Source organism: Acomys minous (genome assembly GCF_964271855.1).
Source record: "Acomys minous genome assembly, chromosome: 9".
NCBI lineage: Eukaryota > Metazoa > Chordata > Mammalia > Rodentia > Muridae > Acomys > Acomys minous.
This window is the reverse complement of record NC_140490.1, coordinates 36,879,465-37,023,643: the sequence shown is the minus strand read 5'-3', so window position 1 is coordinate 37,023,643 and position 144,179 is coordinate 36,879,465. Positions and strand designations below refer to the sequence as shown.

The window sequence follows — 144,179 nt, the reverse complement described above, 5'->3', positions numbered from 1 at the left end:
GCTCCTTCCCCCAATTCCCTCTTTCTCTTTCCTGTGAGTTGTCATGAACCCCAAGAGAAGTGCTGCTGAGGGCACACCATTGCTCCAGCACCTGAAATCCTGTGAGCTCCATGTATAATATCCTCTTATGCGTTCAGCAGGGAGTGGTCTGCAAACGGCACCTCCACTGTCACAGCTCTGGGAGTAACAAAGTCCTTGTGAGGAGACCTTAGGAAGGGACTCTCCTCCTGGTAAGATTTCAGTGTATATATACATATATATATACACACACATACAAATATGTAATGTATATATATGTATACACACACACACACACACATATATAATTCTAGTGTCTAAAAGTCATGGGTTCCAGGAAACCCCATAGATGCTCAAGCCCCATGTATGAAAGGTGTTATGCTTGCATGGACCCATGCACGTTTTCCTACAGTCTTTAAACAATTTCTAGACTACCCACCACATCTAGTGCAGTAAACGTGCCATGCATTTGTTGCATTTGTTAGGAAATATTAGGCAAAGAAAAAAGTTTGTATAAGTCAATATAGACTCGTCTCTTCCGATGATTTCTTTCCCTTTCCAACTAACGCCCTCCTCAAATGTCTCACTATATAGGCCTGCTGGCTATGTAGACCAAGCTGTCTTAGAACTTGCTCTGTAGACTAGGCTGGCCTCAGACTAACAGAGACCCAGCTGCCTCTGCCTCTGCCTCTCGATGCCGGGATTACAGGCATGCAGAGGCCTCATGTTCTGTCCGTGGATAGTTGAATCTGAGGATGTGGAACTGTGGATCCATGCAATTCATTAGTTTTGCTTTTCACACAGAATCATCCTCCAAACTAGTGAGACTCTGTCTTAAGGGAATCGTGAAGTGGTATGCCATACGGAAGCACTTTCAGACTTGAAGCATGAGCTGATTAGTATTGGATGAACAGGAAGGATATACGGTGGTCCAAATTAATAGGAAGTGCGTCCTGAGGGAATGAGTGTTCAGTCGACTTCATAGGGTAGTCTGTTTTGAAGGGCTTCAAACACACTGGTTTTCATGATAAACACATTTTCTCCCTCCTGCCCTTCCTCCCTCCCTCCTTCCCTCTTTCTTTCATTCTTTTTTCTTTTTTGGGTTTTCAAGACGGGGTTTCTCTGTGTAATAGCCTTGACTGTCCTGGACTCACTTTGTGGTCCAGGCTGGCCTCGAACTCACAGCGATCCATCTGTCTCTGCCTCCCGAGTGCTGGGATTAAAGGCGTGCGCCACAACGCCCGGCTCTGTGTAGCCTTGACTGTCCTGGACTCACTTTGTGGTCCAGGATGGCCTCGAACTCACAGCGATCCATCTGTCTCTGCCTCCCGAGTGCTGGGATTAAAGGCGTGCGCCACCACGCCCGGCTTCAAACACATTTTCTTGCAGCCGGGCGTGGTGGCGCACGCCTTTAATCCCAGCACTCGGGAGGCAGAGGCAGGCGGATCGCTGTGAGTTCGAGGCCAGCCTGGTCTACAAAGTGAGTCCAGGACAGCCAAGGCTACACAGAGGAACCCTGTCTCAAAACAACAACAACAACAACAACAAAAAAACAAACAAAAAACCAAACACATTTTCTTAAGGTCAGCTAGCTCTGTGCTCACAGGATCACAAGTCTTAAAAGAATCCATCATCTTGACACATTATTAATTTAAACCTGCTTACCCTAAATCTGCCTGAATGAATTAAACACCCTGACCGTGACATCTGCCCACTTGCTCCTGGGAGGGTGTGGCCATTGGTGTCTTTCTGCTGCCATTCAGAGACAATTTTTGGTCCCCTTTTCACTTGGTAAAATATTGACCAAAGGACTCTGGGGCTGGGACAAAGCTTTCAGTTTCCTGACAGCAGTTTCTTTCCTGACATCTGTTCCTGGAGGTCTGTTGATGACCAGCACTCTCTGCCCTGCAGGTCTTGGGATGGTTTGTAGGGACAAGAGGGAGGGGCCTCTGTAGGCTGAGGGCTGTGCACAGAACCAGCGGGGTTAGGCTTTTGGGTTTAAGGTCAGAAGTGAGAGGGAAAGATCCCAGATTAAACTCTTTTCTCTGCAGCCTGGGTGGCTTTTAAATACTCACCTGTATGAATCACTTAGATATAAGTGATCCATGTCAGTATTGGGAAATACGTAGATTTAAAACTTAGATAAACAAAAAGATAAGGGCTCTTCCTGCTGCCTGCAGACCCAGATGTAGAACTCTCAGCTACTTTTCCAGCACCTTCTCTGTCTGAGTTCATCCCACCACGCTCTCTGCCACTATGACGGTGGACTAAGCCTCTGATTTGCTCTCATGTTTGAACATCCCAACTGGAAGGCTGTGGATCTTGCCTTTGGGGCTTTGACATCCCTCATGGTGGCTTGCTGGGCGGCGTTGACTGACAAGACTTCGATGTCAAGTTGATTGGCTTTGAATTGGCTTCACCAAAGCAGTACCAGGCCTTTGAAGTGTGCAGCCTTTGAAGAAGCGCCCCAGCATCTGAAACGCAAGCAAAGCTCTTCACCTCCAGTCCTCCTCCGTCAGTCTCTCATGTTTACAGTTTGGAACTAAGACACTACAAAAAAAGAGGGGTAGCCTCTGGAATGTTTCCCTTGGGATGTAATGGGCAGATGAGCCCTGCATATGAGAAACTCCTTTGCACAAGAGGACAGACACATCTTTTGCTCCTTTTTAAGTGCTTTGAGCCTGACTTCTCTCTTAAACAAAACGATAACCTGTAACATAAAAGAACAAGATACATATATACTTATATTGATACTCAAGGTCAACGGATTGCTGCCAAGCTGTACTCTGACCTCCACATGTGCACTTGACATGTCCACACCCACATGTCCACACCCACACACATACACAATTTTAAAAGTGGAAACAAACGGAAACAAAACTCTGCAAAGATGTAGAAGGTAGCACTGGAGGCGGCTGATTCTGTGGGTGCACGAAGTTTGAGACCGGGAAAACCATATTTCTGTGGACACGCTCTTGGAAAATGTTTAATCTGTATGTTACAGCTTCAGTAAACAACCAAAAGGCCAAACCAAATTCAAAGCTAGGCAAGGACTCAGCAGGGGTGGTGTGCTGACATTTCCCCCCTGTGGGGGAGTCTGGGGATTTGGAAGGATGCTTGCCAGCCTGCTGTATCCTTGGCTGCGATGGAGCTGCACACCGCAGCATGCTAACCTTTGGGCTCTGATGTCAGCCTCCTGCGCACTCATAGCCAAGTTCTCCTTTGCCGGAGCATCCATAGATGCTAATCCGCTGGTGTCTGCTCGGCCAAAGGTCTCCTTCAGCCCTCTCCTGCTCTGTGGCAGCCCTTAAGTCTTTCACTTCCTGTTTAGAAGAAGACTAGTAGATTTGACTTTTCCTTGGAGAAACAAAAGCAATACAAAGGGCATGTGTGCCGCCGGCCTTCCTCTAAAACAGCGGGGCACTTGAAGCTGGGGCTGCAGCTGCAGCGTCTGTTTCAATATTAAGATTGCAATTTTTTTTTTCTGAAAGCACTTTTAAAATGCTGAAGAGAGCAAGCCCAGAGTACTTTTGGAAATGAGACATTTTCAAAGTATTTATTTATCTACTCTTTGGGGCATTTAAAAAAAAAAGATCAATTCCTCTAAAGCAAAGCCTTATAACCTCCCTTTGTCGCGGTGCACAGAAAAAGACATTAATTGAAGAGAGTTGGGGGTGAGGACAGAGAAAGGGACTGAGTTCCTAAAAGTCTTTCCTTAAAAACAAACCAACAAAACCCAGCTTTTCAAATATTAGAGTTGAGTTGTGAAAATATGTATAAAGACTCAGCGAAGACCTTGTATTTGGTTAAGGCTTCCATATAAAATTTGCTCAGAATTTACATAAGACAATTAAGCTTGTTTCCATGAATGTATTTGCTCTTTAAAAAGAAAAAGCTCAAACCTTTAAAAGTGAAGAGATGAGCAGGCTCCCTGCCTGGCCAACCCCGAGCTCACTCACTTCCGGATTCCACTTACTCTATTTTTTGCCAGAATTCTGAAAGGCTTACCATGTCATGCCATCAGGAAACACTGCATGTGTCCCAGCAGAAAACACCACACTGGCAACACCCCCGCCTCACAAACAATCTCTCTGTATTGTCTAACGCCCAGCCCATATTCAGCTTTCTGCAGTTGTCTCCAAAATGTCCTTTTATTGCTGATTTGTTTGAATCAAGATAACAGAATTTATAGGCAAACCATTTATCATCTTTCACTATTTCTTGAAAGTTTTTGAATCTGTAACACAAGTATAATGTCTTTGTGTATGTTTTTATTTATTCATAAATATATATATATATATATTTATTTATTTATTTATTTATTTATTTTGCCTACTGGCTAAGAGGCTTTATCGAGATTTAATTCACACACAATGTGGGCAGCTAAGAAATGACCCTTTGCCCTTTTACATTAGCTGGTCTACATGTCTGGAACTTAGGTTGTCCTGTAAGAAAAAAAGGGACTTACAGATGTGACCAGTTAGGATTTTGACATGGGGAGGTTATCTGAGAGAGTGGTAAGGCCACCCACACCTTTAAAGAGCAGCCTGGGAGGCATTGTAAAGATGGAAGGCACGGAGATCTGAAAATAATGAGGACAGGACTGATGAGGCAACAAGCCAGAGAGTGTCAGCGGTGACCAGAGGCTGAAAGAAGCAAAGGCTTCTTGTGACAACACCTGGAAAGTGCTACGGTGACACGTACTTTGGACTTCTGGCCTCCAGAACATGAGAGAAGAGTTTCGCTGTTGTTTTGAGGTAGCAGGTTTGTGTTGTCTTGTTATAGCAGTCAGAAATCAACACACGTCTCGGCTCCGCAACTTAAAGTGTACACCTCAGGGCTTGTCACCAATTTTCAGACTTGTGCGTCCATTGCCACAGTGAAGACTGATCACTCCTCACCCACAGAAGGTATGTCCCTTAACAGTCTTCTCTCTTTCCTGCACCACTAAACCTTATTCTACTTTTTTGTTTGCTTGTTTGTTTTTTGAGACAAGGTCTCTCTCTGTGTAGCCTTGACTGTCCTGGACTCACTTTGTAGACCAGGCTGGCCTCGAACTCACAGTAATCTGCCTGTCTCTGCCTCCCAGGTGCTGGGATTAAAGCCATGCGCCACCACCGCCCCAGCTCATAAAGGATTCTTAAAGGCTCATCTATGTTGCAGAGAATATTGGTACGTTATTCTTTATTGCCGAGTAAGGCTATAACTGTGCATCGCCATTTGTAAGCCTACACTTTCTTCAAACAAATCTTTCTTGGGACTTTAAAATGGCAATCTTTAAAACTATAAGTAGTTTTGTTAGTTAAAAACCAGATTTAAAATGATTAACCTGGGCCAGAGGGAAATGGCTCAGTGGTTAAGAGCCCCAGCGGCTCTTTCAGGGGCTCCAGGCTCACTTCCCAGCACCCACACGGAGGCTCACAATTATCTGCAACTGCAGTCCCAGGGGATCTGACTGGCTCCTCTAGATTTCACGGGCACCTCAAGCATGTGGTTGTATGTACTGACAAGCAGGCACGCACACCTACTCACAAGAAAAAGTAAGCAAAGCACCCCTGAAAATCCCTTGCCATAAAAGAACCCTTACCACAGCGAAGAGGTTATTTTTTTTTTTAATGCTTAGCCTATTTCTAACCTTATGTTCTAAGGTCTTCATAATTCTAGGATTTACAGTCTTAAAACTCTAACAGCTCATTTTCCACTTTTGCTGACTAATGCTGTTGTAGTTCCTGGTGACCACGGAAATGGATTTATGCTCCAGCTGAAGATGTCCATGGCACATGTTTCCAGGTAACAATGACACTGCTGAAGTGAGGAGAGCTCAGTAGCCAGGAATGGCAGATGCAACAGGCACAGGAGGAGAAGTGTTGAGAGCTATACTAGAAAGTGTTTTCTAGAAGCAGCCTTACCTCAGCTTTTCTAGACCTGCCACACGCGGGTCCTGCCTTTTGCCCATCAGTGGCATAGCTTTTGCTCATGGGGACAGAGATAGGCTGTGGCATGGTGGTGCAGGCCCGTAATCCCAGCGCTTGGGAAGATAGAGGTGGGTGGATCTCTGTGAGCAGGCACGAGAAAGATGGAGAGTGAGGGCATTACTGAGTTGAGCATTCAGGTCTCAGAAAGCCCTCAAGGATCAGGCAATGTACGGCAAGATTGAATTCACTGTAGGCAGATCCTGTGTGTGAAACTGGTAAAGTACAGAAGAGACCCCAGGATAGTGGAGATACCACAAACCTGGGACATCCAGTAAGGAAAGCAACAGGCCCTGAGTGGAGCCAGCCCCAAGGAAAGGCCACAGGCAGCAGAGCTAGAATGTCAGGACTACCCAAGTGTGCTGGAGCACAGGTGATGCTATGGTGAGCCCCAGATGCCAGGCATGGAGCTGCAGGGTCTGGTGTTGGCTCCAAGGCCCAGAAAATATTTTCAACAAAATCATAGAAGAAAATTTCCCCAGTTGAGGTCTACAGAACACCAAATGGAACAGGCCAGAAAAGAAAATCCTCCTGCCACATAATAATCAAAACACAAAATGTACAGAACAAAGAAAACTATTAAAATGGCAAGGGAAAAAGGCCAAGTAACATATAATGACAAACCTATCAGAATTACACCGGACTTCTCAGTGGAGAGTATAAAAGCCAGAAGGGCCTGGGCAGAGGTCCTGCAAACCCTAAGAGACCACAAATGCTAGTCCAGACTACTATACCCAGTGAAAATTTCAATAACCATTGATGGATAAAACAAGATATTCCATGACAAAAACAAATTCAAACAGTACCTATCCACAAATCTGGCCCTACAGAAGTTACTAGAAGGAAAACTCCAATCCAAAGTGACAAACTACAATCAAGATAACACAGGAAATAGATAACTTCACTGTTGCAAAACATAACCACACAAACACTCTACTGCAACCAACATCAAAATCAGGGAACTTAACAGTCAATGGTCATTAAAATCTCTCAACATCAATAGTCTCCAATAAAAAGACATAGAGTAACTGAATGGATGCATAAGTAAGACCCAACATTCTTCTGCATTCAAGAAGCACATTTCAGCCACAAGGATAGACATTACCTCAGGGTAAAAGACTGGAAAAAGGTATTCCAAGTAAATAGACACAAGAAGCAAGCTGGTGTAGCCATTTTAATATCTAATAAAATAGACTTTCAATGAAAATTAATCAAAAGAGATGAGGAAGGACACTTCATACTCATCAACCAAATCAACCAAGATGATATCACAATTCTGAATACACCTCCAATACAATGGCACCCACATTTGTAAAAGAAATATTTTTGTTTGTTTTTTGTCTTTTTAAAAAAGATTTATTTATTATATATTCAGTGTTATCCTTGTGTGTATGCCTGCAGAACCAGATCTCATTACAGATGGTTGTGAGCCACCATGTGGTTACTGGGAACTGAACTCAGAACCTCTGGAAGAGCAACCAGTGCTCTTAACCTCTGAGCCATCTCTCCAGCCCTGTAAAAGAACTATTAACAAAGCTTAAACCACATATTGATCTACACACATTCATAGTGGGAGACTTCAACACCTCACTTTCACCAAAGAATAGGTCAACAAAACAGAAACTAAACCAAGAAATAATGACACTAAGCAATGTCATAAATCAAATGGATCTAACATGTATCTACAGAACTTTTCACCCAAACACAAAATATTATACTTTCTTATTAGCACCTCATGGAACCTTCTCCAAAATTGATCACATAGTAGATCACAAAGCAAGCCTCAACAGATACAGAAGATTGAAATAATACCCTGTATCCTATCAGATCACCATAGGCTAAAGCTGGACTTCAAAACAACAGAAATAACAAAAAGCCTACACACACATGGAAACTAAACAACTATCTACTTAATGACAACTGGGTCAGGGAAGAAATAAAAAAATTAAGGACTTCCTAAAATTCAATGAAAAAGAAAAAACAACATACCCAAATTTATGGGACACATTGAAAGCAGTGCTAAGAGAAAAACTCATAGCACTAAGTGCCTTCATAAAGAAATTGGAAACATCTCATATAGGCAACTTAACAACACATCTGGAAGCCCTAGGGAAAAAAGAAGCAGAAACACCCAAGAGTTGTAGACGGCTGGAAATAATGAAACTCAGGGCTGAATTAATAAATCAATAAATTAGAAACAAAGATAACAACTCAAAGAATCAACAAAACCAGGAGCTGGTTCTTTGAGAAAATCAACAAGATAGACAAACCTTTAGCCAAACTAACCAAAAGGCAGAGAGAAACTATCCAAATTAACAAAATCAGAAATGAAAAGGGAGACATAACAACAGACACTGAAGACATAAAAAGAATCATTAGCTCCTATGTAGAGGAATGTCTTGAATGAATGTAACAACTGTCAATAAAGCGCTGTTTAGCCAATAAGCTGGGGAGGAGGAAGTGGAAGGCGGGGCTTCCTGGGGGAAGAAGACGGTTTACAGTTGAGGAGGACGGGGAGAGAGAGATGGCCGGTGGATCACGATAGTGGCAAATGCTTGGGATATATGTATGATATGAGGTTTAGAGTAGTTTGTTTATGTTAGTTTAGGAGTAGATTTGTATCCATTTAGATTCTGCCCAGCATAGTGCTGGCAGCTTTAAAGTACACTTCAGACTCTGTGTCTTTTATTAGCCATTTTAGGCCGAACTGATACATTTTTAATGTAACATTCCTACTTCATAGGCTTATGTGCTACAAAATTTGAAAATCTAAGGGAAATGGACAATTTTCCTGATTGATTCCACTTGCTAAATTTGAATCAAGATTAGATAAACAAATTAAATGGTCCTATTTCTCCTATAGAAGTAGAAGCAGTCATTAAAAGTCTCCCCTCCTCTCCCCCCCAAAAAAAATCTCAGGGCCAGATGGTTTCAGTGCAGAATTCTACCAGACCTTCAGAGAAGAGCTAATACCGATATTCTTCAAGCTACTCCACGAAATAGAAATGGATGGAACATTACCAAACTCATTCTATGAGGACACAGTCATGTTGATACCTAAACCTCACAAAGACCCAACAAAGAAAGAGAAATTCAGACCAATTTCTCTTATGAACATTGATGCAAAAATACTCAACAAAATACTCACAAATAGAATACAAGAACACATCAAAGATATCATTCACCATGAACTAGTAGGTTTCATTCCATGCATGCAGGGATGGTTCAATATATGGAAATCCATCAATGTAAAAAGATGTGAAAGAAAAAAAAACATGATCATTTCCTTGGATGCAGAAAAAGCACTTGACAAAAATCCAACACCCATTCATGTTTAAAGTTTTGGAGAGATCAAGGATACAAGACACATACCTAAACGTAATAAAAAGTATATACAGCAAGCCAATAGCCAAAATCAAATTAAATGGAGATAAACTCAAGGAAATTTCTCTAAAATCGGGGACCAGACAAGGCTGCCCATTTTCTCCATATCTCTTCAATATAGTTCTTGAAGTTCTAGCTAGAGCAATAAGACAACAAAAGGAGATCAAGGGAATCCAAATGAGAAAGGAGGAAGTCAAATTATACCTATTCACAGATGATATGATAGTGTACATAAGTGACCCCCAAAATTCCACCAGAGAACTCCTACAGCTGATAAACACCTTTAGCAAAGTGGCTAGATACAAAATTAAATAAAAAAAGTCAGAAGCCTTCCTGTATACAAATGACAATTCTGCTGAGAAACAAATTAGGGAAACTACACCTTCACGATAGCCACAAGCAATATAAAATACCTAGGAGTAACTCTAACCAAGTGAGTGAAAGACTTGTTTGAAAAAAAAAAAACCTCAAATCTCTGAAAAAGGAGATTGAAAATGACATCAGAAGATGGAGAGACTCCTTTGATCGGGAGAATTAACATAGTAAAAATGGCCATCTTACCAAAAGCAATTTATGGATTCAAAGCAATCCCTATCAAAATACCTACACATTTTTAAAAAGACATTGAAAGATAAATTCCCAACTTCATATGGAAAAACGAATAGCTAAAACAGTCCTGTACCAAAAAAAAAAAATCCTCTGGAGAAATCTCCATACCTGATCTCAAGCTGTTTTATACAGCAACAGTAATTAAAACAACATGATACTGGCATAGCAATAGGCTAGTTGACCAATGGAATCGAATCGAAGACCCAGAAATAAACCCATACACACATGGACACTTGATTTTGACAAAGAAGTCAAATCTATTCAATGGAAAAAAGATAGAATCTTCAACAAATGGTACTGGTCTAGCTGGATGTCTACATGTAGAAAATACAAGTAGATCCATATTTATCACCATGCACAAAACTCAAGTTCAAGTTGATAAAAGACCTCAACATAAAACCAGAGACACTAAATCTGTTAGAAGAAAAAGTGAGGAAGAGCCTGGAACTCATTTGCACAGGAGACAACTTCCTGAACAGAAGTCCAACAGCCCAGGCTCTAAGGTCAACAATTAATAAATGGGACCTCATGAGGCTAAGAAGCTTCTGTAAGGCAGAAGACACAGTCAACAAGAACAAAGAGACAGCCTACAGACTTGGAAAAGATCTTTACTAACCCTACATCTGACAAAGGACTAATATCCAAAATATATAAAGAGCTCAAGAAATCAAACACTACCAAACCAAATAACCCAGTTGAGAAATGGCACTAGCCTTTAATCACAGCACATGGGAGGCAGAGGCAGGCAGATCACTGTGAGTTTGAGGCCAGCCTGGTCTACAAAGCGAGTCCAGGACAGCCAAGGCTAACACAGAGAGACCCTGTCTCGAAAGAAAAAAGAAAGAAAGAAAGCAAGCAAGCAAGCAAGCAAGCAAGCTCAGAACTAAACAGAGAATCCTCAACAGAGGACTATCTAGTGGCTGAGAAACACTTAAATGCTCAATGACCTTAGTCATCAGGGAAATGCAACTCAAAATGACTCTGAGATTCCATCTTACACCCATTAGAATGGCTAAGATCAGAAACTCAAGTGACAGCATATGATGGAGAGGATGTGGAGAGAGAGGAACACTCCTTCATTGCTGATGGGAGTGCAAACTTGAACAACCACTTTGAAAATCAATCTGGTGAGCCGGGTGGTGGTGGTGCATGCTTTTAATCCCAGCACTTGGGAGGCAGAGGCAGGCAGAACACTGTGAGTTCAAGGCCAGCCTAGTCTACAGTGTAAGTCCAGGACAGCCAAGGCTACACAGTGATACCCTGTCTCAAAAAACAAAAGCAAGCAAGCAAGCAAGCAAGCAAGCAAACAAACAAATCTGGCACTTTCTCAGAGAACTGGGAATAGGGCTACCTCAAGACCCAGCTATTCCACTCCTTGGAATATAGCCAAAAGATGCTCCACCACACAACAAGGACATATGCTCAACCATGTTCATCGCAGCTTTATTTGTAATAGCCAGAATCTGGAAACAACCTAGATGTCCCTTAGTCAAAGAATGGATAAAGAAATGGTGGTACATTTACACAATGGAATACTACTCAGCTATTAAAAACAAGAAAATCCTGAAATTTGCAGGCAAATAGATAGAACTAGAAATGACCATCCTGAGTGAGTTAATGCAAACCCACAAAGATACACATGGTATATACTCATTTATAATTGGACACTAGCCCAACTGGGATGTCCTTTGAAAGTCTTTACTTAGCAGGAGATTGGGATAGGTACTGAGACTTCCTATTGGGACTCCAGGTGAAACAGGTAAGGTAAAATGGGGGAAATAGAAGGATCCAGAGGGTCCTACAAACCTATAAGAAGACCATTAATGCTGGCGGATCTGGACCCAGGGGGGTCTTCTCAAACTACTGTAGGAACCAAGGACAATGCATGCAGTAAACCTAGAACCCCTATCCAGATCTAGCCAATGGACAGCACATTCTCCACAGTTGTGTGGAGAGCAGGGGCTGACTTGAGCATGAACTCTGGTGCCCCCTATTTGACCACTTCTCCTGGGTGGGGAGGCCTGGTGGCACTCAGAGGAAGGGTAAGCAGGCTACCAGGATGAGATCTGATAGGCTGTGATCATATGGTCAGGGAGGAGGTCCCCTTCTGTCACAGACCTAGGGGAGGGAAATAGGATGAGAGAGGGAGGGAAGGAGAACAGGAAGATACAAGTGAGGGGATAACAATTGAGATGTAATCTGAATAAATTACTTAAATAAAAAAATTCTATATGATGTGTTTTGATCATATCTACCGCTATTCCTACCCATACCTCCTCCCAGATCCAGCCTTCCCCCTCCCCTCCCCTTCCCAATGTCATGTCCTCTTTTTCTTTTCTTTTTTTAATAGCTCAATGAGTCCAATTTGTGTTGCTCACCTTGGGTGTGGGGTGGTATGCTAGGGCACAGTTGACCTACCAGGGGCCACACCCTTGAGGAAAACAGGTTCTTCTTCTCCAGTATCAACCGGTAACTTCTCAGCTAGCGTGGGTACTCACCACCACGCTCTCCCAGTGCTGGACTCAGTCTTGGCTTGATCTTACACAGCCCTTACGCATGCTGTTCCCATGTGGAACTGCACTGTCCAGAAGACACTATTCGATGTAGCCATCTGCCGCCTCCGGCTTTTATAATCCTGTTGCCTCTTCTTCCACCGTGACCCCTCAGCCTGGGGAGGAGGGGCTGTAACAGAGAAGTCCCATTTAGGCGGCACCGGCTCTTATCTTCTGCACTTTGACTAGTTGTGGGTCTCTGTGTTAATTGCATCTACTGCAAAAAGAAGCTTCTCTGATGAAGGTCGAGAGGTGTTAATCTATGAGTACAGCGATATGTCGTAATACTATTATGTCCACTTAGCAAAGTGATAATAGCACATCTCTAGGACATATGACCTACTGGCTATAGGTCCCTGGCTCCGATAATGGTGTCAGACATGGGTCCTGTCTTGTAAAGCAGGCCTTATCTCCACTTAGAAATGAATGAGTTCTTTCACTGCACCCTACTACATACACAGTCTAGAAATTTACAAGTCATTTCTGTTTTGTTCACTCCTTTGTTCCCAGAGATTTTGGCTTTTTATAATACTTTCCCAAGTATTGAACAACAAGTGTTTGTTGCTATTAAGTGAATAGTGCATCAAAGGTCAGGAAAAAAATTTAAGTGGATTAATGTAGATTAATTTTCTTCCATCTGCAAAACATTAGACAGTGGTCTGTCTATACAGGGGCATCCTAGCATTACACAGATGAATGCTCAGCTCCTTTCTCCTTAGATAAGCATTTCCCAGGCCCCTCTTTGTGCTCTGAGAACTGGTATGAAACTCGAAGGCCCAGATAATAAAACCAGGCTCTTAGTGGCATTGATTGAGGTGTTGGATATCGAGTAGACAGGCTGGCTATTGTGAAGAGAGCAGGTTCTTTGAAGGCCTACATGTGTTGGAACATCCTCTTTCAGGTCCACTTTAACAGATAAAGTTGAGGAAGCTCAATTTGTTTTCCAGGTTTAAGTTGCTGTCAATTTTTCAGAGCAGAAGGAGACAACCAAAATCTAGGGCCCAGGGGGAAAAAAAAACAAGTTAGAACTGGCCCATCAGGTGATGGTGAGGGCTGAGGCTGCTGAGTCTTAACTTTCAACTTGACAGTCTAGAATCTCATGGGGAGAGAGTTCTAATGAAGAATTAATCAGATCACATTGGCCTTTGGGCCTGTCTGTGGGGGTTTATCCTAATTATTGATTTATGTAGGAAGCATCAGCCCATTGTGGGTATCACCATCCTCTAGCCATGGGGTCCTTAACAGTGTAAGAAAGAAGAAAGCTAGTTGAGACCAACCATGCAAGGGCGCTCGCGCACGCACAAACACACACACACACACACACACACACACACACACACACACACACTTTGTTGGCTTCACAGTTACTGCCAGCCGGGTGCACAGCTTTTCTCAGCTTTGCCCTTCTGCCGATTTCTTTCCTTTATCGGCCTAGAAACAGTGACCCCAAATAACCTTCCTCTAAGATGATTTATCCCAGGAATTTTTGTTGTAACAGTGGAAAATTGTTGGAGAACTACAGCTACTGTTAATGTTTGCTTGGTGAAATGCCGGCAAATGTGCTTTTAGGAAGGCCTCAGCTTTGCCACCTACCATCTTCCCTGAGCTCAGGGACTGTTTCTGAGGGTGGGACAGACGGCTGAGTCACATTTGGACCCGCACCTGCGGTCAGAGGCCGGTCAGTGTGAACCGAGGTCAGCGTGGCTCTTGGTGTGTGTTTCTAGTTGGGAACCTGTGAGTTTGATATGATGCCTTCTGAAGTTAATCCAAATTGTCTCTGATTCCAGTTTGCCCTTTGGTGACTTGGATAGAAACTGATTTTGGGGGTAGGGGGCGGCTGCTAAGAACTCCAGTCTAAGCTGAGTTTAGAGTCATCAGATTGGGAAAACCGTGCTCCAACACTCTGAGTTGTTATATAAAAAATGAACCCAGTGCTGCTCAGAAATCAGGAGTCCTGGAGGGGCCGCACGGACATTTATTTATTTATTTATTTATTTATTTATTTATTTATTTATTTATTTATTCAACGCAGGGTTTCTCTGTGTATCCCAGGCTGGCCTGGAACTCACAGAGATCCACCTGGCTGCCTCTGCCTCCCAAGTGCTAGGATTAAAGGTGTGTGCCACCAGGCCTGGCTCATGTTGATCTTTAGTAAATTTCTTTCTCCTAAAAAGAGTGATTGTGAGTGAACTAAGTTACCCAGGATTAAACACCACCACCACCACCACCACCACCACCACCACCACCACCACCACCACGGCAAGGCAAATTGCACTCTTCCTTGAAGTGGGGCCAGCACTGTAAACAGGCCTGTAAGTCAGAAGAGAGCTTGGCCAGCTGAAAGCCATGGGCAGCTCAGCCAAATGTGACTAACTTTTCTGGTTTTCTGCTGCCAAGAAGATGACAATGTGGCCATTTTTAACCTTTGTGGATCCTCATGGTCTTGCTCATCTGGAAACATACCAGACGCAGGAACAACTTCGTCTGTCAAGGTTTTCTTTGAAGGTTAAAAAAAAAATAACATTTAAAAGTCCAGTTCTATCCAGCCTGTGCCTAATATTTGCAAGGGCTCTGTCGCTATCTGCTGCTTGAAACAACAAAGAGACTGAAAAACAGCAACAGCATCTCTAAGCCTCCTCAGGCCCTTTCTCACAATTTTCTTCCCTTAACGAAGGGAAATAGACACGGCATACTGTTGCAGTGGGGAGCAAAGCACTCCCGACTGCCAGTGTGCCAGGTGTTTGCTAATTATGAAACAGAATAATGGATAATAACTGTCTTAGTGTGGTGATCAATGCAGTTTGCTCCCATGATGCAGGAGTGGTCACTGGAGACAATGTGTAGGCCTCTCATGGCTCCTATTCATTAACCAAACAAGGACGGCTAGAATACAGGCTCCATTACCTAGAAGCAGCCATGATGGGGACCCTACATCAAATTGTAATTAGGTTTGATCAGGGCTGGGGTATAATCAGAATCACTCTGAATTAATTTTAGACTTGTGAAAGGATATGAGGTTAGGTTGATTTAATGGTAACCAAAGCAACTCCTTTTCTATGGCTCTTCAAGCTTAAAAAGACAGAGAGAGAGAGAGAGAGAGAGAGAGAGAGAGAGAGAGAGAGAGAGAGAGAGAGAGAGAGAGCGCAAAAGGAACAGAGAGAGCTAGGAAAACAGAGGCATCATTTCAGCACTATTGAATTCATCATGGTCACTAGGAGGGAGGGTGCTACAGAAAGCATTGTAGAAGGCAGCTATTGTCTGGGTCAAGGAAACCTCAGTGGGCCCCTTGTGCCTGAAGCAGACCTGGCGGGGGGGGGGGGGGGGGGAGGGGGGTGCTTCGTTTCCCTGTCTCAGAAAAACAAAACAAAACTAAACAAAAACCTGTCTCAAATAAATGTATTTCTGGTTTGCGCCCCGCCCCCCCAGCACTATCGGGAAGGGATATTTTCTCAATCGAAGTTCCCTCTTCCTAAACAACTCGAGCTTGTGTCGAATCACAAAACTTGCCATCGCACAATGATTAAGTCAATAAAATAGAGATTATTATAGAAAATAACTTTATATACGGGGAGCGGCTGTCATAAAGGATCCGGTTGGTGTTCAGTTCACAGGACGCACGGCTACGTGGTCAGCTCCGACTCAGCACTGGGTTACCTCATCTGCTTCGGATTCTACAGATTTCCTGTTCCTCTGGTCTGAGATATTTTTATACATGTCTCAGGATAAACAGAAACACATTCTTTTTCAGGACCTTTTGTTGAATCCCATTCTGAGTGAAAGAGAACTGCTGTAGACCGCCCACCATAGACATTCACGACTTTTCCCGAGTCTATTGTTTGCTCGGCTATGAGAGGGTTAAAAAAGAAGGTCTCTTTCAAATCTTTCTATGGCTGGAAAGGACCAAGCTAAATTAGGAGTTTTTGCCTTGGAACCTACAAGCCCAGTTTAGGAAACAAGACAATTGCAAAATTCGTTTTCTCTGCTGATCAAAGAATTTAAAGGCGAGGGTGGGGTGGGGGGAAATCTCAGCTATAGCAGGCAGCAACTGATAGCAGATTTTACTGAAACGGAAGAAGCACCCACCCACCAAGGCACACAGAGAAAAAGACTTTCTACAAATGGAAAGGGGATTTGAAAACCAAAATCCTTTCCCCCTGGTGCCTGAGGGTTCTGAGTGGTTTTGGTGGCCTAGGATCGGTGGTCCCCCGCTCCCCACATTTTCCATTGGTCAGCCCTGTTCAGGCAAGGTAGCTGAAAGGGAGCCACCGGAGGCCTTTACCGGAAGCCTGCTAGGTCTCTGTCCAGGCTGGAGACAGAACCCAGAGTTTGTCTTATTTATTTACGGCCCTTTTCTCTGTCTGTGTGTTGTGGGCTATCTGACTCCTATATTCCCTCGGAGTTATGCTGAGACCCTACTGGGGAGACTAGAGCAGGGTACCCCCTTTCCTCTTTTAACTCACACTTCTCAAGAAAAAGCCCGAAATCTAAAAGTCACTGCCTCCATCCTGAGGCAGCTTAGATGCGAACAGAATCCGGTGATGAGAAACTAGAGACCACGTCTAACGCGCAAACCTCAGAAAAGCAGCCATGTTTTCAGAATTGTCAGTGAAGGGCACACCTCATGGCAAGGGCAAAGATTCCTCCACAGATGATGGAGGTAGGGGGTAGGGGTGAGATGTGAAATACTGCGTGTGAAGTACTGTGGTCACCAGCACCATAATGCACTCCCTATAAATGTCCAAGTTGGTGGCTTCACTGATTGACCGAGACAAGGTCTTGTGACGTAGCTCAAGCTGGCCATGCTGGACAGCGGCATCCTCCATGCTGTTTCTGGGGTCAAGGAGCTGAGGTTGGAGGGACCAAATGGCTACAGGACTGTGGGTGTGATATGGAAAGGAGAGGGAAGACCTCCCAAGAAGGCGGTGCCCCTATTGTCTCAGCGTTTCACATACATGTTTATTCCTGGTTGACACACATAATGCGTCGTGTTTGATGAATTCCTTTTTAAAAGAATATACAGTGCGGCAAGAACAGCTAGTGGAATTAATTCTTCCCTTCAGCCACTGTGGGACCCTGATGATTCAGGTCATCGAGCTTGGAGGCAGGTGGCTTTCCTGGCTGAGCCATCTTGTCAGCCCTGGATGAATTCTTAATTGTAGAATAAAACACCGCCAGGAATGAATCTATTTCAAATGACGCAGATTGAGTCTCAATGAGGTTGTAGAAAAGTTTCCAGGAATGCTGGAATACTTTAAGAAGGGACCAAAGAAGACATGGTGGAAAAGCCATTTTGAGGCTGAAGTTGGTTTAGATAGAATGTGACTAGTTCTTAGATTAGAAGTAACAATTACTACAGCATCTCAAATCTCCATTGAACGGAGGCTGCAAATCGCACCCGTGTGTAGAGTGCTGCTGGGAGACCAGCAGCTCTTCATGAAGAAGCTTCTGAAGCCAGGCTGTAGTTTGCTAAGATGTAAACAGTTTTTCTTGTTTTCACTTCGTCGGAAGCTCTAATTCATTTCTAATTACCATCTCTGGGGAAAACACTGAGTTGTCATTGCCTTTTAAATGCCTTCCTCTTTTAGGAAAAAAAAAAAAACCAAAATGAGACAAACCACATATTTTTAGGCCATTAAGAAAAACCTTGTCTTGCTTTGGCTGATGTTTTTATTCAACAAAGCAGAATTATTATTTCGTTTCATTCCCAATTTACACAGCGGAGGGAGTGGCTGCACGCATTCTAAATTGGTGGCAAATGAACAATAATCAAGAGAATGTAGCTTTGCCAGTGTTTTGTTCAAAACTCTGCGTGTACACAAGGCAGAGATGTGTCCTTGCTGTTCGGAGGACAAATGTTGTCAAGTGATACATTCTTCCTAAACTTTTGGCTCAATATTGCTTCTTGATATAAAAAAGAAAACGCCGTGAGGAAAAGAGATATACAAACGTAATAAGAAAAGCCTCTAAGGCTTTGTATAAACAGGGAAGTAGAGCATGTTAGAGGTTGGCGTTCTAAGATGTTACTGAGGTGTATGTGGCAAAGACTGCCTTTTCAGATTAAAGTAAGGCTATTGTTTCTTTCAGGGATTTAGTCAGGCCTTACAGTAAGTGTAGGAATTGTCTGAATTGATGGGATAGCTTTCTTTCCTTCCTTTATTTTTTTCCTTTGAGGCATGGTCCAAACTGGCCTTGTACTTGGTATATTCTCCAAGTTGGCTTTAAACCTATGATACTCCTGGGGTTATGGGATGCAATGACTGTGCTTGCTTTCTATGAGACAGTGAATGAAATCAAATCGGAGTTGGTGGTTGGCTGTGTTCTTTTGTAGTCAGGAGGAGATAAGGGCATTCCACACAGAAGCCTTTGCTGTCCAGCACTTCTGGCTCCAGAAAATCTGGGAGAAAGGGAGTCAGGAGCAGGCAAGGTGGCTGAGGTACTAGGTGCCTGAAAAACCCATTTCAGGGCACAGACCAGAGGGACCTGTGGGGCTTACAACATGAGAGTCTACATCTCCAAGGTGAACTGTAGTGCTGAGGGCTGGGCAGAAGTGGGTCAGTTCTAAGCCTTCTTGAAGAATAAATTCTTAAATATTTAGGTTACAGAGAAACAAGAAGAAATTTCAGTTACTTCTTTTTGTTTGTTTGTTCAGTTTCCAGTCAGGGTTTCTCTGTGTGGTCCTGGCTGTCCTAAAGCTCACTCTGTAAACCAGGCTGGCCTTGAACTCAGAGATCTGCCCGCCTCAGCTAGGATTAAAGGCAAGTGCTATCGTATAAAGGGACCAGTATTGGTTTTGCTACAAGACATCCTAAGACCACCTTCTCAGCAAGAAAGGAGATTTATTTGCCCCAGAGGAGACACATGACAAAGGGCTAACTCTGGATAGAGAGGAGACAGATGTGACCATAGGTAAATGGTAGTTTATAAAGGTAAAAGGGGAAACCCATGTTAAGATGATGTGTTTAATTTTAACTGGGCATGTTAATTAGGTGAGCCAAAGGGGGCTTTTGACTGCTGAAGTTCAGTACTTTGATGGCTGAACCTTGGTGGTCAGCCCAGGAGGAAGAAGTGATCAAGTAAGGGAATGGATCTTGGGGGCTAACTTTAGGAATGTAAACTAATGTTTTTTTTTTTGTTTTTTTTTTTTTTAGCAAGGGAGAGGGAATGGGGAGAAAGACAAGGTTCTGCCAGAGCCATGTTTGCCAGTCTTGGTCTGGCTAGTGTCCTTCCCCATGTCCAGCTGAGAAGTTTACTTCTTATGTAGTTATTAAAACACCAGGCAAAACTCCTTACTCATCTGTTTTTTACCACTTGAATTTTTACATGGCAAAGGTCAAAGGCATTTGTTGCAACATTGGAAGATTGGAAAGGCTGAAAAGTCAAAAGATATATACACTACATAAAGTCCTTCCTAGTGTGTGTGTGTGTGTGTGTGTGTGTGTGTGTGTGTGTGTGTGTAATTATAGGTGGCAAGCTAAGAAAAAAAGATGTTCCTAAGATGGTCTTTTGAAAAGATGCTTCACGTTAAAGGTTCAGAAGTGCTCAAACCACAGCACCCATCTGCAGCTGGAAACACACCGCTTTTCGGATGGTTGGTACACAAAGCCGAGAGCCAAGCTTTCCTGGGACTCATTTTAACCTAACATCTTTCTATGGGAGAGATTCGGGAGATCAGTAGAAGTACTGTATGATCCGTCGGCACCACCCTTGGGCTCACACCCCAAAGGCTCTACACCCTCCAGCTGAGGTACTTGCATATTCATGTTCACTGCTCTTCTAGTCACAAGAGGCAGGAAACGCACGCAGCCCTAGGAAAATAATTCGATCCAGTTATTGTCAAAGTACATCCCTACTGTATCGTGGTGCTTTCCCAGACGAGAACAGACTGTTCTTTATGATACGCTTGTGCCCTCGGAGTGTTACCAGGCTTACAAGCATAAGCTTGCATCATGGATGGGGAGGGAGACTCATGGGACCCCACCAATCCTGATGAGACTGAAGCAAGGTGGGAGGTGGGGAGGGGTTAGAAAGAGGGGGGGGAGTAATGGAGAAAGAGGTTGGATAGAATCTCAGTATTATATATATGTGTGCGCAATGTTGAGAGAATGAAAGATGGGGATAGATAAAGAAAAACGCAAGGAATGCAATAAAGATAGCAAGCCTCTTGTATAAGAGAGAGGTAGAAAAAAAATCCAACCAACTAGAGGACAGCTAACCAATAGACTGACGGGCGTTAGTAAAAACCTCCTTCAGGAATAACCTTAAATGTGAACATCACTGGTAAAGGGACAGAGGCATGCTGGTTGGATAGAAAAATTAGATTTAACTATCTGTTGTCTCTAAGAAACACATCTCATGGGTAAAGGCACCCACAAGCTGAGAGTCAAAGTGCAGCCTGCACAAACGGGGCCAAGAGAACTGCTGCACCTGTGAATTCACTGTTATCCAATAATTCTGGCGATGTGAACACAGACGTGATCATCCGTGCTTCTGACCTCAAATGGCCAGATACACAATAGAAATTCACAAAACCACAAGGAGATCATTGTGCTATTTGCAGGAGAATGGAACAGGAAATCATTATTTAGGTTAAATGAGCAACATAGATTAAGAAAGACTAGTGTTTGTCTTATCTGTAGATCCTAGGTTTGTTTTTGTTTTCTTTTCTTTTCTTTTTTTTTTTTTTCAGGCTCTCACTCTAGAGCTTTACCTGGCCTTGAACTTGCTATAAACTCATATGACCTTGGACTCACAGAGATCTGCCTGTTTGGCCTCTCAGAGCTGGGATTAAAGATGTGCACCACATTGCTGGTGGAACCTAGTTTTAATTGTGTGTGTGTGTGTGTGTGTGTGTGTGTGTGTGTGCGCACGAGCACGCGCACACACATGCTCACACACGCATGTATGGCATGAAGCTAGGATAGAAAGTAGACCCTGAGAGGAGAGGAAGATGGAGAGGAGGGAGAAAAAGTCCAAATCGAACGGAGCATGTGATAAGAGAGCAGACGGGGGCTCTGGGAGACCGGGACGACCGTGGGTGGATAGTGAAGGAAGGAAATGGATTAGAACAAAGTGTAATGGCACATAAGTATGCCATAATGACATCCATATTTTATATGCTAACCTACTTTTTTTGTTGTTGTTAAAGGAAAAGAGGCAGCTGCCACCGTGGCAATCTTCTTGGGGTTCTTAGTCTACAGAATGCTGAGTCAAAGTCATCCCTGTAAATTATAAAGCCTCAAGCATTGTATTATGGATACAGTTCACACGGGCTAAAGTATGGAAACGCAATTTTTTTTTTTCTTTTTAAGGCAAGAATCTCAGTAGTTCCTCAGAAGTAGGGGCCAGGTGATGGCAGAAAAGCTGTCCTGTCCCCTAGAAAGTCTGCTTCAGAACCACTGAACTGGGTGAGAAGCCACAGTGCACATGCCTACCGGGCACCCTGGACCCCAGAACCTGCCTGACATGTGCCCCTCACCAGAAGAAAAGGATAGGCTGTCTGGACAGCTGTGAGATGTTGACATCAGCTGAAGGCGGGAAGGAAGTCTGGCAAGAGAATGGCGTGAGCACCGAGGGACGCCTTTGAAGGACCGTGGGGCGTGTTAATAGTTACTAGAATAAAGTACATTACAGTGAGGCTCATCGGCAGGCATACGTCCCTGACACCTCCAGCCCCCACGGCTCTCTCAGCAGCACACAGGACCTGACGGAAGCTGCATCTAGGGCTGTCACTACGAAGGATTTGGCTTAAAAGAAAAAAAAAAAAAGATATGCGAGCCCAGGGATACTTCTATCATTAAAAGACATCGTTTTATTATTATTTTTAATATTGGGTACATGAATGTGAGTGTGCCTGGCTTTTATGTGGGTACTGCGGATTTGAACTCAGGTCCTCATGCTAACATAACAACCACTCCTCCATTGAGCCTTCTCCTTAGCCTCCAGATTTTTGAAACTTAGCTAGATTAAAAAAATAGAGAAAGCCAGCAAAGGGCTACTGACACAGCAGTGTATATCCTAAGTGTGTGCATAGAGATATGTCGCTTGTATATAGCTGTAATGATTCACACAAAAATATTGTGAGATTATTTAGTTTTGAATCCATGAGATGGTAAGATTTCTTTACAATATTAATTCATGATAGGTGATGCAGTCCAGAAATGGAACGGCTTTAAAATTGTATGATGATCCTTTTTCTCAGCGCTGTCAATGTGCCTTTGTCCAAATAAATGTCCATCGGCATCGTTGGGAGATGATGTCAGAGTGCTAAATTTGAGGCTCTTTGGTAAGTGACCTCTGAGCCACCTCAGTCCCCATTTGGGTCTAGAATAAGTCCTGATATTAAGTATACTTTCTATGCTCTTATTTCTGTAATTTGCAAAGAATTTTGCAGGGCATTTTTTTGTTTTTGTTTTTTGTTTTTGTTTTTTGCTCCGCACTGGCATGCTTTGAATGTTGAAGGGTGGGGGAGGGGAGTGTGTCCCATCTCTTTTCTTTGACTTAGGTGGGCTACTTTGCCAAAGAAAGTGAACAGTGCTTGAAGTCAGGCTGGTGGCTGTGGCTGCCCCATGGTGCTAGCTACATGGTGTACTTACAGTGTGCAGGTTTTGTCTGTCACCGTCCTCCTCCGCCTCCCCACTCCCCTTCCCTCCACCCCTTCTTCCTCCTTTGCTGAGACGTGGTCCCCTGTGAATCCCAGACAGACCTTGAATTTACAATCCTCCTACCTCAGCCCCCTCAGTGTTGATTTTCCAGGCATATGCCACCACATCTGGCTAGAAAGTCTGTTGGTTCCATATAAATTTGGCTTTACGAATTTCACTGAGCCTTTGTAACTCACAGAGGTGCAAAGCAGTGTTTAAATTAGCATCAAATTGCATCAGGCTGCTCAGCTCCAATAATAGCCTCACTGGCCAGGACATATTTACTGGTGGGGCTGATTAGGTGGCGGCCCATTGCTGGAGAATGGGAGCCATCACGTGTAGTTTGACACATAGCCCAAGTATGTGAAGAATCTGGCGAGAATCCCCTGGTATGTGACTCCACTACACTATCTCAAGCCACTGTGACGTTGAAGTGCCTGCGAAGTTACCTACTCATCGGATGTGTGTACGTGCACGTGTGTGTACATGTGTGTACACACACGTATTTATGTTCTCATCTTCAACAGAGTTGTTTCTGCGGATTCAGTGAGTGACAGACTAAAGTGGGAACAGGGCCTTGTAGAGAGGTGGAGAGCCTGCCAGCTGGCCCTGTGGCCAGCTTGGCTCCTGGGAGGCGGTCCCTGACGCCTGGTCCCATATGGCAGTGCATTCCTGAGAAGGAGCCAAGCAGGCTCCTGGAGTGACAGAAACATATACTCCAGTGTGGATCCAGGCAGACAGAGGGAGCGGAGGCGGTGAACAGTAGGGGGTGTGGCTCGTGAGGGGAGCTTAGAGTTATGCGTCTTCATGCAGGGGCTCAGGGCAACTCCACCTTAGGAAGGCCGTCCTAGTCTCTTGTCTCTGAGGCGTGAAGGGATGCACGAGGAATCTCAGAGCCTCTCTGAGTCTTCTCACAATCAGAACAAGCAGCAGCTGTGTTTCGGTGTTTCTTTATTCACTTTGGTTGAGACAGGTTCTCACTACGCCTTGGCTGGCCTGCAATTTAGGATTAGACTTCACCGGTCTGGAACTCACAAGAGATACACGTGCTTCTGCCTCCCCGGGGCTGGGCTCCAAGGTATGCGCCTCTGTGCACTTCCTGTCTCAGCCTCCCATGTCCCTGCACGAGAGCTGAAAAAATAGCCACTCCCTCGCTCCACATATCTGGCTTTTTCATGGAGTCTGGGCATTCAAATTCATGTCCTTACCTTCTGTGGAAAATTCTTTTACCCACTGAGCTATCTCCGCAGCCTGAACAAGGCAAGCATTCTTTAAAAAAAAAAAATCACACATATGTGTGTGTGTGTGTGTGTATGTGTGTGAGATTATAGGAGGGTGCCATGGTGCAGGTGTGGATGACAGAGGACAACTTACTAGAGTTATCAATTCTTTCAACATGTGTGTCCCAGGGATTAAATTCAGGTCCTAAGGCTTGGTGCCAGGTGCTTTTACCCACTGAGCCATCTCCCAACTTTCTCCACCGAGGCAAACTTCCTTACAGAGAAAGCGAGTCACTTAATTCCTTCCCTGCTTCCTTCATCATCTTTGTCACCTGGGAGTCGGGTACATTCTTGCTTTTAATTCTCGGTCTCTTACTGTCTTCTTCCATCGAACTGCCAGCTGTGTTACGGTCTCTTCCCCCAGCCCGGTGAACGCTGGCCACACATGGTTTTGTGCCCGTGCCCGCGCTCACCCTGGGAATGAGTGCTGCGAAGCCCAACAGTCTTGGCTTTGCACATCAGGGCCGTGGTGTGTGTGATGTAAAAAGTGAAAGATATTACCTTACGGACTCCTGGCTTTGCCTCATCTGCTAAGCTGATGCTTTGAAACTACCAGCGGCTGCTCTGTTGTGACTCTTAGTGCTTGGCTGTCGGGAGGGACCCGGGCACTGCAGCTGTGAAGGAAATGAGCCCCACAGAGGAGGACATCTCTGCGGAGGGACTTCTGACATTTCAAAAAGTGTGCTATGTGGTTAGACATCTAACCCACCTGACCAAAATGTCTTTTTATGCAAAGGAGCATTCACGTCAGGTCACTTAGGTAGCATGTCCTACAGTGTCACGTACATTCTGATGGTGAGACGCACAGCGTGGCAGGTACAGCAGATGTGGCTGGAGGCCTGAGGGTGCTGCCGTGGCACTTCTTCCTCTTTGCTGATAGCTTCTAACCTCACAGTCTGTGACTGACTGCTTGGGGTAGGGGTGGGGGTGGAGGTTGTCTCAGGAACTGGCTTGGCTCACTGGAGTCCCTCGAAGGTGGGTATCGCTAAACATCTTAAAAAAAAAAAAGTAAAGGGAGAAAAAGAAGGAGGGAAGAAAAGGGGTGGAGAGAGGGAGCAGAGGGAATTTATAAAGTTTATAAAGCAAAGTTTTAGTTAATAAAGAAAGGGGAGAGAGGAAAGGAGGAAAGGGAGGGAGCAGATGGGGGAGGAGTGAGGGGGAAAGAGATAGGCCTGTGTGAAAGAGCTGCTAAGCATACAGATGCTCCAAGAATCAAGTAAGGAAAACGAGATTGTTTTTACTCATCCAAAGCAAGTTTTTAAAAAAATAAAAATAAAGAAATACACTATTATCATTTTATTTTTCAGGTTTTTATCTAGGTGATAACCGTGTTGGCATTGTTTTATTTATTTTTATTTTTATATTTTTTAATAAGGGAGACTTCTGCTGACAATAGAGCCAGGAAACACAGGGAATCAAGCTACGTGTCTCGATGCCTGATTTTGAGGCATACAAAAAAAAAAAATTAAGAAACTGAGCATTTCACAGATATTTGTGTGTTGTGCCATCAAAAATGATTAAGTTTAGGTTAGACTACGTTGAAAGGGACAGAAAATCCAAAATAATAATTGCCTAAAAATAGTTGGTTTTTCTCATGTGAAATTCTGGGTGAATGGTCTCAGATTTGTGTGAAAACTCAACACAGGGGATTCTGTGTTCTTTCTCCATTTTGCACTTTATTCTCTTGTCCGGTCATTGCCCAAGAAGGCTGCTGCGACTTTGGCCATTGGGGCCACACTACAGCTGCAGAAGGAAACAGAGGAGCTTCTCTGTTGTCAGGAGTTTGGTTTCTTTAAAAACCCAGATATATTGAGAATGTTTTTCTTTTAATCCCCCGTGTGAGATACAGGGCTGCTTCAGACTGTCTAGAGCAGCTGACATGATTTGTCTCATGTTCTGGCAGGGGTGCGATTTTGCCAGCTGAGGATAGTTTACGTTTGGAATTCTTGAGAGGGTGTGAGTGCAAGGGTCCTAAGCCTGAGAGGGCCTACAGCAGGTCCTGCTCCCCTGCTTATGTTTGCTGCTGCTGTTCCTGCTGCTGCTGCTGCTGCTGTTGCTGCTGCTGCTGCTACTGATGCTGTTACTGCTGCTGCTACTGCTGCTGCTACTGCTGCTGCTACTGCTGCTGCTGCTGTTACTGCTGCTGTTACTGCTGCTGCTGCTGCTACTGCTACTGCTGCTGCTACTGCTGCTGCTGCTGTTACTGCTGCTGCTGCTACTGCTGCTGCTGCTGTTACTGCTGCTGCTGCTACTGCTGCTGCTGCTGTTACTGCTGCTGCTGCTACTGCTGCTGTTGCTGTTTGTTGGGTTGCTGGTTGGAGAGATCCTGACTGTGAAGATTGAGCTTGCCCCAAGGAGCCTAACGCCCCTAACCAGCAGGAAGTAGTCTAATATTGTGATGCCCGCCTCCCCTCTAACCTTCTTTCTCTCCTACCTAGTGTTGGGGGCTGGAGGGGATAGGAAGCTAGGAAAAAGAATGCAATAAAGCCCTGCTATACTTCTCCTTAGGGACACTTCTGTTAAACGGTACAGGCCACTTCCTCTTTCATTTCTTTGGCCAGAACTCTACAACTTGGCTAAACTTTGCAAGGGAGACTGGTCTTTATTTTGGGAAGCCATATGCTCAGTAAAGCGTCCCTATTGACATGCAGGAGGGGCAGAGCAGGAAGTGGGTGACACCAGCACCATAGCAGCTGTTGCAGCCGTGCAGTTGTCTCACTCACAGGTAATTCCAAGTGGTTAGATCTGGCCTGCTACTAAAATATCAGTCCTATTTAGTGTACTGAGGACCTTGCTTGGCCCCAAGATTACTCCTAATTAAACCTTTGCTGATGCTCTGAGAGAAAGCACATTTTTCATTTGCCTTTCTGTCTGATGTTGGGCAAAATTCAGTCTATGTGGCAATCACTCAGACTCTTTATTCTCTTTTCTGCTTAACACAATTTGGCCATTTTCTCATTATTCAAAGACTTAGACAAGGAAAGAAGAAAGAAAAACTGTCTCTGTGGTTTTTCTCTTCACAACATTTGCAGAGGGCTGAAGTAGGAGATGTAGAAGTAATAACCAAGCCATTGGATTATCTGTCCTAGAACCAGTCCCCAATGCCAGGTGCTGGGCGGAGTCCTTTTCTGTGCTGTCTGTAATTGCAGGACCTGGGGAGAAGGTAATGGTGTCTCTCTTTTGGAGCTGGAGAAGAGATTTGCAGAAGAAAAGTAGCTACTGTCCTTTCCACTGCTCTGCCCACCGACTCCCTCCCACTGTAGTTTAGAAGCATCCCTTCTCTGCTGGAGAGGCACTTTCTGCATGAACACTGCCTGGACTATAAGTCTACCCAGAAGATGTCAGCAAAGTGGCTAGGCCTGCTGCGTGCCCACCATGGGGTCTCTGCCTCCCACATTTGGAGCTTTGCTATTAGCAGCACTTAGGGGCACTCCGGAAGAGTGGCACCCACGGCGTTAGGCCCAGGTAGTCTGCAGAAGATGGAACAGAATAGCCTTATGCTACAGGGCTCTGGAAAACCAAAGATGAATTTGGGGTGGCATTTACTTGGCATCTCATCTTGAGAGGAGGCAGCCATCACTTATGCGCGCGCGCGCGCACACACACACACACGCGCGCGCACACACACACACACACACGCGCGCACACACACACACACACACACACACACTCACACACTCACACACATTGCTTGGGCTAGGGACTCTTATTTAAGGCAAAGCCTGGGACTGGGCCCTCTGCTGATCTTCAGACTACTCTGCCAGATATTTCAAAGGGTGGGGTTTAGGACTTGACTACAGACTCTCAAGGACTTAAGCCCAGGCAGTGCCCTTGTTTGTAGGCACTGGAAGGGCTGAAGTGTAGGCAGTGGAGATCAAGCCAGGGAAGGGTGAGTGGAATGCATATCCGAGGGCATTTTAAAGGTGAAATGGTTCCCCACAGACTGTGTGACTTGGTGTGCTGGGCCAGAGAAGCCCCTCTTGGCCGCAACTTGGCCGCAACTTGGCCGCAACTTGGAGTGCACGCAGCCACCTGATTGGTCAGCCTGCCTCTGACCTCCCGCCTAGACCCTGAGCTGCCGACTTCCTTTGCTGGATGCCTTATAGTCAGCGGCTTCCCTCCACACTGAGGCTTGCATTTTGTCATCTGTCCTGACTGGCAGGAGCGTGTAGGAAACCCTGTGACGGTCACCTTTGACCCTATGCTAAATCCTCTGCCTATCAGGCAGGAGGCGTTGTGGCTCTGCTATAGCAGTCGAGAGGCTTGGGCATCTCTCATTCCGCGCTTGAAATATAGTTCCTGCGGCGCAGGAATGCTGAAGGGCCCCTCTGGAGGCCAGAGCTGTCTTCTTGTAAGGGCTGATGGGAGACTGTGCACAGCTGCAGCCAGAGGCCAGCCAGCCAGTCGGCCTCTGTGGGAGGGACTCAGGGGGCCGGTATCTTTGCTGGCCCACTATTTTGTTTTGTTTTGTTTTTTCGAGACAGGGTTTCTCTGTGAGTCCTTGGCTGTCCTGGACTCACTGTGTAGACCAGTCTGGCCTTGAACTCACAGCGATCCTCCTGCCTCTGCCTCTGTCTGCTGGGATTAAAGGCGTGTGCCACCACACCTGGGCTTCCGGCCCAGTATTTAAAGTTGGATTCCCTCTCTAAGATGATCCTGCTCTAAGCTGGTAAAGGAAATACAGGCCAGGTTTGGGGAAGTGAGACTGGGACACGGAAGGCAAGAAACAGAGTGATTCAAGCTAGTCCTCTCTGTGGGCAGCTGGACTCAGGAGGGGAAGTGCTGGGAGAGTAGGCTTGTCTGTGACTGGCCACATCTCCTGGGCCTGTTACTAGGCAGTCTAGCTGGTTCTAAGAGTCTAAGAGAAACAGGCCTGGTAAGTGAACACAGGTGTGGGTGTTGGAGCCAGGCCTGTGTGTCCAGCAGGCATGTCCATGAGGGGCTGAGGTGGAGCATTGGCCAAAGCTGGTACAGTTAGTTGCCAATGCACTGGGCAAGACAGAGAGCCATGAGTGTGTGTGTGTGTGTGTGTGTGTGTGTGTGTGTGTGTGTGTACGTATGTATGTATGTGTATATGCATGTGTGTATGTTTGTGCAAATGTATATATGTGTGCATGTATGTATTTGTATGTGTGTATATGCATGCGTGTGTGTATGTGTGTGTGATTCTAGGACTAGTCATCAGAAGCAGTAAAACTGAGGCCAGAAATCCAAATGCCCATCCATCCGTAAGTCCTATTCTGAGTCCTGAGAAGCCTTTGGTCAGCTACTCATTCCCTGCTTGGAGCGTCCGGCCTATGTCGCGCTTGCATTCTTGGCCACCATGCCCAGGCCCCATGCTTTCTGGCCAGCCCCTGGTCTCGCCTGGTACCGCTGCTGGGCATGAATCCTGATGACAAGGGCTCAGCCTCATCAGCGCTCAGCCCTGTGTTGGCCAGAGCATTCCCCTCCACCTCTGAAGAAGAACCGGGGATTCCTCCATCCCCTGGGTTCTAAAGCTGGTGACCTGCTCAGCCGATGTCCCCACTCCCTCTCAGGGCCACACAGCCCTGATAAGAAATCCCATCTCCCCTACTTCCTGTGGCCCCTGGGAGGGCCACTCTGCCACCCCGTTATTCTCATGAGTGTCTAGACACATGAAAACATGCTGGCACAGGAGGCTGGTGGTCGTCTCAATATCCACATTCCCAGCTTTAGCACTCAGGGTGAGGAACAACATGAGGCCTGCCCTTCCCTGGAAGTGTCCGAGGGTCAGGAGGGAGCATGTGCAGCACTTTCACGGGGGGGGGGGGGGGGGGGGGAGGCATCTCTGAGTCTGGATTGCAGCAGAGCAACCTGCTTGTCAGGAGGTTGGCCTCTGCAAGGTAGTTGATTGCCTATTTAGAAACTAGATCCTAGGGTCTGGAGAGATAGCTCAGAGGTTAAGAGCACTGACTGTTCTTCCAGAGGTCCTGAGTTCAATTCCCAGCGACCACAAGGTGGCTCATGACCATCTATAATGTGACCTGATGCCCTCTACTGGCCTGCAGCTGTACATGCAGACAGAACACTGTATATATAATAAATAAATAAATCTTTAAAATAAAAAAAAAAGAAACTAGAACCTAGGAGTTAAAGACATTTTTTTTTTGAACTTAGGAAAATGTTAGTTTTGAGTCCTCAGCTTACCAACTGTATATGATCTAGAACAATGTCCCAGGTTCTAACTGCTCCACGGGAACCCAGGATGTGGGACACTGGTCTCTGCAGTCTGTACCTTGCTCTGTTCTAGTTCACACTGCAGTCTGTGTGTGTACTGTCCCCTGACTTGTCCAGTATGCAACCTGAACAGCCACGCACAGTGACCCTCAGAGCCAATGGAAGCCTGCACATAAATTGTTAGACATTGCTCATCCTTCTATAATGTACTTTTCTTTTCTTTTCTTTTTTTGAGACAGGGTTTCTCCACGTAGCCTTGACTGTTGTGGACTCACTTTGTAGACCAGGCTGGCCTCAAACTCACAGCGATCTGCCTGTATCTGCCTCCCAAGTGCTGGGATTAAAGGCATGTGCCACCACACTCAGCCTAAAATGTACTTTCATGCTGACTATTTTAGTTGGTTACCTGCTAAGCAGGATCCATTTTAAAGCTCCCTTGCATTTTAAAGTAAATATAATGCTTGTCATTTATATGAACTAATGTTTTTTAAACCTTTTCACTAAGCTCTGAACAGTGAGTGCTGGGCACTTCCTGGGGATGGAGAAGGTTGTCCTTTATGCTTGAGAAAAGCCAGGCCTGGTAGTACCACAGCGTTCTCATCTCTGCTACTCCAGTAGCCAGGAGCCCTCCAACCCTCCTTGGCGCCTGTGAGAGGGTAATGGGACCTTGGAAATACAGATGTGTGTGTGTGTGTATGAGAGAGAGAGAGAGAGACAGAGACAGAGACAGAGAGACAGAGAGAGAGACAGACAGACAGACACGGCACCACTGCTGTATTCCGAGCGGACATCTGGCTCAGTGGCAGATACTTCCGCATATGCCCCTTTCCATCCTCTGTGAACCTTAGAGGCCAAAGCATTCGAGAATAAAGCTGTGAGAGTGGTCCCGCACTGAAAGGAGGAAGGGAGGGTAGATTTCATTCACTGAGGCCGGACACCAGCCTGCTCGGCCTCTGCAGACACTCTAAATGAGAAGACGCAGGTCCTACCTTCCTGGCCGTCTCTGCGCTCTAAGGCAGGGAATATGCTGCACAGTGACAGGAACTTGGGAAAAATGAGAACTCACATCCAAACTGTTCTCGGAGGCTGTCCCGAGGCCACAGCAAAGGCCTCTCAGGAAAGGAACCAGAGTGAGTGACCGATGAGCTTTGGGTTCTTCACTCTGGAGCCTGATACCCCATGTCTCCCGGCTAGGAAGCTTTCAAATTCAAACTGTTAACTCTCCTTTTTCTTCCAAAGATCAAAACAGGTAATTTTTGTTTCATATTCTTTCATCATGATTATATATACATATATATATATATATATATGTAAAATCGTTTCAAGCCTTGTTTACACCTAAATAAAGCCCTTCTAAATGACTCCATTTTTTATTAATATTTAGATATTTAATATTGTAAAGCCTTTATTTGGGTCAGTGGTGAAAGGCAGATGCCTTAGGGGCGCACATAACTCCCCTAGTACGTGCACCTCTTTCAGCTTTCTGGGTGGCATTGATAGGCTTGTTTTTCACCCGGTCGTTCCCTCTGCCCAGTGTGTCTCGTGGCCCTTACTAACCTTAAGTGTTCTCGCTTTGTGCAGCTTGAGTGGCTGGCACACGGAATGTGTTTTAGGGAGCAAATTTAGATATGAGTTAAAAACTCACGATCGTAAATATTCCAGCGGGCATTTAAATTATTGTTTCAAAACAGCTTTTGTGATGTGGGGAACATGTTTTTCTGTCAGCTGTTCAATATTTATTTTAACATATTAAACAGCCTCAGAAACATTCATTGCACGAAAACCTTCCCCTGTCTGAGTGGATTAAATTTACAAGCTGAATTAATGGTATAAATTGCATTTACATAATTCATCTCCCACTAAGCAGACTTTATTTAGCTGGTATCTCTGCTAATATATATATTTACAGAAAAGGCAGCACCCTTTTTGTTGGCCACGTAGTTAATTTAGCCTAAGTAGAACTTAGAAGGCATCTTCGTGTTTTGTTACCAGATGTCATCCTTCCCCGCCCCACACCAGACACCATCTAAATGTGACAATTAAATAGCACATGTGTGCACGCTCTCATGCGAAGAGACAAATCTGCAGATCCAGCCAGAGCGTCCCTTGTTTTGGCTTTCCAGAACATTCCGTGATGTCTTTATAAATCATCTATTACTTGTACTTTGTTAATTTTGTGTGAAATAGCAAAACCAGTAAGAGATGAACGAAATAGGCTGGAGATTGCGTGGAAACTTTGAAACTGTCAATTCAAATTGTGGATGGATTTGGAATGGAAAAGTAGGTAGAAGGAAGCAAGCCAGGCACAGGGGGACCCGAAAGGCTGTGATCTCGCCTTTAACAGTCGTGTCATTTTCACAGAGTAGGGCGACAGCCACCTTTGCTTTTGCTGGCACAGTTTTCGGTTTCAGGATGTTTGGAGCAATATGTTTTAAACCGCATCAGTTATCGAAGGGGTCTTCATTATCCATCATTGTGTCTGTTTCGCTGTTACTGGCAGAGGGGGCATTGCTTCACCTTGTGAGGCTTGGATTTGTGCAGCTGGCACGGGAACAGGCATTTGTTTGCCTCAGTGTCTCCCCGCTTTCCCCGAGTATCCTACGAAAACTCTTTGTGAAGAAGGCCAGCCAGCTGCTTGGTTTCTTTCAAGATAATGACATAAAATGTACTTTAAAACAAGCATTCTTTCTGGAGGGTGGTCTCTGTTCTCTTTGGCATAACCTGTCCAGAGACAACACCAATTCCATGGTATAAAACCTCACAGAAACATAAGGACCTAACACGGAGTTCGAGTCATGATGCAAGCCAAGGGCCATGGCTCTTGTCCTCACCTTCTTCTTTCTCTGTCTCCCTATCCTACTTTCTAAACCAAGGTATAATTTTTATGAACAGTGGCATGTACGGATTTTAAGAACATGATTTGCTGAGTTTGGATCAGTGTGTTTCCCCACATTGCCTTCATCTCCATTGGGACATTTCCATTACCTCAGAAAGTGTCCTGTCCTCCCCCTCGCCCACCCCGGTGTCCAGAAAAGCAACTGTGGTGTGTACTGTGGTCATTGTTAGTGGCTTGGGCCAATTTTTGTATTTTTGTTTTGTTTTGTTTGTTTGTTTTTGTTGTTGTTGTTGTTTTTGAGACAAGGTTTCTCTGTGTAGCCTTGGCAGTCCTGGACTTCCTTTGTAGACCAGGCTGGCCTCAAACTCACAGCAATCCTCCTTCCTCTGCCTCCTCAGTGCTGGGATTAAAGGCATGCGCCACCACGCCCGGCTCGCATTGGGCCAGTTTTTGTACTTTACGTGAGCAGAGTCCTCCAGGGTGTATTCTCTCGGGGCTGGCTTCTCCCCTTTGCATGTTGCTCTCAAGATTTACCCTTATGGGAGCAAGAGCAGTGGCTGGTTGCTCTTATTGTGCAGTGTCCTGTGGCCCCACTGCAATTGCTCCTGTCACTGCTGCAGTGTCCTGTGGCCCCACTGCAATTGCTCCTGTCACTGCTGCGGTGTCCTGTGGCCCCACTGCAGTTGCATCTCTTATTGCTGCAGTGGGTATGTTGGTTATTTTATTTTCAGTTTTTGTTATTCTAACTACAATTGTTATGAGTGTGTGTGTGTATGTGTGTGAGCATGCCTATGTGTGTGCCTGTGTGAGTGTGAGAATGTGTTTGTGTGTGAGAGTGAGTATGTGTAGATATTTACTTTAATTTCTCTTAGATAAATGTTAAAGTGTATAATCACTGGTTTATAAGTATATATTTTACTCAATGAGAAACTGGGACAGGGCAAGGCAGTGACAAGATTCCTCCATCTTGTATTCTTGCTGAAGCCATTTTAGGCTTAACTAGAATTTGATCTCCGTGATGGGCAGCTCTGTGGAAAATTACTCAACTCTATTCTTGGAACTGGAGGTCAGGATACCCAGCTAACTTATCTTAGCTTTTTTTTCATCTGCCTGCTTGAGCAGACCTCCTCCTCCAGCCGCAGAGTGACATGCTAGGGTGTGGTTTTCACCTTTAAAAGCCCTTTGGTCTAAGTGTTCAGGGCTACACTTGGGTCCCCAAATACCCGAGTATAGAGCAACCTGGCTGGGATAAATACTTCCTATTGGCTATCTGGTAGGCCTCCTGTAACAAAATTGCTGAAGGAGAGTCCAAAGTGGAAGTTGAATCCTTTTTTTTTTCTTTGAGGAAAACATGGATATTGAAGAAAGAATGAATTTGTCTCGAGTGAATTAAACAAAGAGACTATGAAATTTACATGGGAGTCAAGCAAGGTGCTATCTGTCCTGTTTTGGTTGTTGTTTTGCTTTTAATTTTTTATTCTATGTGTATAGGTGTGTTCCACAGGTGCACCTGGCGCCCACGGAGAGCATCAGGTCGCCTGGAACTGGAGTTACAAACAGCTGAGAGCTGGCATGTGTGTGCTGGGAATCGAACCCCGGTCCTCTGGAAGAGCAGTGAATGCTCCTAACTGCTGAGCCATCTCTCCAGACCCTCTATTTCTGTTATTCCTCCGCCTCTGCTTTCCAACTACCGTGTGGATGTAAGCACGTGCCTCAATGCCACCTTTACCTTTGTTTTTGACACGCTTTTACTTCGGAGTCAGAGTCCGCTCCAAAGGCAACGCCAACTCCCCAAGCTCCAGAACAGAGCCCATGTATCCAGAAATGAGGTCACGCTGGACTTCGAGGACGTCTGGTGGTTAGATAAAAGCCAGCCTTCCTCAGGAACTTGTGACGGTGGTGTCACTTCCCTTAGGTCTGGGAGATGGGACAAATGACTCTCTGACTATCGTAGCTGCATATCAAGCACACACCAGCCTCCCGGCACCCTCAGGATCGTGAGTGTCTGTTACACATTTCAGAGTCCGTGCTAGCATTCTGGCCTTCCCATCTTCCTAGGCCTCCTGCTCCTCCTAGATTGCCTGCTCCTCTCCCCTCCCCCCCATCCTCCTAGTCCCTCCCCCTCCTCCTCCTTGTCCCTCCCCCTCCCCACTCCTGCTGGGGTAATCCTTCAGTGCACGGTGTGAAGATTGTCTTTGTATATTCAACTGTTGATTGCTAAACCACTAGAGAGCTGAGCACTGTCCAGAGTTGGGTATTGCTATTCTATGGATCATCACCTACCTCATATTTTCTAACTCTTTCTCTCTCACGTTTTGATTGGCTACATAAGATCTGACAGCCAATAGCCAGGCAGGAGAGGAAAGGTGGGACTTCAGGTTGAGAGAGGGTCTTTGGGAGAAGAATCAGACACTAGATATTCACCAGTGTGACACGGGAAGGAACAGGTGCTGGGACTGAGAGAGAAAGTAACAAGCCTGTGGCCAGGATTTGTTGGGTTAGAACGTCTGAGAAAGCCAGGCATGGTGGCACATGCAGGCCTTTATTCCCAGCACTCAGGAGGCAGAGGCAGGTGGATCGTTGTAAGTTCAAGGCCAGCCTGGTCTACAGAGTGAGTCAAGGACTCACCAGGGTGACACAGGGAAACCCTGTCCCAAACACAACAACAACAAAAGAGCATCTGAGAATCTGCCCAGCTATAGTTCCTAAACTTTTATAAATAGTAATTAGGCTCCGTATCTTTATTCATCTGCTGGCCTGTGATGCTCCTCCCTGCCCCAGAGATATCAATCAGTCCACCAGTGCAAATGGACAGGGAGTTCAGATGACAGGTCAGTTTTATTTGGGGATGAATGAGGGTTATATAGAAATTAGGGCACGGGGTAGGGATTTCCAGGGTGGGTGTAGACCATTGGTTAGAGGGCTATGGCACTGAGATGCCCCAGTTACATAGAGCAGCATGAGTCCCAGGTGCCTGCTGAAAGGGAGTTGAACCTGCAGATTCCCTAAGGACTGCATTGATATTCCTTAGGTAGAAGATGTAGAGATACAGGCTCCCCTTACAGAGGAAGCCTTGCCAACAAAAGGAGGCTGCCAATTTGCGCACAACTCAGGGCTTTCCAGTCATGGAGGACTTTGACCTTAGCAGCAGGGTTTCCCAACACTGACAGGTCAGGAAAGTCCCACTACACTTTCCCTCTCCCTCCCCTCTCTGTCTCTCTGTCTCTCTGTCTCTGTCTCTCTCTGTCTGTCTCTGTCTCTCTGTGTCTCTCTCTATCTCTCTCTGTGTCTCTGTCTCTCTCTGTCTCTGTGTATCTGTCTCTGTCTCTCTCTCTCTCTCTCTTTCTCTCTTCTAGACAGGGTTTCTCTGTGTAGCACTGGCTGTCTTGGAACTCACATTGTCGACCATTAAACCAAATTCTGGACAATTGGCTGAGATCCTATTAACATATCAAAGCCAACTCTGGCTGCTGGGTTCTCCCAGCATCCGTCAGTCCCTACCTGTTACAGGGTCCTCCTAGCTTGCATAGTCCCCCTCCCCTCAACTCTCCAGCTCAGAGTCTGGGCTGCCCTTCCCCCAGCTGCCATTTTGCTATGCTGGATCATTTTGTCCTTTTGTGCCTTTTGGCCTTTTGGTCTCTTGGATGCCCCTTCCCTTCTTCCCTTTCCTCACACAGCCTGGTCCAGTTTGTGGAGGCACATCCACTGTCCACTATAGACTCATCCAGATGTCTCTTTCTCTGCTCTCCCTCATAGCTACAATAAATTGTCTCCTCCACCATGCCTAGAAGCAATGATGTCCTCCTTTTTATTTTTATTTATTCTTTATTCATAGACCAGGCTGGTCTTGAACTCAGGGATCTGCCTGCCTCTGCCTCCCAAGTGGTAAGACTGATGGTGTGCAAGGTTTTCCCCACCATGTCTGCTGGTCTCACTTTGCTCCCTCTGTTCTCTGTCTCTGATTATTCTTCCTTCTCTTGCAGATAGTCCTGGCCATGTGCAGACTGTTGGCCACGTTTAGCCTAATTTCTCTCTCTCTCTCTCTCTCTCTCTCTCTCTCTCTCTCTAACACCTTTCCAAACAGTGGAGCAATCCTGCATACCTCCCAGCTCCCCTCTCCCATATACAGAGGGGGACGACTTGATTTTCTTTTTGTGTCAACAAAGAGATTTGAGGAAATGACCACCAGTGGAAATGATTTGGCTTCTCTTATGCTTTAAGAAGGACCTGGATCCGGGCCCCAGGCTGGCAGGAGCCAGAGATAAATCTGAGCTACCTTGTTAAACAAACAAGCATGGAACACCTGGGGAAGCCTGAGGCAAGTGTTCCCAGGACCATGACTGCATGCCCAAGCTGTAGGCTCTGAGAGACACAAGAAGACCGGATCTGCAGGGTCCCTCATGAAAGATGCTCATCTTCCTGTAGCAGGGCTCAGTGTGCATCGGTCTCTCCATGGCAACACAGATGCTCCATGCCAGTGCACCAGAGGAAGGAGAAAAAGGCCCAGACAGCTTTCTCATGTCTCTGGGACTCGTTGTGAAGACTCATCACCAGTGTCACAGCTGAAAGACGGACATGAAGACCTTTTTCATACACAAGTTGCTCATGTACCTTGACATTGCCATAAGCAAATCTGCTTAGGCATTTTGAAATGTTCTTGCTCCTGACCAGTTTGTCTTGGTATGACCGAGTATTACTAATAAAGAAATAACAGTGTGTTTTGGGATCCAGTCTTCTAGTTTGGCAAGGTGAGCCAGGGACTGTGGTGGGAGTGGGGGTTGGGGGGGTTGTGGGTGTGGGCGCGCCTCCCTCCCCTCCTCTTCAGGAGCAGGCTGTCCAGTCAGCAGAGTCCTACTTTAAGCTCAGCATCCTTGAGCTGTTAGTTTTGAAAGTTAGTATTGCACTAACTCTACAGCAGCCCAGCTCATATAAAGACAAACAAACAATAACAAAAAGAAAGGTGGGTGAAGGCACTGATTTCAGAAACCTGTTCGTCTGGATTCACTCCTGGAACCCACTTAAAGGCGGAGGATGAAAAGCCACTTCCCCCTCAGATTCTGAGCACATTACATACAAAAGGCTTTAGTTTTGACTCTTAATTTTTTTTTTCCCCTGAGTTGAAAAACTCAACCTGATATTATAGTAGCATCGCATATCACCTCGCTGTGGTTAGGTTACTCATCACCTCAGCTGTACGCGCTTTGGGTTTGAAGAGGTGCACAGCTCATACTCTTCCGGCTGGCGGGCGGCTGTCTGGAGAGATGAGTGCTTTTCCTGGGGAGACGCGAGAAGGGGAGCTGGTGACCCAAGTCTAACTCGGTGAGCCAATGAGTTTATTGGGGCCACTTACAGGAGCTGAGTTGACTCAAATGCAGCGCCATGACCAAGGAAGAACTAAATCACGGCCATTGCCAATATGGCCTTGGGGATGGACAGCCTAGCCAGATGGTCTACAACATTCACACGCCTGGCATCCGGTTGTGGCAGAATTTTCCTCTTCTCTGGCACCGGCTCCTGAGAATCAGCGTGCTATCAAGTTAGTATATATGTGTTTGCATTTGAAGCTTATGATGAAAAGTGCCGTTTGCCACGGGCAAGCCAGCACCAAGAGTCTACAGTAGGGAAGCAGCAGCATGGTCTTTGTCCTTGTGGAAGGTGTGAGAACTGAGGACTTACCGAGGCCCTGGGCCTAGATCCCTGAGGGTGAGAGGTGTGGTGGGGACAGCAAGAGAGCAGAAACTTTGACTCCTATTGTTTTTCTGGGCAGTAGAAGCAGCAGGAATTATGCTTTTGCTTTGCAGGAATTCTAATATTTCTGGGCTGGAGAGATGGTTCAGTGGTTAAGGGCACTGGGTGCTCTCCCAGAGGACCTGGGTTTGGTTCTTGATACTTACCTACATGGTGGCTCAAAACTATCTGAAGCTCTAGGCCCCTGGGATCCAACGCCCTCTTCTGGTCTTTGTGGGTACTGCATGCATGTGGTACATAGATAAACATGCAAACAAAAATCCTACACATACAAATAAATACATTATTATTTATTATTATTATTGTTGTTATTATTATTTATTCTTTTTTTCTTTGTTTCTTGAGACATGATTTCTCTATGTTATCTTGGCCATTATGGACTCACTTTGTAGACTAGGCTGGCCTCAAATTCACAGCAATCCTCCTGCCTCTGCCTCTGGAGTGCTGGGATTAAAGGCGTGTGCCACCACACCTGGCTAAATGCATTTTTAAAAATTAAAGAATTCAAGATCTCTGTGCTCCTTGCTGAGTTTATGGAGGTGTGCAGGAGTATGGATAGGAAAGCGCTGCTCAGCACAGGTGGCTTAATGCCGCTCTGAGGTTTTCACTCAGGAGTACAGGCTGAACTGCACCTGGTCACACCAGAATGGATCTTTCAGGGAAGTTACAGAGAAGCAGACAGAAATCTCTGGAGATAATGTCTTATTTGAGACACTGCCACAGTCACTCAGCCTCAAAAGGAATCCAGATCTAGGACCAGGTTAGGGTTTAGAAGCCAAACCAGGAGCAGGGGAGTTTTACCTCCTGGTTGATCCTCCAGCTCCTAACAGAAGGCTTTTCGAGCATACCCTTAGTGGGGGGACTTTAGCAAGTACTGTGGAAGACTGTGTCTAGTGTCATCTCGTCTTCATTCATTGTCAAAAATTCAAAGAGTTCATCCTGAGCAGATGCAAAGCAGGTTCAGGTACCTTGAAGTCTGCAGTAGCAGCAGGTAGCAGCAGCAGTAGCAGCAACAACAGAAGCAGCACCAGGAACAGCAGCAGCGGGAGCAGCAGCAGCAGCAGCAGCAGCAGCAGCAGCAGCAGCAGGAGCAGGAGCAGGAGCAGCAGCAGCAGCAGCAGCAGCAGCGGGAGCAGCAGCGGGAGCAGCAGCAGGAGCAGGAGCCTTCCCAGTGCCCAGGATGCTGCCAGCCAGCAAGTTGGCAGTGCAGAGTGAGAAACAGTTCCAAGGAGCCTGTGGAAGTAGGGGAACCGGACCCCCCATCCCTGACCTTGCAGGGCAGTGTAGGTGGGAACTGAAGGGATCATGGCCTTTATGGCATAATTATACCTCTGGGGCTGGAGAGACGGCTTAGACCCTGAATTGGTTCCTAAGCACCCGCGTGGTGGCTCACAACCATCATAACTCCAGCTCCAGGTGATCCAACACACCCTGCTCAGGCTTCTATGGGCATCAGGCATGATGTGGTGCATATACACACATGCAGAAAACCACTCATGAACATAAAATGAAAGTAAGTAAATCTTTTGAGACTAATAACTAGAAAGGAATGTAACTTTATCTGGTCATTTTAGCTGGTGAAGCCTGGGCATATGTGCAGTTTGACCCATGGAACTGAGTGAGGCCTCCTTGTTGTTCGCTCTTGCTATTGGGAAGTGGGGACGACGCCACTGGCCCCTGAAGATGAGGAGTAAGCTGTGGTGGAGAGGAACGTTCAGCTTTCATTCTGTAAAATTAGAGACACGGTGTAACGTTCCGTATCTGATTAGCTATCCTCATTGACGTTAGTGTGCCTGTGGGAGGAATCCCAGCACGGGCTGCTCCATTTGTGGCTGTCAATCACCTTAGCAAATGGGATGGCGGTCGTTCCCCCTCTGCAACTTGAATGCGGCATCTGCGCAAATCCTTTGCCTCCTCCAACCCACTCCATATCTAAGCCCCGAGTCTGCGCAGACATCTGGCTCCCAACTCCGCAGCTCACTTGAACAACACCGAGTGTGTCCCTGAGCTGAGTTGCAGCCAAAGGAGAGAAAGCTGAACAGCTGTGTGTCACGTGCTCCCCATCAGGTAAACAGGAAGGTCATGGGTACCCAGCCCAGCACGATGGTGATTCATTTATTGTATTTTTTATTTTCTTGGGTTTGTTTGATAATTTGAAGAAAATGAATGACTATTACATGTAGAATAATGATGTTTAAAATTCGAATACAAACAGGGTCTGGAGAGACTGCTCGGTGGCTAAGAGCCCTGATGCTCTTGCAGAGGACCTGGGTTCAATTCCTAGGACCCACATGGTGTCTCTCATAACCATTTGTAACTCCAGCCTCAGGGAATCTGACACCTTCTTCTGGCCTCCTTGGGCACTGCATGCAAGCTGAGCATGGACATTCCTGCAGGCAAAACATCCACATAAAATAAAAATAAATGAATCTTATAAGATATTTAAGACAACCACCCAGGAGAACCTAGTCAGGACCTACTACCTTCGCCCTCTGTGGGAACTCAAGGTTCTAGGAGATGGGAGAAGGAATGGCCGTTTATCTGTAAGCTGTTTCCCTCTCTACAGATACGGACTGACAGATGGAACCCGTGTCACTGCCTTATCTGATCTAGGCTGGCCCATGACCCAAGAAATGACACCATCCAAGTCACAAGTAGCCTTGCAGCCTCTGTAGAGTCTCTTTTAATGTTTTCTTCAGGGAACCCAGAGACTACACCATAGCTAGGCTGCCTCGAGAGCACCATGCTCCCAGCACCCCACCTGCTGTTTTCGCCTGCCCCATCTTGTCCCTGCCATAAGGAGAAGCTGCTTGACAGCTAGGCAGGAAGCCGCTGTGCAGTCACTTGTCACCTGAGTTGATCATGCGGGTGACTCACGGGTCTAGTTGCATCTGTCTGGAGTCAAATGAGGGACCCCAAAAGACAACTACCCAGCTGAGGTTGTCACCTCCCAGCAACATGGGGGAACAGTACACAGCTAGCTACCTCATTAAGCATATATATGTGTGTATATACATATGTGTATGTATATGTATACACACACACACACATATATATATGATATGATATCATATATATATATGATAGTAAGCTACATGAACAACTTAACTATGATACAGACTTGTTGCAGCTAATTTATCAATACGGGCTAATAATGTTTATTATTATGCTTATAATTACTATTACAGCAGTATTTTCTAACCCACTAGCAATCAATCCAGACACAGACACCTGTTATATTTTAAAATAGCCTTAGTTAACCTGGGGCAGGGCAGATATTAATCCCCTAAACTACCTCCCGTGCCATCTTCTTCTAAGGATTTCTATCAAGCTGCCTTCCATCCATAATCTCAAATGCTTGCTAATTATCATCCTCTGGGCCAAATCCTCCATGCATGCCGCCCATGTGCTTCTCCTCCACCTAACCTATGACACAGCCTTCTCCTCTCCTCTCCTCTCTCCTCCTCCTCAGATTTCCCCCCCTTCTCTGCCCCCCACCCCTATTCCCAAGCCCGGGGAACCTTAGTTGCGCCTATCCCATTTGCCCTGCCCAGGCGTGACGGCTTTTTACTGGTCAAACAGGTTAGGCTCTTAGGCAAAGTACAGGTCGGGTAGAGACAGCAAGCAGTAATTAGCATCAAAATACATCAGACCAACCTCCAACACAGACTCAATCGTTGTAGTTGAAGTTTTAATTAGAGTTCTCAGTCTTCTGCTATCATTCAGGATAGAGGAGACTGGCTTGAGAAAATGCCATGATTTGTGGTTTAGAACGGCGTTGGCTAGAGTACATTGAACTCGCTGATTTTATACTTGGGATGGATTCGTATTTGAGATACGTGTCTACATTTTATCTCTCTGTATAAGTGCTCTGGAATATAACCCAGTGGCAGCACACTAGCCTGGTACGCACAAGTGGCCTGTGGTGCTTTTAATCATTTCACATAGAAAAGCATCCTGGAAGCTGGACACGAGATCCCCTCGCCTACCTTGCCTAGCAAATCTCATGCCTGTCCTGGAACCTGGGTGTGGGGCAGGATTTGAGTCCATCTGACTTGACGTCTGGGCATTGGACTTACACCCCTGAGGTGACTGGCATTCTGTGGCTGCGGGTTCTTCTTCTCTCTTCCCTTTCCCTGCTAAACTGTCGCCCACTAGTCTCCTGTCCCTCCTTGCCCACCTCTGTGGGGCAGTCTACTCATGCAGACTTCTGCTTCTGTCTCAGTGGGAACAGCACGATGCTCGATCCCTGGGGGCTCTACTAGGGCTCTGAGCACAGCGGAACGTGGACACGTCTCCCCTCCACACTCAGCCCACCCCTCCCTTCCTTCCCCCTCCACACTCAGCCCACCCCTCCCTCCCTTCCCCCTCCACACTCAGCCCACCCCTCCCTCCCTTCCCCCTCCACACTCAGCCCACCCCTCCCTCCCTTCCCCCTCCACACTCAGCCCACCCCTCCCTTCCTTCCCCCTCCACACTCAGCCCACCCCTCCCTCCCTTCCCCCTCCACACTCAGCCCACCCCTCCCTCCCTTCAGTGAAAGTCCCTTTGGGCTTAGTTTTCCTAAGGTCCATCCACTTAAGAACACACTTTCACCAGGAGCTGTTAAAAGCATTTAGGGATTGCCATGGGGGGGCGGGGGCGTGGACATGTAGACAGCTCAGTGCTGTGTCAGCAGCGCCTGAGTCCAGTATCCAGAAGTGTGTCTGAAAGGCCGGTGTGGCGCCTGTGCTCACAGTCCTTGTACTGTGCAGACCCTTAGGGCATGTTGGGTATCTAGCCTAGAGAACTTGGCAGCTCCAGACCAGTGAGAAATGGAGGGCTCTCAAAGAATGATCCTCAAGGTTGATCTCTGGCCTATACATAAACACACATGTGCACACATGCATGTTCAAACACACATGTGTGAACTTGTACATGCATGAAGACACAATACCTGGGTATGCAGAAACACGCACATGTGCACATGTGCATCTATGAACACACATGTGTACCTGGGCATGCACAAACATGCACATGTGCACATGTGCATCTATGGACACACACGTGTGTACCTGTGCAGGCACGGACATCACATACATGTATACCTTTACACACACAAGCACATACATGTGCACCTCTGCATGCACAAACACACAAACACATGTGTGCACCTGTGCACACAGTAACACACACACAGGCAGCTTAGTAACTTGATCATTGAGTTAAGGGTGTGTATGAAAGTGATGAAAAATAAAAATTCACAATAACCAGCATTTTCTACAGATATAGTTTATGATCAGAGGAGTAAAGTGAGTGGCTTTCAGGAGGAATCACTGAGGTCTCCTAATGCTGACATGGGCGTGTGCTGCATCTACAATCCTGTCTCTGGCTTTACAGTCAATCTGACAGAGACAGGGAGGTCACGTCAGCTACACGGTCTGTGGTAGGAGGAGGATGGCGCTTGCAGGAAACGTTGCTTCACAGATTCTCTAGTTGGGAGGTAGTTGGGGAGGGGGCTGTGTGTTCAAGTCCATGCTGGAAACCCCCCTGAGTTAGATGAGAGGAACTTCAGGACTCCTTCTGAGGGCATGTGTGCGTGTGTCTGTGTGTGTGCTATTAACCATTTTTCTTGTCTGCCCTTGCCTTGGGTCATGTTCTCCCAGAAGCCTTCTGGTTGCTAAGTATTAGCTTGGTTTAGACTAACTCATTCCGTTCTGTTAGGGAAAGCATCTGTAAATACAGTCTGGAGTGGGAATTTACTAAGCGCTTTCTACAGGTCCACGCCATAGAACTCACGTAGCAGACACACTTGAGGTCCAATGTGTCGCTGGCCGTGGCGTCCTGAGCAGGCTGCCCTGCTTGGGAGCGTGTGTGTCTATAGCGGCACAGGGCTAGATGCAGGGCAGACCTCATATGCGGCTTCTTTTTCTTTCCTTTTCTCCCCAAGACCACGAGTTTCATTGAGATACATCCCGTAAAGTGGGCCCACTTAAGATAAGAAATTCCATGTTTTTAGTGTATTCAGAGTTGTGTGACAACCATCGGCAGTTAGCGGAACACACTTTGTTTCATTCCAGGAAGAGGCTTCGTGCTGCTCCACAGCCAGCTTGGGTCTCACCAGCTGCCAGCCCTAGAACACCGAAGCGTTTTCTGTCTCTGTAAATTATTCCCTTAGAGACATTTTCATAAAAATAGAATAGTACAACATATTTTGTAACTGGTTTTAAAATGTAAGAACAATGTTTTCAAGGTTCACCAATGTAACTGTTGGTATTCTGTGCTTTTCCCCCCGCTTCTTCTTGGTCTTTCAAGACAGGGTTTCTCTGTGTAGCCCTGGCTGTCCTGGACTTGCTTTGTAGACCAGGCTGTCCTCAAACTCACAGTGATCTGCCTGCTTGGCCTCCCTGGCCTCCCTGGCCTCCCTGGCCTCCCTGAATGCTAGGATTAAAGGCATGTACCACCACACCCGGTTATATTTTGTGCTTTTTAATTGTCAAATAGCATTCTATGATATGAACATACTGCATTTTACTCATTTGTCTTAAAGATAATGGAAATGAGCATGTTTTTACTTTTTGGTTTCAGCTATAAACAGGGCGGTGTAAGTCTATGTGCAGACATGATTTCATTTCTCTTGAATACACACCCAAGGAGAAACCGCAGAGTCTTATGCTAACTCGAGGTGTGCAATGGAAGGTTTGGTTTCTTTGTAAACTCAGTTGTGTTATGTGAATATGTTTTTGTTCTAATCCCAAGTGTTGGGGTTTTAGTTTGAGCTTTAGCTTGTCCACAGCTGTTAGTTGACTTGTGAGGGGCGTGGCTTTTGCCAGCTGGTAAGGCCTTCCTCGGGCTGCACGGAGAGGGGCGTGGTCTGGGCTCTGAGGATATAAATAAGAGCACAGAGAGAGCGTGTTGTCGTGTAGGGTGTTGGCCTGTGGTGTGTAGCAGTTTGAAGGGACCAGAGACTGGTGGTGTGAGCAGGTTTGGAGCAGACAGATGGAGAGAAACGCTTCAGGGCTCAGTGGCTTGGAGGAGACTGCTGACTGCGTCTGCTGTCGACAGAGATGAGTATAAGCCAGAAGAACCCGATTGACCCTAAAAAGCCGGGAGAAGTAAAGAGACCACCTCTCCCCACTAAACTTCTCTCTTCTACATAGGGTTGGGAAGTTGAGCCCAAATAAAGTAGAGTTTAAAAGAAGGGACGCTACAGAGGTATTGTCTCTTGAGGACCTGCCAGACCGCTCCTAAGGTGACCTAAGCATTTCCCATTCCTTCCAGTGACGGGCAGGCTCTGGCTTCTCCACAATCAGGTGCATTGTCCCTGTTTTTCAGTTACTGCCATGCTAAGGTGTATGGAGTGACACAACCCACAGGGGCTTGCTTTGTGTTCCCTGATGGCCAGTGATGCCTGGCATCTTTGCCCGACACTCTTGGCTATTTGTGCATCTTCTCTGGAGAAACGTGTGTTGAAAGTCTTTGCTCACTTTTTCATTCAGTTATTTATCTTTTTTCAATGGAGGTGTAAGAGTTCATATCCTAGACACAAATTCCTTTCCAGATGTACTATTTGCATTTCCCCCTTCATTCTCTGGTCCTTTTCACTTTCTTGCCAACGTCTTTTGAAACATTGAGAAATTTAGTTGTTGTGAAGCTCGGTTTGTTTGTTATTTTGTTGTTGTTGCTGCTTATGCTTTTGATGTCATGTCTAAAATACCAAGGTCGCAGGGACCAGCCACTATGATTCTGCACTCTCCGTCTCACCAGGAAAGTGTCCCCAGAGGTCCACAGCACCCCACATCGCAGACCTTAAGGTCAAAAGCGGCTATGTCTTTCCCGATGTCTGACTTCTTTCCTAGGACAGCCTGTCGGCCCTTCCTGCCGAGGTCCAGCTGTTGGCCTCCATTCTCATGCGCTTTTGTTTTCTCTTTGTCTGGTTCAGTGTGTGTCCCATGAGCTTGCACTGCTCTTGTAGAGGACCTGAATTTAGTTCCCAGTATCCACTCCCACTGCGCTCTCCCTCCCTTTCTCTCTCTCTCTACACACACACACACACACACACACACACACACACACACACACACACTCACATGCACTCTAGCACACTCACACATTCACTCTCACACACACTCACACACTTACCCTCACATACATGTACTTACACATACACTCTCTCACACACACACACACACTCACACACTTCCTCACACACACTTAAAAATAATTTAAGAAGTAAAGAAAGAAATCGCGTTGTGCTTTCAAAACTCACTCCCTATTTTTGCCCATCTCTAGCTTTTCTTGGGTGAAGACGGGCTCATCTGTTCACACGTATGTTTGCAGGTTAAAGCGGGAATAGATTCTAGGGACGTCTGAAAGCTCCCTGCCCTGGGCTTACTACCAGCCGTCTGACAGCCCATCCCCCGCCTCACTCAACTCCTTGCCTTATGCAGTTTTTCCTGTAGACATTCTGGACAGGAACCATTACTCATTGTCCCTGCTCCTAGCGGGTGCATTTCTGAAGTCCGCCGTGTGTCCACTCGCTCTTGTTCACCTCGCATCTCTGGCTCAGGAGGACATGACTTGGTTTATAGGGCATCTTCATCAGCGGCATTGTTGGACATTCATGTATGTGTGCCCGCTGGCCCTATGGTTTTGAAGTTTATTAGGAGTCATTAGTCACAAGTCAGTTCACTCTTCCAGAAATAAAGACTTCCAAAGGTCAGGCTGGCTTTTAATTAAGAATGAATCTTTTGCAGCCTGAATTGTGACTCCGAGTGGCCGTGCTGAATGGATCCGGTGGCAGCCGGTCCTGCAGTCATTAGCAGGCGGGATGGCCTCCTGTTCAGTGGAGTCTGAGGTACCTTTAGTGAGAGGGCGTTCCTTAGTGAGTAGTACTCAGGCAGCTTTCCCTGCGAGCAGGGGAGGAAGCAGGCACCTCGAGCTTTTCCTTCTGTCACCCTGTCTTGCTCACTCTCTTCCTCTTTCTCTTCCATTCACCCTACCCCCCCCCTTTGGTGGCTCTGTCTTGCTTTCCTCACTGAGAAAGGCAAGAGGGACCCTGTCTCCTTGGTGACCCACAGAGAAGACAGTCTTCATGTCACCTCCCAGGGAACAGGTAGAGCTTCAGCACAGATGGAGATCTGCTTCTGTGGTGAATGTTTGCGATCCTTCTAGAAGCACATGGTGGTCCAGAGACAGCCTGTACTCAGGCAGAGGATGACGTTTCCGGACTTAAGTCAGCAGCACATTCGATGACACTGTCCCAGAGGCTGAGAAACTCACACAGCTCAGCAGGCCTGCTTCAGGCCTCCGTGAATTCTGAGCAGTCAGGCAGCAGAGATCTGGATGTGATTTAATAGCATTGTTTGGTTTTCTTTGGCAGCCAGAGAATGCTCTGCTTTTCAGTAACAGCACTGGAGTCTCTGTAAATAGTGGCTGTGGAGAGTGGGGTTAGTGCTCTCTCTAGAAAAAAACTTGTGAAGTCACTACCTAAGATCTCTGTTCGAGGCCAGCCTGGTCTACAGAGTGAGTTCCAGGACAGCCACGGCTACACAGAGAAACTGTGTCTCGAAGAACAAACAAACAAACAAAAGGCATCGTTAGCAGGTAGAGTGCACTGATCGAAAGATTCTACTTACAGAGGCAAATTTTGAGGGCCACAGCTGTCTCCATGGTTCCCCTTGGCTCTGCTCACCCCAACCTACCAAAGATTATTTTATAATATCTATTTTATTTTATTTTATATACATTGGTGTTTTGCATATGTGTATGCCTATGGGAGGGTGTCAGATTCCCTGGCACTGGAGTTACAGACAGTTGTGAGCTGTCTTGTAGGTGGTGGGAATTGAACCCCGGTCCTCTGGAAGAGCAGCTCTTCCTGCTGAGCCACCACCTCTCCAGCCCATGACTATTTTTTGCCTATGCCGTTCTTTGTGGGTATGGGGAAAATGGAGACATTGTGGGTAACTTCACTGACAACATTGGGTGCACTAGGCACGAATACACGCTGTCTCATGTGCCCTAGGATATGGAGCTTTTTAAATCACCATGGAGGCCAGGCTGGCTCTTTCGACTTGCTCATTTGCCATCTGTGTTAATTACTTTTCATGCTGCTGTGACAAAATATCTGACTAGAAGACGTGTGTGTGTGTGTGTGTGTGTGTGTGTGTGTGTGTGTGTGTGTGTTTGAGTCAGGGTTTCTCTGTGTAGCCCTGGCTGTCCTGCTGGAACTTGCTCTGTAGACCAGGCTGGCCTTGAACTCACAGAGATCCACCTGCCTCTGCCTCCTGAGTGCTGGCATTACAGGCATGTGCCACTGTGCCTGGCCCAGAAGATGGCTTTATTTGCTCCACAGTTTGGAGGATGCCATCAGTCTCGGTGAGGAGGATATGGTGGATGGTATGTGAAGTGGCTGGTCACATCCCGTCTGCAGTCAGGAAGAGAGAGGTAGGAGTGGCCATGTTTAGCTCACTTTCCACTTGTTTTCAGTTTGGGTTCCCAGCCTGAGGAATGACAACACGTATCAACCATCACAGGCTCTGCCCCTTCAGCAGGGTGTCACTGTCCACACCCCAGGACTGGCCTGTTATAGGCAACACAGCAATTTGTCCTTCACGGGCCACTTAAACAGGCCAGCTACTTCTCCATTTGGAGCACAGAGAAGAGTATGTGTTTATAAAATAAAAGACGGGATTTGGCAAAGCATAGCCTGCCGGTTTGTGGTCATGATTACATGTCCATTCTGAAATATTTATCAAGTACTCACCAATGTGTCTCGGACAGGAAATGAAGCACATAGTTCATAAACCAGGCAGCCTTGATGGCCGTGTGACGACAGGTGTAATGGGCATAATGAATATGAAGAGTTGGTATTTAAAAACGATCCTGGGTCCTGAATGCTGCTTTGTCTCTGAAGTTTTGGGGACACCTTGCCTCATCTGGCACTTGTAGTTTTCCTATGCCTTAGGGTGTGTGTGTGTGTGTGTGTGTGTAGTGTGATCTCTCCCAGCAGACTCTGAGAAGTTTCTGAGGGATGATGTTGGCTGACACCCCACTGCCCATAGTGATTTTCCTGTCTTGCAGGGTGTGTGGAGGTTGGGGTGTGTGTGTGTGTCTAGTTCAGAATCCAAAGTTGTCGCCAGGCTAGGGGAGATGTCAATATTACTATTCCAAGACAGGGTGAACTTTCAAAGACAGAGCTGATGACACTGACACGACACAGGGTCAGCTTGTGCCTGTGGTATTATCACACCTCAGCTGGAAACCCAAGTGGTTTGCCTGTGGTTTCTGCCCAGCAGATGTTCTGTTGCTATGACGATCTTGTTAGCATTGGGGACCAGTTTTGAGTTTCCCCAAAGCCCAGAGGAAACAGCTATTATCTCTGAGTATACAATTCCCAGGAGGGTCCGTCTGTCACAGTGGTACCATAAAACATCCCATATTAGAACCAATACTGCAAAAGTCATTTCTCCGGTCTGCTGCCATGTGGCTGCCCATGTCCTATACATCCAGAGGACAGCCGCAGACTGAAGTATTTATGACTGAATGGCTGTGGTGGGTCCCTCACGTAGCTTCTCAGTGTGGTGACCAGAGGTGGCTGGGTGGCATATGTGCAGTACACTCAGGAGCTGCTGCGCTGACCCTGGCCTCCAAGTGACTGTGACAAGGAAAGGTACTAGTGTGAAGTCAAGTGACTATGGACCCTAAGATGTCAGCTGGGTCTCGCCAGACCAGTCCTCTCCATTTGGAACTGGAGGAAATATCACTGGAGAGATGCCACCAAGATGGCTGTGAAAGAGCCTGAGGCTTGTTCAGAAAGCGCTGATGAGCAGTGATGAGCAGTGGGCCCAGGCGGATGCATAAGGATGGGCAGTGATCACTGCAGACCAAGGGGCAGCCTCTTCCTGGCAAGGGCTTTATAGGAGGGAGGTGGAGAGAGTATTGGCACCAGGGTGAGGGAGACACAGTAGTGAGAGGGAGAGGGTAGAAGGTGCAAGAATAAAGCAGGAAAGGCTTTCCTGAGGGGGAGGTGTGAGTGCCCTGTGACCAGTTCTTTAACACCCTGAAGGGTGCTACGAGGAGTGTCTGGGAGGCTCCCTTTCCCTAAAGATGGCTTTGTGTAAATGGGTGTGCTGCCTTCATGCCTGTGTGTGTACTGTGTGTGTGAGCAGTGCCCTCAGAGTCCTGAAGAGGGTGGTCACAGCCTCTGAAACTGCAGCTACAGACAATTGTCGTTTGCCATGTGGGTCCTCTCCAAGAGCATCCTGTGGTTTAAGAATGGTTAAGAAACCTCAGAGCATCCTTTCCAGCCTGGGGAAGCAAAGCCCCTTTATACAGCCCATAGACAATCTTATTTCAGGAAATCTCTGTAGAAGAAAGCCCTCTGAGGCCTCCTCTCTTAATCTAGCCATGAGAACAGTTTCAAATTCACCAGCAGATTCTTCATTTTTTTTAATATTTATTTTTATTTTATGTGTGTTGGTGTTTTGCCTGCATGTGTGTCTATGCGAGACCCCTGGGAACTGGCATTACAGACAGTTGTGAGCTGTCAGCTGTCATGTGGGTGCTGGGAATTGAACTCTGGTCCTCTGGAGGAGCAGCCAGTGCTCTTAACCGCTGAGCCATCATCTCTCCAGCCCCCTCACCAGAAGATTCTAAGTGTGCTGGGACCAGGTGATCTCATTTTCATATCACCAGGACATTTGTGAGGAGGACTCTGACACTGGGATCTGAGGCCCCGTTCTCCATGGCTGTCTGCTCATGAACCCAGGTACATCTTACTTCTAGGAGATCTGAGGGAAAGAATATTTATCTCCAAGAGACTGGGTGATCTGAGAGAGATTGTTTACCCACGGCAGTGTGCAGTGCTGCATGGCTGCCACCCCAGCACTCAGGAAGTAGAGATGTGAAGACCAGGAACTTGAGTCTAGCCTAAGCTACACACTGAGTTTAAGGCAAACCTGGGCTACATGAGTGTTGCAGGATATTTGATCTCAATGTGATCCCTGAGATTGTGAAGTGAAAAAAAAAAACCTGTCTTTGATCCCATTTTGATCCCTGAGATTGAACTCTAAATCCCCTTTTCTTGTGGTTCAGCCTTAGCACACACCTTTAATCCAAGAACTTCCTGTCTATTGTAAACAGGTGATTGAGGTATGGACCAGCCAGCCTTACCCACACCTGTAACCCTGGAGCTATCTGCACACAGGATTTAATAAAGTTAACCCTAGGTAAGGGGTGGAACAGGGAACCAGCTGACAGGGATTAAAGAGTAGGAGGGACTTTGAGCTGAGGGGTGTGTCAGACAGTGTGCAGAAGTAAAAGGGGTCTTTGGTGCTCTTAGCTCTTGGAGTTTACTCTTGGGATTTTCAATTAAAACAACATGTGAGACCCTGTTTCAGAGAGAGAGAGAGAGAGAGAGAGAGAGAGAGAGAGAGAGAGAGAGAGAGAGAAGGGGAGGACATGTAATTCTGTGGATTGGGTTCTAACCTCAGTCACCCCTGACCTGGGGAGTGTGGACTCTGATGATCGTGAGTTTCAGAACGTTCAGCAGTTCCATCACTGTGTGTGTTTGTGTTGAAATGCACAATACCTCTGGCCCCTCGCGCGCGCACAGTTGCCTTTCACTGGGAGCAGATGGACGGTGTTAGCCCTATCTCAGTCTTTCTACCCTGAATCTCCCCTCTGTGCGTGTGTTAATGAGGCAAATGTAGTAAGCTGCGATAAACTTGTTTTCGTCGTCTTTGGCACATTAGTGAGGAGCGAGAGGCATCTCATTCCCAGTCTCACAGCCACACGCCATCCGCATCCGTCCTGCACGACAGGGAGGGCTGTGAATGTTTTACTTCCCAGCGGTGTGAAGCAGAGAAGAGAGGAATCAAGCGGCCGTTCCTGGTGTCGACGTACTAACCCAGGTGCTCAGTGGGGGAAGACCTGGGGATGTCCCGTCTCTGCTCAGATAGCGTGAAATGGATGACACAGATCTGTGCACTCTGACAACAGACCCGGGAATCCAAAAGCACCGTAAGGTACTGGATGCTCAAGTCTAATCGCTGACTGTGAGAACGGAATTGGAAGGAGGAAGGTGTGTAGCTTCGGGGCCCAGGGTCAGTCACTAATCGGCTGTGTTACCTTGGGAAACTATTGGCTTTGGGAATTGGTTTCCTTCCCTTGAGGATGTATGAGCTGAGAACCTTGGCTGGGATCTAAGCAGCCAGCAAAGTTAATTGTTAAAGAGGCAAGTGGGGTTCGTGCTTAACTCAGCTTAAAAGGAGGCAGGCACGAGCATCTTGCTAGCCAGGGGAAGCAGCTGTGCCTTAGTGGCGTGTGCAAGGAGAAAGTGCTGTATGGAATGAAAGGCATGCGAGGGCCTTCCTAGTCTTGAACAGCAGCATCCGGAGAGAACAAAGTGTGGACTTTATGCCTGGCATCATTTGGGTTTGCCTCCCAAAGGCTCATGGGTAAAAAGGCTTTGTTCCTAGCTGGATAATATTGGGAGGTGGTGGAAACAGCAACAGCGAAGACCTAGGGACGTGCTTAGATCATCAGACATGCCCTTGACGGGGATTGTGGGAAACTGGTCTCTCTCTCTCTCTCTCTCTCTCTCTCTCTCTCTCTCTCTCTCTCTCTCTCTCTCTCTCTCTCTCCATGAGTGAGCTTTTAGCTTCCCTATGTGTTTCGGCTCTGATGGTATGGTTTGCCATAGGTCCCAAAACTATAGGCCAACGACCATGGGCTGAAATCTCCAAAACTAGGAGCCAAGAGAAATCCTTCAAGGCTTAGAGATGGCTCAGTGGCTAAAAGCACTGGCTGCTTTTCCATAAGACACTGGTTCGATTCCCAGCACCCATATGGCAGCCCACAACTGTGTGTGACTCCAGTTCCAGGGGATCTAATGTCTTCTGATGGATACTAAAAGCACATGTTACACAGACATACATGCAGGTAAAACACCCATACACATAAAATAAATACATAAAATTTAAAAAGGAAATCCTTCCTCTCCATAAGGTATTGTAAAGCATCATTATATCGAGAGAACGCTAACACAACGCACATTGCAGCGCAGCCTTGGGAGCTGCAGCCCATCTAGATTCAAGTCCAAAAACTGGGACCTGAGAGGGTGAGCATCAGTGGGTGAGCATCAGTGGGTGAGCATCAGTGGGTGAGCACCAGTGGGGAGAAGGTGAGCATCAGTGGGTGAGCACCAGTGGGAAGAAGGTGAGCATCAGTGGGTGAGCATCAGTGGGGAGAAGGTGAGCATCAGTGGGTGAGCATCAGTGGGGAGAAGGTGAACATCAGTGGGTGAGCACCAGTGGGGAGAAGGTGAGCATCAGTGGGGAGAGGGTGAGCATCAGTGGGAGGGGTAGTAAGATACTGTTGTATAGGAAAAGGCTGATACGTGGCCATGAGCCTTCAGTGTCTGACATGTGGCAGGCTGTCGTTGGACTTGACAAAGGCCCTGACTGATGAAAACCAATGTTTTAACCTTACACTTTGTTCATTCTGTTCAGCATCGAAAGCTTCAATTAGTTCACCTGCCTGAAAATATCCGTTATCATATAACTCCCGTATGGCTCCCTCAGGTAATTTGCTAGCGAATATCCTTTTACATAAAAATAAAAAAAATAAAAATGAGTTAATAGTACATTTGTGGTGATTTGAAAGAAAATGGCCCCCACAGGCCCATAGGAAGTGACACTATTAGGAGGCATGGCCTTGTTGGAGGAAGTGTGGACTTTGAGGTTTCAGATGCTCAGACCTGGCTCAGTATTTCATGGTCTCTTCTTGCCGCCTGTGGATCCAGATGTAGAACTCTCAGCTACCTCTCCAGCACCACGTCTGCCTGCATGCTGCTGTGTTTCTTACCATGATGAAAATGGACTAAACCTCTGACATGGAAGGCAGCCCTAATCAAATGTTTTCCTTTATAAGAGAGCTGCCGTGGTCGTGGTGACTCTCCACAGCAATAGAACCCTAAATAAGAGCATTTTTACTATAGTAGCTGTTTCCATTTGGGTTTCTCTCAGGTGTGAGTGAGATGGTAACAAGAGGCTCTGGCCTGTGAAGGCTGAGCTTCTTCTCTGTGCCTTGAAAGCACAATTGCTTTGGTGAAGGAGTCTAGATTCAAAGGACTGAGAATCAGAAGGGAAGCCGGATGTGGTGGCACACTCTTGTAATCCCAGAACTTGGGAGGCAGAGGCAGGCGGATCGTTGTGAGTTCGAGGCCAGTCTGGTCTACAAAGTGAGTCCAGGACAGCCAGGGCTACACAGAGACACAGAGAAACCCTGTCTCGAAACACACACACACACACACACACACACACACACACACACACACACACAGAGAGAGAGAGAGAGAGAGAGAGAGGCAGAGGCCAGTAAGTAATGTAAGATTTAGAAATATATGCATCAAGCATACAGATAAGTACCAGGTGACTTTATTTATTTATTTATTTATTTATTTATTTATTTATTTTTTAGTACCAGGTGACTTTAAATGGTGACAAGCAGGTTTTCATCAGGTGGGTGAGGGGAGTCTCTGCACTTCATCTGTGTTCAGCCCTGCAGGATTTTGGTTGGGTAACAGCAATCTTCATAAATGTTTGATGAATAAACACTTACATTACAATAGAACTCCATTTTGTAGAGGTGGCGGGACCCCGGGGCTGGATGTGGTACTTCACAGGCCTGAATGGCAGGGAGTGCCTGTCAGGCTCCAGCTGCTATAAGGCCCTGGTGATTGGAGGCAGGGAAGGTAGTGTTGGGAAACACACACTGGGCTCCCACCAAGTAAAGGGGCAATAAAGGCTACGGTGACATTCCACAACCAACTGCCACCCTCTCTGGCCAGCTGTATGGGTAGGTGCTCTCCATTTTGGCAAGAGAGGTCACCTGGAAGCTGTCAGAGCTAACCAGCTGTAGCCTAGGACAGCAATCCCAGAGGCAGAGCAGGAGACCAAGGGAGGGCAGAGACTCACGACACCAGCTGCAGGGTAGCTTGTTCTGGGGGCTGTTATAGCTGACACCCGAAAACCTCTGTCGGGACTTTTGGCACACATGTTCTCTTTTGGGGCTTCCAGTGTCTATGGGGTTCCTCTGAGTCTCAATCTGGGACCCCACAGGGGATCACTGAGGACCCCTCCTGCTCTAAGATACTAACTAGAGTAATGATTCTCAACTCTAACACAGTTTAATAATAATCCTTTTAATACAGTTCCTCATGTTATGGTGACCACCACCCCCCTATCATAAAATTATTTCTTTTTTCACTGACTTTTTTTTTTTAATTTAATCACTTTACAGCCTGATCCCAGCCCGTTCCTGCCTCCTCACAAATTTTTTTTTGTTGCTACTTCATAACTACAATTGTTGCTACTGTCATGATTTATAATGGATATTTTCTGATGGTCTTTGGGGGTTGAGAACCACTGCACAGAGGATCTATTCCAGGCCTGGTCCAGCCATCCTCCCAACCTGTAGCCCCGTGAATCCAGGAACGCCCTTGATCCCTGGGACTCACTTTGTAAGGGACTTTAGAGCCTCCTTCCTCCATTGTAGGCATCGTTCCAAAGATCCCCAGATTTCAGCGGTTGTCTTCAACGTCTCTACTGACCTTGGGCCCCGCTGTTGTGTGGCGGTTTGTAGGGCACCTGGGGGAGGGGGTGTCCAGAGGTCTCTGTTGCACTTTGGATTGGGTAGTTGCGATCCTGACCAGGGCACTGGTTGGTGCTGGGCATAAATCACCCAGAAAAACGTCCTCTCTTTGCTCTGAGAGTGGGTTCCTCACCTTTGTGTGCGTCGTGCGTGTTGGGCTGGAGACTGCATTCTACGTGGCACTTTTCAGCTGTGATCCATGTAACATTTCACTTTGAGAAATGTCATTTTCTTAGAACCCATTGTAACGGGATGAGGGGAGGGTAATAACGTGTTGTTAAGCACTCGGGGAGGCTTTAGGGACACAAATGAGATCATCCGGGTTAAACGCTGACAACCTACAGGAGTTTTTGCCATTTAAGTAAATTATGAGTAAGAAAAAAAGGGTTCAATCAAGTCACCCCATGGTGTGAAATTCCCAGAGTCCTCTGCAGCAGGGAGCTGGGCCCAAAATGCAGAGTGAGCATGTGTGGGGCCTTCAGCGGTTCTCTGGGCACCAGGAACTGACTCGTCGTGTCTTCTTCCCTCTGCCTCCTTGTCTTCTCAGAATGAAGCTCTGCAGATGTGCAGTCCTGTTTCTTTCCATTTATCATGCAATCTCCTCCCATCACACTGGGTAGGTTCCAGCCTTCAGCCTGTGCGTTCTGAGTGATGTTTGAGAGGAGACCCAGTACAGCAAAATTAGGGAAAGAAATTCTTTTGAAATGTGTTATACTAGATTTTACTCACTTATTAATAACAAATATTCTCATATGACTTGGGGCTGTTACCTTTCTGTTGGAGTTTTTTTTAATTTTTATTTTTATTTTGTGTTTTTAATGTGTAGAGGAATTTTAATCCAGCAACACGGCTGCTTTGACAAGGGATCACATCTAAAGACAGGCTAGGTCTATGTGATTCAGCTGGGATGCAGACACACCTTTAGTATACACCTTTAAAGTAAGATTAGGCTATAGCAGGAGGCAGGCATGTTTGAAAGTGATGTCTAATTGCGGGCAGTCAATGTAACGAATCAGAGGAGGATCTGACAGAATGAGCCGGAGATAGGATACGCCCAACTCTCATGAGAACTGTCAGGAAGAGGATCTTAAGAGCAGCTGGGAGAAGGAGGAGGGTTGAGCTCAGTTCTGTTCAGCTTGTGCAGTCAGTGCAGTTCAGTTTGTGGAGTTCAGAGGCAGTTTTTCCAAGCAGAGTAGTTCCGTGAGAGCTGAGAGAAGCTAGATTGAATCAGTCAGCTTGGAGAGGAGTTTTGAGCCAGAACAGCTGAGTTGAACCAGCCAGCCAGAGTTCAGAAAGAACTAGAAAGGGTGAGCTTATTCAGCAGTAAGTCTCAGAGGCTGAGGCTGGAACATTCTAGGCCTAGGTTAGCAGACAGAGGCTGGAAACTCAAGCCTTGAAGGTCCGGGTTTACAGAGGATTAGATTCTATGGAGGTTGGAAGCATCTAGGTCTGGGGATATTTAGATAGAAACACTCTGGGCTCAGCCCAAGCTGCATATTCATAAAGCTTGGGTACAGCTCTTATCTCAACATCCAATATCTGAGGATATAAAAATTGGCATTTACAATTATGATTACAGTGCCTGTGGAGGCCAAAGAGGTCCCCTAGAGCTGTAGTTACAGGTCTCCAATGTTGATGCTGGGAACCAAAAGTGGGTCCTCTGTTCTAGTTTGTAAAATTAGTTATCTTTTCAATTCTTTCCTTTTTAATTAAATTTTTTGTTTTTATCAAAAGTATTTGAGGGGTTGGAGAGATGCACAGTACATCACAATCTACATAAGAGGCTGTAAATTCGGAGGTGTCCTTGATGCCTGAATAGTTTGTCCCAGCTGACAAAGTGAGGGAACTCACCTTAAAGGGCCGGCTACACAGGCTTCTGAGCCACCGTTTCCATCTACACAGTGGGCTGGAGGGGGGCTCGGCAGATAGCATGCTGCAGAGTTCTGCTGCGGCAAATTTTACTCCACTTTTTCAGGGGCAAGGGGTATCTGACATGATATCGCTCATGGCTGCAAAAGGTGCCCCAGGAGTCCCTGAATCTCCAGAGACACAGCAGTAATAGGTTGTGTATATGTTACACACACACACACACACACACACACACACACACACACGTGAGCGCGCGCACACACACTAGGGAGGGGTGCAGGCTATTAAAAAGGAATTAGCTTGTGTGAATATATGGGCTGAATAAGCAAACTAGGTTCTGTAAGAGCTGATGGTTGGGTCCAGTCTGGTGGCCAGCAGGCTCCAGCACCCAGAGACCCAGAGACCCAGAGACTCAGAGACTCAGAGACTCAGAGACCCATGCTTTACCTTGAGTCTGACAATTGTCCAAGGAAGAAAGGCTATCCCTGGATTGGAGAGGCTTTCTGTTGATTGGATGTGGCCCACACACATCCAAAGGTCCATCTGCTTTACTCAGTCCACCAATCTAAATGTCATCCTCATGGAGAACAACCTCATAGCAACATCCAGAAAGAGTACGGACCCAGCTATCTGGGCACCTCAACACCCAGTAACATTGACCTGTTTAACCATCACACTCTGGAGCTAGGACAGGGGCCTAGTGCTTTGAAGGTCTTCATTGGTTCTGCTCTGGGGTGGAGATGTTAGCTGAGGCTTCCACTCACCTACCTGGTACCCAGAAGAGCAAGTGGGGTGGCAGTCCATAGCAGATGGAGGACGGGACGGTTACTCACTGTCCCCCAGGTAGACTGCCTGGCATCTGGCCTGTTGCAGGTGCTCTGTCACCACATGCACCTCTTCTTTCAACCAGATGCTGCTGACGCGTAGGGGGTGGCGCTCACTCCCTTGGTCCACCTTCCCTTAGAGCTGCTTGGAGCTTCACTGGGATCTGAGCACCACTCTAGTGCTGTTGTTACATTATCAGTATTCTCTAATAATTGGCCCAGGTTGAGTGCCACTTGTTATATTACCAATATGGCCCAGTAATGTTTATTATCTGCCTACAATGATTATTATGGCAGTATAACATGCTAGCAATCAATCATGACACTGACACGTGTTATGTTTTAAAATAGCCTTAGTTAACCTGGGGCAGGGCAGATATCAATCCTGTAAACTACTTCTCATAGTAGGGCAGGTATGGGATCCCTGTCCCAATCCCACGCCATCTTCTTCTAATAACTTCTATCAAGCTACCTCCCATCCATAATCCCATATGCTTGCTCATGTTCTTCATCTGGGAAAAATCCTCCATCCACGCCGGCCATGTGCTTCTCCTCCACCTAATCCATGATGGCGAGACTCCTTTTTCCCTCTCTCCTCATCAGGTCTCTCTTCCTCTTCCCAAGATTCTCTCTCTGTCTCTCTAGCCCGGAAACCTTAGGCACATCTATCTCCTTTGCCCTGCCCAGGTGATGGCCTTTTATTGGTCAAAAGGTGGGTCACGGAGACAGCAAGGAGTAATTAGCATCAAAATACATCAGGCAGAGAGAATCTTAGGAAGAAGAGGGACTGAAGAGAAGGGAGGAGAAGGAAGGCCGCTAAGGGTTAATGGAAGAAAAGCACATGGCCAGCGTGCATGGGGATTTGGCCCAGATGAAGATCATTAACAAATATATGGGATTATGGATGGGAGGTAGCTTGATAGTAATTATTAGAACCAGGTGGCATGGGATTGGGACAGGGATCCCATACCTGCCCCACTATCAGAAGTAGTTTAGGGGATTGATATCTGCCCTGCCCCAGGTTAACTAAGGCTATTTTAAAACATAACAAGTGTCAGTGTCATGATTAATTGCTAGCGGGTTATACTGTCATAATAATAATTATAGGCAGTTAATAAACAATTATGAGGCCCTACTGGTAATTTAAAAACAACACTCTGGGCACAGTTTTCAAGTGATGCTGAAAGAGTTTGCTCAGCCCCACTGAGGCAGAGCAAGGAAACATCTTTAGCTGACTCCTCCTTGGGTCAGATTTTTATGGGGGGAGGGTTGCATTTTTCTCTCATTCTTACACTGCTGGGAAATATCCCAGTGAGTCAGAGGTGGCATTCTGGCAGCGAAGGCACGGATGGAGTAATGAGGAAGCATGGATTTAAACATATGTCTGTGTTGTGAGGCTCCGTTCATAAAAGGCAGGTGGAAACGTGCAGCTCACTCGTCCTGCCATCTATCAAAGGAAGGCTGTCTTTGACCAGGTCATTCATACAGGATGCCCAGATAGCCTGGATGCAGGACTCTCAGCAAATACATGTCTATGAAATTTGTCAACATGACTTCTCCAGTAGGAAAGTCAACAGAGAGAGCGGTAGGTGCCTATTTCCACTTCATGTAAAGGCTGTTGATATTATTAGACATTCACAAAGACCACAACATTCATATGGTATATGCTAAAGTGTCGCGCGCAGCCTTCGCCGATAAAGGAGGCGCAGCAACTCAGGATTCTTTTGACAGCGATCTTATTGTACGGCTCTTTTTGATGGCAGATGGAGAAGGACCCCGAGTCCCCCAAAGCCCGCTGCTTATATGTTGTTTCGGGAGGCGTGCCGAGTCCTCATTGGCTCACTCAAAGTGCCTAATTAGCATGTAGTAAAACACGCTTTGCGCAAGCGCATTAGCGAATGGTTTCGCGCCACACGCAGGCGCACTCAAGGCCAGACAGCCGTGAAGAACCAGGAAGCAGGAAACCGGCACCATCTTGTAATGGCGATTGCGGCTCCTAACACTAAAGGGTGTGTTGCATCTGGAACAAGCACAAAAATCCCCCGTTCCCTCTCCTTTCCCTGAGTTTTTCACATCTGATCAGATTTCCTGGAGAATGAGCCATTGCCTGGGAAACAATCTTGCTGTCCACCTGCTTTTTCAGGTCCTTTGTCTCTGGCTTGTGTTGTTTGGATTCCTGATTAGACACAGTGAAAAGTGGAAAGGGGGGCATGAGGGAGGGAGGGAGAGAGAGAGAGAGAGAGAGAGAGAGAGAGAGAGAGAGAGAGAGAGAGAGAGAGAGACAGACAGACAGAGAGAGACAGACAGACAGAGACAGAGACAGACAGACAGACAGAGAGAGACAGAGACAGAGACACAGAAAGACAGAGAGAGAGAGGGGGGGGGGCATTTATTGATGCATTTTGCTCCTGCATGGATGCTCTGAGTGGTTCTGAAATACATCTCAAGGTCTTAGCCTCTGTTACTCATTTGCACAGGGCCTTCTTTTTTTATTATTATTTAATTAATTTATTCAGATTACATATCAATTGTTATGCTCTCACTTGTGTCCTCCTCTTCCTCCCTCTTTCACCTTATTCCCCTCCCCTAGGTCTGTGACAGAAGGGGACATCCTCCTCCACCATATGGTCACAGCCTATCAAGTCTCATCCTGGTAGCCTGCTTATCCTTTCTCTGAGTGCCACCAGGCCTCCTCACCAAGGGGAGATGGTCAAATATGAGGCACCAGAGTTCATGTCAGAGTCAGTCCCTGCTTTTCACACAACTGTGGAGAATGTTCTGTCCATTGGCTAGATCTGAATAGTGGTTTAATTGCACAGGGTCTTCTGATGTGGAGAGGGGAAACTCTATCAGGGTTGGGCTAGGGCAGAGGCAAGGTATTGGAGACCAGACAATATACTTTTTGATGTATTGTAGTGAATAAATATCATAATCTAATCCATTGGGTGTACTTTCCAGCTCGCAGATAATGTGATAATGGGAGAATAAGCTTGAAGACAGAGCCCAAGGAAACAAGGAAGTGAATCAATGCCAAGGGTGGGCCTTCAGCTAGACTTGTTGCTGTTAATTTAATAGTATGGCCTAAAAATGTTTATTGTTAGGCTTTTAATTTGTTATGGTGTTATTATCTAACCTTCTCTCACAATCAATAAAGACACATACACCTGATATATTTTAGAGTAGCCTTATCACTTGGGGCAAGGCAGATATTACCTCCTAAGCTACCTTCCGTTATATCCCAGCCTCCATCCCATGCATCTGCTTCTAATAATTTCTATCTGGAGTATCTCCTGTCCATATTCCCAAAACACTTGCTAAGGTTCTTCATCTGGGCCATTTCTTTCCTCCGCTTGTCCCATGTAGCTCTTTCCTATCCCATGGCAACCCTCTTCTTCCTCCTCCATTCTGTCTGCTTCCTTCTCCCAAGGTCCTTCTCTCCTCAACTCCTTCGAACCTTTGCTTTGCCCCTACCTTCTGCCTTGCCCAGGTGTAGACCTTTTATTCAGCTAATCAGGGAGGCAAGGTTACATAGCAATACTTGGGGCACATGAGAATGTGCTCCTCAGGGCAGCAGCTAGATCTTCGGAGCCAGTAATTAGCACCAAAATACACAGCACCAGACCACTCCCCCAATGTAGACTACTGGCATAGTCTCTTTTAGGATCTAGTTTTGCATGATAAAGAACATCAGGTTAAGCCATGGTGGTGCACACCTTTAATCCCAGCACTTGGGAGGCAGAGGCAGGTGGATCACTGTGAATTTGAGGCTAGCCTGGTCTATAAAGTGAGTCCAGGAAAGCCAAGTTTACACAGAAAAACCCTGTCTCAAAAAAGAAAAAGAAGAAAGAAAGAAAAAAAAAAAAAGAGTGACTCTCTGCCACACGATATGGTCTGATGTTTTGGCCACATGGGAATCAACTCAGTGACATAACAATAACAGTCACGTTGACAGGGACACACTCAGGGAAGGCAGCCCTAGGTTGTTCCATTGCTGTGCCTCACATAGAGAACTCACACCGAGCCCAGTGAGTCCTCTTAACACAGTCCAACACAGTCGACCAGATATGAGGAGCTGGCTGCTGCCAACTGTGGCATGGCAGCTTTGTTGTTATTATTTTAAAAGTGATCCCATTTTTAACGGCGTGTGTGTGACATAAATATAGGTAGCCACAATTATGAGCCCCCCACTGTGGGTACTGGGATTTGAACTTGAGTCCTCTGGAAGAGCAGCTCAGGCTCTGGGCATCTGAGCCACCTCTCTAGCCCCAGGTGCCTCCCCCTTTTCTTTCTTTTTTTTTTTTTTTTTACAGTGAAGTAGTCTCTTTCATGAGTATACTCCAAGAGCCGCTGTTGTTTCTGTCATTATCAATTGCTGTGCATAGAGCATCGTTCTCTTGCTGAGCTTTCGTGTGACTCTGACTGCTTCGGTGCCTCAGTGCCTCGGTGTCTCGGTGTCAATACCGTCTGCATGGGCGCAGTGTTCCGGAGACAGGTTTTGCCTGCTGCATTATATCATCCACGGGTCCACAGTTGGCCAACACAGCTCTCTCCTTTGAATACTCACCAAAACTTGGCTCTGGGGTTTCTAGAAATGATCCTGCTCTCACACTGTGAAGCCTGTGGTAGGAACGCAAACTGAGGTGCTGAAGACAGTCCCCAGAGAAATGCCCTTTTGCACAGCGGCACTTCACGGCTTCCTGGGGCAGCTAATTTGGAGGCCATGGGCTGCTTAGAGTCTCTCATTTCCCAGGTGAGGGCTGTGATCTGAGGTGCTTACCGAGACGCTCAAAGCTGGGTTACTTGGGGCTTTATTCTATGATTTGGGTTTTTCTTCTGCTGTAGCCACGATTGCTCCTTGCAAGGTGGTGTTCCCTCCCGACTCCCAACACCATTTTTTTCCACAGAGGCAACTGTTTGGCACACAGCACAAGCTAGCATTGGCATTTTTCTTTCTACTCCTGGTTTTCTGGTGTAAAGGGTAAAGAATTGTGATTTTTCTGTGCATGTTAAATAAAAAACTGAAATTCCTGAGAGTCAAAAAAGTGTGAGCCCTTGGTTCTGAGCTAATTTGCGATGCCATTTCGGGCAAGTTTATCTGTTTCCCTTGCAACAATTTCTTCTTTCAGGAAAAAAAAAATGAGGGCATTGAAATAGATAAGGCTACTATCTGACTATAAAATAACACATGTCTCTATAAGACTTTGTAGAAAGCTTGGGTATTGTTTAACTTCTATTGCTTTTAAGTATTTATCTTTGCAGAGAAGGAAAGGGCGAAGGGTAAGCATCTGGTAAGGATTGGAATGTATTTGAAAATACTTCCCTCTTTATAAGGAAAGCCTGTAGGGGAGTTCTGGGGGTCCCAGGGAGCGGCTTGCAGCATTCAGAGTTTCTTGGTCCCTTCATGCATTTGTTAGTCACTGGTGTTGGAAGGAGACCAAGTCGCAGGTGAAGGCCCACAGTGTGTGTCCATCTCTTCAGAATGAGCCAGGCAGGTGGACAAAAGAGTGGCATTTACAGGACTTTTGGCATTAACTTGGTTTGGGGGCTCATGTTGGTTAGAGTATTACTAGTTTGTCATTTTGGGTGTCAGATGTCAGTCAGGCCCAAGACCAGAATAAAGGGTTGCTCTCCAGTGAGGTTGGAGTGCATGGCCCTCACTGGGGACAGTCTGCCACCTTGTGGCCAGCTGTGGGCCTTGGCCCTGCACACTGTCACTGTGCAGGCTGATTCTTGTTTCAGGTAGCCTCGGGGCTGGATGTGCTTGCTTTTTCCTGGCTCCTGACCTTTCAGAAGACCACCAACCTTCTGTCAGCCACGGATCGTGTTTCACCGTGGTTCTCAGCATCTGCCTGTGGCAGATGATTTAGACTCAGAGGCATTAAGTAACGTGCACGAGATCCGCTTCGGTGACAGACAATGGAACGGTGTGTGCGTGTGTGTGTGTGTGTGTGTGTGTGTGTGTGTGTGTGTGTGTGTGTGTGAACCTTGGTGAGCTGACACTAGTAACCTTTCTACCTCTAGTGAGTGAAATGATGCAAGAATACTTAGCCCAAGCATCAGAGGCAGCACAGACTCAAGATAATGGCACAAGAACAATTTCATGAGAGTATTTGCTCCCACATAATTAAAGACAAAATCAATATTTCAAAAACTGCAGATGCCTCATCTTCCTGATACCGGTAAAGCTCCTGAGACAGTGAATGGCTTGGGGATAGCGTTTTGACAAATACTCGGCTAGCAGGTGCTAACTGCCCAAAGTCTAATATATTGACTAAGCTCAGGGAAGGTATAAAAGCAGGTATTTGAAAAAAAAAAAAAGGAGTTTTTTTCTTTTCTGGGTTGCTGAGGAGTTCAGCATTCTCTTTTTTTCCTCACCAATCTTTGTGCCACAAGGCCCTCAGCCTGATGCACACAATTGAGCGTGAACTTAAAGTGTAGTGATTTGATGAGATGCTTTTAGCATTGCAGCAGATCTGGCCTCCTGACCTGCCAGGAACCAATGGGCATGGAGAAAACATCGCTTCTCACCATGGCAACTGCTGCAAACTAGTCCCTCTCTATATGTTTCCAGGCTAGGGACTCTATACAGAGTCTACCTGTATCCTAGCAACAGGAGGATGCTGCAGTTGACTTTGGTTTTCCATGTGCCTGGGAAACAGATTTTTTTCCTCCCAACCCCCCAACTCCTTTCTGTTGTTTCTCAGGTGCAAAGCCATCAGAGCTCAAAAGAAATACAGTGGGAAGAGAGAAACAGGGATGTTAGCCGTGTTGGTGGCAGGTGTGTGGAATTTGGGCCAGCAGGAAATGTGAACCACAAGTCTTAGGGAAGGGAGTGATTTGTATTCACAGAGGCAGCTTGGGAAATGGTTCGAGGGTGAATTATAAGTTCTTCTCTCTATGAACTATCAGGATTTAAGGAAAAATCAACTATGCCTTGTCTTTGAGTGTAGAAGATGAAGAGTCATTCATTGTTACTGACTCTGAAATTCACTGAATGAGTTCTTCCATGAACCTAACATTTAAGATTCATGTAACCCTTAAGGCTAGTTCTGTAAGATGGGTAGAGAGATGACCGACAGACACCTGATAGATAGGGAGGTGACAGACAGACAGATGGTAGATAGAAGACAGGCAGACAGATAGACGGTAGGAAGATGACAGACAAGTAGATCAACTGATAGATGGATAAAGCATCAGATGCTAATTAGAATAGATCAGTGAAACAGAACAGAAAAGCCCACAAACCTACAACATGTGAAACTTCATTATGTGCTAAAAGTGGCATGCCTACCTAATGCAGGATAGAACTGAGTGTCCCAGAAGATGAACTACAGATGATTCATATACACATACAAAGACATGCACTTCGATAGAAAAATGCAAATTAAAGCCACACTGCAATACTTTTTTGTTTTTTATTGGCAAAATCTTAAAGTTCTCTAAAAGACAGCCATGCAGATGGGTGATGGGGGTGTTGCTACTGGGTCAGACCTCCACCAAGGGCATCATCTTTTGAAATGGCGAGTGACTGTAACCTGAGTTTCAGTAACATCATTTCCACAATGGCTCCAAGAGAGGTGTACTCACACATGTGAAGGTGACTGAGACAGGAGTGTGCATAGGGTTCTTCAGACATCTATAGAAAGGAACCTGCATGTGTATCCCAGGTAAGACTGGGGGAGTGTGGGAAGTTGATACCACCAGATAGTACAGACTCATGGTCTGAGAAGCTCCTGAACCCAAATGTCCAGAGACAGGAAAAGGCAATAGTGAGGCCGTGGACATCACTAATGTATGGGGTCACTGACCAGGGGCTCCTGGATGATGAACTACCCTTGTTCTCCTCCATCCTAGACCTGCCAGCTGGAAAGGAGGTGGTAAGTCCATCTTTCCAGAGTATCGCTGGTCCCCTTGTCACGTGATGGGCTCTTTGCATAAAGCATGACTTGGAGGTTCGATTCCCACCTCCACTCTTGACATCAGTGGTGGGCTGCAGCATGAGCTCTGGTCATCCATTTACAGAGTGACAGGTGCAGAGGCTATTTGCGGTAACACTTTTTGTTCATTTTGTAGAAATAAAAAAATGAATGAATTATAAATAAATCATTAAAAAGACATATACTATGTTCAAAATAATGAAAAAAGTCACTTTTTGTTATTAAAAGATGCTGAAAATTATTTCTCATTTGGTAAGAGGACAGGGTGTATTGCTGAGGACCAAGCAGAGCTGAGAGCAGTATGCACAGTTGGCTGCCATGGTGGACCAGCTGGTCACCCTCTACACATGGTGAGCCATGGGGGTGGGGCATGCTGTTCCATGTTTGCCAATTGATGATGAAGTTGCTAGCCTTCCCTTGACTGGATAAATCGATACTATATTACAGGTGAGCTTCTCCACCCCCCGCCACCCGTGGGGCTGTAGTGGCACAGCGCAAGGGGTTTGGGAAGTCATCTGAGAGCCTGGTCCTGGGCAGTAGCACCTGGCTGCAGTGTCTGGGTGGTATCTACACTGGTCATCGAGCAGAAGCGTTTGTGTAAATCCGTACCCGAAGGAGAGCAACCTTCTGCCACATCTCTGTAGTATTGGTAAGAAGAGGTGTTTAAAAATTCACTCCCAGCTGGTTATGGTGGCACACACCTTGGATCTGGTATTCTGGAGGCAGAGACAGGTGGATCACTGTGATCTCCTGGTCAGCTAGAGCCACATGTCAGAAAAACAATTTAGGGACTAGAGAGCTGGTTCAGTAGTTAGGAGCACTGGCTGCTCTTCCAGAAGACTAGGATTCACTTCCCAGCACCCATCTGTACCTAGGGTCCCAGGGGATTAGATGCCGTCTTCTGATTTCTGTAAGTACATGGTGCCCAGACATATATTCATGAAAAACACACAAACATTTAAGACCATGAGAAAAGTTAACTTCATGTAACCTAGAGGACCAGAAAAAAGCAGAGAAACCTCCACTGCCATTATTAAAATAGAGTTCTGATTGGATTCTTTCTGAATACTTCGGAAGCGGTTGAGTAAACAAAAAACCTGAGTCCGGCTTGCAGCCCCGCTGAGCACATCACATTCTGCACTTCTCTCTAGTTGGAGGACTCCATGGTCTGTTGCTATAGAAACAGTACTCAAGTCACACTGCAACAAAGGACCTCTCCTGGGTCCGAAAGAACATACTGTTTTCCTCTGTTTGGTTGGGTATCCATGGAAACATGCACCTGGACAATCTGCTTTCCATGGCGGACTTTGATGAATGGATGAAAGGAGAGCAAGGAGCTCTCTGCTGCTTGAGACCCTCTTGTTAGGTGGGCTACACGGTGCGCACTCTCCCTCCCTCCCTCTGTCTCTGTCTGTCTGTCTGTCTGTCTGTCCGTCCGTCTGTCTGTCTGTCTGTCTCTCTCCTCTTTGCCTGGAGTCTTCCTGGAGTCTTACTGTGTAGCCCAGACTGGCTTCCACCTCATGGTACTCCTACCTCAGCTTTTCAGTGGGGTCACAGGCTTGTAGGTTGTGTTTGACCAAATAATTCTAACGAGACACACATGTTACAGAACTGACCCATTTTCCAGATAAGCAGGAATAATTTTTTGTTTGTTTTGAGGCAGGGTTTCTCTGTGTAACCTTGTCTGTCCTGGACTCACTTTGTAGACCAGGCTGGCCTCGAACTTACGGAGATCCACCTGCCTCTGCCTCCCGAGTGCTGGGATTACAGGTGTGCGCCACCAGGCCAGGCTGGGATTTTTTAAAAAATGTTAACTGAAAGGCACAATTTTCAGCTGGCAGCACTCAGTGACGCAGAGGCTGCTGGAGCCAAACCTGAGAGCTCAGGATGCACACACTGACTTTTCCGTAGTGTTTTCAAACAGCTGCTTTTCACATTCATTTTCCATTTCCACTAACGTTCTTCGGCTACAGCCATATGAAGTCAAAGCCAAATGATTTTTCTCATACAGCGCCACTATGTGGGAGACAGTTTCCACATCTCCCTCAGCATCTTGCCTTGCTCCCTTTGGAGACTCATGTCCTCACTGGCATCTTGGTTCTGCTGTTGTGATAGGACACTGACCAAAAGCAGTTTGGGGTGGAAGCTTACAGAACTCAGTCCATCATAGAGGAAAACAGGAAGGGAGCCCAAGGCAGGAACCTGGGAGCAGGAACCCATGCAGGGGCCATGGAGGAGCGCAGCTTGCTGGTTTGTTCCTCATGGCTTGCTCAGTTTGCTTTTTTATGTATCCCAGGCCCACCGCTTAGGGATGGCATTGCCCACAGTGGGATGGCCCCACTAACACCATCATTAATCAAGAAAATGCCTCACAAGGCTTGCCCACAGCCGATCGGATGAGTGCATTTTCTCCATAGAGGCTCCCTCTTCCCAGGTGCTTCTACTTTGTATCAAGTTGTTGAAAACTAAGCAGCACACTGACCTTCCTGTTTGCTTATTGAATCCAGGAATCATTTAAATCTCCTTCAAGGAAACAGATAAGTAAAGAGGGTTCCCAGGTTGGAACTAACACCAGCCACTGACTTGTTGCCCCCTGCTGTCACAGACCCACCCCACCCCAGCTTATATTTGCATATCACAGTTAATTATCAAGGGCAGTCAAGGCAGGAGCCTGGGGGCAGCAGCTGATGCAGAGGCCATAGAGGAGTGCTGCTTACTGGCTTGCTTCACATGGCTTGCTCAACCTTTTTTGTTATAGAATCCAGGACCGCCAGCCTAGGGGATGGCACCACCAACAGTGGGCTGGGCCCTTCCCCATTGACTATTAGTTAAGAAAATGCCACATCAGCTTCGCTACAGCTGGATCTTATGGAAACACATTCTCAACTGAGGCCCCCTTCTCTCGGATGACTGTAGTTTGCGTCAAGTTGACTTAAAACCAGCAGGCACAAGCACTGTCCTTCCATTTTTGCAAAACGCATAATAGTTGAGAAGGGTTGACTTGATGTGAATTGATTTACTTCTTGGAGCTTCTTGAAATGGAAGCACAGCATAGGCTATAATGAACAGAGTGGGAAGGACTCACCGCAGATGGCACAGAGTAACATGGCTGGTGTGATGTCAAGGAAAATAGAATACTTATCAGAAGCTTGCATGGAGTTTAGAGTAGGAAGCAGAAAGAATAAATGTATTCATTTACTTTAGATTAAAACAAAATTAGTAACAGCCTATAAAAAGTGGCTTGGAGAGACAGATGGCTCAGTGGTTAAAAGCACTGGCTCCTCCTCTTGGGGATCTGGGTTCAGTTCTCAGCACCTGGGTAGTGGCTCAGTTCCAGGAGTTCCACTGTCTTCTGGCTGCTGTGGACATCAGACAGCACTGGTACATAAACATACACGCAGGCAAACACTCATAAAAGGTATAAACTAAAACTAAATCTTTAAAAAGCATGAATAGTGGCCTCTGTCAGGACCCACTCATTAGGCCACAGGGCTCCCTAGAACTAGGTTACCCTCCTTAGTTTCTGTGCCCCACCTAGCGGGTGGTATCTTCCTGTAAGCTGTGTCTTTGGTGGCTTGGAGATCAGCCCCAGTGGGCACGGCACATCATTGCTATTTAGAGTGCCCTAGCAGCCTGATTACAGAAATGTAAGAGCAATTAAATGGGGATATTTGCAAAATGAATACACATTAGTACCCTGCATAGTTAGACACCTGCCATTCAGGTGTGTAGATATGCTGATTTTACTAATGGGGAAAAAAAATCTAAGATATTTATCTGCATTTCATGACTCTAGTCTATTCTTGGCTGAGCTGCTAAGATATCCCCAGGGCTAGAGGGTTTATTTATAAAATTAAGAAGTACATTTGGAACCATAATGCCATGTGTGAAAAGGAGCTTTCAGATTAGCGAAAAATAAATCAATATAAAGAAAGATTTAGCGAAGCCTAGGGACTTTTAAAAATACATTTTTATTAATTCTCTGAAAATATTATGCATGCACCTAGCACATTTTCATTATACCTCCTCTCTGTGAGCCCTTTAATTCTGGGTTTCGTTGCTACTGAGGCTGCACCTTCACCAATGGCCTCTCACCTGTCAGCCGACCCTCCTTACCGTGGTGTTCTCAGAGCCTTGGAAAAGTGTATGATAGAAACTTCCCACTTACGGCTGAGCATGTCCCAGACACGTATTTTCTGCACCTTGATTAGTTGTGACTTTCTTCACTAACCACTGTCCAGTGCACAAAGAAACCTCACTGGTGAGGTCTGAGAGATACACTAGTCTATGGGCAAATACTTAGAAGACAGCTTGATACTTTGTTTGTTTAGAAAAATACTAGTAGTAGGGGTCGCTCTTGGTGCCTGTGAGCTCCAGAGTCATGGACCCTTGGCCAGATCTGCAGCATCAAGCGAATATTTCTTCCTATGGAACAGACTTTACATCTAATCAGGGAGCAGCTAATTGCCCCCATAAACCTGTGACACTATTGCACGCATGGGCATAATGTGCCATGCAATCATCATTGTAGCTTTTAGGGTTCAGTGAGAACTGTTGACGGCTCTTCCTCCCCCCTCTGCCCCCATCAGCAGCTGTCATGGTGCCTTCTAGCTCCATGAAAGCTACCCAGCATGGAGCGAGCTCCCAGTCAGTACCACATCCCGTGACCAGAACAATCAAGTTCCAGTGGGCAACCAAAGACAAAAGGGGATTCTCCAGGACACACCTAACCAACAGCTCCAGCCATGTGTCCCGCACCTGATACTGGACTTATTTGCTATTTTATGGCTTTTGGGATCTTAAGAAAAGATATATTTATTTATTATGTATACATTGCTCTGTCTGCAGAGGGCACCAGATCTCATAACAGATGGTTGTGAGCTACTATGTGGTTGCTGGGAATTGAACTCAGGACTTTTGGAAGAGCAGCCAGTGCTCTTTACCTCTGAACCATCTTTCCAGCCAGCTTTTGGGATCTTTTAGTTTGCAGAATTCTCCAAAGTACATGTCACAGCTAGAAACAAAGCCAAGGTGGCCGACCTGCAGCCTCAGACACACGAGGGCACAGCGTGTCGAGCAGGTGGGTAGAGAATGAGCTGCCGGAGGTGGCGGCAGCCACTGGCTTCTGCATCCACTGCAGCGAGAGGAAATCAGACAGCACCAAACATCTCCACTGCAGGCTCCTCCACTGGAGGCAGCAGCCAGCCAACCCGGGGTCCATGTGCTTGTGACATGGTCTGGAGGGGACAGGCCCAGGGTGAGCACCAGCTGACGCACCTGTTAATCTTACTGCCCCTTGCCAGTGGCTCAGAGTGATGCCCACCCCCAGTTCAAGATGGACACCATTAAGAAGCCAGCGTGAGAACTAAGTGAGCGCGTTGCAGGAGAGAGGGCACAGGGAGAAGGAGAATATTTCCTGTCCAGGTAGGTGAAAACTAAGGTCACATATTTCTCCAGAAAGTCACCTGACACCAGAAGTATAGACACACTCTACTAGAAAAACACCTGGCAGCCTTGCTTCGCCCAGTGGAGCGGCCACTGATACTTAAAAGTGTGGAGGAACTAACTACATGTTAATGTAAATTTGAGAACAGTTGATTTCTATTACCTGGAAGCCAAGCATGTTTAGGAGAACCTGGCTATGTGTTTTTACTTTTTAGCTTTAAATTTTATGCCATCTAAATACAGATTAAGCATTTCTAGTAAAATTTTAGTGCCTTGCTTGAGATATGCAGACCGGATCTTAAAGATTTTGTTTGCTCAGGGACTGTGCGATATCTCCTTGAAGCTTCTGGGAGAATCTTAAATGATACATGATTTGCGTTGTATCTCCCAGCTGTGAGAGGAATACTCAATTTTGATAAGTGTGTAGTCCCCTGAGAAGCTGGCCATGCCCCAGTAGAATACCACACATTTAAGAATATTGGGGCAGTACAAATTGATCTTGGTGGGTTGTGTGTGTGTGTGTGTGTGTGTGTGTGTGTGTGTGTGTGTGTGTATGTGTGTGTGTCTTGAGAGCCAGGCATGGTGACCACATTGTTAATCCTAGCACACAGGAGTCAGAGGCTGGCAGAGCTCTGAATCTGAGGCCAGCCTGGTCTACGTAGTGAGTTCCAGGCCAGAGAGAGGTGCCACTTTATCTTGTGGTCTAGCTTGGTTCTATACTCGTGGCCTGGAGACAGTGGGAAGGAGGCAAGCAGAGAGAAAACAAAACACGTCCGTGGCAAACTACCTCACGTAATCAACTTTTAAGGAAGAAGATTTATGTTGGCTCCATTTCAGAGGCTTCTGCCCATGGTTGCCTGGATCTGTGGGCCTGAGTCTGTAGCAACATAGTGGAAGTGGCCTGCCCCACATCCTGCTGGCTAGGAAGTACAGAATGAGGAAGAGGAAGAGGGGAGATTGGGATCCCAGTATCCTCCTCAAATGCACACCACCAGTGATCTCACTTAATTCCAATGACTCCACTTCCTGAAAATGTCTGCGACCTTCCAGCAGTGTCACAGGCTGTGGACTATAGACCTTTGGAAAATAGTTAAGACCCAAACTACAGGGAATGTCTAACTTCCCCTCCTGGGCACTATATTATTTAATTTGTGTAGTGCCACACACATTTAAAAAACATTTAAAAAAAGGGGGGAGGGAGGAGCTAAAGCTAGAACTATAAACAAAAAGGTGCAGGAATTTTCAAGTGCGTGTAGTCAATTCCGTTGGCCAGAGGACTGGGGTGAGCAGAGTGGGAAGAAAGATGTTTAGTCGTGTTTGTATAAAACTATTATATATGCTAGATTTTTCTATTCCAGTTAACAATTGTTTTCATTACGAACATTTGTTTTTACAAGCTGAAGAGGAAAACCTGTCGATGAACAGTAGTAATTGCTTTCCTTGAAGCAAGCTGACAGGCTCAGGAGAGTTAAATACTCTTAAGGACCATAATGACCGAAGAAAATTTAAAAAATAGCTTGACAGACAGGCATGCTAGAAGCAGCCAAGAGATTCTCTCAAGGATTCTCAGGAACAACATGTACTAGGGAAAAAAAATCCATTAGTTAAAAAGCATCAGAGAGAAGGTGCAGACAAGGAAGAGCCAACATATGAACGAGTGGCACTTGTGGTGATACCCTATGTGCAGTGAGACCTTAAGGCTTACAAGGGCATGCAAATGGACTTTCCTGACATCTAAGGACAGAGGAAGATTGATGTAAATAAAAAAATCAGAAATATCTTGATCTATTTACTTCAGGGATAAAAAGTCCTTTGGACATGTAACCCTCTCCTTCCATACTGCCAAACATAAAGCAAAAACAACAAATATCCTGACTAGTTACACACAGATTTTTTAAAATTAAATTGCTTTTGTGCATGATCAGAAGGGGAAACAGAATACATTATTTAAGGTATTGCATCACCCTTTCCTCACCAAGTCTCTTCCTTTTAAGTCCCGGTTTGCCTTGGGGACCATGAGGTTTCCCTTCAATAGAGTGGTCTATGCAGCGTCGAGGCTGACTTCATTAAGGCGTGCTCTGCTGACATCTCCAGAATGCTGACACCCAGTGAGCATGTGTGGTGCTGGTGTTTCACTGACTGAGGACATGAAAGGCACTCCCACCTCAGGCAGCACTGATTTTTCTTCATGGTTGGTCCTTACATGTCCTTTTTGATTGAGGACTAATGCTTTAAAATCTTATCATCAAGGATATAACAAAATTGCACATCAGCAGGTCTATCCATACAGTGACAGAGATGTCACTGTCACGTGGATGCCAGGCACCTTCATAGTCTATGGTAAAAGTGCACTATTCTCCTCCTGGGACAGGGCAGCACATCTGTGGCCACAGACACGGTGCCTGTTACAGCACTGACTTTGGCTCACAGTATGGAAAGGAAGAGTGTTGCTATGCTGTACAGTTTGCTGTTGTTGCATGGAGACACAGTCTTTCTATGTGCCCTGCGCTGGTTTTGAGCTCATAATCTTCCTGTCTCAGGTCCCGAGAGCTGGGCTTACAGGAGTGCACCAGCTAGCCGAGGTTTTATGAGCTATCGTGTTGTTTCAACACATTCCCCTAAGGTCAGAGAGCGCCACATAGGAGCTTCTTCTTTGCCCAGGTACTGGAAATGGACACAGTGTAGATTAAGCCCAAATTCAACAACACAGAGGCTCATAATAATAAATGTGCTGAGAGTGGGTGAGGGTTGAGTGCTCAGCCCCATACCAGACATTTCTATCAACTTCCTCAAGGCACAGAGTATCACCTAAGAGAGGGAGGGAAGAGTGTAAGAGCCAAGGGCTCTGAAATGCTGTCCTCAGAACAGGACGGGGACTCTGCATGCATGAACTAACTGTAGCTATAGTTACTTGCACAAGATCAAGCCAACACTGGTCACTGGTCTAGCAGGCAGCACTAGACTACGTGAGGTACAGAGTGTGGGGTTTGGTCTGGTTGCTGCCCAAAGGAGCAGACTCATGTCCCCCAAAATGTTTGTAACCTTGCCTAAAACCTTGTTCCTGTTTGATCAATAAAGAGCCAACACACCTGGGCAGGGCAAATGGGATAGGCATGGCTAAAGTTCCCTGGCTTTTGAAGGGAGGGACCTGAGGAGGAGGAGCAGGAGGAAGAAGCACATGGCTGGCGTGGATGGAGGGTTCTGCCCAGATGAAGAGCATTGGCAAGAATTAGAAGCAGATGGCATGGGGTTCGGGCAGGGTATGGGATACCTGCCCTAATGTGGGAGGTAGTTTAGGGGATTAATATCTGCTCTGCTCCAGATGAACCACGGCTATTTTAAAAAATAACAGGTGTCTGTGTTTTATTGATTGATAGCAGGTTAGAAAATACCACTGTAATGATAATTAGCCTAATAAGAAATATTTATTAGGCCTTACTTATAAATAAACAGCAACAGGAGAGGACATGATGGTGACATGGGGACATGTTGAGAGATGTCCAGGAGGAGTGGGGGTGGGGTGGGAGTTGGGGTAGGTATGATCAAGATGCAACATGTGGATGTGTTAAAATTGCCAAACATCAAATAAAAGATATCCTTTCTTAAAAATACAATGTTAGCTTTAAAAAGACGTAGGCAGACTGCTTACAAGTCTCTGAAGTTCATGAGACTTAAAATCTTGAAACCGAGCATTTCAAACATATTAGTAAAAGAGATACTTGTAAGATTTTGAAGTTTGGGGTAATCATTGCAACATAGGTTTATGTAAGCTGACTGCTTATAAGTGTTTAAAGTTTTTGAACCTACATACTGGTTCCCATATGGCCTGCATGCTTTTATGAAGGACTCCTGGTCTATGGAGAACTTCCGGAGGATAGCCAGTAAGTGGGTCATTGCACACTAGCCCTCCCTCACATGAGAGTCACAACGAGGGTGTTTCAGATAACCTTGAGTGAAGGTGGAATGACCTTGCTTGAGATGTGTTGAAATCACATTACTTTGCCATACTGAGAGCTCCATAAGAGGGTACGCTGGCTGAGTCAGAGCCCAAGCTATCATAACACACACACACACACACACACACACACACACATTTTCTTATGAAATGCCTTGAAAACAGAAAGTCGGAGAACATTGTTCTTGGGACTGAAGATCACACCTCAGTTTGGGACATCATTGTAAGAGTTCTTCATGGAGAGAGGGCGGTCTGAGAAGAGAAGGGAGACACTGGAACTCCAAAGGATTCACTCCAGACTTTCTTCCTTCTTTGCCGTTAAGTCTGAGTCCACGATGGCGTTATCAGTCCGGGGCAATAGATTCCTATCCCCTGCAGGGCTAAAAATCCAGCGCCTGCGCACAGAGTCCCGCTGGACACACGGCTGAGATCATAGGACATTCGGGATCCAACTGCAGTTCAGGGTTGATGGTTTCAGCAAATTGCAGCAGCTCTTCAAAGTGTAGATGCTGAAGTTTCCTCCCGGGATGACCTCATTCAGTCCCTTGACAACAGTGCTGGTGGACACAGAATGAAATCATCAGTTGGGTCTCAGATGGGAACCAGGGGGGAGTAGACAATGATACATAGAAAATGGAACCGAGCAGAAAGTTGGTTTCCTTGTTCCCAGTCTAGATACGATGGATATAAGACAGAGACACATAGGGTTAGTTTTGGTTCTCAAATTCTGGGTGGTCTAGAAGACTCCCCCCTATATTTTCCAAAATAGCAATGACAGAGTAGAATTAATTCTTATCAATAAACAAACAAACAACACCCCCCCCCCTACTTGTATACGGGCTGAAGACTAAGCAACTAGGAGTATTGGCTCTTCTGGAGAACCTAGGTTCAGTTCCCAGGACTCATATAGCAGCTCACAACTGTAACACCAACCCTAGAAGGATCTGATGCCCTCTTCTGGCCTCCATGGGTATAGACGTACATGCAGCCTCTCATACACATAAAACCAAACCAAAATCTCAACAACAACAATAACAACAACAACAACAACAACAACAACAACAACAACAGAAAAAAAAACCTCTTGTACACTAATAAGAGCAGGTGGAGTGAGGGCATTGGTTAGGGAGAGGGAAGCTGTCAAGGGTGGAGATCGCTGGCATCAGTCACCGGTAGCTTAGTGTCCCCTCCACAGTTGCCTAACGCCACGCTGTCAGGACCACCTTGCTTCTTTTGCAAATGAGGCAGTGAAAGGAAACAAACAAACAAACAAACAAACAAACAAAAAAAACCGGGCAGGAAGGTAGCTAGTTAGAAAATAGAAATCTGGAGGTCATCGAGGCTGGATTCCATCCCACAAAAAGCAGTCTCTACCCCTACTTTCCTTTGTCAGTGTTAACATGCTAATTTTGCAAGTGCAAATTAGCGACAGGCAAAGGAAGGGGGGCATATCACAATTGCACTGCCTTAAATTTTACACTGCTGTATGAAAGGCGAGCTCCAGATTAGACTGGGGAAGCAGGGTACTGCTGCTTCCTGGGGAAGCGTGGCCGTGTTGACGGATTTCCATTTCCTTTCTTTAGTTCTGCGTCTGCGTCTGCTCTGTTCTCTGTGGTCCTGACTGAGATCTGAGTCCTCTCTTGCCCGTGGGTGGAGACCGGACATTGTAAACTGCCCGGAAGATCCTGGTATCTCTATCTGTTAGAGGTTTCCTGTGAAGAACCAAGCCTTGCCCTCCCCTTTAAGAACTAATCTAAACAGGCCTGCCAATCACCCGGGACAGGAAAACACTCCCCAGGAAAGGACTTTAAACAATAGCACAAAATCTAAAAATGTAGGCTGGCCATTGTCCACCTTCCTCTCTTGAGGGTGCTCCACTTTACACTTTAATAAATACTACACTGTGTGTCTCACCCAAATCCTTTCCACTGAGGTCACTAGGCCTGGGGACCTGAGTCTAGCAGCAGTAATGAAGGACTGGCTTTGTGGCCAGGCTGAAGTTCCTCTCTTGTTCATGCTGGGACAAATACTGCTGAAATACACAGCCTCCTTAAGGCTTCATTGTGTCAAATGCAAAGGAAAACTAGGATTGTGCCCAACTTATATGTGAGCTCGTTCACACCAAGTGTGTAATGCTACTTGGGCATAGACCTTGATGGTGACAGCTAACTTAGACATTATCTTATTTGTGATTCACAGGGATTCACACTAAACACTTGGGAGCAGTCTAGGGAAGTGTTTTGGTTCTGTCTTATCTGCAAAGAAAAGATGCAAGGTTGTTAGGAATACTGTAAGTTTTCTCACATGATAATTATACAGTTAGGGAGGTTATGAAAACAAATGGATGTGGTCTTTATGCTGGGATTGTACTATGGCTGCCTGCTCCAAATATAACATGACCACACTATCTGCCTGACGGCTCACATCACGGTAAGAGATGAGCTTAGCCCAGTAGTCATGGCAACCAAGTAAGGGTAGTGATACCACTATAGACAGGCCTATGGCAATAGTAATGGAGAAACTGGCATTTCAAGAGGCCTTCACCTGGAATTACACTGACCACTTGCATATGATCTTGGGAGGGACTAGAATACGCAGCAGATGGAAGGCTGGTTGGAGGCGGGACTCCATCAGCTGTGCTGCATGAGACTTCATTGGTACAGCCATTTTGAGGCTACCCACACTTCTATAAGGAAGCCCAATAGTCTCACTGTCTCACCAAGCAGGGCATTGAGGAATTGTCGATGTCCTGTCTGGGGTGAACAGATGCTTGTTCACATCTCCCCTGGGAAAAGTACGTAACGGTTATACTTGGTCATTACTAAGAGACCATAAAGGATAAGTAAAAGTACCTGCTCAACAGGTTTTGGCAGCACGACACCACTTCTGTCGTGTTGCTGAGTGCCCCGGCGCTGTCTAGGATGTGATGGCAGTTGATATCCACGGGGGTGCTGGACAGCATGCCTGGAAAGGAGCAGAGTGCCGTTTACTGTCACAATTGAACAAGATCCCAGAACTTTCCTTCTGTTCTCAGCTTCTCTACCCGATCCCACGCATTTCACTTTACCGTGTGCTTGGCCCAGCTCTGACTCTCAGCTTTCTGCTGCAGCATATGCTGCATAGGCAGCCTGTGAGCCTGCCTCCCATAAAGCCTCCTTGCTGTGGGCACCCAGGGCAGGAAAGACGGATGGCTTACCTGCGATGCAGGCTGTCATGAAGCAGGCAGCGGTCCCAGCAATCAGGGCCCTCATCGCTCCAGAGGCGATGTCATGCTTTCTCGACGGGGCTATGGATGCTGGAGGAGAAAGAGGTTTCTGAGATTAGGTCGATTAGAAACCCCAAATTTGTAGCTTCTGATAATTCTTTTGTGTCTGGACTCTCTAGGGTCAATTGAAAAGAAACAAGTCAAAAGATTGCCTAAAGGGAGTTGGGCGTGGTGGCTCACACCTTTAATCCCAGCACTCGGGAGGCGGAGGCAGAGGCAGGCAGATATCTGTGAGTTCGAAGCCAGCCTGGTCTACAAAGAGAGTTCCAGGACAGCCAAGACTACACAGAGAAACCCTGTCTTGAAAAAAAAAAAACAAAAAGAAAGAAAGGAAGGAAGGGAGAAAGAAGAACTATTGTCTAAAGGGCCCACAGAGTCCTGGGTTACCAGGAACACTCACAAATGAGATGCTAAGTTAGCTGTCACCATTGATGTCATGAATGGTGTAATGATGTAACGAATGACAGCATCTTCCACAGTGAACTTCCATGGGCCCCAGCGTTCCCCTTCAGATGACTGTCATAAGGCTACGGGCATTGGTAAACATGTGACTGAGGTTATCATCGGCTTGGGAGAAGTGTCTGTATGTTTGGACATATTTGTCTTGAATTCTTGAGTGTACAAAGGAGGACTGTATTCCATAGCAGGGGTAAAACACAGACCCTAAGAGGACTTGACTGCTGATGGAGAGCCATTTTCCATGACACACCACTACAGATCAGGATAGATGCACAAGAGCCACACATGTAGTTGAAGAGTATATTCTTTGCACTTACTAAGTCCGCCAATCACTATTCCTAGGGAACCAAAATTAGCAAAACCACAGAGGGCGTAGGTCGCAATGGTCTCGGAACGAATCTGAAAGCAAGCAAAAGCAGTGATGTGTACATGATCCGATCCACCCTCAGAAATCTGACATCCCAACCGGCTTCACTGACTACATAATAAGTGTTGATAATAAGCACAGACTGTAGACTATCAGACTGTTTGCCTGTGCTATTGAGTTTTGTAGGAGCGTTTAAAGAGGGGGTCTAGATTTAAGGAACTCTTTAAAACAGACAAGGAATTAGTGGCCTTGACATCCAGAAATGCTACTTCCTGTTCATTAATCGCTTCTAATATTACATCTGACTTGGCCACCTGCTGTATTATAGCTGGCACAGTGCTAATTGCTGGAGATAAGAAATTGGTCTCAGAAAATATTTACATTATATTTATCTGACAAAGGACTTACTCAGAATATATAAAGAGCTTCTATAATTCAACAATTAAGACTACCGCCCAAGTTTTAGATACGTTGCCACAAAAGATATGCAAAACTCTCAATAAGCAAATGGAAAGATGCTTAATGTTAGTCACCAGGGAGGAGCCAACCACAGACGGCCAAAACAAATCTTTCTTTAAGAGCTGAAACAAAAAAAGACACTGCCTATAATAAGTATGCTGAGGATGTAAAGCATCCATGTGCTCATGCATGGTACTTGCTCCGGGTGAACCAGCAGCCTCACTGAGGTAAGGCATGCAGCCTGCATGACCCTTGAAGAGAAACAGATCATATGACGTATCCACAGGGCCCACAGAGCACAGACAGCAGACTCAGTGGGTTACCTGGATGGGTCCATTGAGACAGTTGTCTCATTCATCTGTCACTGTCTGCTTCTATGCCCTTAGGAGCAATAGAACACAGGCCCGCAGGCCGCCTGCTCCTGAGTGTTTGGGCCTCACATTTAGAACACCTCAGGCGTCCTCATTAGAGGACTGGACAGACAAACGGTGGGTATCCCTAAGATAGACTACTGCTCATCCACAGAGGAAAAGCAGTATGTATGATGGCATGGATGCTAATGCAGTCTATTTACTCAAACACACAGGTGATTATTATGGTTTGGATCTTGAATGTCCCTCAGATGCTCACACTGGCAGCCTGGTCCTTGGTGAAGCAGTGTTCAGAGGTGGGGTCTTTGGGAGACACTCCACTTGTGAGGGCTCTGACCTCATGAGGTGTATGGTTCCTTATGGATCCATAGCTTGATGGGTTTGGAGAAAGGGGCTGTTGTAACATTGAGCTTTTTCTTTTGATTCCTGACCTCCTCCCCTATGCACGTGCCATGCCATTGGCCTGAAAGCAACCATGGTAAAACCTTTTGATTTATCTCACATGTTTTGTCACAATAATGAAAGCTGATTACTATAGCTACAGTGAAAAAAAAATCGTTAGTTGCTTATAGGTCTTTGGGGAGTATTGTCTTTTAAGAGCCATGGGGGAAGGTAGTTAATTATATTGGTAAACAGGAAGCTTTCGGCTATGACAGGTGCTTCCTTACAATCTGGCCACCCTATGTGCCTGCCTTTGTCTTTCAGCTCAGAGGACTCATGAGAACGTAGAGTGCCCTGGACACAGAAGAGTGAGCATCCTCTCTGGGGCAAGACAGACCATTAGCAAAATGGAGCATGTGGCAGGTGGGCTCACTTCCTACTCAAGAGGGGCTACACAGCCTGATAAGTGTCTCTTGGGGGATCAGTCCGAGTACAAAAGTTTCTGTAGATTCAGGGGACCATTGCACATCCAAGGCACATCTGGTCTGGCAAAGGGATGCCTGAGGTCAGGCTGAAGGATGCTCTGGGTTTCTCGGCAGTGTGTAAAATAGTGGGTTTCCAGACTGACCCTTGACCCAAGAGACTCCATTTTGCAAACAGCATTTGACTCCATCTTGAGTATAAACACAGTAGGACGAGTGCCCATGGTGGACACTGAAAACAGCAATGATTTCTGGGCCCCATCAATGAAGCCCAGACTGACTGATGCATAACTTATTCCAAAACAGGGTAAAACAGGGGCCACTTAGAAGCTTGGCAGAGTAAATACGGGCATGTGGACATACTTGCATCCTGAGAGGTCCCTGGACATGTCTGATTGAAGAAAAGATGCAGCACCCTGGCCCAGACCTGTTCAAGTAACTTTGTTCTCCTGCCTCAATGGGTCTGGGAGGCTAACTGCCTCCTTCTGCTAACCTAGGCCTAGCCCTGGAAGCTTCTAGCCTCCATGTAATCTAATTTAGGCCTAGAATGTTTTCAGCCTCTGAGACTTATTGCTTAATAAGCTCACCCTTGCTTGTTCTTACTGAGCTCTGGGCTGGCTGGTGCAACTCAGCTGTTCTGGCTCAAACTCCTCTCCCAGCTGACTTATTTAATCTGGTGTCTCTCTTGGCCTGGAACTGCTCTGCTTGGCCGCAAACTAACTCAGCAATCTGCTCTAATCTGGCTTCTTCTCATTTTCTGCCTCGTTCCATCTTTACCTGAGTTTTCTCTCTGCACCCACCTCTCTATTCCTAGTAAAACTGCCTGTCCCTCTGAAAAAACTGCCTCTTAAGTAGCTTCCCTTTCCGCTGTCTTTTCCTGAGAGTTGGGTGTATCTTATTCTGTCAAACCTTCTCTGATTCATCGCCTTTCTGCCACTCGATTGGACATCACTTTCAAACACGCATGCTTCCTTCTCCAAACTAACTTTGCCTTCGTTTAGGATTAAAGGCATGTACCACTATTCCTAGAACTAAGATTTTCTTTACCTAAGCTATTCTGTACCAGGCTGGCCTGGAACTCAGATCTGTGTGCCTCTGTCTTCTGGATCAAAGATGTGTCTGTATTCTAGCCTGATCACACAGACCTAGAAGGCTTTTGGATATGATCCCTTGCCAGAACAGCCATGTTCTGAATTAACATTCCTCTACAGACCCCATAGGAGACACCTGACTCTGCAATGGCCACATCCCGCTAACCTGTCACCTGACAGGGGTCTGGGGGGGAGGTGTGTGTAGACTTGGCTGGGTATGGTTTTATCAGAAGTAGAAAAGGAGGGTGGGACGAAGCCACTTCCCTCCTCCCCCAAATGTAAATGATTCTGCAGTGGAACGAGATGGGTTGAACTAGGCATACAACGGTCTCCTGTGTGTGAGCCAAGATGCTCAGAAATTTGGAATAACTTGCTTTTCCCACTGCAACTCAACAATAGCAGAGGCCATCGAGCTGTTTCCGCGTGTACTCTGTGTGCCTGCCTTCGGCTGGGCTCCCTCCCAAATGGAACCATTGCTACAGTTGGGGGAATGCCTCCTTCCCAACAGGCTTTTCAGAGAACCAATTAGTATTGCCAGAACTGGCAGCTTGCTTCCATCATTAACCAAAGCACTTTCCCCTGGCAATGCGGAAGTGGAAAACATGTCAGCTAATTTAGCCTATTGTTTACTTTGGGCAGGAAAACCAACTGGTTTAGGTGGCATCCAGACAATGAACACAATTGGCCAAGTCCCACTGTTAGGTTACCTGAAAAATGAACAGTGAGGACAGAAAACCCACGAAACTATACTTATCAATTTGTGGGGCATGGTGCTCGTGACCACAAAATCATGAGAACTCTACTGGGGAGGCGGCTTCACTTATATAATCCGTATGTCTGGTCCTTGGGAGTCCAGGAGTCCCAGGTGGGAAGCAATGATCTCCTGGGCCAGGATCTCAATACTGGGCACTATACTTTAGTGTTGGGGACACTGACTTCACATGGATTCTCTCAGAGATAGGCAGGGATGATTAGAAATGTTCATTTTACTTAGTTTCTTCTCTCTCTGTTTTTGTTTTTTTGAGACAGGGTTTTTCTGTGTAGCTTTGGCCATCCTGGAACTCAATCAATAGACCAGGTTGGCCTCGAACTCACAGAGATCCGCCTGCCTCTGTTTCCCAAGTGGTAGGATTACAGGCCACATGTCTGGCTTCTCTACATTTCTTTATGAGACAGTTTTGATCTTTAGGATGAAATAATTGGAGATTCAGCTGCAAATATGTCTTCACTGAAGGTAGCTCCTCACTCCATCGAAGTCTAAGGAGACATGAGCACCTCTCTGCATGGTTCCCTGGCGACTGCCCCATGGTTCCCCTCACAGATATAAACCTTCTGTCCCCCTCCTCCCTTTCACGGTAGCTATTGTGCCTCATTATCTTTTGAGAATAGTGAGGCATAGAGTGACAAGTAGTCAGTTTCTCAGAACTCATGATGCTAGAAGAGGCTTTTATGATCAGCTTGGAACTCGTGATGCCAGAAGGTAAGCCCTACTATCCTTGGTGCTTGAATATCCTTCAAAGAGGAGATAGAATCTTCCGCAGGTGCAACAGCTTATCTTGTCCACCTCCCTCACCTGGGAAGAGAGACCCTCAGCTGAAGACTTCCCTACATCAGCTGGCCTCAGCCAACTGTGGGCAATACCATCCCGGGGCAGGTGGGCCTGGCCTGTGTAAAAAACGCTAGTTGAGTGTGACCTTAGGAGCAGGCTGGTAAACAGTGTTCCTCCATGGTCTAAGTCTCTCGGTTCCTTCCCTTGGCTTCACTCAGTGATGAGCTTTCCTGCAAGTGTAAGCTGAAGTAAACCCCCTCTTTCCCAAGTTGCTTTTGGCCATGGTGTTTATCACAGCAACAGGGAAGCCAACTTGGGAAGGAAGTCAGGCCAAGGAAAGGAAGCTAGGTTACTGGACCACACCCTTGAAGGGGATCCTGGCACTCCGTCTCCTCCTCTTTCCCTGTCTTTACTTCCCAGTTGCTTTGTGGTGAACAGTCTTCTTCTGTTACATGCTTCTACCTTGATGAACTGCTTTCCACAGAAAAGCAACAAGGCCAGTGGATCATGAGCTGAAACCTCTGAAATTATGAGCCAAGATGAACTTCCCTTATCTTAAATTGCTTACCTTGGTGTTGTGTTACCATGACCCGAAGGTGACTAGCAGAGGGCCTGCTATGTCCTCAGTGCTGTTGCCTTTAGGACCTACCACTCTCAGCAGAGAAGGAGCCTGATAAGTCTTGCTACACCGATGCAGTTCCAGCTCATGTGACCCTAGGTCTGCGTCTACAGCCTTTAAGCCCCCCTCCCCCCTCCCCTCTTTGTCTCTTTCTCCACACAAATATCACATGGTCAAGATAATGTGGCTGAAAATTGTGCTGCGCTCATTATGAACTCTACAGAATCAAGTTTTTGGATTGTTCTGTTCCGCTTTCAATCACATTCCCAACAGACAGAAGAATAAGTCGCAATGCATTTGTGTGACAAAGAATTCCACATACCGACATATACTGTTGCACACCATCCACAAATTTGGGTCCAGCTGCTTTCCTCAGATTGATCAGTTTCGAGAGGTGGTCATAAGCCACAAATTCATTGAAGAATGTCTTGTAGCCTATGAGTTTGGCGACCATAAAGCTGTCTTGCCAGTCGACTCCCATCATGAAGGAAAAGGGCATGAAGATGTAGGAACATAGGAGCTGCAAGGGACAGAGGTGTTGTCACTAGTTAGATGGTGGCTTGCCTCCAGTTCTCCCCCCTCTAGCCCAGGCTCAGCGACAGAGCTGCTCTTCCTGGCACAGGAGGAGCCCCTTACATTCAGGTGCCATCTTTGTGTATTAGGAACACAGGGCTGGTTTTCAACAACTTGGTGGCAAGGTTTGATTCCCACGTGTGATGTTAATGGGTACACAGCCCCTTAAGACCAATGAGTGTCTTTTTTTTGTGATATTGTGTTAGTTCTCTGTGGGGTGGATTAATTTGAGTAAGTTTGTTTGTTTGTTTGTTTTAAGAAGGTCAGCTCCTTGGCACCCTCTTTCATTTTGAATATGCCCTCTTCTCTTCTCTTCTCTTCTCTGTCATGCATGGATCTAAGTGTGACCCTCACCAAATATAATCCGTAGACTGGATTTTCAGCCTTCACAATAGCAAGCTTAATAAACCAACCAACCTTCCTCCCTTCCTTCCTTCCTTCCTTCCTTCCTTCCTTCCTTCCTCCCTTCCTCCCTCCCTCCCTTCCTTCCTTCCTCCCTTCCTTCCTTCCTTCCTTCCTTCCTTTTCCCTTCCCTTTCCCTCCCCTCCCCTGTCCTTCTCTTCCTTTCCCCCTTTTCATTCATTCTTTCTTTTTTTCTTTCTTTCTTTTGTTTCTCAAGACAGGGTGTCTCTGTGTAGTCCTGGCTGTCCTGGAACTCACTCTGTAGATAACCTTAGAAATCTGCCTGCCTCTGCCTCTGCTGGGATTAAAGGCGTGTGCCATAAGCTTCCTAGTCCAGTGTTCTGTGATAGCATGGGAAGCAGACTAGAGCATCCCAAGTAGCATGTATTCATGGGAAGAGGCCAGGAGACAACAAGTGGTTTGGGGGGAGAGAGGGTGACAGAAGACAGGACAGGAGCGGGAGGGTGGGGTGGTGGCGGCTGAGATGTTTCTATAGTGCATGAGCGAGCACAGCACAGCTGGTTAGGGATGGCTGCTACATTTTCATGATTTGTTTTTTTGGACTAGATCTCACACTGTAGCCCATTGCTAGCCTTGAACTCCTGGCAATCCTCCTATCTCAGCCTCCTAAGAGATGGATGGGATTAAAGACAGGAGCCACCATACCTGGCTTCTAAACTTACTTTTAAACTAAGGTAGTCGGAAACAAAACATGACAGAGCCATACCTCAAAACTCAGCTGTGGGTAGTTGAACATGCTTCCAAACCAGGACAGGGCTGAGTTCACAAAGGACAGCAAGGACAGGAAGGCAATCAGGTTGACAGCGATGTTCGCAACCAGGGGGATGGATGAGGATGCGCCCTGGGAAGCCGCCTCCAGGAGATTCCTTGAATCACTTCATCAGAAAATGAAAATTCTAGGGTTAATGAGGAGTATCTCTGCACCTACAGCACGACAATGGCCTAATCATGGTTGCCAGGCAACAGGTGAACGCTTAGGCACATGCTTGGTCCAAGTACTCAGTCTCTTACAGCCTTAAAGTGATTGTGGGGTTTGTGGTTGTTGACTCTCAGCGGTGTGGATGTGGGACACCGCTGCTGCAGTACCTTTTTCTTGGTGGTGGAGGTTAAATCCTGGGCTTTGTGCATGCTAAGCACCCGCTCCTATTTGTGATCCAATAGTACTTTTTAAATTGTGGCAGTTATAATTAGAAAACAAACAAACAAAAAACAAGAAGCGACAAAAGTGTGTAACTTTTAAAACTATCAAAAGTAGCAACCAGTGAACATTTATAAACTCTCCTGGCATCACAGACCAGCAGTTGAAAGACTGGCTGTATCACCCCCACTTTATTAAAGATTGAATCCCCCCTCCCATCTGAGAGGTCTGCCCCTAAAATCATCTATCCACTCCTTTACCATTCCCCTACAGGACTGTGTCCTCATACAACACACCTTACACAAGACACCATCAAAGACCAAAAATGTTTCCCATTTTAGTGTTTGGAATAGTTGCATTATCCATAACTAGGAATATTGCAGGAGGAGTGGTAAGGCTTAAAATATAACTGAGATATTAACTGGTATTTCATATGCACCTAATATTCAAGACTTGGGAGTGATTATATATGTGTGTGTGTGTGTGTGTGTGTGTGTGTGTGTGTGTGTGTATGTGTGTATGTGTGTGTATTTTTGAGACAGGGTTTCTCTGTTACACAGAACACTGGTTGTCCTGGACTTTCTTTATAGACCAGGCTGGCCTTGAACCAAAGATCTGCCTGCCTCTGCCTCCCAAGCACTGAGATTAAAGGCGTGCACCACTACCACCCGGCCTATGCAATATTTTAAATGCTTATTTCTTTGCTAATACTGTGTGTGTGTGTGTGTGTGTGTGTGTGTGTGTGTGTGTGTGTGAGAGAGAGAGAGAGAGAGAGAGAGAGAGAGAGAGAGAGAGAGAGAGAATGGTGTGTATGATGGGGACGGATGTGCAGAGGTCACATTTAAAGAAGCACTTTAAATGAACATTTAAGAAACAGATGTTGGGCTGGAGAGATAGCTTAGAGGTTAAGAGCGCTGCCTGCTCTTCTAGAGGTCCTGAGTTCAATTCCCAGCAATGCCTCACAACCATCTATAATGTGATCTGATGCCCTCTTCTGCAGATAAAGCACTCATATACAATAAATAAATCTTTAAAAAAAAAAACAAAAAGAAAAAGATGCTATGGCTGGGTGTGGTGGCACACGCTTGTGATCTCAGCACTTGAGAGGCAGTCAGTTCAAGGCCAGCAAGGTCTACAAAGCTAGTCCAGAACAATCCAGGACTACAAGAGAAACCCTATCTCAAAAAGAAAGAAAGAAAGAAAGAGAGAAAGAAAGAAAGAGATGTTAGCTCCTTACAACAAGAACTAGGCCTGTTTTTACCCACTGCCTTAGATCTGTAAGCTACATGCCCATAAGTGCCCATTTGGACTTTGTCAATCAGAGATATATGCAAGATTATCATCAGGCAGTGGTTTGGATGTGAAGCCACCAGAATGCCTAGAGAAAGCTCAGAGATCCCAGTTTTAATTTCCCATGGTTCTCTCCCATGGAGTTCTTCCCTGGAACTCTCTTGCTTCTGAGGCTGGCCATCCTTGGAACTTTCAAGGCCAGCCCATGGCCCGGCAGGCGTTTCCCTGCGGTGCTTTCTATCTTAAAAGCTCTGGGCAGCCTCTGCATGGCAGCAGGAGGACGCAGGCATCCTTAAGAGAAGATGGAGGGCGGTGCGAAAGAAAATGGAGGGAAGGGCGAAGAGTAAAAGCTGGAGTCGGATTCAGATGGTGCGGTAGAATGTGACCTGAGCAACATGGACGTCACTGAGGGGCTCCGCCAATACTTCACCAGTACCAAGAGGCACAGAGACAGTAGCGGCTGGACACGGAAAGCCTGGCTGGCTATGCGAATGCCCACCATGGCCTGTACTACAGCCACCACCATCTGAGAAGCCTGGGTTGTGGCCCCAAGCAGAGATGAAGCTCTTGTATGGGGCCAGTGCTCCCAAAATCCCGGGCATGGAGGCTGCTGTGCTGCTGAGCGTTGACAAGTACTGTGACAACAGCAGCCAAAGTCCTGGCCTATCAATCCCCTGAAGTTCTGAGTCCTGGGCACAGGGGCCCTAGGACACAGGTCCTAGCCTCTTGCTCTTCATCTCTCCTGTGTACCACTATGGTAGATGCAATCTGCCAGCCACTTAGCATCCTGTCAGCAGAAGGTATACTGTTGCCAACGCAAGGATGTTCACTGACGTGGAGTGATAATTGTGTATTGCACTGGCTCTTGGCTTTCTCTGGAACAGAGTGCAGTGCACTGAAATTGTTGCCTAGAGATACTGCCTGCTGTTCTGCATTTTTAATTTCCTTCTTTACACCTTCCTGAATGTCATAAAAACCTTAAGCCACATGTCATTTATTCTCCCCCCCCTCCTTTGAGACCAGGTCTCAGATAGACCATACAAACTCTTTAAACCCTCCTGCTTCTACCTCCCATGTGCCAGCTTCCAGGTGCACACCCCACCCTGGGCTCCTATCCACATATTCTCTCTGACTGAGATGATGCAAGTGTACAGTAAGACAAGTGTCACTTGTCACTCAGCTAGGTGTCATCCTGCATGCTCCATAAAAGGCCTGAGAGTAAAAAACCCTGTCTTTATAAGATAAAAACAGCCACAGATACTGAGTAAACAAATGGATGTGACTGTGTTCAGTAAAACTTTATTTGGAAATTAAAAAAAAAAAAAAAAAGAGAAAGACAGAAACAGATGCTAAGCTAGGAGTGTGGCTCACACCTTTAATTCCAGCACTCAGGGAGGCAGAGGCAGGCAGATCTCTGTGAGTTCAAGGCCAGCTTGGTCTATGAATAGAGTCCAGGACAGTCAAGGCTACACACAGAGACAGTCTGTCTCAAAAAACAAAAATCAAACCAAAACAACAACAAAAGAAGCAGATGTTTAGAAAAGCTTTCTTGAGCATTGAAAGAGGAGTTTGGTTTGATTCTTAGGTAAAATCTAAGAAACCCTATACAATTCTATTCTGGTGCCGCAACTGGCTATGCTTTCTTCCTGTTATCAAAGCTTGATTTTGGCATCCCAGCCTGTAGGATTGCTAGTCAGGGAATAACGTGTTGACTTACCCATTTTCCATTTTCATGGCACTCTTAAGGGTTACTTTCGGTTTCTCTGTTTCAGGCCAAAAGAGTTTGGCCACAGCCAGGGATGCAGGTGCTGACATGACTGAGGCAGTTAGCAAGTGTGTGGATGACACCTGCCGGGAGAAGGAAGAAGCTGATCATGTGCCAGACAGAGTGTTTCCTAGGAGGTGTGGAAGAACACCACTCACAGGGTGCCCAGTCTTATCACCTCGAGAGTCAGAGGACAAGACAGGAATTTATGTCACCTGACCACGTCCTTGGGGAAAGCATGCAACCTAAATCTGATTATTTAGAATGAGAATTAATCTGGATTATAAGAACTTCCAAAGATGTCTCAACCCGTGTTGTCTCTCTGAACATTAGGTGGTCCTTACAGCTCATATTTTGTTACATTCTCAGTTCAGATGGGGATATGCGAGGTGGAAGGAGCACGGAGAAAGGATGGAAGGAGCACAGAGAAAGGATGGAAGGAGCACAGAGAAAGGATGGAAGGAGCACGGAGAAAGGATAACAGGAGCACCACCCATGTGCAGAGATGGATGGCCCCCACTCTTCTGGCCTTTTCTCTCTTGAAATCCTTTCCGTCTTTACACACATTAGCCCACGCACTGTCCCTCTGTCATGTAAACTGCTTCTTCTTTCCTCAGTATAAGTCTACTCCCTTCTTACTCACCCCGTATTTGGATGGTTCTGGATTTTCTTCCCTACTGTGAGGGCTAATTTCAGTTGTCAACTGTCTAGGATAAACTAAAACCCAAAGGCTGAGCAACTGTTGTGTTCATAGTTTCTTCAGTGTAACACAGACATCGTTGGACTACCTGCAGCACATCCTATAAGCCAGTTTAATAAAACACACACACTCATGATGTGCGTGTGCACCCCCCCCCCAACTTCATTCTATCAGCTCTGTTTCTTTAGAGAGTCCTGGCTATATTTTCAGAGTCCCAGAACCAGCATCTTCCCCGTTGGCATTCCCATTACACCTAGCTCATTGATATAAAGGCAGCGTTCCTACCTACAGTAGGGGCAGGGCAGGCCGTTTATGTGAACTTCCTAGACTGCTCTCAGGACAGCCTGTCTTTCCTTTTTCCCCTTTCTTACTACTGGGCTCTTCCAGGCCTTTGTGAAGATCTGGGATGAAGTTCCTGAGCCACACTGCATTGCTGGTTTCACTTCTGGGGTCTGTATCAATGTGGGGCCACAGCACTCCCCAGCCTCAAAAATTGGCCACCAGCTCTTAGAATTGGCTCTACATTAGAATTTGGATTTGCCAAAAATATTGATTTCAACAAAGCCTTTTAGCAAAATCTAGTAGAACCTGGATCTAGCTCTAGGGCCACAGTCGGCTGACCCTTGGTTTAGACTGGCTTTACTTGTGTCAAAAATAGGTTTCTTTCTTTCTTTCTTTCTTTCTTTCTTTCTTTCTTTCTTCCTTCCTTCCTTTCTTTCTTCCTTCCTTCCTTCCTTCCTTTTTTTCCTGACACAGGTTGTGTGTGTGTGTGTTGTGTGTGTGTGTTGTGTGTGTGTGTGTGTGTGTGTGTGTGCGTGCGTAGCAGCCTTGGCTATCCTGGACTCTCTCTGTAGACCAGGCTGGCCTCGAATTCACAGAGATCCACTTGCCTCAGCCTCCCTGAGTGCTGGGGTGCGCCTCTACAGATTGGGAGTTTTAGGCAAAATAACCTTGTCATAAAATGTGTTGTGGTTAGATGTAAGTGCAGGAAGGGGCAGGACTATGGCTGCAGAGCTCTAAAACTCCCTGGGGTCACTATGGTAAAACCCAAAGCAACAGTGGGCTGCTTAAAACCTGTAGCACGTTCTTGGTGTCATTTCCCATCAGCAACAAGAAAGAAAAACAAACAATAAATGAGAAGGGGGAAACTGAATTTACTTTTACTTATGTTTCAGACATTCTTACCCCAAAAGAGATGTATGCTCCCAGAACACTTCCAGCAATTGTTGCAAAGCCCGCAGTCATGATGGTGTGCAGTTCTGACCTGGTGACATGTGGCAAATACGGTTGGACCAGCAGCGGAGACTCTGTCTGGAGACAAATGTTAAAATGTCACCTTCTAAACGCTTAACTTTGTACTCCCTGTTGTACTTGTTGGAGAGGCTCACTCAGCCTGTCTCCAGCAGTCACCAGGAACTCTGGAAATGCAAATTCTCCAACTGGAATCAGAAACTCTGAGGGTGGCCTCACAGTCTGCGCTTTGACAGTTTCCCAGGGGATCCTGGTACCCCACTCCTTAGGGTCCCAGTATTCAAATGCCAAAGTGACTGGGGCAACTTGTGTCAAATTCAACAAGGAGCACTTTTCTGGTCTCACACTTCACCAGTGAAGAGAAAGAAAAAGAAAAACAGTAACAATAGGAAAGAAGAGACTGAACTGTGCATGAGTTAATTATACGCCAAACAGTCTTACTACAAGAGAAACATATGTGCCCAAGATGCTTCTGACATTTGTAGCATGTCCTGCACCATTGGTGTCCTGGTCATTTGAACTGCAGATCAGTGTGCATTTATAGTCCTGGTAAATCTGGAGATGTGTGAGGCTATTGAAACAGTCCTCCACCTAGCCTTGGGCTGGATGCTATGAGACCTTGAAGCACTTGCCTAAGGGTTGGCCAAGGAACAGTACCTAGTAGTCCGGCCTTAAAGATGGCAGAGTTTTTAAGCCGCTGTGACTTTCCCTTTTCCAGGTCGATCTTCACAGACTCATGCATGTTTTGTGGAAATTGAGAGCATTATAGAACAAAGAATAGGAACAGGCACCCATAGGCTCTTCCATAATTGAGACTCTGACAGGCTTGAATCTCAGTGGGGTGGGCAGGCAGCCCGCAATGTGAGGCTCTCCATCAATAATAGCAGCACTTTGGGCATATTAACTATCAAATTGAGCACCATAGACGTATGCATGCAATTTTACAATTTTCTGCTCATTATTTCTAATTGTTCTGTGAGATTGAATGTGTTGAGCCTCAATTTATAGACTAAATAGGGAGCCCAGTATGTGAGGCCTTTTACCCCACAGGTACTAGCAATCATCTCAAGATGGTGCATTAATTAGTCCTGAGAGATTTTATGACTATAATTATTATAATTTCAACTCCTAGGGAAGGAAGCATCAGCACCACACACATAAAGACTGCTCCAGGCTAGCGAGCCAACCTTACTCTTGTTACTTAACTCTGTGTGCCATGAGCAGTTTTAAGCCTGGGATCTGGGGGCCATGTATTTTTCCTGTGGTATGTTTTCCCACTTTCTTTGGGCAGTGTTGCTGGCAGCATTGTCCTGTGGTCTCACAGCATGATTCCATTTTCCCTGAAGCTGTGTGTCCCCAGGGATGTGGCTGTTCCTGACCTTCCATGCCTTAAGAGTGGCTCCAGGATTGAGGGATAGCATGTCTTTGCTTGAATGGGCCTCCAGCAGAAGGGTACTTACTCATCCGATGGGCTAGGGAAGAGGGACAATAACCTGAAAGTCTGTCTTCCATGAGAAGAAAGAAAAATCTGAACGGATCTTCTGCAGGCTCGGGAAAGGTGGGTGGCTCAACGTGATAGGAATGTGTGTTCCTGTGCCTATAGGACTGTTGGCGGCAAGCTTTTGTCTTCATTGCCACAGCGTTGCTGTGAGAAGACGAGGCTCCCTATGCACCAGGTGAAGCTCAAAAACAGTGATCACTTGGGGTGAACTGCTTCACCTCTGAAGAGGCCTCTGCTGAGTTGAGCAAAGGCCTCAAGAGTGGATAAATTGTGGAGAAGCCCTATGATGATAAAAATAATGGTGTTCTCTCTGAGATTTCAATAACTCCCTCCCACAACAACCCTCCCCCCCCTCTCTCTACACACACACACACACACACCACACTCACACATACACACATGAACCCTCGCACACTCGTGTGTGTTATTTTACACTCTTCACTCTACCCTAAAGAGATGATGATGCATCCATGACTTTCATCTGTTTTGGAAAGATAGCATCCCCATCAGCAAGTGTTTGCTTGGTTTCTGTTACTACAACTTACTTGCCCAATAAATATGTTGCCAGCAGCAACTACAGACTCAATGGGAGATGACCCCATAGTGACAAGCATTAGCCATCCGACCTAGAAGGAAGAAACAGACCAAGTCAGCAAAGAGCTATTTATTTGCAAAGCCTTAAAGGTCGGCTAAAATCTAATCTATGTTAAAAGACTGAGGTTGTTGACAAACTATTGCCAGGTTAGTGAGGGGGCTAAACATACATGAAACTCATCCGACCCACAGAGTTGATCAGCCAAGTCTTCCTACTCTAGTCTAAGTCTGCATCAATGTGTCTACTTCTGAGCAATGCAGAGACGGGTCTCTGTAGACTAAATAAATACAAGGGATAGACAATTGCTACTACAGATAGGAAGCTTTTCTGTGGTCCAGGAATGACTGTAAGCAGTAGAGACCTGAGTGATCCATCTATCCTTGGAGCAGATGCTGTCATCCCCGTATTGCAGAAGGGGAAGCTGTTGCTCTGTTAAAGGCCAGACCACTCAGAAATACCAAAATGGATGCGGTCAAAGGCGTTTTCCTTACTTAATTCAAATGTGCGTGGTTTTGGGCTTCCACTTTTGTGGTGGCTCTGTGGGGACAGTTTACATCTAGACTGGCTCTCAAACATCCACATAGTAAAGGTCTGGTCCTCAGTCAGTGTTCTTAGGAGGAGGTGATGGGACCTGAACTCAGATAGGGCAGAAAGATGTTCTCAACAGCTGAAGCTGTCTCTCCAGCCCTCCTCTGCATGATGAAGAAGGTGAGGACTCAGCTGTCGGGGCAGCAAGAATGTGACTAACTTACTTAAAAAGTATCCTACGCTTAGAAACTCTCCAAAGCAACAGCAACTTCATTTTGTTTCTATTTCTGTGGCCCCTGCATGGAAGGCCTGGAGGACCCTTGGTACCTCATGGGAAGCTGTGACTACGGCCTATGTAGAAACAGCAAGGAAACAGCAGTGCTGCTTTCCCTGGCAGGCACCAAGCCTCTGTTTTCTCACAGCAGAAGTAACTCCTATGACTTCGTGGGAGCTATCCATTGGGTTGCGAGTCAAAGTCCTTTTGAAGGCTCCCAAGGTAAAATTCTTGCTGAGGACACCTGCAGGATCATGGGTTGGGATCTAAGGACTTAGATGGTGGTAGAGATAAATGCCTGAACCCGAGCATCCCCGTACCTTCCTGATGATCCACTGCATGAATCCCAGGTAGTAAAGCATGGACATCACAGTGCTGAAGAAAACCACAATTGGCAGGATCTGTGGGTGGGTGAGGCACAAGCACGGTCACTCATCAGTGCAAAGGATACTGCAAGCTTCCTAGTAGGCCTCCTCTCTGCCCCCTCTTTCCCCCTACAAACAACAGGAGTGAAGTCCCTTTTAACTGAAGACTACTTCCATCAAGCAATTGCCCTCTGGACAGCCTCCAACTCCTAAGTCCTTTTAGGAAATTATTTATTTTATTTTATGTGCATTAGTGTGAAGGTGTCAGATCCCCTGGAACTGGAGTTACAGACAGTTGTGAACTGCCATATGGGTGCTGGGAATTGAACCTAGATCCTTTGGAAGAGCAGACAGTGCTCTTAACCACTGAGCCAGCTCTCCAGCCCCTACTCTTAAGTTCTATATTGCATTGGTTTGAGTATGTCTCCAAAAGTCCATGTGGTAAATATTTAAATATCTCTCAAATTCAGTAGTGGTTGTGTTTGGGATGTAGTCTTTGGGAAGTAATTAAGACTAGAGGAAGTCAGAGGCTGGAAAGATGGCTTCTGGGTTCAATTCCCAGCACATACATGGCAGCTCACAATTGCCTGTAACTCCGTTCATGAGATTTAATGGCCTCTTCTGGCCTTTATGGGTACTGCATTCATGTGATGTATATATATACATGTAAACAAATCACTCATACCCATTAAATAAAATAAACCAAGAAAAAAAGATTAGATAAAGTCATTAAAATGGGACGTCCACAACAGAAGTAATGGGTCCCTCCCTGGAGCCTGCTCTACCTCGCCCTTCCCCTGTATTCCCCAGATAATTGGTCAGAGGCAAGATGCCAGGACAATTTATGCAGGATCTAATTTAGAAAAATTGATTACTAATACCCTTAAAAACACATTTTGTCTCACATTAGTGTTCTTTTCATTTTAATAGGCATAAAAATGTATGTGGGGTTACCTTAAATGCAAAGAAGTGGTCTGTATACTTTTCACCGAAGACAAATTTAGCTCCAGTATCAGTGTACCCCAGAAAAGTCTGAGAGAGAGAGAGAGAGAGAGAGAGAGAGAGAGAGAGAGAGAGATTGGTCATTGTAAACCATGATCAGCACTCAGCCCTGCAGAGGATGGATGAGAGCCAGCAAACTCATTAAGCAGAATTGCAAAGTAAATATTCTCAGCATTGATCCATTGGTAGATGCCATAAATACCTCTTTTAAAATCATCCCCACATGTAGATTCCCTGCCCCTTCTGACGTTCAGTCTGACTTGCTCTGACCATGGTGGTTGCCTCTGATAAATCTTAGATGCTACACAAGGATGGCCCTGGTTACCCCTAGATGCAGAGGAAGGCTCTTTCTCTGTTTTGGGGAGTATCGCGGAAACACGGGACCCCTTGGGCTGGACGATGGGGCAATAGGAATAAGGATGTGATCCATTGGGTGACACAGGTAGGGGGCAGCGACGAGCTTGATTGACTACACAGATGAACATATTTGATATAAGCACCAAGCCTAATTTGTGCCATGGAATTAAAATTAGAGTACAGTGTTACAAACAAATCGCCTACTTTTATGTCCCGAGCTACATCCAAATGCTAAAAGTATAAGAAAAAGCAAAGGATTTTTTTTTTTTTTGAGACAAGATCTCATGAGACCCAGGTTGGCTCCAAATTTGCCTTGTGGCCAAGGCTGGTTTTGAACTTCCGACCCTCCTGTCCCAGCTCACGCGGCTCTCTTTTGAACTGCTTACCTGAACTTGTTTTCCCATCCAATCAAAAGCAATAAATCCAGGCTTGGTCCTTAGAATTAAGAGCCCAAGAAGAAACTGTAGCCCAATTCCCCAAAAGATAGGCCTCCAGTAAACCTGTGGACCAAGATGGAGACTGGTGAATATTGTACTAACTTGAACATTGTAATGAGGCTTAAATGAACAACAAAAAGCTCGGTAACATTGGGCAATTGCAACAGACCCCTTCGAGTTAATGGTTACCATAGACACCTAAGGGACGCTGTTTCCTTGGAAGAATTCTTACATATGGCTGGGGAAGCCCAACAGCCAGGAATGGAGAAATTTTCCCAACTAATTAAATTTGGTCTTTGATAATTTCATACATGTGTATAATCATGCTAATGACTCCCACTTCTGCCCTTATCTCCCTCCCTTCCCTGTCTACCATCTTTATTCTGATAAATCTCTTCCTCATATTTCTATCTGTTCTGTTTTATAACTCACTGAGTTTGAACAGGGTCATTGGTGTGACCCTGGATTTGGAGCTACGCGTTGGAGTCTATGCTATGGGTTTGGCAATGGGTACACAACTGAAGACAATGACTCTGCCCTTCCAAAAACGTATCCATAGCTGATAATAATCCAGAAGTAAGAGATAGGACACTGTGGCTGTTGGTTTTAACCATGAACTTGGCACACCCGTAACTATCTGGGACTCAATAAAGGATTTGACCTGTGGCTGTATTTGTTAGGGATTGTCTTTACTGCATTAATTGAACTGGGATGATTTGTACACTGTGGGTGGCACCACTCCCTACACAGGGGCTCCTGAGCTGTGTGAGAGTGGAGAAGAGGAACTGAGTTCAAGCATGAGTGCGTTAATTCATTGCTCTCTGCTCTCGAACATGAATAATATGCATAGCTGCGTCTTGTTCCAGCCTCTTGAATTTTCGCGCGGTGATGAACTATTTCCTGTAATCATGAACAAAAGGGGTCCTTTCTTCCCTAACGTAACTTTGTCAGGGTTATCTTATCAAAGCTACTGGAAATGAAACTAAGACAGTCCCCATACAAGTAAACTCAGTGCAATGCTTGCATTCCACACTCTTCTCCTGCCCTCTTCTGTGCTGTGTCCTGAACCTTAAAGGGGATGTTGTAAATGTCTGGTTTAGAAAAAAAAATCAGGGCTGCATTCACTCTTTATAAACCTTGGTGCAAAATCTGAGAAAATATGTGGCCATGAAGTCTTGGATAAATGACTTGGACACAAAGAATTGTCTCCAAAACATCTGGTCATATTGTAAATGTTACATGTACAATTATTTCTCCACTTGGAAAATGGGAATGGTAGACATTGATTTTTCCTGTGTTCAAAGCTTGTTTATCTGACAGCTATAAGTGGATCAGATGGAATTTGGCCCGGTTGAGGGGCTCTTGTTCCACAATAAAGGGAAGCTATGGCCTCGAATGCTGACCTAGGATGGCAGAAGGAATGGACTGTCTGCCATCTACATCTATTCTCAGAGCAGAAGCGAGTGGATTGACAGCATGGAGAACGGAGATGTTGTCATCCAGACGTTACTGTATTAGGTCAACTTGATCTCTGAGTAGTGCTTTTTCTGCAGGTCACGATCATCCAGCCAGACGGGCTGCCACACCTTGCCATCGTGATTCTCAGGCGAAAGTTTCCATCTCAAGAGTCATACTCATCTCATGGGCCATTGGCTGGTAAAAATGGTGTGTGTGTGTGTGTGTGTGTGTGTGTGTGTGTGTGTGTGTGTGTATGTGTGTATGTGTGTGTGTGTGTGTGTGTGTGTGTGTGAATTAGATGCAATGGTGGAAGAGCATATAAGGATCAATTTGAGAATGAAAAAGCCCAAATCAAAATGGAATTTTTGTAAAACGTCAGGACTGAAGGCTGGAGAGGTAGCTTGGTTGGTAGAGGGCTTGGCTACTGTGTGCAAAGCCCTGCATCAGTCCCCAGCCCCCTATAAATGGGGCATGGTTGTACCTGCTTAGAATTCTAGCACATCGGAAGCAGGAAGGAGGGCCAGGAGTTCCAGGTGACCCTTAGCAAGCTTGAGGCCAGCCTGAGCTATAGAAGTTCCTGTCTCAAAACTGAAAAAGTGCAGGATTGAGCATAAAATCTTAGTAACTGACCATCTAAGAAATGGGTCTAAAGGAATGACTTCTGTGTCTTTAGTAATGGCACCCGAGTGGACAGGAGGAATGTTTTACAAGTGGAAATTACTAGAAGTAAAAAAAAAAAAAAAAAAAAAACAGCTCCAGACAAGCACCCTCAGCCCTTAAGGACTCACACTAAGGTGAAGCAAACTTGCCTAGTTAGATTCCTTCACAGTGACTATTTAAGTCTTGGGCACCCCCTCCTCCCAGGGCCACTTTGTACTTACTCTGGTTGGATACTTGGAAAACAGAAATAACAGGACAATGTACATTGTGAGTCCGCCAAAGGATACCAGCTGCTGTTTGCCCAATTTGGCAGTGTCAAGGATCAGCCAGAAAATGATGGCCAGGATCAAAACGCTCCATATCACCCTGTGAGAAGGGGAAAGCCGGTGTCCTTTAGTGTGCCAACTTGAATATTGTAATGAGGCTTAAACCTGGAGACGGCTAATGAGATAAGCACAGCCAGAACCAGGAAGCCGTGCTTTTAGATGTCTGTGGCCTTAGTGAGATATGCCCCTCTCACCTTCTGGCTCACAAGTTCAGGGATGTGCTCACGAGCATCAGAGAGAACAGGTGCGGGTACAGGACATCTGATCTCTGAGTGATGCCCTAGCTTTCCTCTCTGTCCTTTTTGGGACGAGTGTCACCCTCCTCCCTTCATGAGAGAATGTGTTCTCTGTAATTAGGGGACCATCCACAAATCTAAGTCATCTTTGGGTCCCTACCTTCCTTCCCTCTGCAGTGTCTAGTGGACATGATAGGCTGGGTCATGGCTCCAATGGGAGGAGGAGGAAGGCCACCGTGTGGTGAGTGCATCATCCTGATGAGCTAAGGATGGGTGAAGTGTCCAGTGTCCCATGTGATCCCAGTGGAAAGAACCAGTCCTGTGAACTATGACTCAACTGGGCCTTTTCTAAGGAGAGGAGATCTCGCTGTGAGAGGATGTGGGTTCCTTTAAGGGAGAGTCAGGTCCCCAGGGAGCCAGCCCCATTCCCAGAGAAGGAAGCCTCAGCCTCAAGTCAGAGCTACCCTTGTCCTCATCTTATTGCTGGCTCCCAGTGAATTGGGACACTGGGAGAAAGGAAGATGAGGCTTTTGGCTGAGTTGTTTCTAGCCAGAGAAGGAAGGGACATCTTAAACTAAAGTATGCTTGTGGTCATTGCTAAGAGCAAGGAGAGGTATCATTAGTTATTTGTATTTTATTTTTTTCCTTTTTAAAAATTAATTCATTTATATTACATCTCAATAGTTATCCCATCCCTTGTATCCTCCCATTCCTCCCTCCCTCCTGCTTTCCCCCTACTCCCCTCCTCTATGACTGTGACTGAGGGGGACCTCCTCCCCCTGTATATGCTCATAGGGTATCAAGTCTCTTCTTGGTAGCCTGCTATCCTTCCTCTGAGTGCCACCACGCCTCCCCCTCAAGGGGAGGCAATTAAATATGGGGCGCCAGAGTTCGTGTGAAAGTGAGTCCCCGCTCTGCACTCAGCTGTGGAGAACGTCCTGGCCATTGGCTGGACCTGGGTTGGTTAGGTTCATATATTGTTATACAGCATAGAAGATAGATGTCTCCCGGTAAATAAAATGGGACAAAAAAGGAGAAAATGTCATAATTTTAATACATCGCTTACACACAAAAAAATTGGGTGCTTTAGCATCAAGGGGATTTTTAGAGATCTGGGTTTTTGTTTTGTTTTGTTTTGTTTTGTTTTTGAGGCATAGTTTCTCTCTGTGGCCCTGGCTGTCCTGGAACCCACTTTGTAGACCAGGCTTGCCTTGACCTCAGAGGTCAGCCTGCCTCTGCTTCCTAAGTGCTGGGATTAAAGGCGTGTGCCACAACTGCCTGGCAATATCTACTTTTTAAGGAAATGAAAACCTAATCTAAACAGTATTGAATTCAATAGTCAACAAATAAATACAAATACTGGGGACACCAGTTGGCCCAACTTAATAAAAAGTATTTCTGTTCATTGTGCATTGAAAATACACACACAAACCCAAACAAAACTGAGCTATCATCTCGTCTCGGTCTTCATTTCCTGTTTGAAAAAACTAATAATAACAAATAAGTAACAACATAAAACATGCTCAAGTTTGAATATAGGCTATGATTTCCATTCTGCAAGGAAATTTAGTGAGATTACACATAACTATATACAAAGAAAAAAGCTAGGGGAAAAAAAAAGCAAATTCACACTGTCAGCAATCTCTACTGTTTTGTACTTATAAACCAGTCTTTAGGTCAGTACTGAGACAGCACAGCATCTTGCGCTGTCCTCTGACCTGGGGCAGGACAGACATTACTGATTGAACACGATCTCATTCCACTGACAAGGTGGAGAGCGCTAAAGCTGTCCCTGCATGACTAAGCCATATGCTGTTCTATGTTCTTGCCCTGTATGTAGATATCTAGGTGTCCCCATAGCACAGACATGCAGAGGCGTGCTTTGTCTTTGGGCTCTCACTGGCACTTGAGTTAAAGGACTTCTTGTGACACTTGAATAACTTTCAAGTGATTCATTCTCTCACCCTGGTCTTCACTTCCTGTTTGAAAAATAGAGGCATCAGCTGAGCGTGGTGGCGCACACCTTTAATCCCAGCACTCAGGGGGCAAAGGCAAGTGGATCACTGTGAGTTCAAGGCCAGCCTGGTCTATAAAGCAAGTCCAGGAGAGTCAAGTCTAAAGAGAGAAACCTTGTCTTGAAAAACCAAAAAGGAAAGAAAAAGGAAAAACGGAGGCATCATAATGATTGCTCTCCAGGTTTTTTCCCCCCAAGCTTCAATATCCCATCAATGAAGTGGAATTTTAGAACACATTTGGAACAGTGTTGGAGAGAGCCAACCTCCCACCCCTGCAGTGGGAGAAAAAGTGGTATTTACCATTTCATCCAGAACCAGTGCCTGTTGAGAAGACTTCTGCCTGGAGACAGGACCTCCTCAATTCGCTGCTCGTATTTGGCCACCAAATGATCCCAGACAACAAAGAAGATGGTAACCAAGGTGATCACAAAAAGAGGAAGGGCTCTGTGGAAGTTTATCGAACAGGCTGCAATCACCAGGACCAGCAAACCTGTCCAGGAGGCAAATTCAGATGCTTAATATCATCAGAGCAGTGGACCTGGGTTGCCAGCCTGGGTCTGACTTAGGCAAGCACCCATTGGATGCTGGGGTGCTTAGTGTGGCACTGGCTTCTCTAGCTCAGCCTTTGCTTTTCTTTGTTTTTCCTTCAAGAAAGTCCCTACGATTTTACCATGGTAGAGAAAAGGATGCTGGCTTTGTTTTGTTTTTTTATTTTCTCTTATACCTCCATCTCAGTTCCTGAATCCTGACACTTGGTCCCTGTGCCTGCCACTAAAGAACACCAAGAGCTGCACAGCAAGATGCTGTCTCAATACATACATAACAGTTCTTATTCTAAAAAGTCAGCAAACCACAGCTCACAGGCTAAGTCCAGCTTGCTGCCAGGGAGGTGGCACGCCTCGGTGGCATTTGCTTGTGTGCACTTGTTCCCTCTTGTCAAGTAGAACTGCAGTGTAGCCACGCCTTTCTACTTACATAGTATCTGTGGCTATACTCACAAGGGCAGTGCTGAAGGTCCAATATGGCCAGACCTGAATGACTCTTCAGCCTGCTAGAGGGAAGATGGCCAACCCTTGTTGTTCCTATTGCACTGATTGAACATCAGGGCAACGCTTGGCTTTGTCGGTGTAGCCTTCTCTTACAAACGTCTAATTACTCCCACAATTAATGTTTGTTGTTCCTGCTTAACCTCGTGCTCATGATGAAGTCTGCCAGTTGCCTGGATTCACATTAGCCAATGTGCTTCCTTGAAAACACGTCACAACAACAAGGGCACTGTGAGCCCCACGAATAGGGTAGTGCTAGGTCTGTACCCCCTGAAGTTTGTGTGTTGGCAACTTAATCCCCACGTCCCATATAGGGAGAGCAGCAGAGCTGGGGTTTTAAGGGTGTAATCGGAATTGGACGAGGTCCTGAGGGCAGGGCCGCCATGATGTCAGCAGCGGCAGACATGGGTTAGGGTGTGCTGCCGAGAGCTTCGAAGCCATCCTCCATGCTGTAATGGAGTAGAAGGCCCTCCCCAGTGCTGGCATCCTGATCTTGAACTTCCTTATTTCCAGGACCTGAATAAACATCTATGATTGAGCCTTCAATATTCAGTTATAGCAACAGAAGGTGACTGAAAAAAAAAAGCCATTTGGCCACATAAACAAGGCAGGGATGGGCCTGGAGAGATGGCTCAGAGGTTAAGAGCACTGACTGCTCTTCCAGAGGTCCTGAGTTCAATTCCCGGCACCCACGTGGTGGCTCACAGCCATCTAGAATGTGATCTGATGCCCTCTTCTGACCTGCAGGTGTACATGCATGCAGAGCACTGCATACATAATAAATGAATAAATCTTAAATAAAAACAAGGCAGGGAAACAATCTGTGTAGGCTTTCCCTTCAGGGACTTCTTGGGAGACTTCACCACTCCCCTGGGGGAGTCTATGGCAGGGGACAGGGGAAGGGGAGATTCCTTTCTTTCCTTCCACAAAGAGCTAACACTTAAAAGATTCCAAGAAATGACAATAGAATTCTACGGCCCTTTGGTATTTACCAGTCAATAAAATGCCCCCGAGGATGCGCCGAAGAATGATCCTGTGCTTCCTACAAAACTCACAAATTGCGTCATACTTCCTTTCCAAACACCTGCAACATAAAAGCAGAAAGGCCGCAGGGGTGAACATCGGAACACGAAATGCCTGGCGTGTGAGGCCTGGGTTAGGCTGTGGTTTCTGAAGCCTTTTCTCAAAGCAGAAATGAGACATTCATTTGGGCCAGACACTGGGCATAACTTGGATTGATCACTGAATGAGTGTGCCAAGCTCTGAGGAAGGGGACGGAATCTGACTGGAAGGGTTCAGAGTGTGTGTCACACATACACACACACACTCACACACACAGCACACCGTTACCCAGGGAAACGTTCAGGGTTAGGCGCGTGTATGGAAACTTGTGTGCTGAAAATCTGAAACACCACGAATTATTTGATTATTAGGCGAATCCAAGTGTGGTGAAGGCCGTTTCTCGGGGTCTAATTCAGGAAAAGCCAACAGCATGCTGTTCTCATATGAGGAGGCGGTGTTTTTTTTTAAGGCAGCTAGGGTGAAGAGGCACTGTTAATAGGCGTCCATCGGCTGCACACCGACTTTATTAGATCTTTTAGTGGTAGGAAAGTGTGTAATTCATTACAGCAGCCCAACAGAGCAAAGTCGGTGGTATAGACCGCTTCATTTGGTTGTCAAGGCTGAACAGTTCTCAAGCCACCCGTGATTGCCTGGGTGCCATGAATATTAGTGAAATCTGAGGACGTGTGACTCCTCAAGAGATTGTCTCAGCCCCCTGGATCAGAGCCCCGTACAGTACATGCAGGTAAAACACACATACACTAAAATACATGAATAAATATTTAAAAAGCTCTTTAGAGATACACAAATTTAAACAAAAATTTACATAGTAGTTTAGAAAATGTATAATGATGCAGTATCAGACTGAAATTCCAGACCGTTTGTTCTCAAGCAGACTGACCTTCAAACTTCATTTTACTAACGCAAAATCAGGATGATAACACCGCCTAAACCATGTGTGATGGCTCACACCTATAGCCCCAGCATTTGAGAGCAGGCAAGGGGGTGGTAAAGGCAAGTCCAGAGCTAGCCTGGGCTACCTAGCAGACCCTGTCAACACACATCTGCTGGCTCTTAGCTTATTGCAAAAACTTGGACTAATTCAAGATAAGATAGGTGAAGGTTTGGGGTTTTTAAAATTATATTTCTGTTTTCTGTGTATGTGTGTGAACATGTGTGTGTCACAGAGCAAGTGGGGATGGCCTCCAGCAGTTGGTGCTCCCCTTCCAGCAGGCAGGACCTGGGACTAAGGTCAGATCACCAGGATTGACAGGCTGAGCCAACTCCCTGAACCAGCTCGCTGAGATTTAATGTAGGCTTTGCTATTGATTGATATGGAGAAGATAAATTGACTCCTTATATACAGATTGGAGTCATTAGTTGGGTAATTTATGCCTTTAATGAGAAGACTGTCCTGGCTGAGTGTAAAAATAAATTCTGGCTTCCTAGAGCAATGTCATTTCGAATTGACCACATCCATCACCCTCAAAGGCCATTAATTTTTCCAAGTGGTGCTGGATGGCTGCATGGGGCTGGAGGTGGTGACGGTTTCTAACGAAACAGTAAAATTTAAAAAACAGAAGAGAATAGAAAATAAATGACAAATATGGGATAAAGCCCAGAGTGGCTAAGTGAGGCTTTGTCTGCGGCTTAAGAACGGTACCCTTTTTGATGCTCATCTTGGTCATCCTCCTCCAAGTCTTTGTTTTCCAGAGACTCCTGCTCAATCGTAATCTGCCTGTCGCCCTGGAGACCAAACATTGCAACAGAGAGAATAATGAAAATCTGGGCATTATGGGCTTCGGACTCTTTTGCTCAGCACTCAGACAAAAAAAAAAAAAAAAAAACAACAACAACAAAAAAACAGTTTTTATAATCACTACACAATAACTTATTATTGTTCCTGTTAGCTACTGCATGAACATTCTTTCAGGGTCACATTATGGACTCTCTCTGGCATCCCCACCACCACATTTTTTGTCTTTGGAAAGGGGACATGTTTGCACTTCTGATTTTTGTCCTGGTTTCTGCTGTAATCATTCAACACCAGACACCAGCTCTGGTTTTGGGGGAAAGATGAAATGTAGTTAACAGCAAGGGCTGTGTAATTCAGGCTCATTTCTGAATCCTGAAACTGAACCAAGGCTTGCCTTGAAGGTACCTCATCCAACCTTGGAGAGCTGACAGACTCTCCTGGGGACTCAGGTCCTCTCAGCTGGGACTTGTGGGAGTGTTGCCCTCACCCTGATGACTTATGTGCAACATGCACAGCGGCCACTTTTTATGGACAGTTTTTTTTTTCTGGGAACAGGATGAGCTTTTTCCCAAATATCCATGACCTATCCAGTTTCTAGAATAGCTCCCTCTGTCCATTCTGCAATTCTTCAGCCGGTGCAGTTGGCCATTGTGCGCAGCTGGGGCGTGTTCAGGTGCGCCATGCTTCTGAACATGCACTGGCAGGTGTAATGCTGGGAGGGGCTCGCTTTGGCTCTCTGGCATGTGCACAGGGGCCTTTAAAAGGTAGAAATAAATGGCTTCTGGCCCAGAGAGATACCGAAGGTCACAGAGCACATCAAGGACAGACTGTTCTTTCTGCCTCCAGCTACCTTTGTTTTCTAGAGTGGTCCTCAAGAAGAGGAAAGGAAATAATCCAAATTCCAGACGCCACAGTCAGGGGCAGAGGTGAGTCAGCCACTTATGTCTTCTTTTGAAAACAGATTTACTTATTTTTGTTCCATGGGTCTAAATGCTTTTCCTCTGTGTGTGTGTGTGTGTGTGTGTGTGTGTGTGTGTGTGTGTGTGTACCACCTGCACCCACAAAGGCCAAAAGAGGCTGTGGAATCCTGTGGATCCCGCTATGGATAGTTGTGAGCTGCCGTGTGGGTGCTGGGAATGACACGGAGGTCTTTGGCAAGAGCAGGGTTGCTAACTGCTGAGCCACCTTTCTAGCTCTGTATTTCTACTTGACATATAGTGATTTGGTAAATATTTGATTCCAATGATTGTGGTGTTTCGTTGTCAACGTGTCCCAAGCTACCTGCCACCTATGGAATGCTTCTGTTTAGTTGTTTAGTTCTTTATCTTTTTTTTTTTTTAAGATTTATTTAGTATTTGTACAGTATTCTGCCCATATGTGTGCCTGTACTCCAGAAGAGGGCACCAGATCTCATTATAAGTGTTTGGGAGCCACCATGTGGTTGCTGGATGTTGAACTCAGGACCTTTGGAAGAGCAGACAGTGCTCTTAACCTCTGAGCCATCTCTCTAGCCCCTCTTTAAAGTGGACACCAAAACTACCCTTAGCCTCTATCATCATGGGGAATCATCCACTGCCTAATCACCACAGGCCACTGTGTGTTTCCTTTCTCTCACCCTCTGCTCACACCCTCTCCCTGCTCAGTCCTCTGTGTGCACGCCTACCTACAGAAATGATCTTCAAGGTCACCCAAAGCCCAGTGCGGCCAAAGCAGCTGCTACTCAGCCTGCATAGTCCTGTTTACCGCTGTGAAATATGAAATTTTGCTTTGTTCTTTTGTGAAACAACAGAACAGCAGACTTTTTAGAGCAATTTCAGGCTTGCAGCAATCATCAGCTGCAAATGTGTAGGGCTCTGACACATCCTCACAGCTCTTGCCAACATCCTGAACCAGAGTGGTCCATGTGCTACCACGGATGGGCACTCAGACCCCATAGTTTACTTTCAGGATTCTGACGTTTACTATTAGTTGTCAACTAATTACACCCGGAAACCCAAGTGGCTGGGCACACCTGTGAGGGATTTTTTTTTTCTTAATTAAATAATCTGAAGTGGGAAGACTCGATTTTGATCTGGACCTCTTGAGGTCGGAAGACCCACCTTGGATCTGGGCCACACCTTCTGCTGCAGCCTACACACAGGACGAGGAAGAGGAAGTGTTCGCCCTTTGCCTGCTTGCTCTTGCTCTCCCTGGCAAGTCCACTCCTCCACTGGCTTTAGAGCCTGGTCTGCCAGTTCTGTGTCTCCTGAAGACCAGCTGGGCCACCCAGCCTCATGGAGTGAACAGCTACTGCATTCCTGGACCTTCCATTGATAGATGTTGGACTAGCTGGACCACAGCCTGTAAGCTACCCTAATGAATTCCCTCTCCCCTCTACATATCCATTTTATAAGTTCTATTCTTGCAGAGAACCCTGACTAATACAAGGGCCATTTTCTGTTTTTAATCTATGTTTGGATAAATGGATAACAGTGTGCTCCTGCTGGGTGGGGCAAAGTGCCCCCATCTTAAACAAGCTTCTCTCACTCCACAACATGCACTGATGGCTCCTCTAGTTCTTTTCATGAGGTCATTGTTTGTGTCTTTCTAGCTCTGGCAAATATTGCATAATCTGGTCGGACTGCTGCTTATCAGTTTTACTGATCGGTACCTTGGCTGCTTCCAAGGTTTTCTTCATTATGAATAAAAGCTGCTGTAAGCTTCTGTGTGGTGCTTTTCATATCGCCTACTTTGGTTGCTAGAGGACACTTAGCGACACAAATACTGAACAATATACTAAATGAGATAAAGTGGACAGTGTGGTCCCAGCATCAACATGCACACGCATGAGTCTGCATAAACCTGGGCTATGTTCTGAGGCACACCGATTTTCTCCCCTGGGATGAAAGCCAACTTTCATCTTCCAGTCTTTGCCGCAATAATTTCCCCTGTTTTAGGTATTCTTTAGGACAATTTTCAAAGAGTGATCCTACATGAGTAATTATACACTTTTTTTTTCCATCTGCAGGAAAATTTCTACCTTGCCAGATGTGGTGGCTGATGCCTTTAATCCCACCGCTTGGGATGCTGAAGCCAGAGGATCAGGAGTTCAAGGTCATCCTCTGTTGCTTATTGAGTTTGAAGCTAGTTTGGGTCACATGAGAGCCTGTCCCTCCCAAACAACAATTCAAACCCAACCTAAACCCCCCCCACCTCAACCCCTCCCCCCCCCCAAAAAAAAGCTCCTAAGGCTTGTGAAGGCTAAGATCGGATAAGGGACTGGACTCGATAGGTCCATGGAAGGGGCATCTCACTTGCCTCCTTCACCTTAATGACTCAGAGGCTTTTCATCTTTGATAGGAGGTCTCACCCAAAGCTTGCCCTGACTCCTGCCTCGGCCCCTGAACATCCATGTTGGCCTAAGACTAGGCCTTTTGCCTTGGGATGGTTTCCCTTTCGGGAAACTCTGAGGCTGGTCTGTAAAAGTGAAATCTCACCTTTAGGGTATATGTGCTTTCTTGTGTGCTCTGCCTTAGACAGAGTAACTACCCCTCCTCACGCACAGGCAGCACCGTATCACCATGGTAACAGTTCCTTAATCATCCTCCACACCTGCCCTACCTGTTTGGCATTTCCTTGTTCCCCGCTTTGTACAACTCTGTTCCGGACTCTGCTGTTTCCTGACGTGTTCTGTTCTTCAAGGTCTTCATCCTACGAACAAAGCAGGGTGAAAAATAAGGCATCGGAGCCCAAACACAAATGTCCTTCCATGGAGATTCCTGGGACAGTTGTGAGGAGCGGCGGAAGCCGAGACTGTGTTCGGATGAGGCACCAGGTTCAAGGAACTGCCAGGGAAAGGTGGGCTTATAAGGGCCTTGTTTTGCTCTGGTGCTGCACACTGAGGAAAGGCAGCAGCTCCCCCCACCACCACCCTGGGCCCTGACTGCACTGTAAACAGGCAGAGCCAGTACTGGGGGCACCCAGCTGGGGACCTAACATTTCAGCTGGGCAGGTCAACCACCCCTTAGGAAGGCAGAGCCACCTTTAACCCGTGCTCAATCGATAGAAGAAATAATTATCCGTTTAATGAGATATTGTACTTTTCCTTCCCAGAATTCCTGGCCCTAGTGAGGGTATGGCCACAGCTTCCTAAATCTGAGTAAATTCTAAGAAACAAAATCCAGCCTTTTCTTTTCATCTCTTTTCTGCTTCTGCCCATCACTTCCCTAACACTTTTGGGCCTCTTTCTCTGAAGCTGCCTCTGGCAGAGTGGCTGCTTGGCTGCCTGACCACAGGTTGCTCACCTCTGTGCCCACTTAACCTCCATGGCTTCTTCCTTCTCTTTCAGTAGATGCTGAGGTTTACTGCTTGCTGCCCTGGAGCCTCCCTCCCTCCCCCTCTTCCTCTCCCTTTGCCCCTTTCCCTCCCCTTCTTTTGTTATTTTGACTCCTGCTCTCACTATTTGGCTCTGGCTGGCTTTGACCTCCGGTCAGCCTGTCTCTTGAGTCAGGGATTAAAGGCATGTGCCACCACTCCCAGCTTTAAATTCTTGTAAGGAGACTAAGAACCTAAAAGGGTACTCCAGTTTTCTGGGATCATGTGGTATGTGTCTGGTGGGGCTCTCCAAAACTCTTGGTAGTGGTATGGGAGGAGTTGTATTTATACAGAGAAAGAGGGCAGAACAGTGGCTGCAGCTGGTAGCCCTCTGGCGACTCCACTGTTCTCCTGGGTTCTTACATTTCTCCTTAGCACTAAGTGTAAAACAACAGGACCCAGGATCCTGAATTACACATGCAAATAAAATCAGGGCCCCAAGTTACAGGGTCTCAGTAGATCATAACATTCTGAACTTCAGGCATCTATTCATATCTCTCTCTCTCTCTCTCTCTCTCTCTCTCTCTCTCTCTCTCTCTCTCTCCTTCTTTGCAGAACCCTGCTGCTTTCGCTTTCTCCCTGGAGAAACTGCAGTTCTGTCTCCTTCCCTTCTAAGCCTGGGCCTTCCCATGCTGCCACCTGCTGGCAGCGTCTGAAACCTTTGCTGAAGGAATGCGAATGTGGGTTTTAAGTCAGTGGGAAAGAGTGTGCAAGTGGTTGTGCATGGGGGGTTGTGAGCATGCGGCTTTGCATGCTCACAGAGGCACCCCTGAGTGTGCACGTGGTTGTACGTGATGGGTTGTGAGCATGTGGCTTTGCACACTCACAGAGGCACCCCTGAGTGTGTTTTCCCTGTGTACTCAGGTTGTTCTGTCTAACAGACTCTCGCTTTGGTCTTTGTATTTCCAGAAAGAAAAACAGCTTGAGGTTTTAAAACAGAAATGAGGAGTTATTGTGGGTGTGGGTGGGAAATGCTCAGCTTTTTCTATTTCTCTATAAATTGGAACTGTGGATCTGCAATAGAGGTTTCTAATCACTTATTAGCCATCATTTTGTTCTATTTAGTAAGCAGATTACTGACACCTTTGTGCCTAACACCTATAAGAACGCCTGTCCTCAGGGTAAAACCTCCCAGGACACTGACTCAGTGGAGAGTCATGAGAATCACATGCATGTTTTTAAGCAATGAAATGGGGGCAAGGGGGCTAAAACACTCATACACATAAAGATAAATAAAAATTAAAAGATATCAAAACATATTTCTGATAGAGTATATGTACATTTCTATTAACAGTTAAAAGCAAAAACAAACAATGACAATAAAACTCTCAGCGAATAAACCCCCCATGGTCTTGGTGAGATAATGTATTGAGGAAATTCTCTCTTCTTGGTCTCAGGGAATGAGCTGTGCTTCCCTCAGGTCCATGTTGAAGTCTTCCCTTCCCACCCCTACAACAGTTATTTAAAAAGCTTTCCAGGCATGGTTGGCATCCATCTTTAATCCCAGCCAGGAGGCAGAGACAGGGAGATCACTGTGAGTTCAAGGCTAACCTGATCTACGTAGTGAGTTCCAGGACAGTCAGGGCTACATAGCTAGATCCTGTTTCAAAAAAAAGGCATTATTTGTTTATTATTTCATTTTATGTATGAATGCTTCATCTACATGTATGTATGTGGATCATGTATGTATGCAGTTCTCATGGAGGCCAGAAGAGGGCATCAGACCCATGGAACTGGAGGTGCTGGGAACGGATGGCCCTCTGCAAGAGCAGCCAGTGCTCTTAGCCTCTGAGTCCCTTGAGAAGCAGTTATAAGGAGGATCTGTGAGCAGGGGGCCCTTTCACTTTATTTGCACAGAGTGGGAGACCTTGGTTTTGCTTCTGGAGTCATCCATGCTATCGTCTGGAGAGTAAACTAGTGGAGGAAAGGTTTCTTGAGTAGAGTCGCTCTTTCTCACTGAAATTCATAAGTCCTGGCTATATTTATATGAACTATAAGGCTTCCAACACCAGCTGGTTGCTCTGCAGCGTCCACTCCACCAGAGCTGTTGGGACAGCAGCTGAGGTGGCTTCAGCAGGCTCTGCGAGCAGGAGCTGCTCAGGAAACAACATGCTAAGGCACCGGGCAGCTCGCTGGGCGTTAGGAGAAGGTCACCACCAGCAGCTTTGGGTTTCAACTTCCAAGTACAATATGGAGATGGAGTTACAGGGGAAGCGCCTCAGGAATAGGATCTGAGCTGGGCGTGGTGGCACACGCCTTTAGTCCTAGCATTCAGGAGGCAGAGGCAAGTGGATCTCTGTGAGTTCAAGACCAGCCTGATTAATATATATATATATATATATATATATATATATATATATATATATATATATAATATATATATCCACCCAGGAAAGCCAAAGCTACACAGAGAAACCCTAAAAGAATGGGATCTGGGGGTGGGGTGGGAGAAAGAGAGAGAGAGAGAGAGAGAGAGAGAGAGAGAGAGAGAGAGAGAGAGTGTTCAGTAGTAGTTTTCTACAAAAAACCTGGGTTCAGCTCCCAGCAGCTACATGGTGCCTCACAACCATCTCTAAGTTTAGTTTCAAGGGATCTGATACCCTGATACCTTCTTTTAGCCTTCATCAGCACCAGGCAGGCATGCGTGCACAGGCATACACGAAGGCAAACATTCATACACATTGAATCAAACCAAATTTAAATATGTTTTTAAAAAGGAACCTGAGTTCTACCTCTGGTCTTGGTGGAGAACCAACATACTGATCTGCCCTAATGAGAGCATCATGTGTGAAGTGTAATTTCCCCTTCAGAAATAATCCAACCGCATCTGCCACTCACCTTGCTAGAACACCCAGTGGTGTACTCTTGGTTCATGGCTGTGTTTTCTTTGCTACCATAAAAACTTGATAAAACTGTTATCACACTGGAACACTGAGTTTGGGGTAACCTAGAATAAACTACATCTCCCTCCCCCCTTTTTGGTGAGAATTGGCTTTTTTGTTTGTTTGTTTTTCCTTCATCAATCTGAACTATTCCAAATGCCACTGCCGTGAAAACCAAATGCAAACAAGTATTGGAGAATGTGGTCGCTGCAAGAAGCTAAAGACATGACCAAGTCACTTGTGATGGCAACTTGACTGGATCTGGCATCACCCGGGAGTCAAGCTCCTAGGCACCCCTGTGAAGGATGATGTTGAACAGGCTAGCTGAGGCGGGAAGACCCACAGTGACCATTCCCTGAACTGGATGGGAGGAAGAAAGTGAGCCGAGCGTCAGCATTCACCATCACTCGTGATGATCGGTGTCATGTGACCATCTGCTTCAAGTAAGTTTTTTTTTTTTTTTAAAGACAGTCTTTAGCTCTGGCTGTCCTAGAACATGTGTAGACCAGGTTGGCTTTGAACTCAGCCTCCTGGGATTAAAGGCGTGTACCACCAACAAGCCTAAACTGCTTTTGTGCAAGTGTTTTATCATAGCGACAGAAAAAGGAATTGGTGTAAAAGCTATCTGGGGAGGCTTGAGAAATAGTACCACCACCAACCGGCTCCATGTTGTGGAACTGATGGTCCTGGTGAGAATGGAGGAATCAGACACTCTCTGAACTCAAAAGGAACTCCTGAGTGACCAGCTGGGGCACAGTTAGACGTGATGTTTGTGGGCGTGCACTTGTGTGGGCGGTAGTGCGGTTTCCAGTACATGGAAGTGGCTAATAACAAAAGCTTCTCCGTGGTCAGACGCGGGTCATGGCCCTGAAAGCCTTAGACCTTTCTCTTGACGTAAGACAAACTGTAGTCTCTCTACACGAGCTATTGCACCCCTTTTCCCACAGTAAGAGACTCGAACAACCACTAACGGGGCTTCTGAAAGCTGAGGACAGGCAGACAGAATTCTCAACTTCTCGAGCAGTTAGCGAGCTTTCTCCAGTAAAACCCTAGAGCAATTAGAGCAAATTACTCTAGAAAACCCCTCCACTGCCCCCTAGCGGTGCAGAGAGAGCTTCGCCGCCCAGAGCTGACTTAGGCCTTTTGTAAACGTTCAGGAAAGTCTAGCTGCCCAGGGGAGGAGCTGGACTTAAGAAACAGCCAGTTAGCAAATCCTCCTACCCTTTCCTGCCTTTTGCAATGTCCACACCTCTGACTGGGCCGGAACCTCTCCTGTTTCCTCATTCTTCCGCAGACGGCACACTCACCTTTGCTGGTTAAGAGAGCAATCTGTCCATGTTGACTTCACTGATATCCTGATATCGGCGCCTTGCTTTACTCTTTACGGGGCAGGGTGGTGGGGGTAGTGGGGGCGTGGGGGGTGAGTGGGTGGGTGGGTGGGTGGGGGAATATCCAAAGCTCTGAATCCAGCTGACTGCTTCTTAGATGTTACCCAGATGCAGGCGGAGGCTAAAACTGTACAAATACAGAATCTCCCGTCCACTAACTGCCTATACCGATGACTCGTTTCACAGTCTCTGTCTCTTTTCCATGTTGCACAAGTATAAGAGACGGCAGCCGAGATTCAGACACTAGAATAGGTTTAAGTTAAGGGGCATTCCACTTCAACAAGGAAACGCAAAATACAACCAGCTGATCACGAACGCGACACTGAAGTCGAGGGAGACAAATGTAGTTTAGACATATTGATTCGGGAGCAATAACAGTTTTTCATTTTCAGGAATAAAAACAAAACAAAACAAAAAAGCTATCTTCAGAGAGGAATATGAGATTGGTTTGCACATAACCACCTTATATTTTAAACCTGTAAAAATCTATCGTGTTGTTGGAATACATTGAGATAAGGGAAGGCTAATATTCTTCTAAAATATTGAGAACATAGAACCATAATTCTGAAATAAATAAGTTTTTTTTTTAAAAAAAAAAGCAAACCAGTGAGCCTTTTGGTTCACTTGCACTTTTATAAATGGAAAACTTATAACGCAAACTTCACACATTAGTAAAATGTAGTTGCTAGGCATGGTGGTGCATGGTGAACCTCAGGACTCAGGAGGGGCAGAGGCAGGCAGAGGCTAGCTTAGTCTACATAGTGAGTTCCAAGACAGCTAGAACTGCACAATAGAGAGAACTTGTCTCAAAAAGACCAAAACCAAACCAACCAAACACACACACACACACACACACACACACACATACACACACACACACACACACACACACACACACACATACACACACCAAACCAAGTAACCAACCAACCAAAAACAAAAACTTAGACACATAGGGCTGTAGAAAGGGTCAGTAGTTAAGAGTACTTGCTGTTCTTGCAAAAGCCCCACCACCATTTCAAATGTTCATACAGTTGCTCACAATTACCTCTAATTCAAGGCTCTAGGGGACTTGACACCTCTTCTGGCCTCTGTGTGCACCTGCAGTATGTGGCATAGACTCACATAAACACACACAACACATATGAGTAAAAATTTAAAACATAGCTAGTCATGGCAGCACATGTTTTTAATCCCAGCACTCAGGAGGCAGAAACAGGTGACTTTTAGGTCACTCAGGTCTACATAATGAATCCCAGGCCAGTCAGGGCTATATGGTGATACCCTGTCTTCAAAACAAAACAAAACAAAACAAGTCCCATAAAAGAATCTGTATTTACTTTAGCAGGTGTCTTAGTTGGAGTTACTATTGCTGTGATGGAACACCACGATCAAAAACAACCTAGGAGCCAGGCATGGTGGCGCATGCCTTTAATCCCAACACTCTGGAGGCACAGGCAGGTGGATCGCTGTGAGTTCGAGGCCAGCCTCGTTTACAAAGAGAGTCCAGGATAGCCAAGGCTACACAGAGAAACCCTGTCTCAAAAAGCCAACAAAACAAAACAACAACAACATAAACTTATGGAGTAAAGGTTTTATTGGCTTACACTTCCACAGCACAGTCCATATTGGAAAGAAGTCAGGACAAGAATTCTACAGGGCAGGAGCCTGGAGTCAGCAGCTGACGGGCGTGCTGCTTGCTACCTTGCTCAACCTGCTTTCTTATGGAACCCAGAGCCACCAGGCCAGGTGCTGTTCCACCCACAATGGCCTCTACTTTCTCTCATCAATCATTAATTAAGAAAATGTCCTACATCTGTCTTATGGAGGCATTTTCCCTCAACTGAGGTTCTCCCCTCTCAGATGACTCTGGCTTGTGTCACGTCAACATAAACTAGCCAGCACAGCAAGGTCACGAAGAAAGGTGGCATTCCGTGGCCAAGTGTTGCCACTGAGCACCTCACCTGGTAGATTCATTGCTATTCTATAAAGTCTGATGTTACAGAAAGACACAAAATAGGTTAGTCTTTCTTACACAGTGTGCTCATGACAGCAATGCCCCCGACTCCGCCTCTCAAGAGCTGAAACAACGCGCATTGCAATGCCTGGCTTCTCCCATTCTTTAAAAAGTTGATTGATGCTGGGCACCACGTCCATTTATAGTGCACGTCTATTCTTTGAAAGTCACGCCTTTAATCCCAGCACTCAGGGGGCAGAGACAGGAGGGTTGCTGTGAGTTCGAGGCCAGGCTGGTTTACAAAGTGAGTCCAGGACAGCCAAGGCTACACAGAGAAACCTTGTCTCAAAACACACACAGAAAGTTGACTTTTGTACCCATAATTTGTGTTGGACTGTACGTATGATGATTTCTGCCCGATTCTAATTTCAAATACTGTTTATCACCTTTCTCCAATTTAGCCTGGCCTGTTTGATGTTAAGGAAGATATTCCCATGGGACCTTCTAAAGTGCATTCTGAAGGGAGAGGATCAGAGAAGTCTAAAGGCAAAGTGAGTAGCCACACCTCTTTCTCACTGTGCAAGCCGTAGTGTGACATGCTTCTCCTCGTGTCATTGCTGGACTCTTTGCTGTGGTCTGAATGTGTGCCTCGGAGTTCATGTGCTGGAAATTTAATCCTCAATGCAAAGAGTTGAGGGCTGAGACCTTTAGGTGATAACCAATGATAATCTAATGATAATAATCCAATGATAAATGGATTATGTCCTTAGTGCCAGAGACAGCTCTTTACCAAGCCAGTGGCTTGGTCATTATCCTTGCTTGCTTTCTGTTGCTGTGATTAAAACACAACGGAAGCAGTTTTGGAGAGGATGGGGTTTATTTGGCTTGTATGTTCTGATCTCAGTTCAGCATGGAGGGGAACCAAGCAGAAACCTGAGGCAGGACCTGATGCAGAGACCATAGAAGATCAGTGTTTGAGCTAGGAGTGGTGATGCACACTTTTAACACCAGCATTCTGGAGGCGGAGGTTCAAGGCCAGCCTGGTCTTACAAAATGAGTCCAGGACAACCAGGGCTTTTTAGCCAGGCTGAAACCCTATCTCAAAAAACAAAAAGCAAAACGAAACAAAAAGATCAGTGTTTGCTTTCCATGGCTTGCTCGGCCTTTCTTATTCCACTTGGAACCACCTGCCCAGGGGTAGCACTGCCCACAGTGGGCTGGGCCCTCTGACATCAATCATTAATCAAGAAAAATGTCCCACAGATTTGCCTGCAGGGCAATCTAACTCCTCAATCAAAACCCCTCTTCCCAGGTGACTCTAGTGTGGGTCAAGTTGACAAAAACTGACAAGCACAACCTGAACGCTGAGTGGTACTCTCTTGATTACTCTCCTCTCCTGCCTCCTGCCCTGCCGCTCCCCGCCCCCCATCATGGAGGCCTTGCCAGCCTCCCCAGCCTCCAGAACTGTGAGGAAATGTGTTCTTACCTGAGAGCCCACTCTCTCACTATTTTAACCCACTCTCTGTTAGTTTGGCACAGCCGAAATGGACTTACAGTATCTCTCTGTGCATCTTCAGTGTTTCCATTGTTATTAATTCTTTTTATCCCGAGGCCAAGAATTCACAGGTAGGCATCTTTCCTCTCTGGAGAAGCCAATCTTTTCTTTCAACTTTCCTGCTTCACTTCAATTTTTTTTTTTTTTTTGGTCTTAGATTCACTTGTAACATTCCTGAGTTTCAATGTTATCAGTGTCCCTAAATCCAGTTTTCATCTCACAAGGCCCATGTCCTTTCTAAAATGCTTTTATCCCATCCGTCCACTTGAGGGCTGTTACAGCTGGAGTATTTCCTGCTGGCTTCAGACTGCTCTTCTCCTCTACCTGTGCCATTATGTCCCTTTCTACTCAGTCCCGAATGTTACAAAGTGTCCTGAGTTCCTCCCCAAGCATTGGCATTCATTCCTATAGCAAGGAATAACTGTGCACATATGGGATATGTGCTGGTAAAGATAGGGCGTATATGGCTCCTCTGGCCAGGGGGTTCTATCTCCATACATTATTTATTTGACTGCTTAATTATAGTTGTGATGACAACCATTAAGGCACTCAAGGCTCTTGTTCGCTCTTTCCTTCTCCTCCTCCCCTTCTTCCTCCCCTTCCTCCGGGTGCTGGGGACCAAACCCAGGCTTCGTACATCTGAAGGGAGTTAAACCTCTACCCCCTCAAGATGCCGCTTTATAGGCTAGTTGGGATGAACTTGGCTGTAACTGTAATTTCAAAAAACATAACTTGTTTACCATGTGAAATGGAAACATTCTCACCACCAAGATGTGATATGTTGGTGAGAGAGAATAAACAAGGACTTCTAAGCCATCACAGGAGGGTTTTCTTGTTTATAAATGTCCTTTCAGTCTGCCACATGGGTCATGGTGAGCTGTGTGTTTCCCTTTAAGGTTCCTCATGTATAAGATTAAGAATGCTTATATGTTGTCTAAGACTCACAGCCAAATGACCAAAGACTGTGACAACAGGAAATGAGGCTTCAGGTTTTCCTTTCTCTGTCTGTCTCCGTCTCTCCTCTCTCCCTCTCTCCCTCTCTCTCTCTCTCTCTCTCTCTCTCTCTCTCTCTCTTCCGAAACAGAGTCTTATACCATTGCTCAGGGTTTTAACCTTCTGGGCAGTAGAGAAGATATTTTAAAGACACTTTTGCTATCAGACTATCTCCAGGAATCTCATGCTGGGGTCAGGCAAGTCTGACACTAGCTGGAACAGGAAGAGATTTCACACAGTTCTGATAGCAGATCATCCTGCTTGATCAGCCAGAGCAGACAGAAGGCCAGATCGTGGGTCAATGATGGGTGGGACCACATCCTGGCCAGGAATGCACAGTTACACCCTCTCCCCTTACCCTTTCCTCAACATCTAAGCCTCATACCAGCCCTGAGGATGACCTGTCTGTCTCTCTTTACAATGCAGCCACACTGAACAGGGCTTCTCTCTGTGTCAGCATTTATCTCTTTAATTGGCATACCAGGGACTGGTTGGGACTGGCGGAGTCGAGGCTAGACCCTCAAATCTCCTGTAACGGGGTCACGAACACACCATTGCCTATCTCCGCCTCCCTCCCAGGGGCTGGGGCTCCAGGTATGTATTGCCTGCACAATGGCCTTAGTCATTTGCTCAAGTGAAAGATGGGGGTAAGATTTCAGCCGGGCGTGGTGGCGCACGCCTTTAATCCCAGCACTCCGGAGGCAGAGACAGGCGGATCTCTGTGAGTTCGAGGCCAGCCTGGTCTACAAAGCAAATTCAGGACAGCCAAGGCTATGCAGAGGAACCCTGTCTCAAACAAAACAAAACCAAAAAACCAAAACCAACCAAACCAAAACAACTGAATAGCAAGCACTGGTCATAAGCTGAGGCCTCCCTGCTTATTCAGTGACACAGGCCTCAGGTTACATTTGGAAAACAGTTCTTTTGAGGGGATTTCTAAATTAACTTGGCCTTCAAGTTCTTACATCAAAGGACTGCTGGTTAAAAAGACATAACTAAACAGAAACATACGGAATGCATTTATATCCATAAAAGTTTTAAGAAAAACATTTGTCTAAACAGGAGGCAGGCAGAAATGACCATGCCATAGTTTGTTTCAGTTGTCAACATGACACATCTGGGAAGAGGGAACCCCAATTAAAAAAATGCCTCACCCCATACCTGTAATCCCAGCACTCAGGGAGGCAGAGATAGGCCAATTTCTGTGAGTTTGAGGCCAACCTGGTCTACAAAGTGAGTCCAGGACACCCAAAGTTACACAGAGAAACTCTGTGCTGGAAAAGAAAAGAAAGAAAAAGGAAAAGAAAGAAAGACAGAAAGAAAGAAAGGAAGAAAGAAATGCCTCACATACATGGCCACAAGCTAATCTGAATTAGGCTAATTTTTCAGTTGAGGTTCCTTCTCCCTGGGAGTGTCAGGCTGACATCTGAAGCTAACTGTGCCATACTCCAGGCCTCTGAAAAGGAACTTCATAGAGCTCTCCGAGATACAGCTGGGAGTCAACCTTGCCCAGCCTGCCAGACCTAAGGCTCAGGGCTTCACATTGCTTTGATGGAATCTTAAGCCAGGTAGGCCTCACATCAATGCACCCCAGAGTTTGCTATTAAGAGGAGTGTGACCTCTTACTCAGACTTCTGAACCCAAACCCAGCTGAGTGCTATGAACTCATTGCTGATGCTGGGACTTTGCAGTCATTGCCCAAGAGAACCATGACAAGGGCACGGCCTCCACTTCCACAGGGGCTCCAGCTCGGCCTTTTATTTCTCTGCAGGACTATTCATTCACATATTTTAAAAAAAACTTTTAAAATTATTTTATTTATTAATTTTACTTTGTGTATGAGTATTTTGTCTGCATGTTATGTACGTGCCCCATGTATGTACCCGGTATCTGTAGAGGCCAGAAGAGAGGATCATATACCTTGGAAATGGGGTGATTGATGTGAACCACCACGGGTGTGCTGAAAAGCCAACACACGTCTCCTGCAAGAGCAGCAAGTGCGCTTAAGCACTGAGCCATCTCTCCAGCCCCTTACCTATTTCTTAAGAATTTATTTTAAACTGTGTAGGTGTGCAGGTCTGCATACAGGGGTGTGCATGCATGTTGGTGTAGGTGCCCACAGAGGCCAGAGGCATTGGATGTCCTGGGGACAGGGTACCTGGTCCTCTTCCTCTCGAGGAGTAGTTCCTGCTCTTAGCTGCTGAGACATCTTTTGGATGAGAATCAAGTAGAGAGATTAGGAAACTGGCCTGAGTGGTGTGTGTGTATGTGCGTGCCTGTGTGTCTGTATGTAGATCCAGGCAGTCTGACTCAACCCTGCCTACATAACCTCTGCTTTTCCTGCCTTACCTAGTGTGTGGCTTTTCTCTTTCCCATCTGTGGTGCCTCCTGGTTCAGGAGTTTATCACGTCTTCCAGTTGGCAAGAGGCCATCAGTCATATCCAGCCAAGGTCGCTGCCACACTGAGAACAGGCAGTACTGGATGGAGCACAGTCTTTCCTGCCCCCTGGGCTGCTCTGGCTTGGCTCCCCCACATCTTTCCTCCTCTCTGCCATGAAGTCCTGTGTTGGCAGGAAAATGAGGAAGTGACTTGTGAGCCAAGAGGAAGCCTAGCTCCTGAGATGTTGGTGATGCTGGTCTCTCAGTTCTTTTTTGCTGGGTCCCTTTTGTCCCCCCTTTGCCTCACCTGTACAGGCCAGGGTCTCAGTGAAACACTTCTTCCTTTCAAAGTTTCCTGGATCTATAAACTAGGCCAAGGCTCTCCAACTTCCTCTTTGCAAGGCTTCCTGACACAATAGGATTTAATGGAAACTCTGAATTCAGTTACTTTAATTAGAAATGTTTAAGCTGGATGTGGCGGTGCATGCCTTTAATTCCAACACAGGGGTTGGGGAGGTGGGGTTGGGGTAGGAGGGTACCGGTATGGAAATTTAGGAGCACTCAAGAGACAGAGGCAAGTGGATCTCTGAGGTCAAGGCCAACCTGGTCTACAGAAGGGTGGACAGCCAGGCTACACAGAGTAATAAAACTGAAAGGGAGGGACGCTAAAGGAAATCTGCAACTATTGGGAGTGACAACCACACAGTGTCACAGCTCTTGTTGCCTTGGTATTATCCCAAAGACCGGGAGATAAGAAGAATGTATGACTTAGGGCCCACAATGGCACAGATTTACCCATCTTGACCCCTTTTGGGCTGTGGCTGACACTTTCTCATGGCACACAAAGCTTCACCTCACACTAGCAGGCTGCTTTCTGATGATCCTTCAGGGAGAGTTGATACTATTACTTTAGTTCTAACTATCATTTAGGCTTGCTAGCTTATTCTAGAATGTTCTTGAGATTCAATTTTGCATGTGTTCTTGGTTTTAGAATTGTGTGGGTTGTCTTGCCGTCTACCTCCCCTTCAGACCCCTCCCATCTCCAGTTTCACGCCTCCTCTCACCCTCCTGTTCCAGCGCTGCTCCTTCTTCATAGAAAACAATATACAGAGCAGCTCAGTCTGTCTAGCACCGGGCAGTTGCTCAGTGCAGTTTGTTGACTGAGGGAATGAGAACATATATAAAGTGCTCCTTGGGCAGGGGTGGAAACAGTGACTCCCTGGTTCCCAGGCACGGTGAAGGGCCCCTCTTGTGCCAGGAATAGCGTTTGCACACACACTGAGTGTTAGTAATTTGTCACTGTTTGGTAACAGTCCAACAGTTGATTTCTGTTTGTGGCTCCTAGCACAATGCCCGGCACAGTGTCAGAGCTTGGTAAACTTCTGCTAAGTTTGCAGGTCACACTTTAAGTCAAACATCCTTGGCTCTCAGAAGCAAAGCAAAACCAAACCAAAGGGTTGAGGGCTGGGGAGATGGCTCAGCTAAGAGCCAGAACCTTGGCTGGGCACAGTGGTGCATGCCTATACTCCCAGCACTCAGGGAGGCAGGGACAGGTGGATCTTTGAGTTCGAGGTCAGCTTGGTCTACAAAGTGAGTCCAGAACAGCCAAGGCTACACAAAGAAACCATGTCTTGGAAAAAAAAAACACCAAAAACCAACCAAACAACCCCCAAACAACAGATCATGTAGAGGACTGGAGTTCTCTTCCTAGCATCCATGTGATGGGCCAGCCTGACTCCACCTTCAAGTTAAAAGCCATTTTGTCGTATGGCCAGAATAAGTTCTTTTCTGCTTGTTGCAAAATTCAAGTTGATGGTGCTTTAACCTGCTTCTGGAATTTGACATGCTTCCTACCCTGTGGAGTCTGATTCACACCTCCAACCTGAGTCACATGCTCTGCCCGGATAAGGAATCCTGAGATATCTTGAGATGTCCCAACAAGATGATCTGGCAGATAACCTCGTCCCCTGCATGCTTCTGTACGATTTGCTTGCCAAGTCTTTAAGTCACCAAATTCCTCTGAAAATTCCCAGTTTGTGCTTTTTCCCTAGAAAAGGAGGTTCTCTCAAATCCTGCCTTGGAGAGTCAGCCCTATGCATAATGAACAAAGCCTGCTCCAATCTGCTTTAATTTGGGTAGTGGTTGTGGGATCAACATGTGTAGCATGGCTCACAACTGCCTGCAGCTCCAGCCTGGGGTGGGGGTGGGGGATCTGACTCTCTGGCTTCTGTGCAAACCTATCCCCTCCCCACAGACATGTGTGTAATTGAAACCAAAGCCCTGTATCACAGAAGCCGAGGACAGGACGGCAGCAGGAGAAATCTCCAAACATATTTCCCTGCTTTCCGCATATCAGCCCATCCTGGTAGTCATGTGCTTGGTGGACAGGCCCACAAAGCTCTGCTTTATTTATGCCAAAGGGCACAGGGCCTGAATGCCATCATCTTCCCTCTTCCCTCTTCTTCCCCACCTCCTTCCTTCATGGTCCTTTCCCAGGAAAAGAGCATCAGTCACATATAAGTACCTTGTAAGTGAAAGATAACCAGAACTGGTTTGGGTCCTGTCCCATCTTTTACGGAGTCTCCAGCCTGCCCTCTCATGGCTGTGGATGCCTCGCCTCTGAGTGCTGGTTCTGAAGCTAAGGGATTGTCATTCACACCTGTGTGGCAATCCAGAGATAGCTGGACAACACATTGGGTCTTAGCCCCTGTAATCCACATGCGAGCCCTGCCAGGGCTGGAGGGGGGACATCTCTCTCTCACTCACCCTCTCCTCTTGTTTTGCCTGGGACCGTTTAGATGGCTAAAGTGATGGTTCTGAAGCTCTGCCGAACCCTCCTCCTGGCAGACTATGCATGCCTTCCAGCCTGCAGATGTGTTCAGTAACACTCACCACAAGGGTGTGTGTGTGTGGGTGGGTGGGTGTATGTGTGTGCGTGCTCGCGCGAGAGTCTGAGACCCATTCCCCTCCCTACTGTGAACTGAATCCAGGGCTTTAAGAGAGCCAGGCAAATGCTCTTCCTAGCCCGCAGCCTTCAGAGAGACTCAGAGACCTTGGGACTATCACACAACGCCCATGACCAGGAATACTGACTACAGAGAAATAATTTAGTCAAGTCACAAACCAACTAATGAGAGCAACCAAATGGCAAAACAACAAAATGTGCACGAGACTGAAAACAGAAGGATCCTTGCAAATTCAAGGCCAGCAAGGGCTGCATACTGAGCTCCAGGCCAGCCAGGGCTACAAAGGAAGCCCCTTGTCTCAAAACAAAAACAAAATAAACACACAATGAGTGAGTAATTAATATTTAGAAAATGGACACACTTATTTTTAAAGTTCAATTTTTTGTTTTTTTGTTTGTTTGTTTGTTGTTGTTTTTTTTTTTTTTTTGAGACAGGGTCTCTCTGTGCAGCCTTGACTGTCCTGGACTCACTTTGTAGACCAGGCTGGTTTTGAACTCACAGCGATCTGCCTGCCTCTGCCTCCCAAGTGCTGGGATTAAAGGCCTGTGCCACCACCTCCCGGCTTAAAAATTCAATTTTAAATGAAAAAGCTGTGAGACACATAAATAGATGAGATGGTTCACATTGAGGAAGAAAGAGGTGATCAGAAACTGCCCATGAGGGGGCCTCCATGTTGGACTTAGTTGGTGAACACATTATAATATGTAATGTGTTCAGAAAGCTGGAGCAAGTCAAGATTTTAAAAAGCCTGGAGTCTATACTAGAACACTATGCCACCTAGAGAGCATTGACACAGAGACTCAAGCTGGGTGCATTTCAGGTCGAAGGGTTTTTTGTTTCCTTGTTTTTTCCTGCAGCCTCAAGCCCTGGATTCCAGCTCGAACATCTCATAAACCCAGTGTGGCAGCCACACTAGTAATTCCAGCACAGGGCAGGATTCAGGGACAGGGCTGATAGGAGGATCAGAAGTTCAAGGTCATCCCCCCTCAAAAAAAGGGAGGGAGGGGCGGGGGCTGGGAGCTATCTTAAAAGTTATGGCTGGTCATGATAACACATGCCTTTGGTTCCAGTACTTAGAGGTGGATGCAGGTGGATTTCTATGAGTTCCAGGCCAGCCTGGCTTACATAATGGATTCTGGAGAGGAAAGGGCCTCAGTCAAGAAAATGCCTCCATAAAATCAGGTGTTGACAAGCCTATGGGACATTTTTTCAATTAATGATCAGTGGTGGAGGATCCAGCCTATTGTAGGTGGTGAACTCCCTAGGTGGGTGGTCCTGGCTTTATAAGAAAGCAGGGTGGCTGGGTGCCATGGTGCGCGCCTTTAATCCCAGCACTCGGGAGGCAGAGGTAGGCAGATCGTTGTGAGGTTGAGGCCAGCCGTGTCTACTAAGTGAGTATGGGACAGCCAATGCTACACAGAGAAACCCTGCCTTGAAAAACCAAAAAATAAAAAATAAGAAAGCTGTGTGTGGTGGAGCATGCCTTTAATCCCAGCATTTGGGAGGCAGAGGCAGGTAGATTGCTGCGAGTTCAAGGCCAGCCTGATCTACAAAGCAAGTCTAGGATAACCAAGACTCCACAAAGAAACCTTGTCTCAAAAAAACCCAAATAAATAAATAAATAAAATTTAAAGGAGGGAGGGAGGGAGGGAGAGGGGGGGGAAGCAGGCTGCCTCCAGGTTCCTGTCCTGTTTGAGTTCCTGCCCTGCCTTCCTTTAATGATGAGCTGCGTAAGCCAAATGAACCCTTTCCTCCCAAGTCATTTATTGTCATGGTGTTTACAGCAATAGTAACCTTAACTGAGACACTATCTTAAAATAAAAACAAACACATAAAATTTATGAGTTGAAGCTAAAGAAGTGGAAATTCAGAGTTTTAAGTTGCTTTCATTACTAGGGGAAAAAAAAAGTCTTAAATCATGGACTGGAGAGATGGCTTAGCAGTTAAGAGCCCTGTCAGCTCTTCTAGAGGACCCAGCTTTGGTTTCCAGCACCCACTTGGCTGCTCACAACCATCTGTAGCTCCAGGTCCGGGGGACCTGACACTTTCTTCTGGCCTCTGAGGACAACAGGCATGTGCATGGTGTACAGAATACACATAAACATTCACATGAAATAAAAATAGGTCATAAAAATATATTTAATCAATAACCTAACCTTTCACAGAAAGAAACTAGAAAAAGAAGAGCAAATTGAGTAGTCGGGCAGGAGGATAGTTATGAGGATATGGATGGAATTGGCTGTGATGGAGTGTGACCTAACACGCGCAAGGTCCTGAGTGACACAAGAAGCAGAGCAGAATAAAGGCGCGTGAGACAGAAACTAGACACATAGAGGAAATCAATATAAAAACAAAGTTAGCATTTTAAAGAGAACAAAAATCAACAACTGTTAAATAGGCTGACAAAGAAAAATAGGAAGAAAGTAAAAGGAACTAGATTGAGAAATGCAAGTGAAGGCATCCTTATGACACTGAAATAGAGTGCTGAGGGAAACGGGGAACAATTGCATCCAGCTGAACAACATGGCACCGTACTCTCTGCCCAGGGCCCAATCACTGAGGAGCAAGCGGCTCCTCTGAAGGAGTCACTTTAGGAGTGTTCGAACCAAGAACTAACCCCTAACCCCATGTGCTTTTCCTGAGGGCGTCATGGAAATGATTTTGGTTTCAGTCATGTAGTCTTCAACGCCCCCCTACCCCCAGTGCTGTAAGTTAGTGTAGGCGAACTCATGCCCATTTTAGGAAACAGACATTTTAAAAAATGTTTTGTTTTGTTTTACCAAAATAAATACAGTAGACATTAAATAAAGTTCTTTGCTAAAATGAATGAATGAATGAATGAAAGAAAATGGCCACGAAGATGAGAGGGGGCATGTTGACATGTCATGGGGCAGGGAGGAGGCAGAGGAGGGGTTGTCAGCTTTGGATATGATCAAGAGACATTGTGTGAAACTGTCAAAGATTAGATAAAAATACTAAGAAAACGTCCCTTACTGGGAGTCACCGGGCAGAGGCGGGAGGATCCCTGCGTTCCAGGACAGCCAGGGTTACACAGAGAAATCCCGCAACAAAAGCAAGTCACTGTCCCACATTTTATGTGTTTTAATTCACACGTGGAAAGGCTCAGGGCAGCTCTAGTGTCAAGCCGGTCCTGAGCTCTGGGCAAACCCTCTGAGAGGCCTGAGCTGACCCGTTATGATGATATCCTTCCTCTCTGGTCTTTGGGGTTTCACCCACCCGTGAACTCACCTACACCTGCTTTCCAGCCTCTCTCATCCCTGACGGGACTCACTCTCCTGTGACCTCTCTGGTTTGGTCTCTGCTGAGCAGGCTTTCCAAACCTGCCTGGCTAGGTCACAGACCATCCACTGAGTCATTCATCTTGTGTTCCTTGTTTGCACAGGCACATTTCCTGACTCTGGTCCTGCCCCAAGCCTCGCCTAAGCGGGTCCCTCCCAACTGACTTTTTGTTTGTGTTTTGTCATTGTTTGTGGTGCTGGTCATGGAACTCAAGCCTTGGTGTGTGTCAAGGCAAGCCTTCAACCACTGAACCATAGGCCAGTCCATGTAGTACAGGCTGGCCTCAAACTCAACAATCCTCCTGCCTCAGCCTCCTGAGTGTGATGATTACACACAGGCACAGCCACACCTGGCTCAGCTGACTTCATTGTAAGCATAGGGTCTGAGGATTGCCTGCGGCACAGGAGGTGATGCTACATGATGCCTTTTAATAAAACTGTTCATTTAAAACTTTGCCTAGATTGTTACCTTTGGAAACTGTGAGCTCTGTGTGATTTCCCTGAGTCCTCTCTCCAAGTTCTCTCAAGTCTCTCTCATTCTCTCTGAGTTTGGGGAAATTTTTTTCAGTTTCCCTATTCCATCAAGTGTACCAACTATGGACACTCGACAAAAGGGTTTATGGGGGTGGGGGCAAGGATGGCCTTTAAAGCAACAGAAGGGGCTCTGCTACACAGAGAAACCCTGTCACGGAAAAACCAAAAGAAGAAAAAAAAGAAAAGAAAATAATTCCCCATTTACATTGTACATTGAACTCAGTTTCTGGGAATAGAGACCACAATGAGATGGAAGCCAGGCTCTGTGCATGCTAAGCAAGCATTATGCCTCTGAGCTATAGACGAGCCAGCGGTTTGTCCTCTGACTCCCTCCCTTCCTGCACACACCCCCCCACACCCCCATTACCTCTCGCCTCTCTCTCTTTCTGAGACACAGTTTCTCTATGTAGCCCAGGCAATCCTGGAACTCACTCTGTAGACCAGGCTGGTCTTGAACTCAGAGATCTGCCTGCCTCTGCTTCCTGGGTGCTGAGATTAAAGGCGTGGACCACCACCTCCCAGCCTTTCTTTCTTTTTAAAATATTTCCTTAGACAGGATTACACAATGTAATTTAGGCTGACCTCACACTCAACATGATCCTCCTGCCTCAGCTCCCAAACACTGGGATTTGCCTGTGGTACCATGTCCATTAACAGTACACGTCTACTCTTTGAAAATCAATCACTCAAACGGTGTCACTGTGTGTCTCTGTGTGGCCCAGGCCAGCCTGCAGCTTGCTATTCACTCAGGATGGCCTTAAACTTGTTCCCAGCCTCCTGAGTCCTACGAGAATAGGCTTGGTTCACCACATACATTAAAACAACTTCTTCTCTCCTTCCGTGGATGGAGCTCAGGCGCCAGGCTTGGCGGCAGCCATCTTTTCCTACCGAACCCTCTCTCCAGCGCCACTAGCGGACTTTCTACAGTTTTTCAGCTTACGAAGAGAAGCTGTTGACGCCAGCAGCTGGCTTTTGCTCTTCTTGCACACGGCATCTGACTTGGTTGAGTCCAGGGGCTGGTGGTCTACACTGTCTGTCTAGGTCTGTGTAAAGAGGATGTTTGCACAACAACAAAAACAGCATTAAAAAACAAAACAACAAAACCAAACCCAAACCTGGTTAGTGTGCTGTGTTAATTGATAATTGATTGAATTGCCACACACTCACCAGACTGGCTGAACTTAGGAAGCTGACTGAAAACTGGCGAAGCCGTGGAGGAGGACCAAGAACCCACGCCCTCCTGACAACTCTAAAGTGGCCTAACCGTACAGGAAACCAGTTTGGCATTGTTAGTGGGCGTTGAAAGTGTCTGGGCTCAGCTAGTAGAGTGCTTATCAGCATACGAGGTCCCCTCTTTGGTCCCTGGGACCACTTAATCCATGCATTCTGGCACCCTCTCCCCCCTATCCCAGCATTAGGGAAGTAGAGTTGGGGGGCGGGGATCATAAATTCAAGGTCGTCCTCAAAAACTCGGAGAGTTGGAAGCTAGCCGGGACTACAGGCGACCCTGCCTCAAAACAAAACGACACGACACCAAGGCAACAACCACAAAAGCCATAGATATATTTCAGTGCCCCAGCAACTCCACCAATGAGCACAACCCAGTGAATGTTCCCCGAGGGTGTGTAAGTGTGCCCAAGCCTACAATGATCTTAGGAGCGCCAAGAAAATCCCCCAACCTGAGAACGCACATGCACATTCACGGAAATATTTATGGGATAGCAAACGAGGGAACTGAAGAGTGGCCTGCAACACCACAGCTGGATCTTAGAAAACACGCCACAGAGGCTGGTACAAAGCCTTCCTCTGCATTCTGCCTAGTTTGTATACATTTGAAGACAGGAAAACGATGCGTTTTGTGTTTCTGGCTATAAAGTTTAAACGCAGCACAGGTGCTGTATGGGATTTAGAGCTAGACTGTATCCATGCGGGGCACTGGGGCTCGCACACTGAGCTCTGCGTGGGGCTGGCCCACTGAGGCTTGTGCTGCCTCCTAGCTTATCTGCCTTCAGCTTTCTGGTTTTTGTTTTGTTTTTCAGGACAGGGTTTCTCTGTGTAGCCTTGGCTGTCCTGGAACCCACTCTGTAGACCAGGCTGGCCTCGAACTCACAGTGATCCGCCTGCCTCTGCCTCCCGCGTGCTGGGATTAAAGGCACATGCCGCAGCCACTGCCACCCGGCCTCTCCCTTCAGCTTTCCGCTGACCCTGCGGCTCTCTTCTCCATACCCTCAATCCTGCCTGACTCCTCCGCCCTCTTAGTGCCTCTTTCTGCTTCCTTCTCCAAATCCTCCAGCTCCCTCACCCTTTAAGCCTTGCCAGAGGATCTACACCTTGGTAGAGACACTTGGAATTCCAAGCAACGGCCTTAAGTGGAATCCAGCCTTTCCCTTGTACCAGCCTTTCTCTGGGATGTCCTTGCTAAACACAAATGTCTTCCGTGTTGATGTCCTGGGCTAGAAAAAGTCCCTTTCCACAGCCATGGCACCAAGTGATACCATCATTAGTATGTTTGCGCTACGTGCCGGGCACTGTCTTCTATAAGCACCTACCCTGTGTGTTGCGCACACTACTTTTTTTTTCTTTTTTTTTTTTTCTTTTTTGGTTTTTTGAGACAGGGTTTCCCTGTGTAGCCCTGGCTGTCCTGGGCTCACTTTGTAGACCAGGCTGGCCTCGAACTCACAGTGATCCGCCTGCCTCTGCCTCCCGAGTGCTGGGATTAAAGGCGTGTGCCACTACACCCAGCTGCGCACACTACTTTATAGTGTGGTATATTTGCACATTGGATTTTCTCAACACTCCTGACATAGTAACATTCTGATCCTATCAGGAAAACTGCAAGTCCAGGGGGAGCATCTTCTGTCCTGGCCCCACCCTGACTCTTCACCATGGAGCAGTTCCTTCCTAGACTGCAGCACCTGCTGCCTGTGGCCTGGCCTCCTCGCTGGTGTCCCATCCACACAGCCATCCTTCAACAAGGTCACAGAAAGCATCTTTAGCGATCGGTCAATGCTGGGTGGTTGTGACACACGCCTTTAATCCCAGCACTTGGGAGGCAGAGGCAGGTGGATCTCTGAGTTCAAGGCCAACCTGGTCTACCAAAGGAGTCCAGGAGAGCCAGGGCCACACAGAGAAACGCTGTCTTGAAAAACTAACAGAACAGAACCAAATAAAACAAAGCCAATCTAGCAATGGAGCCCTCTTCTAAGAAGAGCACTTAAGCTCAGAGACCACAACATCAGGGTCACCCATCTCTTGCACACATTGCACTCCTGCTCCACCTCCACTGCACACTTGCATTCTTCCCTCTTAGACCCTAGCCAGACAAGCTCTCTGCCTCTCAGGCTCTACTGACCCCCTTCTTCCTTACCGGGGTGGCCTCACCTGAAGCCCTCACTCCCTCATGGCTCCCCAGTGGGCTCAACTCCAAGTCCACACTAATTTCCCAGTCACCGTTTTCTGTTCCATCTTTCTGTGAGTTGCTGTCCTGCTCTGCTTGAGGGCAAAAGCCATGGCTGTCTCTTTGAACTGGCCTTCCCTCTTAGTGCTGGCTAAGTATTTAGGTGGGTAGCTAAAGATTCTGCCTAGTAAATACAAGTCTACTCCCCCCCACCCCCCATCCCCCCCCCAAAAAAAACCCCTGGTAAAACAAGCTTTGGAAAGAGTAGCTCAGACTGTTGGCCAGGGTCCGTTGTCTGGGCTGTGGTAGACTGCTGGGCTTGGCTTGCCGGTGCAGAGTGCTAAAACCTGGCAATGTCCTTCTGGGATGGATAGGGCAGCAGGCTTTAGGCAATTGGAGTCCCTACTGTGCACTCTGCGCAGCCAGCTGCTGCCGCCCTTCTCCTGAAGATCCCTTCCCCCCGCCCCCCAATCAGGGCTGCGTTCACTTTGTGTCCCACACCGATCCTTGTTTTCCTCTGAATGACAGCCCCCCCCCCATGTTTAAGGTGTCCCCTTCCCTTCTTGCTTATAAAGGGACTCAGGATATGCCACCTTTCAAGTGTGCCAGGGTCACATTAGAATGTGTTAAAAACCGAAGAAGACATTGAAGAGAAAGCAGCCTCCATCCTCCTGGTCTTCCTAACGGAGCCCATGCTGCACTCAGGAGACCAAACCAGCCTGTCAGCAGAGATGGCTCTGGAGCAGTCTGCACAGATGAACCCCAAGACCACAACTCCATCTTCCACTATCGCTCCACCTATTTCTAGTCACTTTGCAGTAACTTTTGGGCGCTGAAGCCCCCAGCCCCTGGCCTTTCTAGTTGCTTCTCCACAGTCTACAGCCAAGGGATAAAACACCGCACATGCCCTGGAGTTCAAGCACCACTATGTGGGCTCCTCACTTCCTTCTTGTGTGACATCACGCATGTGAAATTTAAAACACTACAGACTGGAGAGATGGCTCAGAGCTTAAGAGCACTGACTGCTCTTCCAAAGGTCCTGAGTTCAATTCTCAGCAACCACATGGTGGCTCACAGCCATCTCTAATGAGATGCTTTCTTCTGGTGTATGTGGATGCAGAACACTGTATACATAATAAATAAATCTTGTTTTTTTTTGTTTTTGTTTTTTTTAAAGAGGCTGGGCATGGTGGTGCACGCCTTTAATCCCAGCACTCAGGAGGCAGAGGCAGACAGATCACTGTGAGTTCAAGGTCAGCCTGGTCTACAAAGTGAATCCAGGACAGCCAAGGCTACACAGAGAAACTTTATTTCTAAAAAACGAAAAAAAAAAAAAAAAGAAATTTAAAACACTAATAGAGATTATATGCCCCCTCCCCCACAATTTGTCATTAGCAGGCCTTCTTCTACCTCTAACTATGGGACAGGCATCACTGTTGATACACAACCAAACCTGGGCGAGTAACTTGCTGGTGAAGGAGACCAGGCTCATGCCAAGCACACTACCTTCCATTTCCTGTGTTAACAATTAAAACTTATGTTCTGCCCATTAAGTGCCCACGAGGCCCGAGGGTTGCTGAGCCTTCGATCTTTTCAGCGCTCTCACATCGCACGCAAAGTAAGGAGCAGCTGTAACCCGGGTTCCAGGCAGGCGGGGTATTTCAGCAGGCTGTAGGGACTGGCTCCCTATTGAGCACCCAGCCCCGAGACTCCGGAGTTTAGTCACTCAATAGTTTTGGCTAAGGACACAGATTTGCACAAGTAGGCTGTCCTGGACAGGCTCCTGGGCTACATTCCAGGTTTCTGCTCTCTCCGCTGAGGGCTGAGTTCCCCCTGTCCAGACCTAGGGAAAGGAGCCTAAGCCTAAATCCTGAAACTTGCTGTGCGTCCAGGGCCAAAGAAGGGAGAGGAAAACAGCTTGTTTTCCTAGTGACGAGGGCAGTCCAGATCAACACTAGACCTTGAAAGAGACTTTTCAGGTTTACCAAGCCAGTGGAGTCCAAGTCGGAAAAAAGAATGGGCTTAAAGTGTGCCCATTAAAGAATTAGCATTCTTGCTGTGGCTCAGCGAGACCATGGCTCTTGTTACTAAGCTTGCCAGATGTGAAGACCGCAGGTTCCCTGGTCCCCCTCAGCCCTGCTCACCTGGAAGGCTTCGTTCCTGCGGCCCAGGTTGCCAGGGGCTGTTGCCCTCAGTTCCATGCTCGCACTGGGCTCGGAGTTCTTTGCCTGGTCTGGCCTGGACATCCTCTGCCGAAAGCAAGCACCTCCTCTGCTGTGTCAGAGGGCCACCTGCTGCTGCCTCAGGTTTGGAAACCTTTCCAATAACCTTTTAAATGACTTGGGCTGAAACCTGATTGGGGTGGGGCAGGCGGGTGGAGCAGGAGGCGGGGTGAGGCCTTTTTCTGAGCACGCCCACCCCCTTCCTCTTTCCAGGGATGCCCAGCATAGACTTCTCTTCACAAACGGGAACCGCCTTTTTTTTTTTCTCTCTGTAGTCCTTTGCAAAATCACCTACTTCCTGTGGATGGCGTCGGAGGCTAGGCAGGTCCTGCCCCGTCTATGCCACGCATGAGGAAGGTACAATATGCATGACTTTGTATTCTGCCTGGAGAAACTTGAGACACAGGAAAGACAATAAAAGGACGAGGACAATCAGGTGCCGGTCTGGCCTGCAAAGCCTTTTACTGGCTCCTGCTTCATTCTGTGATTTCAAAACCCGAGGAGCAGAAATGCAGAGGTGTGCCTCATGCTTGCAAGTAGAAGGACTGTTCACTCCCTAACACACTTCCTAGTATTTTAAATGAATCATTCACTGTATAGCTGCCCTCCCTCCTTCCCTCCTTCCCTCCCTCCCTTCCTCCCTCCCTCCCTCCCTCCCTCCCTCCTCCCTTCTTTCTGTCCATCATCATTGTCATCATCATCATCACCACGTAGCCCATTAGTGAAGAACTAGAACTGTAAAATTTAATACTGGGAGACGGTGGGCGTAAGAATAGAAGAACCTCTCCCCACGGCTATCTCTCGATGGTGGTTTTATGAATATTGCTGAAGTGATCTTTGTGTTTTGCTGATTTTTCTGCAAAGTTCATGGCTTTTATTTTTGCTTTTTATTCATTTTAATTTTTAATTTTTAAAATTTTATTCATTTATTCAGATTACAACTAAATTGTTATGCCGTCACTTGTATCCTCCCATTCCTTCCTCCCTCTCACTTTCACCCTATTGCCCTCCCCTACGTCTAAGACCGAGAGGGATCTCCTCCCCCACTAATATGGTCATAGGCTATCAAGTCTTGGTAGCCTGCTTATTCTTCCTCTGAGTGCCATCAGGTCTCCCCACCAAGGGGAGGCGGTCAAATATGAAGCATCAGAGTTTATGTCAGAGTCGGTCCCCGCTTTCCACATAACTGTGGAGAATGTCCTGTCCATTGGGTAAATCAGAGTAGGGGTTCGATGTTCACTACTTATGTTGTCCTTGGTTAGTGCAATAGTTTGAGCAGACCCCCCTGGGCCCCAATCCACCTATCATGATGTTCTTCTTATAGGTTCTAGGACCCTCTGGGTCCTTCTATTTCCCCATCTCCTATATTTCTCTTACCTAGATTCTCAGTAAAGTATCCTCACATCTATCCCAATCTCCTGGTAAGATTCCACTCCTTAGAATATACCCAGAAAATGCTCCACCACACAACAAGGACATATAGTCAACCATGTTCATAGCAGCCTTATTCATAATAGGCAGAACCTGGAAACAGCCTAAATGTCCCTCAGTTAAAGAATGGATAAAGAAACTGTGGTACATTTACACTATGGACTACTATTCAGCTATTAAAAACAAGGAAATCCCAAAATTTGTGGACAAATGGATGGGACTAGAAATGATCATAATGAATGAGTTAACCCAGAAGCAGAAAGACTCACATGGTATATACTCACTTATAATTTGGCACTAGCCCCAAAGGCATGTCCCACGAAAGTCTTCATGGCTTTTATTTTGACATGTGGACTCCAGATAACACTCCCGGGCTCATCCGAACCTATCTATCGTGTGGGTTCAACTCCTGCCTACCCCTCTTCAAACCACCACTTCAGAGCTAAACCCAGCCTACTGCCCGTTTTTATTTGGTCTAACAGCTAAGCGTGTGTTTTAGCTTACTGAGTAGTTGGAAAATAATTAAAGGGGAGAATACTTCATTACTTAAAAAAATTAAATTGGGGCTGGGCGTGGTGGTACATGCCTTTAATCCCAGCACTCAGGAGGCAGAGGCAGGTGGATCTCTGTGAGTTCAAGGCCAGCCTGGTCTACAAAGTGAATCCAGGACAGCAAAGTCTATACCAGAGAGAAACCCTGTCCTGAAAAAACAAAACAAAACAAAACAAAATTAAATATGTCTTTAGACTGGAATACAAAGTAGTGGGCTTTATCATGGCATCCTCATAAGTGTCCTTGGTGTTCTGGTTGGTTCTCTCTCCCCACTTCCCCCGCCCCACTCTTCCTCCAGTTAGCTTTCTCTTTTACTTTCTATTACATGCATGGAAGACTGTTTCATGACACACGAAAGCCATATGAAATTCTAATTTCAAGCTGGGTGTGACAGTGCACACTTGTGATCTCAGCACTCAGAGGTGGAGCCAGGGTTGCTGCAGGTTCGAGGCCAGCCTGGTCAAGAGAGAGAGTCTCAGCTCAGCCAGGGAGGGCCAGCAGGAAGACTGTCTTAGAAAAAGAAAATGAGAGCAGGAAGATGGCAGTGTTGGTAAAAGCACTTTTGGCATGAGTAGAAGGAGAGGACCAACCCCCCACCTTTGCACCATAGCACCCACCCACACTCCCTCCCACACACAAGCGTGCCCATTTACTAATGCAGTTTCTGTTTTGTTTTGTTTTGATTTGTTTTGGTTTGGTTTTCAGAGACAGGGTTTCTCTGTGTAACAGCCCTGGCTGTCCTGGAATTCTCTTTGTAGACCAGGCCGGCCTCGAACTTACAGAGATCTACCTGCCTCTGCCTCCTGAGTGCTGGGATTAAAGGTGTGTGCCACCACTCCCGGGGCTGATGCTGACAGTCTTGCAGCCCCAGAGCTGAGTTTGCAGTGCAGCGACAGGACCTTTGGTTAGCAAGCTAAAGACCCAGGTTCAATCCCCAGCCTGGGGCAGTAAGCCACAATCCAGTGTGTTTTCTGCCTATTGGCTAAAGACACAGTACATGAATATTCTTGAGTCCGTTATCTGGCAACCGAGAGGACTGCACTGTTTGGCTATAAGATGCCTTGTGCTGGGTACCATGGGGCACACCACAGAGAGTGTAGAGAGGATGATGTTCACGGTCAAAGGGGGCTGTGTCCCAAGACCCTATCTCATCCCTTCCCCCCTGACATGCAGACACACACACAGTGCCTGCTCCTTCCTGTTCTCCAACCTCACCATGAAAACATGAAAAACTGAGGAAGTTGCACCTTCCCCAAATGGTCACGTCCAAACTACAGGTTGATCTCACATGCAGAGAAAACCCTCAAAACTAATGGGAATCCAGCCTTGTCTTGAAACCCTAATGTTGACCAGACTTATGGGGGTATCAGCAAAGATGGTGGTGCCTTACTGTGAGCGATGTATGGCTTATTTTTCTCACTCAGGAAACAAATCATGAGATTAGAAAAAGAGATGAAAATTCTTTCCCGCTTTCCAGGACTGGATTTTCTATCATCTAGAAGTCACGTCGCCTCCTGGCATGTTAGAAATAGCTGCAGCTCCCAACTCCCTGGGATGTTTTGTCTTGGAGTCCCCCAATCTCATTTTTTGTTAGTTTTTTTTTTTTTTCTGAGACAGAGTTTCTCTGTGTAGCCCAGGATGTCATGGAACTCACTCAATAGACCAGGTTGGCCGCAGACTCAGAGATCCACCTGCCTCTGCCTGGTCTACATAAACCACCATCAGCTAGTGGCCCCAAACTCATTTTTAAACTCTGATTTTTTTTTTTGGTCGTTTTTTGAGACAGGGTTTCTCTATGTAGCTCTGGTTGTCCTGGACTCAATTTGTACACCGGGCTGGCCTTGAACTCACAGTGATCCACCTGCCTCTGCCTCCCAAGTGTTAAGATTAAAGGCGTGCGCCATGATGCCCAGCTTACGATCAAAGCTATGGGCTTTTTAACCAACTGATACCCTTTGCCTCACAATGGCTGAGAATCCTTGTGTCTATTGAAACCAACTTTTGTACTTGCTAAAAGCACAAAAGAAAACACACTCTTTCTCCTGCCTCCTGCCTGCCTTTCTGTTACTAGATTGCTCTTAATGCTTGCATCTTCAAAAAGGGGGGGGGGAGGAAGGTCACTGTGTGTAAGACATGCCAGAACTGAGCAGGGCATCAGGTGCTGCATTGTAGCCATCTGCCTTTGCTGGTCTCTGGACACTGTTCCTGTGTCTCACAGTATCATCTGTCTACATGCTTGCAAGGTGAAATCACATTGTTACCAATAATATTAACACCAAAGCTAAAATAAAATACACCAGCTGTGGTGGTATACGCTTGTGACCCCCACTCAAGAGGCTGAAGCAGGAGGATCACCAGTTTGAGACTAAACTGGGTTGCACAATGAGATTTTTTTTGTTTTTGTTTTTTGAGACAGGGTTTCTCTGTGTAGCCTTGGTTGTCCTGGACTCCCTCTGTAGACCAGGCTGGCCTCGAACTCACAGCAATATGCCTGCCTCTGCCTCTCTAGTGCTGGGATTAAAGGCTTGTGCCACCACTGCCCAGCACATAATGAGATTTTTGTCTAAAAAAAAAAAAAGTAATCCTGCAAGAGCCTGACCTGGAAGTAGCTGCAGAGCAGTGACCCTTGGGGTCAAGGCAGGCTTCCTGCTGATGCCAGAAGTGCTGACTTTGCCTCTGCATGGGAGGCATTTTGCCCAGAGTGCAAATGGGTCTAGCAGGCTTCCAACACCAGCTTTGTCTTTGTGTTAACTGCTTCGGGCAAGCTGACTGGCCCCAGCCCCAGCATTGTTAGCTGCAAGAGGAGGATTGTAGTTACATGTGTCTTCTGGGTCTATGATGAGACCAGATGGAGTTACCATGAGAGTAGTTACCATGTGTCCACCACAAAGGACTGCTAGCAAACCTGACGGTGGCTGTCTTTCCACTAAGTCCCTGACAAGGTGTGGATTCCGTCCCACTCTGGCCTTGTCTAGGAGAATGGTAACATGGCACCTTTTCAGATGAGGTTGGCAGGGGCCGGGGAGAACAAACATCCACTTGTCCTGACTTGTCTTAGGAACAGTAGTAAACTTCTGGGTCCATAAAGACCTTCCAGGAAATGCATTCTGAGAAAGAAAGATGTGCTGAGATAAAAGCCCTTCCATCTAATAGTATTGCTGCTTGTGTGTAACATTCAGAGAACAGCTCGCTCTGTGAGTGGGCAGCAGGCATACCTTTGCACGCATGCGGACCTATAAGAGGCTGTTAGCGATGGTGGCAGTTGCATTCCTCTGGAGCAATCAGAATGTCAATCATGTGTGTTTTAACCTCTGAAGACCCAGGCCACGGGATGTGCGCATGTGTGTGCATGTTTGTGTGCACGTGTGTGTTTCTGTGCACACATATGTATGTTGTGTGTGTGAGTGTGGAGGCCAGGAGTTGATGTCAGGTAGCTTTTGCAATCCCTCTCCGCCTTACTTTTTGACTCAGGGTCTCTCATGGAAGCTGGCTAGGATGGCTGGCCAGAAAGCCCTGGGAATCCTCCTGCCTCCGTCTCCCAACTTCGTACTGCCATGCCTGGCTCTCTCTGTGTTTGTGCAGGGGACCTGAGCCTACCCTTGTGTGGTAAATGCTTTGCCAACTTGAAAGTCTCCCCTGGCCCCCAAAGTGGTTTTCTTTTTAATGTTGTTGTTATTTTAAGATAGAACTTCTGAAGTTACCCTCGATGTAACTCAGCCTGCCCACAAACTCTCTGCAATGCCCCTGTCTCAGCATCTTGAATGCTGAATTGCATGCACACATGACCACACTTGGCTCACAGCCTAAGTTTTAAAGGCTTCGGGCTTGGTTTCTGTAGGATTGCGGTCCTGGCCAGTCTGCTGTGAGAAGCACCCTGTCCTTTTTCAGTGTGTTTACATGGTTGCTGCTCTGGGGCGGGGATAGGGGGAGGTGGGGGGGGGGGCGGGGAGGCACCATCTTTGGAAAAAGTAAATACAAATACAGGTTTTATTGACTATTTTATTTTATTTTTTGAAATTGCTTTTTAAAAAAAGAGATTTATTTACTTATTATGTTTATAGTGTCCTGGCCTGTATGTCTTGCATGCCAGAAGAAAGCACCAGATCTCATTACAAATGGTTGTGAGCCACCATGTGGTTGCTGGGAATTGAACCCAGGACCTTTGTAAGAGCAGACAGTGCTCTTAACCTCTGAGCCATCTCTCCAGCCCTTATTGACTATTTTATAAGCAAAGTTTATGAGTGGATGCTAGCACCAGTGGCTGAAACCTTACGGCAAGAACATTTACATAGATGCGGAGAGTCTTCTCATAAGTGACACACTGTCACTCAAAGTAAGGTGAGCAGACCTCTTATGGGGAAACCCAGAAGACGCCACTTTGATTAAACAATTGCTCAGAACAGGACCAGGTAAGATTCTGCTGTTCCTTCCCACTGAAGCCTCCGAGTGTGACCATAAGGAGACACTGGGTCCAGCTGAGGGACATCTGCCCAGACATATTTCTCGTGTGTAAGACAATTGAAGACAAAGCAGCAGAGACTTCCAGCTTACAGGACAGTAACTGGACATGAGAAAGGTGCCCTCCATGCGGGCCCCAGAGCAAAAGCAGTATTTGTTATAAAAGTCAGCTTGGAACTGGTGAGATGGCTCAGAGAGCACAGGTGCCCGCAGCCAAGCTTGATGGTGAATTCAGTTCCTGGAACCCATGTGATGGATGGAAAGAACCAACTGTTGCAAGTTACCCTCCGACCTCCACTAGTACACTGGCATATGCACATGCGCATGCGCATTCAGATGCGCATAGACATGTACCCAAGCACGCTAAAAATAAATAAATGAACTTTATTTATTTGTTTTTTAATTTTAATTTTATTAATTTATTCAGATTACAATAAATGAACTTAAAAAAAAAACAACAAAACAAAACAAGAGACTGTAACTCCTGGTTCTCATGTTGTTGACTGGAGCCCCACAGCAGAAGCTCTCGGTCTCAGGCCTTGCGGCACCACCATTTCCTGGGTCTCAGCTTGCAGGCACATTCCTCTTCAGTTTCCAAGGCAAAACTGAGTGTCAAATGTCTGCGCATGCTCTGCATTCACTTATGTTTTTATGAGGAACTCTGATTTAGGCTTCAATAGTCTCATATCATAGGAGAGAAAACTTGGACTACGTTACTGAGTGCTTTGCCACTTGTTGCACTAAGTAAGGGACAAAAATCCTAGATTCTCACTGCAAAATGCATGTGCTTTCTATGAATCTACACTGATTCTCAAAATGCCAGGTCGACTGAGAGTGCTGTTAGTTCCAGCACTCTGGAGGAGAGGCACGTGGATTTCTGTGAACTCAAGGCCATTTTGGTTTATACAAGGAGTTACTGATCAGCCTAGCTGTGTCTCAAAAACAAATAAACAAAATGCAGATGGACAGGACATATAATCTCATGCCTGGGGCTGGCAGATGAGGCTGAGACAGGCACACTTATCATGAAATCAAGGCTTTCCGGATTATATAGAGAGATTCTGCCTCAGAAAACAAAACAAAACAAACAAAACAAAACAACAACAAAAAAACCAAACAAACAATCAAAAAACCAAAACAGAACAAAAACAACTAACGGTGCCGGGCGTGGTGGCAAATACCTTTAATGCCAGCACTCCAGAGGCAGAGGTAGACAGATCACTGTGAGTGCAAGGTGAGCTTTGTCTACAAAGCAAGTCCAGGACAGTCAAGACTACACAGAGAAACCCTGCCTCAAAAATCAAAAACAAACAAAAAGTGGTGTTGGTGTTGGTGTTGGTGTGCACGTCTTTAATCCCAGCACTCAAGAGGTGGATCTCAGTAAGTTCAAGGCCAGCCAGGTCTACAAAGCGAGTTCCAGGACAGCAAGAGCTGTTACACAGAGAAACCCAGTCTCAAAACAAAAACAAACAAAGCAAAACAAGACAAAAAAAAAAAAACAAAACAAAACAGAAGCTCACAAAACAAAACAAAAGCAAAAACAAAAAATCTAAGGGGGATTGCAATATAAAGACAGTTGACCCAATCTGAGTTTTTTATTTTGTTGCTATATCTGTGTTAAGCATCCTGATCTTGAGAACTGTACTTATTTTGTTTTGTTTTGCTTAGAGTAGTCTTAGGACATACACACTGGAATGTTTATGAATAAAGTAGTTTGATTGTTCCCAACTGGTTTATTCATAAAAACAGCAGCTATAGCAGCACCGTGTAGATGTGTATGAGCTTTTGCCAGAATAAGGAAAGCAGCAAGGCTCCGACCTGAAGGAAAACCTGCTGTAGAGACTTCTATTGTTCTTGGAGCTTTTCTAGAACTTTGAAATTATACTGAGTGAAAAATGTTATAACCTGCTTAAACCTTTTGTATAAACTTAGCCCCTCTGCTGAGTCCCACTTTAGTGCTTAGCATAACTGTAGCTCCTCTGTTAACACCCACTTCTGCCTTTAGCATAACAGAAGCCATTTTGCCTTTAAATCTCCATTTTGATCATAGAGTGTGTGCAAGATGAAGATTTGTTTGGGGACATTGGGAACATGGATGCTTTTGGTTGTATGATTTATTTGATATAGGATTTGCTGCATAGCCAAGTTTGGTCTCAAACTTTTAATCCATTGCTTCAATTTGAAGAGTCCTGGGATCGTGGGCACGCACCATCCTACCTGGAGTGATGGAGACACATTTAACTCGAGTCCCTTCATTGCTGTAGAGCAGTTGATGAGTGGAGAAAGACAATGCAACAATTATGGCCCAAACCAGACAAGCTTAGGGGAAGGACTGCTGCTCATGGGGTTTTCAGCCAACGTTAGTTCACTAGAGCCATTCAAAGCGGTCATTCTAAATAACTTTCACGAATTCACCCAACACACCTTATAGCTAATAAGAAAAATGGCTGCATTTCCCAGCTTCCTCTAGTGTCCCTGCTTTCTGTGGCGATGCACCAAGGACCCTCGCCTCTTTATCCCTTCTCTTTTCCTTGCTGTCAAATCTTCCAGGCCCTTAGGACTCTGTTCCGGCCTCGAGTTTCTGAACTCGCGCTGGCCCCTGGAAGGTTAGCTTAACTTCTACCAGCTCAGCTCTCGTCAAGGACACTGGGCACCACAGGCTCTCTCAAGTCAGGCAGAGAGCCTGGCATAGAAGGTGGCTCAGGGATGTAATTTCTGAGCAACTAGTGCCGTCCTCCTAAATATCCCTGCCTACTGGGACCTGGGCTGGGCTCTTTGTGTCAGAAACAAGAGGGTTTGTTTGTTTGTTTGTTTTTTAAGTTGCCTGTCATAGTTTCTAAAGAGGGGAAGTGAGACGTGGGGAGGAAAGGCCATTGAGACACATCACAGCTATGAACACTCAGAAATTCATAAGATGCTTATAAAACCCCATAACTGATGCCCGGCCAGGTATGCAGCTTATGATTCTTAGAAGACAAAAAGAGAAATGACAAATCCAGCAGGGGAAAAGTAAGCATTTGTGCTGTCGGTGAGGAGATGTTATTTCGGGGTGGCCAAATAGCTTGGTAAGAAGTTAAATCTTGTGTGACAAAGATACAAGGGCTGGGTGGT

At 46.3% G+C, this 144,179-nt stretch overlaps 1 protein-coding gene across 2 annotated transcripts; it reads right to left on the bottom strand.

The window, feature by feature from the left end:
• Window positions 1-77,070: 77,070 nt before the first annotated feature.
• Window positions 77,071-134,756, bottom strand: SLC28A3 (solute carrier family 28 member 3). Of its 2 annotated transcripts, XM_084794551.1 has the most exons (18): window positions 134,550-134,756; window positions 110,303-110,392; window positions 106,610-106,692; window positions 104,877-104,968; window positions 103,139-103,328; window positions 100,483-100,627; window positions 98,093-98,206; window positions 97,302-97,379; window positions 96,303-96,383; window positions 95,131-95,211; window positions 93,019-93,144; window positions 91,086-91,216; window positions 87,647-87,815; window positions 86,267-86,464; window positions 80,943-81,024; window positions 80,098-80,196; window positions 79,754-79,865; window positions 77,071-77,458 (listed from the first exon to the last, which is right to left on the bottom strand). In XM_084794551.1, the coding sequence occupies exons 1-18, from the start codon at window positions 134,649-134,651 to the stop codon at window positions 77,332-77,334; spliced, it is 2,100 nt and encodes a 699-aa protein (XP_084650677.1). In that variant the 5' UTR covers window positions 134,652-134,756; the 3' UTR covers window positions 77,071-77,331. The 2 variants fall into 2 exon arrangements, with proteins under 2 accessions (XP_084650677.1, XP_084650678.1); XM_084794552.1 differs by lacking the exon at window positions 106,610-106,692 and having other exon boundaries at window positions 134,550-134,708.
• Window positions 134,757-144,179: the final 9,423 nt, after the last annotated feature.

What these genes read in the sequence shown, in the direction of transcription:
- SLC28A3 (XM_084794551.1), bottom strand. Translation starts at nt 134,651, where the DNA reads ATGTCCAGGCCAGACCAGGCAAAGAACTCCGAGCCCAGTGCGAGCATG. An exon ending in GAGCATACATCTCTTTTGGG is followed by an intron (nt 91,217 to 93,018) that starts GTAAGAATGTCT and finishes TTCTCCCGGCAG; the next exon opens with GTGTCATCCACACACTTGCT. An exon ending in GTGTGCAACAGTATATGTCG is followed by an intron (nt 81,025 to 86,266) that starts GTATGTGGAATT and finishes GCTTGCTTTCAG; the next exon opens with ATTCGTTCCGAGACCATTGC.